Source organism: Pectinophora gossypiella, chromosome 7 (genome assembly GCF_024362695.1).
Source record: "Pectinophora gossypiella chromosome 7, ilPecGoss1.1, whole genome shotgun sequence".
Classification (NCBI taxonomy): Eukaryota; Metazoa; Arthropoda; class Insecta; order Lepidoptera; family Gelechiidae; genus Pectinophora; species Pectinophora gossypiella.
Genome location: NC_065410.1, coordinates 11,730,351 through 11,874,529, shown reverse-complemented (window position 1 = coordinate 11,874,529; position 144,179 = coordinate 11,730,351). Strand labels below are relative to the sequence as shown.

Here is a 144,179-nt window from a genome sequence, read left to right as displayed (position 1 = left end):
GAATAATATTATTTTACCAAAATATCAGCGGAGGTGAAATAATAAAAATCTACATTTCATTGCTCGAATGTGACCTTAGCGTAGAATTGAAATTAAATGGTGTTACGTCGAAATACTAATACCTACTTGTCTGTATTCAAGGTTGATTTTAGCATGTAAGGTCGATTGTTTGCAAATCTAATATCTATTAGTTGTACTATATCGTATTTCAATACCGATTGCTACATTAATTAGTGCTTCTTGTGAATAGTAAATGTTATTGACAAAGTTATTGTATTATATACTTACAAAGGCATATATTCGATACACATATATATGCCGATTATATATATAATTATACATATCTGTTCTGTTATTTTTTACCTTATCTTTACCTTATATATAAGCTCAATGACGTATGGCTACTTAATTCATATAGTGTTGGATGTAGCTCTGACTACTCTAATTATAATATATTACACCATTGTGATTATTACTGCTTTGGATTACGATTTATTATAATGATTGGTGGTTGCTTATTATCCAATTAGATATAAATATAACAATAGAGATGTTTTTCTGACATATATGTTTTGAGATTGATAACATAAATGTATTCTTACAATCTTATTTTTTTCTTAGCGAATTTGCTATATTTTATTTTTATTTTTTATACAATGAACATGAGAAAATAAACACAGAGGCAAAGCTTATAGTTACATAAATATTACATAAATATAACATAGTCATAATATAATATCTTACTGCTGGGAGTATACAGGGTGTTAGTGATATCGTAACGAAAACTTTAAGGGATGATTCAGGCCATGATTCTGAGTTGATATCAGATGGAATTTTCCGTCGCAAAAGTATGAAAATGAAAATAATTAAAAAAAACACAAATAAATCATAAATTTTATATATATATATATATATATATATATATATGTAAGTAACTATAAGCTTTGCCTCTTCGCCGTATACCCGCTAAAGGCAGTACCTTTTATTTGCCCACACTCCGAAGCATACACAGTAATAAAAGTACACATTCGGCAGTAACAAAGCCAGAAGACGACTCTAGCTGCGCATGCGACCATACCCATCTATGAGCGAGAAGAGCAATAAGACGACCGTTAAACAGCGCCGCATAACCGTTGCCATAACAACAATTCCTGCCGTCTAATTACTGTGAATCCCAATGTTAAACGCGGCTAGAAAGTTAGAGTTTAGCGATTTCAAGAATAGTCCTGAGGGGGGGGGGGGGGGGTTTAAAAAAGCCACATCGAAACAATTCATCTAAAAATAAATATTGCAATTTGACATTTGCGCGTATATATAAACTTAGTACGCAATGCAAACAAATGTCAAATATTGCTTTTTAGATGAATTGTTTTGATGTGGCCTGCTTCTCTAGACATCATTTGTTAGCACATAACATCTTAAGTCGTATGGCAATTTCAGTTACGTTTTCCATTAGGTAATTCATTTTCTCAAGTAGATAGTGCTTGTTATGAGTGCATACATCGAATATCGCAAGCAAAACCAATCCGCGCTGAATTTTATAGCTGAATTTATTAAAAACTTGACAATGCCAGAAAAAACCCTTAAGAATATTATAAAACATTATCAAAAATCAATACATAATAATACCAAGGAGCCGGTCGTTAGCAGTGCTTTTACAGTTTTATGAGACACGTCGCTATTTACAATGGACGGAAGTTATTGATGCCACATGATTATTGTATTAATATAACACAGACATTTATCCTGTCCCTAGCATTATCCCGTTTTTCACAGGGTCCGCTTACCTAACCTGAAGATTTGACAGACCCGGTTTTTTACAGAAGCGCTTGCCTGTCTGACCTTCCAACCCGCGAAGGGAAAACCAGCTCAATACAGGTTAGGTCACATAACATCGTGAGGAAAGGTTACACCCACATATACATAATATGAGACACACATTATTTTTTGCAAAGCGTGTCATAATTATTGACATTGGAGTATGTAAAGTTCCAAAAGTCATTAGAAGACGTGCATTTGAAAAGCCGAGAGCTAAATGAAAAACATCTTATCACAAAGATATGAGTAATTATAGGTGAAATGGCGTAAAAGTTCAGTACGTCCGCTAAATTTAAGGCCCCACACCTAAGGCTAAGAAACGCCTATTACTTTAATTCCTTAGTCTAATATCAGATGTTAAGATAGGCAAATTCAAGTATAATTAAAAGAAATAGTGCACTTATTTCAGACTAAAAAGTGAAAGAGAATTTTCAATATCCAAGGTACTTTTTTCTAACGATTTTCGTATAGTTGAAATGGAATGGAATTAATTGGCCTCCGTGGTCCAATGGTTGAGCTTTGGGTTCACGATCCGGAGGTCCCGGGTTCGAATCCCAGCGTATATCAGTCGGGTTTTACGATATGCCCGGGAAGATAAGCTGCAATGGAAGGCCACTAAAGCATATGCAATGTTGCTAAAGTTGGTACTCCACCTTATCCACCTCACAACCCACTTGATAGAATATGAAGGTCATTAAGACATTCAAATAGTAATTGGACCGTATTTTTACAATTATTTTTCCCACAACGAGTCACACTGCCCTTGAACCTATCGGAGCAATACCAATCAACAGTAACCTACTATTATCTTTACTACACGCCTGTAATTAACTGGCATATTTCAAAGCGATTTTTAGGGATCGTTTACAAAGATGATAAAATCTGTCCGAGGTATTTTTAAAATAACTAAGTAACGTAATTAAAGGGAGTTTTAAAGACGTATTTTCTTTAAAATCATGTAGATTTTTTTTTGACGTGACTTATTGTAGATTTGCCGCAGATGGCATTAACTACTTGGCCGGACAAATGGGGAGCGCTGAAGGCTCTCACCCGGTACAACGTTTAAGACAACAGGCCTGAGGGTGCCCAGTTGGGCGCGAACCGCGGCTCAGGGCGTCGTCTGAGAGGAAAAATATTTGAAAGAATTAATCGACCCTAGTGGGTCGATAGCGATAAGCGCTGAATGAGGGAAATCGTCGACCACGCCGGCGGGGTCGGTATCGGGGACCTGAAGTGTTTGGTGTCGCGAGCTGATTGGCTGCCTCTATGGCTAGAGTAATCGGGTCGTCGGGATCGTATATTACGTCCTTCGGACGCCGATACTTTTCAGTACCGTCCCTAAGCGAAAAAATCATGTAGAGGTACTTTACTATACCTAGGTATTTTTCATTTCTTGAGTCGACTTTTCAACCTCAATAGTTGCGGAGACGGAGATGGGAGCCATCGGTACAGCAATGCAGGACGGAAGAGGCGAGTCACAGGGACTGTAATCTGGAACCTGACAGAGGGGCAGCTGTAACTGTCAGTACTATTCAGAGCCGGAGAACAGGAGTCCTAGTACGGCTTTGAAATATACTACTCTGGGCGCCATCTCACTCGCGTCAGACAGAGCACTGCGGGCGGAAGGTAAGAGGGAAACCGCTATACCGACAAGAGCGTGTCTCTTAAATTAGTGATAATATTGAGATGACTTTTATCCCAGGAGTTTTTGCGGATTATCTTATTAGGTTATTTTACCGTTCCGCCCTCCCAATAAGACGGGATTAAAAATTATAATTTTTAAGTTAATACCATGTCCGTCAGACAGTTAGAATTATATTGTAGCTTTGTACAACGTGTGCGTTTTAAATCTCAAACTTAACAAGGTGTTTGAAAACGATTCTCATGTTATAATTGCCTGAAGGCGTCTTCGAAGTTTTTATCGACACACGTACATACAAAACGTTATGATTAAACTTATATTGTTCCGGCATTATCCTATTAAAATGAATTCTCACCCTTTTATCGCCATTGATAACGGTTTATTATAGTAATTATACAATTACTTCAGGCGATTGACGACTATTATCACTTTTTAACGCTAAGTTTCAAAATATGCTTTAAATTATTCGTGATCGTATTATAGAGACTGGTAAAGATAACATTTTGTGTAGTAAATGTGTACTATTTTTGTGTTGGACTAAAATTATACATAGTGACCCGTCTTCTTCTATCGTGTGAGTTGTGTGGTGGATTATCAACCTCATCAACCCTGGTGTCAGGGTTATTATTGAGCCGCCAAAGGCACCTGACATGGCTCATGTAACGACTGCATACTTACATCATTATGTAGCTTAACCTTATGTCAATCCCATACTTTTTATCACTGTTACTGCCTGTTTGCAACTTGGCCCACCCATTTATTCCCAGTACAGCAGAGAGCGGTTTCACGAAACATCTTTCAATTGACCAAGAGTCCCGAAAGAGATATGACTGTCAAATAATAAAAGTAAATACTTCAGTGAATAACCTCAAAAAGTAACGCATCCAAATATTTTGCGAAACTAATTAGATCCAAACATCGGACCCTAAAAAGGTCGTAACATAAACTTTTTCAATTTTCACCTGCAGTCAAAGTCGCACAAACGTAGAATTCTCACTACCTAAATATTGTGCTTAGGGTTGCCAGCTGACGTACAAATAAAAGGTTGAAATGTGCAATAGAAAACGTTTTATGTGCTTTTTAACTATTGTGTAATCTTTCAAAATTAAATTAGATAATTACGTATGTACCTGTATCTTTTTAAATTATAAAAGTTTTTTTTTTTGCTTAGGAATACTTATAAATAATTTGCCATTTTCCAAGAGGAAATATTAAACCTAAGTACATGATCTCCTTTATTTTTGCATATTGTGTGGCTTGACAAAAACAGTGTAAAATAAATAAACTTCTACTAGCAAATCGACACGATTTTTGAGGGAAGTTAGATATAATATTTTCGCATAGGCAACCCCAAGAAAGTTGACGACGTCTGCAAATGTAGTGACTTGATAAGGCCCGGTATAAAATGCATGTAAACACCTATTTTGCTCACCTCTGAGGCAAATGTTGTCGACTTGCGAATACAGACATACTGCAGTAAGTACTATACCACAGACGCGATAGCAAAATGAAAAATGTAATAAGCTTGGGAACGTTGTTAGTTCTATATTTAGCTCTATTTTCAAATTCAGACCGAGAATGGGTAGAAATGTATAGAAAGATGGTTGAATTTTAGTAACTATCGCAGATTATACAGTCACAAACGAAATTGTTTTTCAAAAACGGCTTTAATAGTCGCTGCATTGCAGTAGACGGATGAGTAACTTTTTAGTATCTAAATTAATGTGATTGTGAAGACGCTTTTACCCAGCAGTGGGACGTGAGACGTAAGTATAGTATAGGATGTTTATGTTATATAATATGATTACTTTAACATAAGCCCATGACTATATTCCAATTGGAGTAGTCAGAGGTACCCATCGCAAGATGAACTGACTACTCACGCCTCACCGAGCTTTCTGTTAGACGAGATTTGTGTTTCTGTTATGATTAATTTCTGTGCCTACAGAAGAAAATATTATAATATAAGTAGGTACCTACATGTAAAAATGTCTGATAGAGTTTGAATTCATGTTTGGATAATCGATATCACGTTTTTTTTTTCAGGATTTATGCCCGGTTAATGGCAATTGCACATGGGGCTTACACATAGCTCCCGAGGAGTGGGTTTATATAATATGCACCTCTGCTTACCCCTTCAGGGACACAGACGTGATGCTGTATTATATTACTTATCATATCTACGAACTTCTTATCATACGGTAAAAACTGATTAAAAAAATCTTCTATCCATCATAATGGAGTACCTATAACACACAACGAGCAGTAAACTATCACTATAAGGCTGCCTATCCATCGGAGCGGAGGTAGACAGCGGATCGGAGAAATGGAGAAATATTAACCAACCAATAAGATTGCACAAACTAGTTCGCAACTCTCTGTAATTATTTATTATTAATACAAACATTTGTAACATGACAGTTGCCCATATGGTTACAAGCGGTATTGGTTAACATTTCTCCGTTCCTCGCATCCGCTCCGTTTCTCCCATCCGCTCCGTTACCTCACTCCGCTCCGGTGGACAGACAGCACAATATTTCAACATAATTCATCTTAGGACTTCCTTGCCAAGACAGTCTGCAGGTGTTATTAGTGATCTTAAAACTCTACTCTCCCCAATAAGAATAACGTTCCTGAATAATCTATCTATCTAATCTATCTATTAACTAATAATATAACAAAATCGCATTCAAGTCAGAGTAAAACTAGCCTACAAATTCAAGATGGCTGAATTTACCGTCCAATAACCTTTCCAGCGATGCCGTTACAGATCATAGCTCAGGTCAGGTCAGTTACGGGTCTGGATTGGTAATGGATCTGACAGGTCAATCATTGTAATGGTTGGGGACCTCGGTGCTAAGGTGAATTAGTACTAACAAACGACTTTAGAGGATTGGACACTGTACATTTCATTCACGTTACATGTCTTGACACAAGTAAGTATTAACTTTGCAAAAAACATATTGAATTGATAGCTGGCGAGAAGTGTAAGTCGTATACTTCTTATATCTACACCTCGGCCTGTTCGCTTTGGGGATATAGGCCAATTACTTGCAAATATTATTTAATGTTTCGTGGTTTCCAAAATATCTGCCCAGTTAATACGAGGCAATAAGCTCGCCCCCGTATAATTAAAAAAAAAACATAAATATCTTTATTCAGTAGGTAACATATTTACACATTGAATCGTCATTTTTACATAACGAACGTCTCATCCGCCTAAAACTACTGCAACTACTGCAGCTTCTCACAACCTGTATAATAAACATAGTTGGCGAGGACTGGATGTACGGTAAGCTGCAAAAGTCCAATCAATTTCTTGTAAAGTAATAAATTAACTGGTTGCACCTAAGAACTCCTTGTTACACGTCGTATCTATAATAGACCAAAAACACCTACAAAAAGATAAATTTTAAATGTTTAATAATTTCACGACTGTTTACAAATAATTCGCTGGGCTCAGTGACTGAACTTTGCTCTTTGATTCATAATCATTTATTTGTGAAGCATGTATAACATAACAATGATCTTACAATTTATATTTTGAGTTTTAACATGTCTAGCCTGATCGGCATACAAATATTTAACACAAAAATGTCTATTTAGATGCTTATAAAAAATATCAATAATAATAAAATACATTAAAATAAATCGGAAACACATTTATAAAATATTAATATTAAACAAAGCAACTTCAACAAAGTAGTAATAAGTCAATAATAATAATGTCAAAGATTAGAATAACAATAGTAAAAATATATTCAATCTCCAATTCAGTATCTGTCATTTAAATATGAATTAATGCTATAATATAGTGTTCATAAGCATTTTTTTACTAACAATCTATGGATTTGTAATTATCTGAAAATAAACAATTTTATTTTTTATTATTTATAATAACATTTATTTACCAAACGTATGTTGATTGTACACCTGTAGATACCCCTTCGGGAATATAGGCATGATGCTATGTTGTTGTTACTTGCAATTACATTTTATGCATATCTGTAGCTGTGAGCTTTTGACCCTTTAAAAAAACGTTTATCCCAAGCCAAGGACACAAACACTTTAAAAACTCTTCACCTTGCTCGTGTCAAAGTGAGCGACGGAAACAAGAGAATGAGTCGAGGAGCAGTTGACGGTGAGAGTGCTTCAGGAAACGTACGCTACAGGCTCATGTACCCTTGACTCAGAAGGCAGGACTGAAAATTAAAACATATTGAGGATATGTGAGGAGCTCGGTAGCGCAGCGGTAAACGCGCTCGGTCTGCGATTGTTCAAGTTAAGCAACTTTCACAAAGACCGGTCATAGGATGGATGACCACAAAAAAAAAGTTTTCATCTCGAGCTCCTCCGTGCTTCGGAAGGCACGTTAATCCGTTGGTCCCGGCTGCGTTAGCAGTCGTTAATAACCATCAATCCGCACTGGGCCCGCGTGATGGTTTAAGGCCCGATCTCTCCCTATCCATCCATAGGGAAGGCCCGTGCCCCAGCAATAGGGACGTTAATGGGCTGATGATGAGGATATGTATGTATTTAAGATAAATGAACTCAAATAGAACAACAGCTTATATACGTCCCACTGCTGGGCACAGGCTTTCCCTCAATCGACAGAGGTATGACTGCTCTGCTGCGTATTGGTAGTGTTTCACCAAAGGCTTAATGTGCCTTTTGAAGCACGGAACTTACAAGAAACATTCATATTCGATTAGGCTTAACGGGTAATATATTCAAATTCAAATTCAAAAATATCTTTATTCAGTTGGTAACATACTTACACTTTGAATCGTCAATTTTTACATAACGAACGTCTCATCCGCCTAAAACCACTGCAGCTTCTCACAACCTGTACCTGTGTATTTTAGCACTTACCCGTGAAACGTGCATTTCACTAATATCATCAGAGGTCAGAAATTAGGGCCTCGACTCGAATGTAATTTGTGCTAAATGCTAAGATGGACAATAATATTATATCCATTGACCATATTCATCTTGCGATGGATGTATCTCTGACTAACACCAATAGTCGTGAGTTTATATTATGGTATATGCTAAGATGGATCCATAATGATGCACTTCGATAAGATACCGATATCATGTCGATTGTTGAAATGAAATATCTTGAGTTACCTACTAAATTACTTAATAGAAAAACGCCCGTGGCGTTCGTAATACATCACGGGAGTCTTTCGTAGCTAAAAAAAACGTAGCTACTTGAAAGAAAAGCATTTCCGTAGTTACTACGCAGCGTAGTAAATTGAGAAAGAATGCTCTGACGTTGTTTTCAGTCTCGCCGAGCACTGACATACTACGTACACAAATACACCAGTCGCCAAGGATTTCTTCTAAAAAAGTGTCCTCCTAACCATGTTGTAAATTACAATGTGAAGTATGAAAAAGCACACTGTGACGTCATAGAAAATATGGTAACAATATGTCGAACTTGTTTTTCTTGATTAAAAGAAAGTCAAATAGGAAAAGAAACTGTTTTTCGTTAGTTTTAAACATTTATCTTAAACGTGGGACACAACTCATTTACTTTGGTACTTATAATTAGAAATGAAAATGACCAAAGGTGTAAGTAAAAGCCTGAGTAGGTACAAACCTCAAAGTGTAATTCGATTAAATGCATCAATTTTCAGTTGATTTACAACAGTTAAACGACGATTTTTGAAATTCAGTGGAGGCGGTAATAATATATCAGTTTTATGGCCAACGTCTGGGTCTGCTTGAAGGTCGTAAGGTCCACATTATCTCTCGACATCTCCCCGGTAATGCCACATGCTCGCTTTATTCTGCCAACGAATCTATTCCTCGAGATTTGCATACATATTGTTCTAATGCCAATTTATTACTTAGTTATCGATTCAATTCAAACGTGATATTTTCGAATAGTGAACAATTAGGTATGGAAGGCCGCCTGTTGTACTACCAATTTAATTATAATACTAATGTATTTTTAATATGATTCAAGTGCAATAAAGAGTTTTTGTATTGTATTGTATTGTATTGTATGGAGATACTTTGAGCAGCATGGCTAACATACGCAACGTGATAAAATTATCGATCGATTCAATAAATTTTGTCGAATCGATAAGTTTGTTGTGTTTGTGCTGGCAGAAAGAATTTTCGCGAGTGACTTTGTATACCTCTATTACGGTCTTTGATAAGAGTAATTTTATGTTTAGATGTATTTATTGATACTGTTGGAAAAAAGATTACGGCGGTTCCCGGGTAAGATAGGGATCACAGTAAGCTACAAATTAATAGCCCAGTTTACAACTGAGCAATGTTAAAAAAATCGTTCCAACGATTCAAGAACACGAAGTATCCCATATCGTCCCCACTATCATCCCATTAAACTTTCACAGCTCCCTATAAATTCTGGCAACATTATCAGCAAACCGCACCTTGTTTATGAGGCGGAACACGCAATAAAATTGGGGACCCATAACACCCATCGTGGTCCAATCACCCAAACACGGCCCACTGTCTTTGATGAACCCTTGAAAACTTTATTTTCGACTATAAAAAATATATGGAGCGCCACACATCTGCGCTGAAGTATGTACCACAATGTTTATTACGTGGAATCGACGTGTGAATCATTATCAGTAGGGCTAACATGCGCGACGTGATCAAATTTTGTCACGGTCATTTTATCGATTCCGACGATATAATTATGTCGTTTTGTCTATTGGTGCTAATATGTGAACCCAAATAAGTCATGTCATTCTGTCAAAATACAAACAAAATCACGTATGTTAAGGAAGAAAACAATGTTTTCGACAAAATTTATTGAATCGGTTTATAATTTGTTGGAAAACGTAAAGGCGACTTTATTCTGTATTACCTACTCTATTTTGTTAGTTAATTTTGGTATTAAGAAGTTAATTGATTAGCTGTCCAGAAGGAAAAGTGCATCAGCAGCTTCTAGAGTACCCCTGGTCACAACAAACGCTGTGAGTTACCTTTCCCTTATCGGTATTTTATTTAGGCGATTACATTATCTTTGAATTTTATTCAACCTATCAGGTTGCTCTAACAGAAGGCTTGGTGAAGTATGGGTACCTACTTATTCATCTTGCGATGGATGTACTTCTGACTAGCCCAATGGAGATATAGTCGTGAGATTATGTTCTTAAAGAACGTTTTATTTGTTTATTCCATTTTAAAATTTCACTAAATCTTAGTTATCATCCAAGTTCACATTTTCTATTTTTTTTCAGCTTGCGCTAAAGTATTTTTGGTTACAAATTAAGACAATCTTGTGTTATTTATTTTATTTATTTTCATGAGATAATAAACAATCATACATGATATGTTAACAATACGTGTAGGGTATTGTCACATAAGTACACGTACAATCAACCACATTAGCCACGTATTATGTGTTGTGTGATGTCGTCTAATGTGTTGAAAAAAGTTATGTTATAAATTAAACAAAAAATAAATCAGCTCAGGGCTTGAATAATAGATTTTTCAATTTAGAATTAGATAAATTGAAAATGTCTTTAAAATGAAAATGAGTCATTGTATTGAGAGAGTATGTATAAATTATTATACAAAGGTACCTTATCTTATTTAACCTTTCATTAACCAAGTTTTATTCCAGAAGCGAACAAAAATATTATTAAGAGCTGCGGAGTTAGGTACCCACCATCCCTATGGGGTCCAACGATGCATCACGTCGCGTGGTCAGCGAAAGTAATGAGTCGTAAAACTAGTGAGCGGCGATAGACAGGTGAAGGACCGCGGCTATAAATATGGGGATCACAGTATAACATTATATGCTATAATGTATGGGGAAAACATGAGCGTAGGATGTAAAAACACATGTGTGAGCCGATCGTAATAGATATAAAGAGGTTGAATGACGTGCGAAGCTTTCAAAGGAGTAAAAGCATAATAAACAGTAGTACGATACAGAAGAGATACTCTTCGCACCGAAACAATACAAGTTTGGAGCGAGCTTAGTTTGCCTACTAAGAGGCTTTCGCAATATCAATTATAATAAAAACAAATACTAATGAGTTTGTTACCAGGCGCTAAAAAGACCACAATGAACCATTACATCACTAATTTAAGAGCCGTACTCCACCACAACTTCACACCACACACACCACCCACCCACCACATTGAACCAAATCATCTAAAACAGCATAATTTTTATAAGTGCCAATGTCAAATAGTAATACTTTTTAGATGAATTGTTTGGAAGTTTCAACCCCCTTTGTAACCATGAGCTTTCCTTAATCCTTTATTATATTTGCGCAGCATTTTTTCATTATTTCACAGCAGATTCCAAATCTCAAAACGACGTTTTGATTGTATCCTTGTTTTTCTTTTAAACAATTAGCACTTGGCTCTCTCTATTCATCCCCTTGTCAGATACTTTTTTCTAACAAAGGGGCAATACAGGGCTTGTCAATCTCCCGTCGAGTTGCCGGAATTACGAGAAACGGACCAAATTAAAAAAGAAAAAACAAATCAGGCGCAAGTTAATTTCAGAAGTTTTAATTACGTTTATTTAGTCATCAGGCAACGGTTTAATTAATTTACGAAGAAGAATAAGCTACCTTTCAGTGAGAATGGAATTTTGTCGTTTTTTGTTAATTCCAGGGGTGTTCCGTAGACAGTACAATTTTTTACACATACAACCTAATTTCTACCTAAGTACCTACTTTTCTAAATTAAAGTCTAACTTTTTTATGTAAACATAACTAGTTAATTCTATCTGCAGAAAACCTACAATAAGTCACGTGATAAAAACAAACACTGACTACGAAACTTACTAGACAGCACGCTACTCTACTGCGGTTTGGAGGGAAAAAACCCTGACACTAGGACACTTTCTTTTTCCTTTCCTAGATCTTACGGGATCGCTAGGCATTACAGAGATCATAGTTAGCTGTAGGCATAGAATAAGGAATAATACTACGTATTAGAACGGCAACTCTCCGCTCCCCACCAGCTGCTGAGCTAGGTTTACCTCACCCCCTCCATCTTACTTCAGTCTTCAATCATATGGGCGTCAGATGCTACACACAGATGCGCGTGTACGATAAACGTCAATGTGTAGTGTCTGAGTAAACGGGATTTTTTGAATGAAGTGTCCGGGGTGTGCTGTAGGTTCAAAATGCCATATTAAATGGGCGAGTAACCTTTACAACCCAGGTAGGTTTGACAATAACTCGCGTCTAAACCCAGCTTTTACACTGTCTAAACGAAAATAGCTCCAAAGAAAAACGCGACGAAATCTGTCGGATAAAATAGAATTCACAAGAGATAAAATTTGTCTCGCTACAAAGGATACAAAGTTGTGCTAGGTACTTATTTTATTGTACATAAATAATGGAAATTGAAAAAGATTTCTAAGTTATTTTCGAGTGACTTTCAGATTTTGTTTTTTTATGCATCAGACGGTAGGTACTACGGCTGATTTTCTCATAGTGCTTTATGAATTATTCCTGTATGGTTGCGTACTTTTAAGAAAATAACATATATAACGTAACGTAACGTATCTTTTTATTTTGGAGCATTATAGTGTATTTGTATTAAGTAATTTGACTTTGAATATTATGGAATGTGATAGAAAGTACGATACAATACAAAACTCTTTATATATTGCTCGAAACAAATACAAATAGGTCGAATACATAAGGAAGAAGTAGGCAGAGAAATAGAGTACGGGACACTTATCTACTTAATTAGTATGCTTATCTATTCGCCAAGAAAGTCGTCTTTTCGATTAATTACAGTCATGAGCAATATAATGTACCCACTTTAGGACTCTGTCGCACTAACATATTTGACATTTAGTGAGACTTACAGTTTAATTTGTCAAAAAAGTTAATGTGACAAGGTACCAAAGTGTATACATTATTAATGCTCGTGACCGTACATAGACAACAGAAATAATATGTTTTGTGGAACGTTGTATGGAAAATGGCGGAAAAGCAGAGAATAGCTAAATGTTGCAGTGTAGTTTTTAGTTTTAGAAATTCATTTTTTTACGTCCATCCACTGGAACCGCCACTTAGTGCTCACGCTCTAACACTAAAAACAAATTCCTTTTGCAAATAAAAAAGGCACGAATCCAATCAAGTTAGTAAATAGAGGGGAGGAGCGGGGAGATCGGACAAGTGCATAAAAACGTATTACCAACACGCAGTGAACGCAATAAAACAGTTTTATGACTTTTTGCGAACACGGATAAAGCACCCCAGTGTCCCCTGACCATTGCCCAGTTTATCACCGGTTTTTATGATTCTCAAATTTCTATAAACTGTCCTATTTGTTTATTTATACAATGTATTGGGCCTTTTACTACCCCTTTACGCGCTTACCCGTGAAGATATAAGTACCTACCTATGTGCATGGCCCATTTGGATATTACTGCTATGTTTGAGTCAGGGCAGTATGTTATAGTATACCTAAGGCTTATTGGGACACTGTTAGCCAAAGTAGTTGCTTGTCAGGTCATTGACCGTACCTATCAAAGTAACACCCTTTTCCATTCAGAAGTTAAGGGTCTTGTATAATAGTGCCGATTCGGACCACCAACCCAATTTTAACTTAATTTGACAGGACAACAAACAGCCTCCGTGGTCTAGTGGTTAGAGCGTTATGCTCACGATCCGTAGGTCCGGGTTCGATTCCCGATGGGGACATTGTCGAAATCATGTGAGACTGTCCTTTGTTTGATAAGGATTTTACAGGATTGAATCACCTGACTGTCTGGAAAATTAAGATGATTCCGTGCTTCGAAGGGCACGTTAAGCCCCTGCTCCCGGCTGTTAGCCGTTAAAACGCCTCCAGCAACCCGCAGTGGAGCAGCGTGGTGGTATTTATTGATATTTATTCAAACTGTTCAATGGAAAATAATATCTACTTACTTAGGTATTTTAAAATAATAATGTTAAGTAAAGCAAATACCTATTAACCTCCGGGTAATCTAAGCTAATTGCGTTATATTTTAAACTATGAAGCATCATGTTTACTTAAAGATAAGGTTACATAATTGTATCTAGGCAAAGTAGACAACATATATAATTATATATATGAACACGCTGTATTTAATACATCCCACTATATATGTAGGTACATATCACAAAACTCACTTTGTGATCTCTAGTTTATTAGGACATTGCAGGCTGATCACCCGATTGTCCGAAAGTAAAATCATCCGTGAATGGAAGGGCACGTTAAGCCGTTGGTCTCGGCTACTCGTACTATTTACTTAGGTGAGTATGTAGTCGTTACATGAGCTATATCAGAGGCCTTTGGCTAAAAATCCTGACACTAAGGTTGATAAGGTAGGTTATTGATCTCACTACCCACACGAGAAAGAAAAAAAGATTTAGGCCCGATCATAGACAAGGGACGAGGCCTATTGAAATCGGAACCTTACAGCTTCTTTAACAGCTCAAACCAATCTTCTTCTTCTATAGCGTGGGCTGTGAGGTGGAGTACCAACCTCATCCACCCTGGTTGAGCCGCCAAAGGCCCCTGACATGGCTCATGTACGACTACTAACTTACATTAGTAAGTAATAACCGGGACCAACGACTTAACCTTCTGAAGCACGGATCATCTTACTTTCGGACAATCAGGTGATCAGCCTGTAATGCCCTAACCAAACTAGGGACCACAAAGTAATTTTTGTGATGTGTCCCCAACGGGAATCGAACCCAAAACATCCGATCGTGAGCCCAACGCTCAAACGAATAGCGACTAGATTACATAATTATGAAACTTTATACGTGTAAACAAATATAGTACTTTATTAGTAATTTATATGAAAACGGGTCTTATCTCTGTCTACTTTAACGGCTAGTTTACCTTGTAATTAAGTACTGAAGTTGGTCAGTGCGGCTTAGTATTATTAAGTAGATTAAGAACCCTCATATATCAAGTTTGACCGATAGGGTCCGCCGTTAAATGTCGGTAGTTAGAGCTCAGATTACTTGTTATGTTGTTTACATTGTACATTATTGTATACAGGTAGGTAGTTATCCATGTAGATTTAATTAAAACCAATATCCATTGATACCCGAGAATGTCAATCCGTGGTAGCTTAGTTGGCAGAACGCTTGCCTCTCACTTTGAGGTCGCAGATTCGAAACCAGCACAGGCCTAACAATTGTCGAATTTGTTTTCGAATTCATGTTTGGATCATAAATGTTTCTCACGTGTTCAGCGGTGAAGGAAAACATCGTGAGGAAACCCACATTCCCGAGAAATACAATTTCGGAGGTATGTGACCTAACCTGTATTGGGCTGGTTTTTCCTTCGCGGTTTGGAAGGTCAGACAGGCAGTCGCTTCTGTATAAAACCGGACCTGTCAAAAGCATAATGCTATGGAGATGATGTCCATTGATATCCGAGAGATAATAATATCACAATAATTGATATCACGTGGTTTTCAGGATTTGTTCCTGATTAAAGAGAATGGACTCGTCGCCTGTTACCTAAATGGGATTTAAATATAGCTGGGCAGGAGTGGATGTATCTACCTCCTCCTCCACCTCTGCCTACTCCTTTGAGGATACAGGCGTGGTGCTGTGTTATGTTATGTTACCAGCGATACCTAGGTTTAAGAAAGGAGCATCTTCGAATGAATTAACTTCCGTCATGATGCAGATGTCGATGCAATTATGCCAACCGCACATGAACTGTTAAGTAAATGTTATTATTCAGTTCATGATTTTATTGGTGATAGAGATTGTGGTAGACTAAAACGTGATTAACGACTCCCTTGCAATGTTATACGGTATTTTTTTTATTTTACTTTTGTTTTCTTTTCACATTTGATGGTAATATTGTGACCTAAAATTGTAAAATTACTTATGACTACTTATTCTGTGGCATTTTTATCTTATATTCTTTTAAATTTTTATTATGTTAAGTTCATTTATTTTTTGATTGCTTGTTAAACTTATTTTTTATCATTCTATTTCAGTATTTCGAACACAATTCTTGTAATTGTTATGCGAATAAATACTCATACTCGTATTTACTGAACATCCAAGCTTGTATTTGGCTGGTTTGCAGTGCAAATGCAGTTCGTCTAGTAACCCTTCTAATAAATGCGAAAGTAGCTAGATGGAGATCTGTCTGTCCGTCAATATTTCACGCCTAAACCGCTACGCCGATCTTGATAAAAATTAGCATAGTGCTTAGGGCACACCCCGGACACTTCATACTAAAACACTTCGTGTTACAAAGACACTATACATTGACGTTATCGTACACACGCATATGTGTGACGTCTGACAGGATACGATAGAAGACTAAAGTAAGACCAAGGGGGGGGGAGCCGGGTGTCTTGGGTGTAAACCTAGCTCAAGCGCTGGTGGGGAGTGGAGAGTTGCCGCTATACGTAGCGGTCTTTTTTTTTTTTCAAAAAAAAAATCGTAAGACTACCCAAAGTCTACGCGGAAAGAGTCGCGGGCGGAAAGCCAGTTTAACCTGTATATATGCGATACACCTTTGTGTTTTCCTATGTACAGCTACCTGACCGCGTCTCGAACTTACTAAGGCGTCAGATAATCTTAATTAGTTACTCCATTATGAGAACCAATAAAATTAATGGCTTAGCTACGTCACCCACTCACAGATAGAAGATAATTTAACACTTAGCCAGACATTATCAGTGTCAGACTGTTATAACTTTGCCCCTACTTCACTTGAGAGGCTGTATTGTATCTAATAGAATATGTAGGTAGCTAATACACAATTCAGAACATAAGACAACTTGCAGTTACACTTGGTCATGAGAATACCTAATACTACGTATAGAACGGACACTCTCCACCCCGATTTGTACCGTACGGTGGCGAGCTCGATTTACCCTTTTTTCCTTAGTTAAAGAGAAAGAAAGCGCGCGAAATGTCTGTCTCGCTCACACTTAGGGGTTAGGTGGCACACGGTAAGGAGATTTATGATTTATGTATTTTTTTCGGGCTGTGACTTAGTATTGGAGGCCTAAGATGATGATGAACTATTAGCATTGACATAACACTATCACTCGTCGAAGAAGACGATTATGTACCTATGTAATTCCTTAATATGACTTGAATTTTAGAATTTACATAGAGCGAATGAAGGATAATAGGATTACGAAAGCGTCATAATAAATAAAGCGAAGGTTGGTGGTAGAGCTGGCACAGGAAGACGGACGTGCATTAACCAAATTGGATACGTCCTTAGAAAAGGTTCAGTACGATCTACTCTGAACCGGAATGCGTGTATGAAACGATTGATGAATGTGGAGCAAGCAAGAGAAGTGGGCCAGGATCGAAGCAAGTGGAATTCCATGGTTTCAGCTTACCCCGATGGAAAATAGGCGTGAGTTTCTGTATGTATGTTTTTAGAACTTCGCACTAGGCGTTCGGAACCTTATCCACAGCTCTTCTCTTGCCTTAATAATAGTACATTATGTTAGAAAGGAGATGATAACACTGGTAACACTTCTAGTAGAATCGGTAAATCATTTACGATACAATACAATACAAAAACTCTTTATTGCACTTAAATCACATTAAAAATACATTAGGTACTATAATTAGATTGGTAGTAGAAAAGGCGGCCTTATTGCTAAGGTAGCAATCCAGGCAACCTTTAGGTATAGAAAATGAATTTAATGAAAAGCGTAGCGGGATAGACAGTGCAAAATAAAGAATATAAGTATTTAAATCTAGATAAACTATATTAAAAACAATACATAGAAGACAATAAATAATGATTATAATAATATATAAATACGTAAATATATACATACATTACTATGGAAGAGAGGAAACCATGACAGTACTACAATACCAACTTTATAAAGAAGATTTAAGAATGGAGTAGAAGAAGAAAAACGTTATAAAGAAGAGGAGAGAGTTTACTTATCCTTTTCTTCCATAAATCGGCCGCCATGCCTCCGCTTCAGTAAGCACTATCCAAAATCCAAATGTAAATTCGGAATCCCTCTTATCTCTTAATTAGCAACTAAAGGATTAGAGTGCGTTCGAGTAGCAATTCCGTACTAAGTAATCCTTTACACCCTTGTAAGATACTACCCTGTTCCTCTTAGAGGTAGATATTTATTAACCATCACAACATAAGCCTTAATGCTAGTATTAAGAAGACATACTGCCTTCGATAATGTAAGGGAATCCGCCCTAAGATAGTTTAGCTAAAGGTTCGGAGGTAATTTATGTATTGTTTGCTTTTATTGAAGTTGATGGGTATCTTTGAGTGTTCCTTTCGCTGTAGGTATGGAGTTTGGTAGGTAAAAGATATAATGTCGGTTCTTCCTTATTTCGTACAGTAAATAAAATGAGAAAAATTGATCCATTTTGTGCTTGGGGTTGTGTCTTGAATTTTATAAGATAAAATGACGTTGAGAAGGTAGGAGACTATGGTCGACATTTTAAGAAACGAGTATAGACCGCATTTTTGTTACAATAATGTACATTTTAATGTGCTTTTCTTATAAATAGTGGCAAAGTAATAACACGAATATTTTTCAAGTGTTTTATTTGTATTTTTATAAAGGTTTCATTGTATTATCGTAGGTATAGTGTCATTTGAAATATATTTTATTGCTAAATCAGCTTTCGATTGCAATAATGTGTAGTAGGCGATTATGTATAACTAAAACAATGGTAAGTAAAAAATATATTGAAAATGATCACTGAACTTTCAGTACAACGTTTAAAAAACTAAAATTATTGTAAACAGTGAATTAGTAAAGAAAAAAATGATAGTAATTAAAAAGTATTTGGGTTACAAATTGTGCAATTAACTAAAGTAGGTAAAAAGTTAAAAATTAATCTAACTTATAAATTAAAAGCTGCTAAACATAATTGTAATGCCGGTTTGGCACGGAAATTGTTTTATATGAAAACATAAAGGATTGATTTGAACTATTTTATGTAAAATACAACACTGCTGTTACCAGCTCTCGAGGTTCATACGCCAGGTATCAGTGAGGATCTGTCATCAAACTAACTCGTGAGCCTCATACAGCGGACTAGCTTCCAAGGAATTTTCCAAAAGAAATAAAATGCAACCAAATATAGAGGTTACACAGCTTTAGACAAAGACAAGAATAGTAATTACAGTAAAAACTTGATATCCCTATCCTTGTTTAAAACAAGAATCATTTTACTCCGTCGTATTAATAAAATGAGCATTCCATTCGGAAAATACTAAAGAAGCAAAGTCACAGGGAGGCAAACTCTCTAAAATAATTTCCACTCAATAACAGTCAAACAAAATTGGACTAAACAACAAGGAATTTGTACTTTGGGAGATGTGATATATAGAGAATCGACTAGGTCCTCATCAAATGAATATTAAATACTAAACATTGTATCCATAATATATAATATAAGCAATATAAAACATAACATAATCGGAAATACTAGACAATAATATAATTCTGCTAAATAACTGAAATAATTCAGGTTCATCGCCAGATTTGTAAGGGAACATTTGCATCTACCAGTTATCAGTTACTCTTAAGCCGATGATTCGACTAGAAACGGCTTCCGAGTTAATTAAATTGAAGATTTATACGAAATTGAGTCCCTCAACACCTCCGCACTATCTCTTCTTGAACTTCGGTCCTGGTAGAGATCTATAAGAGCACATCATTATGAACTGTGTTTCGACTGCCAGGCAACAGCGATGCTGCAAGATTTAAGCAGTTTTGAAGTAAGAATTGAAAAGAAATTGCACGAAGGCTACTAGTAACTTCGATACGGTTTTCGAGCTATCCAAATGCAGTTCATCTGTTTACACTTAAGGGCCAGGAGAAATTCAAGAAGCGACAAGAACTTCAAATTCTGTGTAAAGTTACAGTCGTCTTAGAATGGAGATCAGACTGCTGAAGTAGAATATGTAGAAAACATTAATGTTTAGTACCATAACACCGTTCAATGCAAACGTGCCGCTACGAAACTAACAACAGAATTGTCTAACAATATATTAAATCGAATAGAATTAAGACTTCGCTAAGATTTTGTACCGAAATGTATCTAGCGTCGTATTAAAATGATATGCTTGCGAACTGCAACACTTTGGTAATGATCACAACTGCAGATGCGGTCCGGTCCGGAACTAAGCACCCACTACACATTCCGCTATTGATCAGTGTTGGCTTCTTCGGTTCTGTATCGATATCATATTAATAATAAATGTCACAACATCAAGCCGGTATAAAAAACACTAAGCCTACTAAAACTACTACCTGCGAAAACTCTTTTAAAGAGTAAACTTACATACTAGATTCGTAAATTAACACGATACCCGCGCGTGAAGCTGCGGGCCAAATATCAGGATCAGTATAAAATATAACATGTATTTTTTTTTTGTCTCCCCGTTTTATTACAATTTTCTGAAACAACCTTACATTCTAATCATGCTTCACCAACGTTACAAAATAGACAATACAACGCTCACTATCGTTACTAGTTAATATCTTTACAATAATTTTAAATTGTTACAAAATGGAACTTTATCTTTTTATCGTAACCCAATATTCTTAGTGTTACCCTAACTCTTTATTTGTGCCAATTCCTTGCGCATCGACGCCGAATATACAAAAATATTACGTTCAGACGTATTCGAAACTTTTAAAAAATAATATCAATTTTCCTTGGTATAGTACTTTATAGCGAATACTTTTAAAGACTTAGTATAATCGAAGCACTTAACTTTTACTTAAAATTAATTATTCAATTGGCGTTTCCTTCTGAGCTGCTTAGCATCATTCCTTATCGATAATAACTCCAACCTTATTCCAGTAAATTGCAAGCAAACAAAGAGATCATTAAAAAGAACTTACTTAGGACACGACCACACTCAATATTTAGTAGTTTCTCAATAGAATTACGCGAGAAAAAAAGGGATATTTAAAGTAGGTACGACAAAAGGAAATTCGTCCATTCCAACATGCAATGCTTATGACAAGATACACGTGTTATTGGAAAGATGCTTATAAAAGTTTGCCAAATGTTTAGTTTTAAAGAGAATATGTTTTACTTTATTGCTCTTTTACCGTTCAAGCTCGTTAGACAAGCGAACGATTATTTTTTATTGCGTAGACATTTTTAAAACTTGTCAATTTATGGGATGCATTACTGCGATCATACATTCGCGAAAGATTTAAGAAGCAATGATAGGTTTTAAGAACTTTTACAAAGCATCCAATTGGTAAGAAAATTCAAAGACAGTTATAAACGAGTTCCTATCCTAGATACATAACGACGTCGCTTTAGCCATCTAATATCGAGAAGGAATCTCATGTAGCGTGTTCAATATAAAAGTTGCGTACGAGATTACTTCTCGAAACTCGACGCAGCGGTCTTATACAATATCTATTATCGCTGTGATACACTTACGAGATCGAGTCTCGATTCCTCTTACAAAAATACTACATCTACAATTTCCAGTAAAAAAACGTACATTACTTGATGTTTAATATACGCATTATACATATTTAATAGAAAAAATGTTATCACTAAATTACTTGTTACCGTTACGAAAGTACAAAAGTTTTTAAAGTTTATTACGAATTATGACACTCATACCCTGGTGCACCCCGCGCGTTACATTGTAAAAAACGTTATTCTAATTGCCACGCAATAACTTATTTATTATCTTTAACCAATTCGTAAGATTATCACTTTTAATGCTTACAAGTGTTTTAGTAATTTACGACCAATTCATCAGTATTGACTCTTCCCTCAGTAGGCGTCACTCTGGTTTCTCTCGTGTGGGTGGAGAGACCATTGATCGACCTCATCAACCCTGGTGTCACTGGTGACCGCGACATTTCTTATGACTTAACACTCCACGTCCCGTCGCTTTTGGTAGCTTAAGGTAATTTATTATGTGCTCAATGTACACACTCAGTCTATTAAATTTTGGAACTGGACACAAAATATTGCTGCAAAAATACGGAAGAATTTCTGAAGTCCTCCTAAACTACGAAATGCAACCGGGCGCGACGGCGACCCTACCTACACAGTTAATACAAAAGATTAATACGAAATTACTACATTAGTGTAGAAAACATCGAGTATCAAAATATAATTAACACGATTTTGATTTGCATCTTTCACTAACCAATAACAGCCGTATACAACATCAGCCAATGCGATTGGAAAATTTTGAGCTTCAACGGACGCCGGGTATCATTTGGATACTGAATGTCAAGTATCTTAAAAAACCCAAAGGTTTTGAACCAGCTGGTTACTAAACCAATATTTATATTAACGCGTTTGATGCAATAAAGACGACTTTATAACATCGCGCATAATAATATTCGTCAGCCCGCTAACTGGCTTAATTGAAAATTTACGTGCAAGAATTAGAAGTATGAAGTTTGCCTACTGCTACGGGCCAAGCCGACAGTGAAGGCAGGCCTGTCACCGAGTGCGATGCGTTACACTATAATTATATCACGGGAAGATTTAAGTTAATTTCCGTACCTATAAGCAGAGGCAGCGCGCTGCGCCTATGACCAGAATGTACACGATTCAATAACAACACTCGCTTGGCACGAGATATCAATAGCGTTAAGTAGTATGAAACGAACGCGATGACTAAACTTAATGTTAAGTGTGACCGCAAACACGCAATCCCATTCACACACAGCTATGATAAAGAAACTCTAAGACCTAAACTACGATGGAAATTAGATGTGATTGACCTATCATATCGAAGCGAGACACGATACCTATAAATCAATGAATATATTATGCCGATGATGATGTCCTACTAGAGTGCTTCTACATTGTACGTAATCTAATAGTATTTGATAAAGTACTTGTTAAAATAATCAAAAATCAATACAAGATATAGCTTTTATAATAAGTAACAATTTTCGCTCCTAAATTTTAACCAACGAAAACAAAATTTCTATTAAACTCAATATAGGCGGTTATTCATTTCTGTGTAGAAACTCGCGGTTATATTAGGATTTACAGCAACTATTTCGTAAAGATTATCTAGATCACTGTTACCTTTAATATGTATTTGATTTATTTTATAAAATTTGCAAAAGTAACAAATTGTTTCTTTGTACTTTTAAGCAATTCACTAAATTACACCACACTAAAATTCAACATGAAGTGAATGTAGGTGTCTAAATAAATTGTTATTAGTTACATAATTTAACAAATATGTGCAAATAAACTAAGAAAATTGGCAACGTTCGTGTAATTACATACATTATATTTAAACTGAACAAGTAACCAAGTGACTAAAATATGAATAATGAAACACATACTTCGATTATGTATCAATGCTTATGAAAGTGTGAAATATAAACCACATGACAGCCTCCTCTTTACACGTACAACCGTTTAAGCGTTCAGTACTGCGGTGAATCTACTCGACTACTCTCCCATGGAACACAGAACAAGATATACCGGAACCAAATTGAATAAAGTTTATAGATATAATATAATTTAGGAGCCACACAGGTTATATTATAATTCACTATTTTTAGTATCTAAAGAGGTAATGTCGAAGATTTTCAATATATTATAATATTTAATATAATAATCCGTGTTGTCGTTTTTTGGATCTCGTTTTCATAGTAGCATAATATTTGAATTTGTACCGGAGAGAGGGTGTAAATGATTTAATTCTATCACATGGCATGTAATGCTCTATGATAGATAAACATCTACTTAGATGGCTCTGTATTGACTATTAAACAATATGATTATAATTTGTGTCGCTTTCGCTAGTGCGCAGGCGCGATGACTTCCACTTCATCATTTGTACATGGCCACCATCAGATGATCTGGTTCTTTTAATATTTTTCTAAATATACCAACAACAGCTCGTTTAATTATTTTTTTCAAATACTTTATTGGATACATACATTTATAGTTAAATGTACATTAAACTTTTAAATATAATTCTATATTAGAACGAGCAAACTTCGATAAAATTAAAATTGTTTAACATATGAAATGTCATCGCGCTGCGCCGGTATGATTAAAATAATTAGGGATCTTTGATATTGTTGAAATTATGTACTATCGATTTATGGCTAAACTAGAAATATGGAATAATATATCTCATTATACACTTTTGATAAGCATTCGCGTGTTGATAAATGGCATATTTACAATATTATCCCATGCAATGATAATGGTACTGTTCTCGTATATAATATTCTCATTCTTAAGAGTAACTTTGAAGCGGAGGACATGAGTTAAAATTTAAGAGGTATGACAACCACGCAAGGTGACTGGCGAACTATGGCGAGATCATGTATGCAACTCAAACAAACATTTTCCTCTGAGTTTCTCAGGCCAGTCTGTCAAATTGTTTTTTATAAACAGAAATTCTGAGAAACGTATTCTTTTTCCAAAAATAAAGCGACAAATCTATTCTCGAAAATTTGAATTTGAATATTTATAGCATTTTCTTTATTTCGAAATTTAAAAAATAATATTTCAATTGTTTAAATATACCACAGATAATAAAACACCGCAAATCTAATACCACCATTACGTACAAAATACAGGAAGAGCGTAACTGTCATTTACTGCTTCTGTCCGCTTGGAGGTATTTCATATGAAACTGTGGCGCTACTGTCTCGTACAGTATTTTATTATCTGTATGTTATAATATAATGTTATATTAATTAAAAAAAACTCATAGTTGGCCAGTACACCATCCTCTCACACCGTGCCTGATGTAATGACGATGAAAGTGCAGTGATGCGGATGATCGAGTGATAGATGATGAATCTAGGCGTGATGAAACCATGGCCCTGGGAAATACTTACATTTATTTGAATATAGCAGTAGGTACTGCGGTATTACTACAAAGTAGCATAGATACTAATACTATAATGTAGAGTAGTAGATAATCCAATAATAGGTTAGGACTAGTAATTTTACTCACTGGTAATTAGTAACCTGTAATTACGTCAAATAGTTTGTCAATAGGTTTGAAATTTAAGATATCTGGTTTAACACTTGTGACTTTGTGATTTTGGTTTGTTAATAGTCCAAGATACTTTCTTAGCTGACTTATTGAATTTTGACATTTTTTTTTACCTTCGATGGGTTTGATCTTGGCCCCAGACTTCCCGAAGGCATTGACGAGGCCTAAGATGGACACTGGTGGTTTTTTAGCTTATAAACGTGATAAACTGACAGAATGAAAGACAGCTATTAGTAATGACAAATTACCATCTATTACAGCTCTCGCAGCACGACAATCGTGCCGCGCGCGACGCGAATTGTATTGAAGGCTTCGACCAATAGCCGTACGACGTGTATCCTCATAGATAGCATACGCTGCGTCTATTGGTCGAAATCCTCGATATAATTCAACCCGCGCGCGGCGCGGTTGCCGTGCAGAGCCTGCGGAAGACTATTGTATATTATTTGCTTATACATTGTGTCTACCGGTAAATGTAAACTATAGCTACTCGCAAGTAAATACTTAAAAGGGCCATGGTGATTACTAACTACAAAACAGACAAGAGCAATCTAATCAGTCCAAAATATGAAAAAAGAGCGCCCGGCAATCCATTCTTACATTTGAAAAATTACTTTACTCCCTTACCATCCATTATCTTTTCAAATGTACGAAAATTGCAACGCTTGGTCGTTCTGAAACTCTTAATTAGTTTAAAATGTAAATGGCAGTTAAGATTTTAGAAGGTTAATGCAAAAAATTTCATCTATAAAAACGACAAGTCTTTATTTAGAATTATTGCCTAGCTCCGGCGTTGATTCGCCTATCACTTTACTTTCCAAATCGCCTAGATATCCGCACCACTTATATATCACTATGCACGCACTAGTTACTAAGTTTATCACTTGTAATCACTTGTGAGTAAGTATCAAATGTATAAAAAACTTACCTAGAACATTAACGTTAAACAGTTACTGAGTAAATGTGCACTCCACTTAACCTCACACTAAACGACGAAGCGCTAACCACTTATAAATAAATAGACATTCACGATAATTATAGAAAACCCTTAACCTAAACTGTGGAGAACCCAATTTTGGTAAATTCAACAAAAAATAACGTCCACGATAAAAAGTAAAAAAAAAACATCCTTCAGTGATTAGTGGACACCCCAACAAAATAATAACTTCACAAATGCACTAAGATTTCACCTTTTGATATGGCACAATCCGAAATACAAAACTGAAATGTTTACTTCACGCTCCTCTAATCACTGAGACAGAATAATGTAAAAACGAAACGAATCAAAGTAACATGTTCACGCCACAATACGTAACCTACAATAATTGTAATAGATATAGACAAGCTAATCATATATTATTGGTGACACAGCAATGACTTATAATTAAAATCCTCTACCAATTATTATTGTTTAAATTATGTGAGAAAATAAGTAAATGAAATTATGATAAATAACCTAACATGGCAACTTTAAGAAGTCCCTTACACGATCAAAGTGCCATTTGGTGGGAGGAAATAAAAGATCGTAATAAACCTACGAAAATATCGTATAACACTTAAGTTAGGTTTAAAATTTTGCTAAAATAAAACATAACTAATAAACTAAATTGAACTAAACAACACACCACTCGAACGTCCCTATCAGATAGGGCTCAGTATCACTGAAATAGAAAGGTAATCAATAATTTAAAATTCACCTGAGCTCCTTACAGGAGAACTCCACGATTTCAGAATCAACCGAAAAACAAAATGCATATTCTGGCGTCACTCTATCGCTTATCATTTCCGATAAAAATCAACATCGAATCAACAAAGTGCAGAATAAAATTAAAATAAAATCAATAGTACGATCTAAACCGACACATAAAATTATTTTCAATAATACCAACTTAATTTAACAGAAATTATTCCTAGTCTGCGTCGAGACAACACTTTTAAAGTTCACGAAACATAGAAGAGTCCAATAACGCCGCCAGCGCTTTACGCGATTTGGTTCAAGTAGTCGATGAAGTCGTTGGAGAAGAGTTGCAGGCCGGGGTCGGCGTAAAGGGCGCGGCGGGGGGCGCCGCAGCCACCGAGAAGGGGCCGCTCGGGCTGCTTCGGCTTGAGAGTGGCCAAGTAGCGCTCGGCCAATGACTCGCCGAGACTCATGGCGAGCGTTTCCGGACTGAGGCCGAGCAGAGAGAGCGACTCGGTGATGCTGGCGAGTGTAGGCTGCAGATACTTGGTTGTCTCCTCGGGCGGGTCGTTGGCGCGCGCCATGCTGGTGTTGACGACGGGGCGCAGCGCGGGCGGCGAGGCGCGGCGGGGAGGGCTGGCGGCCCAATCGCTAGGGGGGGTGCCGGGGCAGGCGCCCGGCACCGCCGACTGTTATGGCCACTGCTGGAACAGCGGGAACGCCCGCTTGGTGAAGCAGTAGGACAGCGGCTTGACGAAGTGTGTGTCGAGCACGCGGCAGTGAGGGCACGTCACCGGGTGCGAGTAGTCCGAGTAGTTGAGCCGCTGTTGCGGGTGCAGGAGCGGCTTGTAGCAGTTGTTGCACTGTAGAACAAGAAACAAGCTATGTTAGTACCGCTTCATCAATACCATACAAGATCAGGAATGGCAGGTCTATAACAACACTAGAGCTAAGCTTAGCTAAGCGCACTAGAGCTTAACCAACTAGTCTGTCTTGAACAATAATAGAAAGAAAAATATAAGTATAGAATGAGTGTCTTTCACGCAAAGACAATCTTTAAGATTTAGACTTGTCGCTTGAAATACATTGATCTTTTCCAAATGCCATTACAAAACTTCAAAGCTGGCCACGATATCCTGTCTCTTGTAATACCCAAAAAGCATCCAACAATTTAACTGACCTTCAGTCTCTCAGCACAGCACGGGGTGGCCATGAAAATGTCATAAGAGTACATGGTTCCCAACACTAGCGAGGAGCCGTCCCACTTCTGTCCACAGAACCGGCAACGAATGGTCCTCTCCGGGTCACAGCGCTCCAAGCAGCCCATACACACGCACGTCAGGTATTGCGTGCGACCTTCCACTTTGACCTGAGGACAAGGGTATATTTTCTTTATGAAAAATGGCTTGTTTTCTCACAATTGTAAAAGAAAGTAGGCATTCAGTACGAGTAGGGACAATTTTCTATCGTATTGTAGCCATTGCGACTGGAGCATATACGCAATTTTCATTATTATCGAACGAATTAAGATTAATTTTACAAATCCGTATAATACGAAGACTGGTTTCGGACTTGGGTCGGATATGAATTGAATTTCGGGATGTTTTCAAGTGTTCTGCAGTGGTATTACAAAAAAAGAAGGCGCCATACGGGTTGCTACACTTGTTTTTACAGAATAATTTGAAAAGTTTTAAACAACCCACTGAATGATGGAAATAAACAATTGCATACCTATTTTATCATTACATATTTTGCCTTTGCTACAATGGACTAAACCAGATACGATTACTTTTACCGACGGAATAACGACTCCTATTAGCGTAATAAAACAATAAAGATTGATTGATTCAATGACTGAAACTACAGTCATTTAGTAATTGTCTTTAGTATCTTTACGTAAGAGGTTTACAGGATGATGTTCATTTTAGTGTATTGTAAACAGTTTCGACGAGGTTTGTGATGTCCTTGAGCACAAAACCAAGGTCTCCAATTCGATTCCCGGTCAGATAACTAAGTTTTCAAACGCGTGAAGTAGGGTGGTGGATTATTTTATGTATTCACTCCAAACGAGGATTGGAGGCCTGAGTCCACCACAGGACTTATAACAGGAACTACAAAAGTAAGGACTCTAGATTCTTGACTAGCTTGTCCAAACACGAAATCAGAAATCAATATCATTATTCAACGTAATTATCATGGATATACTTGTTGAAGGTCAACGTAACATTTTTGAATTTTGAATTTACGTCATTTCGCAAGGTGTTATGGGTGAGGAGTTAAAGTAACAAGAAACTGCAACAGCAACTCATCTTTTAAATCAATGGGCACATTCAATACCAGACAATTTTATCATTTAGGTAATCACTAATCTTATAATAAGCTTTTTTTACATAAAGTAAGGTTCACATGAGCTTTAATTTTCACGTTTAATGACCATCTTTCATAAACTAAAAAGGATGTAAGTTGAAAAAGACGTGAACAACTAAGGAGACTGCGCATGCTAATTCAACGTCAAACAAACACGGGAGTATCTCTGTAATTCGCTGGATAAACAGAGCAGCCGAGAAGTTAGGGACGTTCGTTCCATAGACTTAAATAAACTCACAGGGTCTTATTTAAGTTTCAGACAACGTTTATTTTGCCGTAATTCTATGTATTTTTGTGTGACGTAATTAGGGAAGTTCGTCTCATCGCAAATGTGAGTTTAGTAAGTGTTGTAAATTGTCCCAGGGATGTTTTAATTGAGTTTGGATTATTCGAACGTGTAATAGATTCGAGTCTATATCAATATTCTGTCTCCCTCTGTTACTTTAGCTTTGTTAAACAAGGGTAACTTGGTAAGTACATTTGGAATAAACTTTTAATTATATTTATTCGTAGGTACATTCTGTTCGGATATTCGAATTTAGCGAGGATAGAAGTTACTAATTAAAAACATTCGTCTGTCATCTGTTAAAACCAGATGTCAGTAGGTACCATATCTTAGTATTAATATCTTAAAGTGTCCCACTGTAGGCACACTCTAAGTAATTTCTAGAGAAAACAAAATAGTATAAGATCATCAATCATAGATCGTTTCAACTTCAACATACATAAATAGCCTATATAATATACGTCCCACTGCTGGGCACAGGCCTCCCCTCTATCAACCGGAGAGAGTATGGAGCATTCTCCACCACACTGCTCCACTGCCGGTTGGTGGAGGTGTTTTTAACGGCTAATAACCGGGACCAACGGCTTAACGTGCCCTTCGAAGCACGGAATCAATTTATTTTTTCAGACAATCAGGTGATTCAAGCCAGTAAAGTCCTTACCAAACAAAGGACAGTCTCACAAAGTGATTTCGACAATGTCCCCATCGGGAATCGAACCTGGACCTCTAGATCGTGAGCCTAACGCTCTAACCACTAGACCACGGAGGCTGTTCAAGCGTCATAAACATTCATAAAATTCCTTTCAGAAAAGGGGATTTTTACTTATTGCCGGACTAAGAGCTTAGTAGTAAAGAAACTGTCACAAGATATGTAAAAGTCACTTCATATTCCGTAGTCTCTGCCTACTCTAATGGGAAACAGGGATGTTCTTATGTATGTCTGTAACTGTGGCTGCAAGTTATCTTTCAGTACCTTCTGAGCCTAACCAACTCACTTAAGAAGATTAGGAGTTGTAGAAGCGTAAATGGTGTGTCAGATTCTTCGTAAGTGTAATTCCGTGGTCTATGCTTACCCTAATGAGAAATAGTCCTGCAGAGCTAACACGCGCAATGTGATAAAATTATCGATCGATTCAATAAATTTTGTTGAAATCAATAAGTTTGTTTTTTCCCTAACATGCGTGCCACGTGATTTTGTTCGATTTAACAGAACGACATGACTTATTTGGGTCCACATATTAGCATGAGGCGCTCAGTCTGCGATTGTTGAAGTTAAGCAACTTTCGCAAAAGCCGGTCATAGGATGGGTGACCACAAAAAAAAAGTTTTCATCTCGAGCTCCTCCGTGCTTCGGAAGGCACGTTAAGCCGTTAGTCCCGGCTGCATTAGCAGTCGTTATAACCATCAACGACTAATGTTAATGGGCTGATGATGATTAGCACCAATCGACAAAACGACATAATTATGCATGTATAAATGCATGATGGTGAGTATGCAAGTATTCTTACCTCAACAGCGCTGCTGGTATGCTGTCGTGGACTGAGGAAGAAGGTGCCATCGACGAGTGGGTACCGGTCGAAGACATGTAGGGTTTCCTTGCAGAGAGCGCAGGACACCTTCGGCCGATGCTGCCCGGCAAGGGTCGACAGGATGAACAGCCTCGTGTCGTCGTTACCATGGTTACCCTCATCCTCGATCTGAAACAATGATAGGGCTGGTTTAAAAAGCGAATAGAACATGTGAAGTACCGGATTATGAAGGTTTGTGAAAAATTGGCGAATAAAGTAGTTCTTAAGTCTTTGAACTGTCAGCTTCGTAAAATGGAGATATGACTACCCTATTTCTCGTGTATATTTACACAACTTTTGATACACTCTGATGCACATTATTTATAATTATTTCTTCATTCATTTCAAAATGTACCTAATTTGCAAACATTTGAGTTGTCTAAGAGAAGACATGGCGATTCTACACTACACAAAACTTTGTTATTCAGTTATAAACATAACAAAAGTACCTCAAAAGAACAAGTCACGTTCGCAGTACAAAGTGTCAATCTCAAACAATAATTTTCACTAAGAGAAAACAAAGGTCGCCCCCATCCATCCTGAGTAGACGTTATTGTAAAACCACGCTCGCAATTTCAATATTTCATATTCCAACATTTACATATTACGATTAATGCATCCACCCACGACACTAACCGCGGCAAGTCTCCCTACGTAATAACACAAGTAAATGACTGCATAAAGTTGAATAATGAAAGGCTGAAAGGCAATTACGCTGAATTCGGAGTTAAAGTCAAACAAAGGCCCACGAACAGATCGATTGTACGCGCGATCTGTTCACGTACGAGCAATTTGTAAGAGCGAATTATAATGAAAGTTTAACGAGTCACTGTTCCCAATCCAGCTACCTCACGGCTTAATTAAACATATTATTAACTGCCAAAGCGCATGGATATACAATCTACGCCCTGTTTGTTTAAGCTCTTTGATTGGAAATGTCTACCTATTGTTACATCGCATAATTGAATTCATTGTCCAGATACAAACGTTAATAATATAAAGATTATTCGCTATGTCTGTGGAATGCAGGACGCGTAAACCATAAGGAACCAACGCATTCCAAATGTGCATAATGTTGATGTTACGTTGCTATTATTCTATTATTAGAGTGACGTGACACCAGGAACATATAAAACGTTCGCGGCGGGGCGTTGACCTACGCAAACAAACTCGCTATGATTTGCAGTATAGTTCGGTGCAGTTTGCCAAGAGACGAAGCGGGGGAGGGCCATCCGGCAGGCAAACACTGCGATATCTTGCTTCCAACTCCGGCATGGATGGAGCGACTATTCCGGTTGAATTTGTTAGTTTATTCCGAACCACAATGTTTGGGTGCGAGTTTGCATCCATTTGTGAACAGTCAAACTCATCGCAGTCATCAGAATCGTGTCGACGATTCCGAGAATGATAAATAACGCGAACCGTCTGGCTGGTACGCGGGTGATTGATTCATTCCGACCAGCAGCTGCTCACTCCACATCGTCGAGGTATTTTATGATTGATAACTCCAAATCGCGCGAGTGTTCTGCTAAATGCCGTGAAAAACACGCCCTCGCCCGGACCTAATGAAATGTCTATGAATTGCCGAGTTAATTAAAACAGCGCTAGTCGCCGCCTTAGGACTAATGAGCGACAATTAAATTGTTAAGTGTCGCGCTCACGACAGTTTAGTGAGGTTGCAGCGGGCAACGAACCCCGAGCAGTGCAAACTTGCACAATTTACTTTTGTACTGCAAGATTGATGAGCGCTGTAACGCGGACTATTTATTTACTCAATCCGATCACGCTTTGTCTCGCAATCGTCGCCTTTTACAGTTGTCTACGAGGACTCAGCGAGGCAGTAAACCGACACATAAAACTTGTGACGACTTTAGGTAAGCACCGCCACATTACGCGCGGGTGTGCAACCGCAGATGTAGGAGCGCCGCGGCGCGGGCGGAGGGCCATCGACTCGCACTGGAGTGAGTTAACGCGAGTAGACTGGGCTATTTAGCCGGAATAGACGATCTTAGCTTCCTCTAATTACGTTCAGCTGAATTTACATAGTGCAGAAACTTGGCAGCCGGTAAACTCGGCGTTGAATGGTGTCGAATCGTTCCAACCGCCAGGTCTCAATGGGACTTGCAAAGTTTAATCAAAGGAGTTAAAACGCGAAAACAAACAGTGCTGGAATGATGCGTAAAGTTGGTATTCATTCGGGAACAAATTTAATCGCGGTTCTGTTCGTTTGTTTCGGTGTTCAAACAAAAGCAAGAGGAGCTCGTTTCGACAGGGACACGAGAGGAATAAAGTGCGCTCGAGTCGTCCTAGCGAGCGGCGCCCGCCGCGCCACACGCAGAGTACACACATTAAAACTTTTCATATCGAGGTGACGTAATAATTAAAGAGCTGTATGGGGAGCCACCCTAAATACCGCGGTGCGCTTTTACTGCACTTAAAAGACGTCTGTATAATAGAACAAAGAATACAACCTGAAGTCGCATTCGCAGGTAGTCACTAGTGTCTGAATAAAATAATACCTACTTAGCAGCCTTTCTTCAACGTTATCAAGATAGAAACCCAAATAGCAGACATAAAGACTTCAGTTTTAGCGTTTTCTCTTAATAAATAAGCGGAGTGGGTACTCACATTGTCAACATTTCCCATTGTTCATAGTAACTATGGGCAGTAAATATTTGTAAACGAGCTTTTAGTATAAAATAGCAGACAGAGTAGGTTGGTTAACGTCTATAAATCTGGATCGTACTCTGGGGTGGCTTATTTTTAATTAGCCAAATGAAACTTTTCCTATTATATTCCGCCGTCGTCGTACAGATAAAAATTAAATACGAAGCAAGGAGAGAGCTCGTGGACGGAGTAAAAATGAGAAAGCACACCGCAAATGCAATTAGTTGCAACAAGATATCCAATACTGCGGATCTGATACCGGTTAAATACATAATTGAATTTTTAAACTTAGCTTTTACTTTGAAGAGTAATATTGGCTTACAGTCGGGGGAAGCGAGCGACCGTAGACGTGCGGAGTAGCGAGTATTAAACGTTTGTGCGGGTATTGAAGAAGGCAATCTTCATTTAATATTTTGACCGTGGTCTTTGGCGACAATTAGACTCCGTTAGGTTAAGAGTACAGAAAAACAGAATGCGCACTACTGTACGATAGGCTACTGCCTATCATGCCTATTTTTTCGTAAGAGTAGACTAATGGAATAGTCCATCCTTCCATCATGATCCGGCCAAGTAGTTAATGCCATCTGAAGCAAAACTACTATAATAACTCACGTCAAATAAAAACCAATCTGATGTGGTTGAGCGTTAGGCTCACGATCCGGAGGTACCGGGTACGAATAATGATGGGGAAATAACATAAAAATTACTTTGTGATCCGGTTGATCGTCGGAAAGTAAGATGATGATCTTCGGACGACATTAGGCAGTTGGTCCCGGTTACTACTTACTAACTAGCTTTTGCCCGCGACTTCGTCCGCGTGGCGTGTTATATAAGAGAGAGATCTTTGTGTGTGTGGGAGTGCATACTTATGCAGTTTAGATTTTTTCATAATTTTTTTTTCCCAATAACTCCCATTTTTCAAAATACAGCCAAAAATAAACTTTATATTTACTAAGGTATGCATGCATGCTAGATTGAATCAATTGATTGAATTGATTTTTTTTTTAATTGATTGTTCATTGAGTTTTAATTTTAATACACACTTCCTCTCTTCCCTTCAACGTTGCTGTGCCCTACAGGGTCCATGTTTTAGTTCCTATGCCTATGTAACACCCCATTGTACTACATGGAATGCAATAAATAATTTAATTGAATTGAATTGAAAACATCTATCTTACGCGGTTTCGATTTTTTCATACAAATGTTTTTTTCCCGCTTACTCCCGTTTCCGTGGGAATTTTGCAATATCCTGTTGCAACTAAGCTTTAAGTTAACTAAGGTACCTGCATGCCAAATTTCAAGCGTCTAACTTAAGCGGTTTAGATTTTTCATACAAAAGGATTTTCCCGCAAATTTCCGTTTCCGTGGGAATTCCGGGAATTCCTTTCTTAGTGCACCTCTACGGTACCTAAGCTATGTCCCTTCCAAATTTCAAATGCCTACGTTTAGCCGTTCAGGCTATGCGTTGATATGTCAGTCACTGAGTCAGTCAGTTTCTCCTTTTATTTAGATTTGATTTTTTCATACAAATGTTTTTCCCGCTAACTACCGTTCCCGTGGGAATTTTGTAATATCCTGTTGCAACTAAGCTTTAAGTTTACTAAAGTACCTGCATGCCAAATTTCAAACGTCTAACTTGAGTGGTTTAGATTTTTCATACAAAAGGATTTTCCCGCTAATTCCCGTTCCCGTGGGAATTTCGGGAATTCCTTTCTTAGTGCACCTCTACGGTACCTATGGTACCTGCATGCCAAATTTCAAACGTCTAACTTGAGTGGTTTAGATTTTTCATACAAAAGGATTTTCCCGCTAATTCCCGTTTCCGTGGGAATTTCGGGAATTCCTTTCTTAGTACACCTCTACGGCATCTAAGGTACCTGCATGACAAATTTCAAACGTCTAACTTGAGTGGTTTAGATTTTTCATACAAAAGGATTTTCCCGCTAATTCCCGTTCTCGTGGGAATTTCGGGAATTCCTTTCTTAGTGCACCTCTACGGTACCTATGGTACCTGCATGCCAAATTTTAAACGTCTAACTTGAGTGGTTTAGATTTTTCATACAAAAGGATTTTCCCGCTAATTCCCGTTCCCGTGGGAATTTCGGGAATTCCTTTCTTAGTGTACCTCTACGGTATTTAAGGTACCTGCATGACAAATTTCAAACGTCTAACTTGAATGGTTTAGATTTTTCATACAAAAGGATTTTCCCGCTAATTCCCGTTCCCGTGGGAATTTCGGGAATTCCTTTCTTAGTGCACCTCTACGGTATCTAAGGTACTTGCGAGCCAAATTTCAAACATCTAACTTGAATGGTTTAGATTTTTCATACAAAAGGATTTTCCCGTTAATTCCCGTTCCCGTGAGAATTTTGGGAATTCCTTTCTTAGTGCACCTCTACGGTACCTATGGTACCTGCATGCCAAATTTCAAACGTCTAACTTGAGTGGTTTAGATTTTTCATACAAAAGGATTTTCCCGCTAATTGCCGTTCCCGTGGGAATTTCGGAAATTCCTTTCTTAGTACACCTCTACGGTATCTAAGGTACCTGCATGACAAATTTCAAACGTCTAACTTGAGTGGTTTAGATTTTTCATACAAAAGGATTTTCCCGCTAATTCCCGTTCTCGTGGGAATTTCGGGAATTCCTTTCTTAGTGCACCTCTACGGTATCTAAGGTATCTCCATGCCAAATTTCAAACGTCTAACTTGAGTGGTTTAGATTTTTCATACAAAAGGATTTTCCCGCTAATTCCCGTTCCCGTGGGAATTTCGGGAATTCCTTTCTTAGTGCACCTCTACGGTATCTAAGGTATCTCCATGCCAAATTTCAAACGTCTAACTTGAGTGGTTTAGATTTTTCATACAAAAGGATTTTCCCGCTAATTCCCGTTCCCGTGGGAATTTCGGGAATTCCTTTCTTAGTGCACCTCTACGGCATCTAAGGTACCTGCATGCCAAATTTCAAATGTCTAACTTGAGTGGTTTAGATTTTTCATACAAAAGGATTTTCCCGCTAATTCCCGTTCCCGTAGGAATTTCGGGAATTCCTTTCTTAGTGCACCTCTACGGTATCTAAGGTACCTGCATGCCAAATTTCAAACGTCTAACTTGAGCGGTTTAGATTTTTCATACAAAAGGATTTCCCTTCACTACTCTGCTCCTATTGATTGTAGCGTGATGAAAAGTATACTATAACCTGTCCAGGAGTGTGAAGAATAATTGTACCAAGTTTTATTAAAATCCGTCCAGTAGTTTTTGTTTCTATAAGGAACATACAGACAGACAGACAGACAGACAGACAGACAGACAGACAGACAGACAGACAGACAGACAGACAGACAGACAGACAGACAGACAAAAATTTTACTGATTGCATTTTTGGCATCAGTATCGACCACTTATCACCCCCTGATAGTTATTTTGAAAAAATATTTAATGTACAGAATTGACCTCTCTACAGATGTATTATAAGTATAGATGAAGTACTCTTAAGGTGATTCGTTTTCCATACAAAAGTTGATGCAGTGCTACAGGAAAACGGTTAGAGGAATATTGTTATAAAACCGATAAATAGTAATATTTTGGTGTATTATTTTCGCTAACTAACAAAAATTTAGGGTCCGAATACGAGAAGTACCATATTCCAGACCCTCAATTTTGATCAATTCTACATTTGTAGTGGTGCAGATTACAGTGTATTTGCTGAGCGTGTAGAGGTGTCAATGTTAGTTTGTGTGCGTGATAGTTTTTTTTTTTCTCTAAAGGCTTTGACTACTTGACAAGTGTAATAGAATGTCAGTGACAATTTATAAAGAGATTTTGTATGAAGAGAATAAATATAAATAAAAAACTAAAAATACTACAATCTGAGAAAAGGAATAAGTATTGGAAAAATATTTTTGTAATAACGCATATTATTTAAACATTTTTAAATAATGGGTAAGTACCGTGTTTTAAAAGAGGACATATATTATAATAAAAAATCAATACATAAAATGAAATGGCTGTATGGGCATAGTTCCCTTTGCCTTACCCTTCGGGGAAAACCAAATCAAAAAAGAAGTTGTTGCATTTGCCGGCCTAAATAGTAGTCGTTTATAATTAATTGTTTTTCCATCCAACATACAGATTTATTTATATTCTCTTTGCCGCGGACTTTTTGGTGGGACCGGGAACGGGAAGGTTGCTTTCTTCATTGAATAATCTAAATAATCAATACGAAGTGGTGTTTTGTGGTTAATGATCACATTAAGTTAGTCGGAAAACATTCCCGATAGTATTATTAAATCGGAATATTCAATAAACAAAGTGTACCTATCTATTTTCGCTTTGCGCCAACAAGCCGCTTACTTCGTTTGGGGTTCGGAGTAGGAGTCTGTGTGGGGGCTTAGGTTTCATCATTTCATTAATCATCATCAAGAAAAAAAAACACAAGACATGGCTGTATGGGCATAGTTCCCTTTGCCTTGCCCTTTGGGAAAAAAAATAAGATAAATTTTGAAATTCTTATGTATAATAAACAAACATCACAGACATCATGACAGATCTAAAACTAACGAAATTTTTTTTTCTTTTTTCTATTTGACTTATTTATGAATTTTAATCAAGAAAACGTGATAATAAGTTCGACAGCAACCAGTTCAGGTCCCCGAAACAGCCCATTTCAGGCCGCGTATATATGGAAATACTACTTCAATACGTCCCAGCCTCGTGTTTTTTTAACGTCTTAACCTGAACTAACTAACCTAACAATAAACACCACGCGTAAATATATGTCCAGAAATGCGCTGCAAGTCGTCTGGACTGGGCGCGAAAACAACATAGAATTCGATTAGCTGCTAAGTGTCCCGCATGCTATCACCAGCTGTCACTGACATACGTATGAAGTCCCGCGGATTTTATTGGAACTAAATGACAAGTCATAATAATTATATGCGGATATTGCGACATCAGCGCCGTGCTTGCGGGACGTCCTGAAGCGCTATTACATCTTTCAAACGCGATGCGACAAAGTTTGAACCGACGCAATTTAGGAAAAATCTACCTTATTATTACTGTACTGTGATCGTGATCGTTATTTGTAAAATCATACAATACATACACACAATTCTTTATACACAATATAATTATTATGACATATTGTGGACTTTTCGGTAGACCTACAAAAAAGGAACAATTCTGTACCGTCGGTGAAAAGTAATACAACTCGAGTTGTATCACTTTTGAGTTATTAGCACACACTTCATGTTCAAAAAATTCTCTTTCTTTCTGTCTAATTCTCGTAACTGTAGCTATTATAAATACGGAGATAATTTTTGTGTTCAGTGATATAAGTACTGTTTGTGAAGGATTCATGCTGTTATAACACGTGTAACATAATTCATCTTAACTTGCATCAAAGTGAAATGAAGATTTTCATTAAATATTTTGGTGTAAGTAAATGCAACTCAAGATATATTAAAATACACGCCATCCTTGAATTCTCACGGTCCGTGTTTAATGATATAATTTTAGTTGTAACATCAAACACCAAATTTATTTTTTCGTGAAAAGTAATATAAATTAATATATATCAAAATATTTCAGAAAATACGATCTTGGATATCAATAACATGTCGTGTATAATGATACATACAAGTTCGATTCTATGCGCCACCAGTGTGTATCTTAGGGTAACCTCCGCATAAACCTGTCTATGGGAAGCCATTTTGTCTAGAGCCACAGCAAACCATATCTGATCCGCATTGCGAATGGGTATAGGTTACGTTAGTACTTCAGACCAAACCGTGTTTTTTCTCTTTCTGTTATAACCACCTTGTAGTACTTAATAATAGTACCTCAATAAGTTGTGGGTCCTGATCATGGCGTCGATATCACCATGGCAGGGTTAGTCAAGAGGTATTTGAGATTTGTCATAACTGTCATTAGTCTCCTTCCCTTAGCTCGAAGCATAGCTGTTTTACATAGTTTTCTTGATTACATGCAGCTTAAGCGGTGGCAGATTGAACGCTGCTTTCATTGCTAAGGAGGTTGTAGACGTGAAATAATAGCTCCAAATATTATCAAGCTCCAATTAATATGCAAGCCATTCAATACACGCTGCTTAGATCTTTGATGCAAGCGCCGGTAGTGGTATTTTTGAACCTACACAGCTGTAGATGATCTTACATACTTTTGGGTTTAAGGTCCCACTGGGATCCAGCTTGGCATCGGCAGCATCGGGATCTGCCACATCTTCTCTAGAGAAGATTACCAGTTTCTCAAACACGTTGAATGGTGTAAATTGGTCGAGCTTTCTCGTCTTTATAAAGGGAATAACTACTCTGTGCACCACCGTTAAATTGTTTTTTCTGTATTTTGATTACATAAGAGAGAATTACGCAAAGGACCGTGAAAAATGGAAAGAGGAAGGGGAGGCCTTTGCCCAGCAGTGGGGTGTTGTAGGATAAATTAGATTAGAATAAATAATTGGCAACACCACGGGCACAACCCCTTAATTAAACCAGATCACAAAGTTTGTAGAAATCCCAGGAGGTATTTGAGCTTCTTAAAGGAGCTGGTTGGCTTACATAGTCAACAAAAGCACGCATAATGGACCACTTGCGTTTATGCGGAAAACTGAGCCCATTAAAGTAACATTAGTTATGGGACATTTGTCCATACATGTTGTGCCGACCCCACCTAGAGTGGGATAAAGGCAGGAGGATGATGATGATATAGTGGGAAGTTTGCCCACTTCACAATAGTGGTCCATACGCGAGGATACGCGGAACGTGTGCTTACGTGTAAAGTTTTGCGGAAACGAACTCATTTAGCTTAACCATAACAGACCATGGTAAAGGTGATAAGACCTACCCTGAGGATAGCCCTGTGTAACCTATAGGTTTGAAGGTGAACCAATGATCTTCATTTTCACTACTTATTCTTATCGTCAACATTGATTCGACTCCGTTTATAGTTCTGTCAATGTTGCGGGCTACCATTAGACCGGGAATTTAGATAATTCGAAGTATTGAATTATCAAAACCTCTGTGGAAATGCGCCCTTCGATCGCCGGGCAAGTTTTGCCCATTTTCTTCGTGATACATGTATACTTTAGGGGATTTTGATTGTGGAATGAGTTGTAATCTTTTAAATAGTGTCAGCAGTAAAGAAGTAACACTAACCAGTTTGTGTGATTTTGGTTTAAAAGTACGTAGGTATATCACTTTTATCTCCAGGCCGTGCTGCCAGGCTAGCCCGAAACATTCCTAATGACCAGTCTTAATATGATTCCTCTTACCTTTATTTGTTAGGGGTGGAAATATTATCATAATTGAATTTGTAAGATGAACCAACAATGGTTTTGATTAGGGGCGTAGTGTGGTGGACAAAATGTGTTTGTAGCGGGCAGCAGTGGTGGTTTTGACCGGTTATTTATGAGTTTTGAGAGTAAAATCATAACAAAAATATTTTATTATCGCCACCTTACACTATATATACGTGTACCATCTTTATATGTATTTATTACTAGAAATTCGTAAAAACATGTATCATTTTACACAATAAAACCGAAAAAATAAATCAAGTTATACCACTTGACACAAATTCGTTATAGTTTATCGTTTGTGTCAATTGATATAAGTTACGTTTCTTTACTTTTTAAAGAAAATAAATAGAATTTTGCCTTTCTACAACTTCATAAAATAAACTTTCTTCCAAGACATTTTGTTTTTTGTACAATAAGACTGTAAAATTATTAATTGAAATATGATATATCAACGATGACTTTTGTATAGTTATGTGTGTAAAAAGGTATATGTAGACTTGTATCAATTTACACAGTATAAAAGTTGGTGTCAACTGATACATGTAATTTATTTTGATCCTCTACTATTTCTGTTTAGGTTCTAAACATAACTAAATATTAGAAAAGAAACCTTCCATCATCACCTATCGACACATCTAACTTCTGTTCCATTATTCCTTATAAGTCACGAGCTAGAATAGTTTTAACTTTAAACTCGATTTTCTCAAAACTTCAATTTTGGACTTGTATTACTTTTCACCGACGGTACAGAATTCAACTATACGTTGTTTTGTTATATCTCAATTGGCTCAGGCAGCGTTTTCGCCGAAAGCTCCAAGTCGGCTATATTTTGTAACGATAATTCTGTACCGTCGGTGAAAAGTAATACAAGTCCAAAATTCAAGTTTTGAGAAAATCGAGTTTAAAGTTAAAAACATTCTAGCTCGCGACTTATAAGGAGTAATGGAACAGAAGTTAGATGTGTCGATAGGTGATGATGGAAGGTTTCTTTTCTAATATTTAGTTATATTTAGAACCTAAACAGAAATGGTAGAGGATCAAAATAAATTACATGTATCAGTTAACACCAACTTTTATACTGTGTAAATTGATACATGTCTACTTATACCCTTTTACACACATAACTATACAAAAGTCATCGTTGATATATCATATTTCAATTATCAATTTTACAGTCTTATTCTACAAAAAACAAAATGTCTTGGAAGAAAGTTTATTTCATAAAGTTGTAGAAAGGCAAAATTCTATTTATTTTCTTTAAAAAGTAAAGAAACGTAACTTATATCAATTGACACAAACGATAAACTATAACGAATTTGTGTCAAGTGGTTTAACATGACTTATTTTTTCGGTTTTATTGTGTAAAATGATACATGTTTTTACGAATTTCTAGTAATAAATACATATAAAGATGGTACACGTATTTATAGTGTAAGGTGGCGATAATAAGATATTTTTGTTATGATTTTACTCTCAAAACTCATAAATAACCGGTCAAAACCACCACTGCTGCCCGCTACAAAACCACTTTTGGTTCATTTTTGCAGTCAAAATCTTACAAATTCAATTATGATAATATTTCCACCCCTAACAAATGAAGGTAAGAGGAATCATATTAAGACTGGTCATTAGGAATGTTTCGGGCTAGCCTGGCAGTATGGCCTGGAGATAAAGGTGATGTACCTACGTACTTTTAGACCAAAATCACATAAACCGGTAAGTGTTACTTCTTTCCTGCTGAAACTATTTAAAAGATCACAACTCATTCCCCTAAAGTAAAGTAAAATTCGATATTTCGAATTATCAAAATTACCGGTCTAATGGTAGCCCGCAACATTGACAGAACTATAAACGGAGTCGAATCAATGTTGACGATAATAATAGGTAGTGAAAATGAAGATCATTGGTTCACTTCCAAACCTATAGGTTACACAGGGCTATCCTCAGGGTAGGTCTTGTCACCTTTACCATGGTCTGTTATGATTAAGCTAAATGAGCTCGTTTCCGCAAAACTCTACACGTAAGCACACGTGGGAGACTTTCCACGTATACTCGCGTATGGACCACTATTGTGAAGTGAGCAAACTTCCCACTATATCATTATCATCCTCCTGCCCTTATCTCACTCTAGGTGGGGTCGGCACAACATGTATCGGCAAATGTCCCATCTTTTTCTTCTATCGTGTGGATTGTGAAGTAAATTACCAACCCCATCAACCCTGATGTCAGGGTTATAACTGAGCCGCCATAGGCCCCTGACTTGACTCAATGAATACTCGAATGTCCCATATGTAATGTTATTTTAATGGGCTCAGTTTTCCGCATAAACGCAAGTGGTCCATTATGCGTGCTTTTATTGACTATGTAAGCCAACTAACTCCTTTCAGAAGCTCAAATACCTCCTGGGATTTTTACAAAATTTGTGACCTGGTTTAATTAAGGGGTTGTGCCCGTGGTGTTGCCAATTATTTATTCTAATCTAATCTATCCTACAAGATCCCACTGCTGGGCAAAGGCTTCCCCTTCCACTTTCTATTTTTCACTGTCCTGTGCGTAATTATCTCTTATGTAATCAAAATACAGAACAAAAATATTACCGGTGGTGCTCAAGAGTTCAGAGTAGTTATTCCCTTTATAAAAATGAGGAAACTCGACAAATTTACACCATTCAACGTATTTGAGAAACTGGTAATCTTCTCTTGAGAAGATGTGGCAGATCCCGATGCTGCCGATGCCGAGCTGGATCCCAGTAGGACCTTAAGCCCAAAAGTACGTACGATCATCTACGTCTGTGTAGGTTTAAAAATACCACTACCGGCGCTTGCATTAAAGATCTTACCAGCGTGTATTGAATGGTTTGCATATTAATTGGAGCTCGATGATATTTGGAGCCATTATTTCACGTCTACAACCTTCTTAGCAATGAAGGCAGCGTTCAATCTGCCACCGCTTAACCTGCATGTAATCAAGAAAACTATGTAAACAGCTATGCTTCCAGATAAGGGAAGGAGACTAACGACAGGTTATGACAAATCTCAAATACCTCTTGACTAACCCTGCCATGGTGATAACGACGCCATGATCAGGACCCACAACTTATTGAGGTACTGTAATTAAGTACTACAAGGTGGCTATAGCAGAAAGAGAAAAAACACGGTTTGGTCTGAAGTACTAACTTAACCTATACCCATTCGCAATGCGGATCAGATATGGTTTGCTGTGGCTCTAGACAAAATGTCTTCCCATAGACAGGTTTATGCGGAGGTCACCTTAGGATACACACTGGAGGCGCATGGAATCGAACTTGTATGTATCGTTATACACGACACGTTATTGATATCCAAGATCGTATTTTCTGAAATATTTTGATATATATTAATTTATATTACTTTTCACAAAAAAATAAATTTGGTGTTTGATGTTACAACTAAAATTATATCATTAAACACGGACCGTGAGAATTCAAGGATTGCGTGTATTTTAATATATGTTGAGTTGCATTTACTTACACCAAAATATTTAATGAAAATCTTCATTTCACTTTGATGCAAGTTAAGATGAATTATGTTACACGTGTTATATCAGCATGAATCCTTCACAAACAGTACTTATATCACTGAACACAAAAATTATCTCCGTATTTATAATAGCTACAGTTACGAGAATTAGACAGAAAGAAAGAGAATTTTTTGAACATGAAGTGTGTGCTAATAACTCAAAAGTGATACAACTCGAGTTGTATTACTTTTCACCGACGGTACAGAATTATGTTTGACATTCATCATCATTTTTGAACCATTTTATAAAAAAAAAATACTTGTATAAATTATATACCCTAAAGCACGCCCATGAATCATTCTACTCATTGGTGAAAACCGTATGAAAATCCGTTCAGTAGTTTTTTAGTTAGCCGCATGTTCACTGATGCGATTAATGGCTGTTAGAATTTTACAAAATAAAAAATACGGAAATTACGGAAGGTACTTTAGTGCAAAGTAAATTATTGTATAATTATATTATTATTGGTAAAAGTGATACTTTTTGAAAATTCCGTAACAAATAGACGGGTTCGCCAAATTCAATTGTAAAAAAAATACAAAAAGTTTTAAAAACAATTAAAACATGCACTTGGGTTTGAACCGTGAACCTTAAGAATGGCGGCGACTGCTTTACCAAATGCGCCATTTAGAAGTTAGAAGTAGACTTCAAATTATGCATCTCTTTTAATAGCTAACCTAGTTCGCATGTGTGTGTGACAGCTTCGTGTTTGTACACAAATTGAAATGACACCAACTTTTGATGCAATGTTTCAATATGATATCTTCAGTAAATACTTCAAAATTGTAGCTTAACTTAAAGATAATGTATGTAAGATTTCGCCACCTAACATTTCGCTGGGTCTGAACTCAACACTAAACGAATAAATGGAAAAAAATACGAAAACTGCAGAAGTAACGCCATCTACTGACGCAGCGTTACCTAGCTGACTGAAACGTATCACCTTAACCAACAACATATTTATATTTATATTTGAATAAAGATTAATATTATTATGTTGATACAACTTAAACAAATTATTTCGACCAAATTTGGTACCATAAAAACGGTCATTGTGACTAAACCTTAAAAGATAGACATATGCCGTCGCGGACTTTTTTTTAGATCATGTATAGAGGAATAATTCTTTCATACATATTTTTTGTGTATCTTGAACCGTTTTCGCAGCGCACGCAAAGAAAGCCTTCAAAAATGAATAATTTTCCCCGTTTTTTACACATTTACCGCTCTGTCTTTGCTCCTATTGGTCATAGCGTAATGTTATTTAGCCTATAGCCTTCCTCGATAAATGGACTATCCAACAAAAAAAGAATTATTCAAATCGCACCAGTAGTTTCGGAGATTAGCGCGTTCAAACAAACAAACAAACAAACAAACTCTTCAGCTTTATAATATTAGTATAGATGTAAGTAAGTAATCGTTATATGAGCCATGTCAGGGGCCTTTGGTGGCTCAATAATAACCCTGACACCAGGATGGATGAGATTTGTAATCTACCTCACAACCCACACAATAGAAGAAGAATACAATTTAGGGTTTTGTTACTATTTTAGGTAAGTTATAGATAAAACAAATATTTTATAAAACAATCTTAAAGTTTATTCGATCTAAGCTTACAATGATCGGGTTTAAAAGCAGCCAGACTGCAATATTTAGCGATGGCGACCGAGGGGCATGAGTAGCAATTTTTCAGCAGAGCCATCTCAAACAATAAGTCTGCGAGTGGATGGTATTTGCCTTGGAACTGGGAAAATTTCCAAGCGAAAGGACTGAGGATAACGGCGTAGTGAGAAAATTGCACGAGGGTAGTTTAGTCTTCCTGTTGAAAGGTAACAAGGTAAGGTAAGGTAATATTCGAGGAAATTATCCGCACGTCAGTAAAATGTTTATTTTGTATAAGGACACAAAAATATTGATACAATAATAACCCCACAAAACCAATTCCTCGGTTTGTCTGTGGAAGTAGAGTTCGCGATCTCTTAAATAAGGTGTTTAAATAAATATTTGCAGAATTTACTTCTATTGCTCCTGTCGTATGGCCGGCAGCATGTTGTACAGATCGTGAATTTTGAATATTTATTACCTATAAGTATTAACGAATGTCTAACCATTGTCAAGGTGCAAGAATTGATATTAATTTCAGGAGTCCACTACAAAGAGAGGCAGGCTGTCTTCAGGCTAGTGGTTTTGCTCATCGCGATCGGAATTGCGAGGATAAGTTGTCCGTCTATAAGAGTTCCGAATTTCCCAATATAGCTAAAATTTTCTCCAATAAGGGCATATCCTTGGTGTAGGGAATTTGTGGCACTCAATACATTTATCCTGACGGTTGCGTTACGTTCCGTTCCATGTTTGCCATTGTCTGAGAGCTGCACGTTAATACTCTGCTCTTTGTATCACAAAATGCATTGTACGATAATGCAATTGAATTGTTTCGGCCTGAGATATTGGAACGTCTGACGTCAAAATAAATTGCTGTCAAAAATGTAAAGGGATTTAGAAGTGGCCAGAAATATTGGCTAGTATGAAGTATATGATTGATGTAGACATGGTCCTGAATTAAACGAAATACATAAATATACTATCACAAAACAACATAACATAGCACACGCGTGTATCTGCGAAGGGGTAGCGGCTACCTCGCAAGCTGTGTTATATTCCATGCAAAAGCAGGCGAGGCTATTATCATTAACCAAGACAAATCCCGGAAACCACGTGATATCAATTATCTTTCAACATATCAGATACTATCTAAAATACAATGACTCTCATTTAGTCGCGTATTACGCAAGACCACTAACGCACCACACGGTTCACTTTACTTATATTTCCAATGTACAATCACGAGTACTAATGTGTATACACTTTGAAACCATGTCACATTAACTTTTTTGACAAATTAAACCGTAAGTCTCATTAAATGTCTGATATGGTAGTGCGACAGGGTACACTAGACGCTGCAACAACGTCATCTACAATTAAGGATGTACAGAAGATTGACTATTTAGGTAAGATTGTAGCAAATGATTGTAACAAAAACTGTTCGAGTTGTCCTTTGAGTATGTGGCATTACAGGTAAGTATGTATAAAAAAACCTATGACATCAGTACAAAACTACTTTCACAAAGTACTCACGCAGTTATTACTTGAAGCATTTAAGTTTACAATGCCGCATAATATTCCCTCGTTGCACTTTGAAGAGATATAATGAACCCACCGAGATGCCTAATCTCGACTGGCGCACAGATTACGACTTTCTAAAGAAAATTATATGAGTTTATCATCATCAGACTGTCGATTCATCAGTATTCGACTGTCAAAGGACCCGGCGGTTTATGTAAATCTCTAGCATTTATTACTTGGGATACTTTGTAAATGTCTATAAGGGCTTCGGGAGTTGAGCGAGGTCCTTTTATTCCGGACTCCACCGCAGATGATCGGGCCGTCAGTGCGTTGCATTTAGATACTTTGTTTTATTATTATTATTTTATGAATTTGGTTTGTTTTTCTTTTTGTTTTGGTATTTTTTTATTTTATATATTTTTTTTGTCTGTGTACTTATTGATTTCCGTGTGGTTTCTGTCCTGTGTTAAATGTAATGTACCTGTCTGTCTGTGTCTGTGGTGTCCGGAAGTAATAAATGTTTCTTTCTTTCTTTCTTTCTTTCTAAAAGGGATTATGTACGAGTATGAAAGATACTGAACTTAAAACAAATAAAACACATGACAAGTATATTTTTTGTATTAGCTTGGACACTTCATACAAAACACCTCGTTTTACACAAACACTACACATTGACGTTAACGTACACGAGCATTAGTGTATGGACGAAGCTACACTAAAGTATGACCGAGGGGAGGTGAGGTAAACCTAGCTCAGTCTCTGGTGGGGAACAGAAAGTTCCCGTTCTATACACAGTATTAGTAACTTTGTCCGCGTGAACATCTATTATCTTTTCATCCCTTTAGCAGGTGATTTCTTGGGTAAAACTATCCTATGTTTTTCCCTAGTTTTCAAACTATCTCATCTAAATCGGTTCAGCGGTTTACGAGTAAAGAGGCAGAGTTACTTTCGCACTTATTAATATTAAGAGTAGAATAAAATGTGTTTCTACCCTTTATTTATCCAAGTAAGAAACATACCCGCTTTGCTGTACAAAATTACAATTTGATATATCAAAACACGAAATATGAAAATTGAATTCAAAAACTCAAGAGGTATGGACATGCCGAGTTGAGAACCCCGGAATACAATAAAGGGTGAATTTTGCTATTAGTCTAATACGTCTTTGAAGCTTTGTTAATTACAACTAAAAGAGCACAAAGAGAAAACCAGGGTGAAAGAGAATATTCCGCATACTTCGAGGATAACACGATTTGGGAAATTCGTCAGATTCTATGTTACATACTTTATCTGAACAGGGCTGTATTACGTTTAAACAAAAGACATTAAATATTTACTGTATGCTCTTCGTGGAAATTTCTAATCAAAGTTTTTGATACTTATCTTGATTTTTATTTTTCTCTTTTCTTCCAGTTTTTTTTGTTAGTTTCCCTAAGCATGAGTGCTATAAAAACAATAATTGTTTTTGACACTTACCTACACTTAATCTGTAGCAATCGCTATTGGGTTAGACAGGCCAACAAAAACGATTTGCAGTGATTTTTAGTTACTGTGACTAAGATTAACACTTTCACGGACATAACTTATAGGCGATTCCCGGATCCCAAGTGTCATACTATTATGAATGAAAGGTGAATGGCCGATGGTCACTATCCGTGATGGTGTTAATGTGACAAAAGCAGATAAGTTATCCTCATATCACTATATCGACAGGACACGAGTTTGAATCCCGATATTATAAACTGTTGTTGATGTCTTTGATTACTTGTTTCTCTGCCCCACCCTATTAGGGATTACGGGCGTGAGTTTATTAATGTTGTTGTTTTATTTAGGCCGAGATCAGGCAGAGAACAAGTAAATTTTTCAACAAGAGCGAAATTATCCGCTCCAGAGAATTGTTTGAATTCTTCTCAAAGCAACTCAGAGATGCTCAGTTCATATTTTATGGTTTGAATATTTCTCGAAATTTTAAAGTGTCACACGTAAAATATTTCCTAGCTCGATGCTGGCTCGCATAACTTTCCTGCAGTTTTCGTGTTGCGCTGAAATTCACTTGTTCACGTGTAAATTCCGCGTTTTTGACGAGATAGCTGGGGTAATGTAATTCTTCAGCATATTACTGAAAATTCTTCACTTTATTAACGAGTAAATGCTTTTAATTGCTACGTAATTGGAAAAGTATGAAGCTTCATAATAGGTACCAAAAATTTCTGCGGGTTTCTTCTGCCTATTTGCTGGATTATTTATTTGCTCTGCTTACTTAACTGGGAGATTAGAAACAAAAGTGAATATATTCATGTTATTTTATGTCACATTGTTTCTGAAAAACAGTGAACAATATTTCTTCGCTGACAAAGCTAAAAATTATACAAAATATCCGACGAAATCCTTGTTCGAGTAAAACTATGCAGCAAAGTAGAGTCGTTATCATTTTATTGCGCGCCCGCTGAATATGGAGTGACGTCGGATGTCACCTCGTCACAACGAGAATAAAATGAAATTCGGATTCAAATGGGTGTTAAAAATGCTGTTGGAAACTTCTAGTGAGACGGTGTGAGGGAGGCTTTGATGCGAATTTGATGAGCTTTCCCAGACGTTCTTTCTACCTCCAGTTTTATTAAAATTATAGTCTGTCAATGAGACAGACTCCAAGGTGTAATAAACTTGGAGAATTGATTGGACAAGTGTTCTGTTTTATTGAACGCTTGTCGAAGATCGGGGAAAGGAAATTGAATTGCACATCTACGACGATTTGACAATTTATCTTCTTTAAATTTTCAGTCACTTCGTTTTATTTTTAAGACAATCAGGTGAATAGAATTGGTCATTTGTAGAAGAGTCCTTAGTCTATTAATGATATCAGCCTGCAATGTCTTGACCAAACCAGGGATAGGCTCACAAATATTTTTTTGTTACACGTGTCGCCGGGAATCGAACCCGGGACTTTAGGTTCGCGAGCACCATTGTGCTGTCTTTTGACCCAACCACACAACCACAGGGCCACAGACTTCGACAACATAAGCTACAAATATAAACTTCCTCTTCGCGTGACTTAAGAAAATAATAATAATAACGTTTATTTCCACAAAAAACTTAGTACAGTGCAATACAAAGTTTCTTAGGCTAATGTTTTTTTTTTTAATTTCGTAAGCCTCTGCTGCATTGATATATTACTACCGTAGATACCGCGCTTCAAACAAAAATGCGGCGAAACCTTGGCGGTTGTTTACCTTATACATTCGTACACAGCGATATACATGTAGTACCTGGTAGTATATCAATGCTCTGCAGCCAAACTAGGTGAAACCAGTATCTCAGCATGAATTAGTGGCTGTGTGATGAATTAAGAAATTTCGGCTACAGCGTCTACTTCAACTCCATGTGGTCGCACATAATCAATCTTGTTGGGAAAGATCCTCGCACATTGCGGGCATGTGAACACCCCATTTAAATAAGTGTAATTGAGAAGACAGAAAAACTCAACGCTCTCAGTAGCGTCACTAAACGCGCGGAGACCAAATAAGTATGGCTGCGGATTCGTAACACGCCATTTCTAAAAGAATTTGCCCGCAATAGGGATGTTTAAAGTTGTGTATACGCTTCAGACGAGACGGTTAATACTCCGTACATGGAAAACTACTTATCCTGACTTCGTTTTATCGTTAGCTGTATTGTGTCAGTAGCTACCTAATAGCTTCCACTCGTCATTAGCCATAGATAATGTAGCCGTTGAGGCCCAGGTTAGGAAGCCGCGCCGGCTTCGTATTCTGATGATGCAGGTTTGAATCTGGACAGATATTTTTGATGTTGTGTTCGGATTTATATATATAATGGTTGTTGAAGATGACGATCCATAATTAAATTATACGTGATGATGATAATCCGAAAGTAGAAACAAGGGTAGATAATATGAATAAGATATTTGAAATAGCGCAACGTAAACATCAACAGAGAAGTAAGTGAAATCTTTACGAACATAAGTAATAATTGTAATTACGTTTTACACTAACATATAGATTTACGATGTCGTGTCGCTATAAGTTATGTATGTGTTTGTGTATGTATGTTTGTTTACGCCATTTTCACCTTTACAGCCATATTTTTTTTATTATAAAATAACATTCTAAATACGCCAGCTTGTCAATGAAATAAAGCTACTTTGACAAATATAGCTAGGTAAGCAAAGCATCAAATCCTACGAAATAGACATTCTTTCATAAAAGGATCATAATTTCGTAGGCATATAGTGAAATCGACATTACTATGCAAAGTAATACATAGCAATTAGCGATGGTAGGACGAAATTAATACGCATATGCTAAAACTACTAAGCAACGCAGTTTCGAGAACGTCATAATTGTTAGTAATATTTTGTTGCTATTCGGCTTATCAAGAAAGCATAAAATGGAGCAAAAGTTATGTGTGGCTTTATTAACTGATCTTTAGGAAGATAGGATTAGAGTATAAGAGCAATATGAAAATAAGCAGACGATATCCTTGCTATTAAAGCGTTTTACAACAGAAACGGCACATCACTGATAATGGCTTATATCTAATACTTCATCATCATCATCAATTTAAGAGTCACGCTCTTGTTGGTGCAGCATTTTCCATGCTACTTTTTTAGGGAAAAATAGGGAAGTGGTTTCCCTCTTGCCTTCCGCCCCGCAGTACTCTGTCTGACTCAAGTGGGATGGCGCCCAGAGTAGTCTATTACAAAGCCATACTAGGACTCCTGTCCTCCGCCTCTGAATAGTACTGACAGTTACCTAATACTTATGCCTGTTATAATTATAGCACTATGGATCGAATAATACAGTACCAAATATAGACATATACCTACAAAGACAAGGCATTAATACACCTCGTTTACACGCCGATGATTATAAAATTCTACTTACTACAGGTACATACGATAAAAAAAACAAAATGAAATCATATTTCGAATAATAAATGTAGAACTAACAATAGCAGACAGATAAACCCATTATCGCTTTACCAACAAGTCTACATTATACCTACAAGCTCACGTTGTTGCACCGTTCATCCACATCAGCAAATAGCACTCTGAACAGTTTGCTTTTCTCGTTTGCTTCCAACATTGAAACTTATTTGTTTAGCTGTGACGGCCGTGACTTGTCTGTTAATGTACATAGTCTATGTACAAACTATGCATGGAGCGGTCAAGGGTATAATGTTCCTATTGTAGTTACAGTCGTGAATGTAAGGACTAATGGCTGCATACATCAGAGCAGCTATCATCTCAAGATCCAACAACTGATAAATGATTTAAATGTAATAAGTATTTTGGGAATTTGGGACCAAGTGAATATAACATGACTAAGTAGGTATATTACACTAATATAACATAAGAGATAAGATAATTGTCATTTTACTTTCAAAATATATAAAAGGTTTAAAATATAATATAAAAAATAGTTGCTTAAGAGTAGCTTGTGATGCCTAAACGAGATAAATGGAAAATATGTAATAATCATAGATAAATATATGGGCAATTATGAAGGGATATGCTTAATATGCTTATGTTCAGGATATTTATTATTTCCGTTACATGCAAAAACATTTGACTTAAAACGGCTTTATAAAAATGTTTCGCTATTGCTTTGCGTTTGAATCAGAACTATATACATGTTAGGGACATTGTAATGAATACTCAGGGGGATGATTCAGACCATAATTCTGAGTTGATATCAAGTGGAATTTTCCATCTCAAAAGTATGAAACTGAAAATAATTTTAAAATGTCCTAAAATTCTCATGAATTTTCCGACAGGAAATTCCACTTGATATCAACTACAAGTCAAATCAAATCAAATCCCTCTCAGTATTCGTTACGGTGTTACTAACACCCATACTTACTTGTATGGCTACCAGTACGTACTTGTACGGGGTGTAAGTGACATCGTAACGAATACTGAAAGGGATGATTCAGGTAAATTATTCTGAGTTAATATCAAGTGGAATTTTCTGTCGCAAAATTCATGATTTTCAATTCTGTAAATAATTTAAAAAACAAAAAAAAACATGTTTAAACCATGTGTAAGAACTAATAAATAAATAATACTATGAAATTTATATTTGTAACACCAACAGCTATCTCATACATAACAAATAATATTATACTATACAGAAGGATGAAAAACATGTAGCTATTTATAGGTCTACATCGATAACAAATATTATGTCACTAGCAGACTTTATGTTCGCTAAATTCATGAAGTATTTAGTGTTCGTAAACATGTTCTTTATCGCGGTGTTTTTTATACTGGAAGTAATTGATTGATTACTGCAGTAAAGTGATAAAAAATTATCGCGTCTATCTGTCGAGACGATTAACTTGTTCGTGTGCATTTTTGTTTATCTTTAAGTGTATATGTGTGTACCCAGTGCTGTGTGGGTTTTGGTAACATGTCTACTACAACTACTTATTAAAATAAAGTCAGTTTATGTTATAAGTCAAATGACATGCTTTTGACGTAGCGTCAAAACGAAAATATATACAAATACCGTCTGTGTGACATCAATAAAAGCGGTCAAATGTACTCATTCTGCTACTACTTATTGTTACTTGTTTCGTTATTAAAATTCAATACAAAAAGATAATAATGAGATACATTTTCTATAATTTTAGACTGGTTTTTATTTCTAGTTAAATATTTTATAATATATCTTATACTATGATAATTGAGAATTTGGCCTATTCTGTTCATTAATAGCAGTGAAAACACTCAGAATTCAGCCTTAAAAACTATATTTCCTATATAAAAAGTACTGTTTCTATAACAGTTTTTTTTATAATTATCTATAATTTTCCTATCGACCCCACTCGAAACAGCTATAAATAGCGTCTCTTTCGTAAGTTTACCTAATCAAACGTACATAATCGAAAGTGTCGATAAGGATACGGCATACAAAACCTTTGTTGCGCTTGCGACGGTGCGGCAACGTGTCCGCACACGTGCCTCAGCTGAGTAAACACTGTTCTAGACGCGGAATATATACCTAACGATATATGACATACTTGATTATATCGTATTATACTATAGATTATAAAATATATGCTTTTATATCATTCTACCTACTTATAATGATATTTACCTGTATGTATGTAGAGGAATATATATTAAACGTATGGATGGTGATTGTAGAATAAAAGTAATTGGCGTTCTTTTACGTATCTTCGTAATCTATATCTGTTATAATAGTCATGTAAAGGTGAACTGAATTGTTATTGTGAGCGATTTGGACGCGATAGGAAACTCATCATCTCTCTAGCGTTATCCCGTTTCTACACGTATAGGTACATTTATAAGCTCACGACTACATTTTAAATTGGGTTAGACAGTGGTATATTCATCCCAAGTAGAACTTAGTACCCGCACTACAACAACGTGATAGGTGGTGAGCTGTCACACACACACACATCACCAGCCCATTAACGTCCCCACTGCTGGGGCACGGGCCTTCCCTACAATGGATAGGGAGATCGGGCCTTAAACCACCACGCGGGCCCAGTTCGGATTGATGGTTATTAACGACTGGTAATGCAGCCGGGACCAACGGCTTAACGTGCCTTCCGAATCACTGAGGATCTCGAGATGAAAACTTTTTTTTGTGGTCACCCATTCTATGACCGGCCTTTGCGAAAGTTGCTTAACTTCAACAATCGCAGACCGAACGCGTTTACCGCTGCTCCACCGAGCTCCACACGAGGGGTAAGCTGTATTGCCGTCTAATATCCAACAATCTTATAAGCAACTCTTTAATAGCCAACTGTGTTAGTGAAAATTGTACTGAAGATAAATTAATAACTCATCGGCACAAGTCCGGTACCGGTACACAGGACCATAATAACTGTCAACAACATGTCAAGGTTTTCTTTTCATCCTTGACCTTAAATAGAATGTTATCTTTTATATAAGTAATATAATATAATATAAAAATATACACATAAAATCATTTATATTTTATCACCTTTGCGTGTCTAGATCTAGAACTTAAGGAATTATAATGCCCATTAAATATTATTATTACATCAATCAAAGCTTCTATTAGACCTGTTATATCCTATTTAAAATTGTTTTGTAGTGATATGATAATGGTAGAGCAAACTCCGTTAGTGAAAATTGCACTTAAGATAAATTAATAAACAGCGCTCCTCGTAATATATAACATTAAGTATATGTTATATTGTATATAACATGATACATGTTGTTTGTTAATGTTATTGTAACGAAAACTCTGAGGCATGATTCTGAGTTCATATCAAGTGGAATTTTCCGTCACAATAGTTTAGAACTGAAAATAAATTAAAAACAAAAACATTAATATTTTCATGATATTTCCATTGCAAAGTATAGAATTAAAAATTGCAAAAATTGAAATTGCTGCTTAGCAATAAGGCCGCCAGATTGTACTGTATCTATCATCATCTGTGTTAATTTGTTTCGTATGTTGTGTGCAATAAAGTATATTTGATTTGATTAAAATTAAAAAAAATCACTAAAAATTTCATGAATTATCCCGCAGGCGATTCATTGAACTGAATCATCCCTCTCAGTATTCGTCACGATGTCACTAACACCCGGTATAACATTATATAAAAGGTTCCTCAAGTCAACCATGTGTAGGTAGAGTCTTACCTCCCATTATAAGGCTCCTTTATCACTTGTACCATTCGAAGAGTCACAGTAGGTTTAACAATAATATACTATACCTATTTATTCAATGATAATTTCAATCATTCTCTATTATTAGAACGACTATCACAATAACAAAGTGATTCATAAAATTCATGTTTGCACAGGATATCGATAGCTGAATAGTAAATAGACACAAATGGAATGCATACATAAACTCACGCCCGTACGCTTAATAAGGGTGGGCAGAGCCACAATTAGTAATTAGAAGACGACTTGGAAAAATTAAAAACAAAATGTGGAGCAAGCAAGTGAAGTCTGTCAGGATCGAAGCAAATGGAATAGTCCATAGTCTCTGCCATGCTTACCCCTGTGGGAAATAGGCGTTAGTTTATACGACTTGCAACTACTCTTGATAAGTCATCACTAATTTAAGAACTCTTGTCGGTTTAGTATTCTCTATTCTACTTTTTAAGGAAAAATATGGCAGTGGTTTCCCTCTTGCCTTCCACCCCACAGTACTCTGTCTGACGCGAGTGGGATGGCGCCCAGATTACATATAGATAAGTATCACCTCAATTATTATAAAAACAGTATTAAAACACAATAATATTATGCAAATGACGAAAACAAATAAATCTTGTTTGTAAACTAACTATATATCGGACACTTTTATAGCGCAAGATACTATGGAATACCTATGGCGCAATTAATAATAATTAGATTATCTGTGAGATAATAAAGATATCAAAAGGCTCTCCTTTTAACATTGTTCCATTACCATTTAGGTTTGCAAAATTATTTGAATTGTCTACACGCAATAGCATACTGGAGTGTAATGTTATCTCTCAATCACCAACATTTAGATCGAAGTGACTTTCCATTTCAAACTGCAACTAAGTCAACACAGCAATTTCTCAGGAAAACAAAACTATGTTGTATAAGTCAGTATAAGATTACACTATCAACTCAAGATAATAACATACGGACCGAACATTTGCTGTTGCAAGATAAACCTTGCACTTGGTGTCAAAAGGGGGGGGGGGGTAACACTATCTGTTTTGCAAAGTTGCCAACAACAGACCGCTACCTTATCAAGAATAAGTGACAATAATGTAGATAAAGTGAAAATTAATAACTCAACGAAATTACACATTTCAAGAGGTAACAAGTTATAAGTAACGGCGGTGATAAGCAAAGTTATCGGTGTAGGTTCCTTCGAGGCAGACTCAGCAATACTAAGTAGAAAATTGCGTGAACGCCAATGTAAAATGGGACTGCAAACTGGAAAATGGAGTAAAACGATTTGTTAGAAGAGATAAATAACTATTTAAGCTACTGGTGGCTAATGTTATTAGAGGGTTACGAGAAGCCCCAGCCCTTTTATTAAACCACATACATACACGGTGTAATTGACATCATAACGAAAACTTTAAGGGAAGGGATATCAAGTGGAATTTCTTGTCACTGACACCCTGTATATATAATTATGTACAGTCACGAGCATTAATATGTATACACTTTGGTACCATGTCACATTAACTTTTTTGACAAATTGAACTGTAAGTCTCACTAAATGTCAAATATGTTAGTGCGACAGAGTCCTAAAGTGGTTACATTATATTGCTCATGACTGTATGGTATGTGGTGTAAAAAAGCGTCTTTTAGTCATGGCAACTTCACTATTTGGCCAGATAAAATAACTATAGGATAGATACTTGTTTTATAGGTAATTTATCAAAGTGCAAATAATAATGCATAAAAAAACTAGTGCACTTTGTTAAAGGTAAATAAAGTTGTAAGATTTTATAGTCTATATTCTTAAATATAAAATAAAATATTATCGTCTTCAGTCAATAGCACTGAATCATACTATGATTATACATACAGTAGTTATATAGAAGTCATAAAATTTATATGTGATCTAAATCGTTGGTTGCAACGACCGAACATAAAATATTGTTTATGTAATGATAACTTCAAGAATTTATGTTATTTCAGTATTAAAATGTTAGGGCAGGGCAAACATAAAACAGCTATTCAGAAGAAAATTGTCTTTAGACGTGAATTATTGAAATTTATTCTTTAGGAAACCTAGATATTCAACGAGTTCTAGTCGCGAAAAGACACGAAGCAAGGTTAGGTCAAGTTAGAAAAAAGATCTTTTAATGAGATAACCTACCTTTTGTTACATTTTTATTGTTCTTTATTTATATGCTTCCGTGTTTATACAGAATGTTGTGAAACTATTGGAACTGAACCTATAAATACTGTGCGTTGACTTCTGATGTGATGTCATTATAATGTATATATATGTAATCCGTGTCTGTGGTGTCCTAAATAATAAATGTTTCTTTCTTTCTTTCTTTCTTTCAAATATACTTGAATGCTATACACATAGGTACGCCCGTAGATTGCTATACTCATATTAGTATGCAGATTCACCACTGGTTCGTACTTGCGGAAACATATTTGGTTTCTAGAACTAAATATTTAAATATATAATACCTCTATACGTCCCACTGCTGGGTGCATGTCTCTCCTCATCCAATGGAGTAGAATTGAAGGAAGAATAATGACAAATATTTCAAAGGTTCATAAAGGCGAGGAAGACATAAGGAAGCCTAGTAACTGTCGGCACACAATAAACATGTTAATTCATAGTTTTCTCAAGTGAAAGGTGGTGCAAGATGTTCCGTGCAATTATTATAAGACTCGCAGCTGTTGCGAGTCATCTTTATATTTATATCCGTGTTGGTGACAACACTACATTAATGTAATATGTAAGGCAAAGCCCAGTATTCCAACACGTCGACCTCACCTGCATAGAATACTTTTAACATTTTAAAATTTTACGTATACCTACTTTTATTTTGTGATTAGATATTAAAATAAAAGCAACTTTAAACTTGTTCATTTATCCGAAGTGCAAAAACGCGGTGGAATATGCATATTCCTTCAGTTTGATTGAGATGAGAGTCTGTATTAGTTTTAATGCCCTTACGATTTATTTTTCTAATATTGCATGGTTTTTTGCAAGTTATACAATAAAATGGTCACTAAGTAGTTAATTTATTTCAACAATTACTAAAGCGAATTACTACAGTTTTGATTAACTTTTCCATAATAAATAGATTTAATAAATCATATTTGATTGTCATAGACACTTAAGGTTTATATATAGAAACCTTAATGGTTACTTAAAATTGATTATCGAGGTATTTGAAGGATAATTTAGCAAATCATAGCTGCATTCAAGACCCACGCATATTACAATCTATGCAATTTATCATACTTTAATAACATTATTAGAGAAATACTTGTATTCCAATATTACGTCACATATACAGACGACTATTATAAACGGCGATACGGCTCACCATCTATCACTTCGGTCTAACAGAAAGCTAGGTGATGCGTGGGTACTTAGTTCATCTTGCTTATTTATGTTATGTTATGTATAGACTCTACTGGGCGCCATCCCACTCGCGTCAGATAGAGTACTGCGGGGCAGAAGGCAAGAGAGAAACCACTGCTCTAGTTTTCACTAAAAATTAGCATGGAGGATGCTATACCGACAAGAGCGTGGCTCTTAAATTAGTGGTGATGATGTATAGATGAAGTTAAGTTGCGAGCTTCAACTTGCAAATTTGATTTTCTTTACCATCATTAAAACACAAAATGCTATAAGTTTCTAGATATTTCTCGAAAGTTCGACTGTCGTGACATAATCATAAATAATAGTAGGTAAATTACTAGAAATGTTGTGATAAAATAAAAGTAAGATAAATTCAAAGGCATTGCTTATCAGGTACGCACACAAACACATAAAAATTGTAAATAGGCTTACTCGTAATGGTAGGTGACATAGCGTAGCGATTACGGTAGCAACACAGTGAAAAATACGTAGAAGTTACTAGAATACATGTATGTGTGGATTTGATAAAGTACCAATGCTTTATTATCAAACGGATTTAAAAATATAGAAACTGTGGAACAGTATTTTTAAACATTACTTAATTTACTGTGATGTGCGTGTGTGTGAAATTTACTGTGTGGCATGAGCCATGTCAGGGGCCTTTGGCGGCTCAACAATAACCGTGACAACAGGGTTGATGAGGTTGGTAATTCACCTCACAACCTACACGATAAAAGAAGACTGTGATAAGAATCGACCAAAAACATGTATGAGAAGTATCGAAAACGCACGTAGTCATTTCAGTCAGTCTTATTATGAATGGTAATAACAAAAAAAAAACATTCAAACAATTTTTTATGAATTTGTCGAAAATTTACCTGACTACGTGCGTTTTCGATACCTCTAAAAGTCATATTTCTACGAGTAAGTACCTACAACTGAACATTTTGTACTTGACCTGCTATGAACCACAATGCACTTATAGACATATTATACTAGTTCATTGTATAGCTACGAGGATGTTTTGTAAGTGCAATATTTATTTACCTACTTCAAAAAGCCAATGACCGATCGAGTCCTTCCTTAACTATCTATTATCCTGTTAAACTGTTAATACTTTAACAGTGATACGTGTAATCAATAAACACGCACTGTAAAGCATTAAACTATGTACCTATTATTTTTAAAAAACAAACACCCTTTCGGTAATATCCAAATATTTAGGAAATGAAAGGCCAAGGTCCTTTGCTGCTAAGTGTACTTAGTTACTCCTTTATCCGCTAGATGGCGGTACATGTTTGAATAAAACGTTTTAATTTGATATTTTGAACCGTGTTGCTTTTCCTAGCGTAAAACATCAATTGTAAAAATAATAACTAGTAAAAACGAAGCATATACTTACTAATAAATGATTGCTAATAAAATTTGCGATTTAAAAATGTACCTAAGCTCACAAGGTTGACAATTTAAACTACAAAAAGGTCAATTTTATATTTTTGTACTCTTATAAAGCGGCCAGAGGATAACGGCCCATGACGGCCTACTCAAGGAAAGCTGTAGGTATAAACGTAGCATTGACAGGTTATATAACACACGAATGCCTCGGGTGAACGAACGATAGTACACGGAGCCTTGAGCTCGATCTATGAATGAGTTACTCCACGCTTACAAGCAAACATTATTATAGTTATGTGTTTATTTTTGTGTTGCGAAGGGCCGATGAATCATGACTATTTTAGAGTAGAAGTTAATATTTATCTCTACGTCTAGTTTAATATTTGAAGGGTCGATGTCTCAATATTCAAATAGCGTTTATCCGTAAATTCGTAGTCTTTTGTTTTTTTATTTAAATTCAAAATTTTGCTATTCCATTTTCAAATAATTTCAAATAGTTTATTGAAAAATCTGCCCTTAATTTAATTTAATTTAAGAATATGGTATTTTTATAATTTTCTTAAGGTATTATCATGAAAAGGAACTTAATGACTCTAATTTAATTTTTATAATAGATATTTATCTATTAAAAATCGGTTACATCACTAAGCACTATAATATCCGATATGTAGTTTTAAGTGCTTTCTGGTACTTAGCAATAAGGCCGCCTATTGTACTCATTCTATTACTCTTTTGTTTTGTACTTTGTTTTTTCCTGTTTGTGCAATAAAGTATTTGTTATGTTATGTTGGATTAAACAAAATAAACACCTTTTTTTGACGTGACTTATATTGTAGATTTGCCGCAAATTGCATTCACTACCTGGCCGGACAAATGGAGAGCGCTGAGGGCTCTTACCCGGTAAACAACCATCAAACTCAATAATATCTAGTCAATAACGATAAATTATCTTACGGTTACAGAGTAATCGCTGGGATATATCAAATGTGGTATTAACACTTAAATACAAGCATTTGAATGTGTTCCACTTAACATTATACATCCGGTGACCTTATTATGCTATGGATTACTTATATTAATCATTCATACAGTCCGCTACGTAATTATTGGTCTATAAAAAGTAAATTATGTATATGCATCATTATTTTAATCCGCTCACATAGGAACTAAGTTGCACATATACAAATTGAAAAAATGATTAATTAGTAGCTAACATAGTTACGGTTGAATCGTCAATTTTTTATCCCTCCAAATTAAATTATCCAGCATGTTAGAAATCGCATAATCCCGTTTTTTATTCGCTCCCAGTCCGGCATAGAAAAAATAGACACCTACATAAACCGATTCTCATTATTTTTCTTATTCGACTGTACAACCATACATGTGCCATAGAAACAAGCCGTGTCAAAACTAGTAACAGTCAATGATTATATAACATTATGAATCTGGTAGCGAGTTCATTCGACTTACAAAAGAGGTATTTGAGTTTGATTCCTTCCTCGTACTAAGGTAATCTCAAGAGAATTATGCTGGCGAGAAGTGGGTGTATTACTAAGTATACTATGTATGCTTTAAGTATTATGCTGGGTCATATCATCATCATTAATTAAAGAGCCACGCTCTATTCGGCGTAGCATTCTCCATTCATGTCTATCAAAAGCTAAGAGAATTATATGATCAATATAAAAACAATGTTTATTTATTAAACAACACTCATTGAAAGTCAAAATTATATTTGCGTTTTATCCTACAATAACTACCATCACTTCAAGTCGTGTTATGGCTTAGAAGAAGTGGCGCGGGCGCAAGAAACTACCTTTTTAATATCCTATGTTTTTACACTAATATTCTATATTTTCGGACATCACAGACACGGAGATTTTAAATAAAGTACATTACACTTAACACAGGACATAAATCACGCGGAGATTTAAAATTATTACAAAAAGAAAAACAAACCAAAATCATAATAAAAAAATAAATAATAACAGTATTTATAAATGCAACGCACTGCCGTCTCGATGATCTGCGGTGGTGACGAAATAAAAGGACCTGGCTCAGCATAAGCCGCGGCGTGAGACGCTGAAATTCTGTGGGCCCTGCCGAAACCACGGACATCGCATCTATAAGTAGGTATATAGAGATAAATGTTACTTAAACTTACTCGTGCATCTGCCACTACATAGTAGATAAGTATCTATTCATAAATTCAATCTGAACGAGCAAAACCCCCACTACGTACTAAACAGACATGTCCAATCGAGCATGAAAATATATTACATAACAGGTACAATTATCGCAAACACTATCAATTTTACTAGCACTTAGAACGAAGATAAAACTTCAATAGCCATTATTTAAAATTACCTTTGTAGATAAGCTTTTTTACCGTTTAGAAGATTAGGTACGGAACAATATTATCAGGCGTTGCCCTATTATTGTGCTTTCTTTATACTTAACGTAAGGTTACCTATACGTTCATAAATCATACGATTGTATTTGATAGTGCTGTAGGAATTCCTTTTAAGCGATATCTCGTTGTTGACGATGTGTTATGTTTTGGTGATTTATTTTTGTCATGCAAGGGACATTCGAGTAAATGTTATTGATTGGACCTCATTGTAATCGATGACTACAAATCCCAGAGACGATGGAAAGTCCAACTCCGATGCCTTTCAGAAGAAACGGCAAAACGACATTAAAGTCAGAGATACTTTGCCCAGCAATGAATATGCAAAGTTAGAAAACAGTTCCATTAGTGGCCGGCACTATACCACAAAGTCGACTTATCACTGTATCTTTCTTGTTTTTCTAGTTACTTATGGATGTGGCTACCCCGATAACCATTATCAGCATTTACCAAAAACAGTCGCATGCTAACTATCCTAACAACTCCGAAAGATTAAAAAAAAACGAAACAGAAATGAAAATCTAACAAACAAAAATTAAGAAATAATATACGAATAGTATGCAATTCTAACAATATTACAAGCATTCGAGTTAAATTGATAACCTTGTTCTTTTTTGAAGTCGGTTCTTTTTTGAAAAAAAAAAAAGTGTTGGTTGAAAACGAAATCCCTTTTGTTTATTTATCGTACAGTATTACCGTACTTGTCATAAGGACATATGAGGGTTAAATTCTAAAAACTCATTCTTTTGATCCTCAAACACTTCGGTATTCAGCGCACATGTTTTCATTTTGTAACACGATGTGTTTATTCAATAGCGATTCAAAACTTTCACACAAAATGATGCATTAAGCTTTTGTACAGGATATTTTTGGTTGGCAACAAAATAAATGCATAAATATTCATTCTCCACGGATATTCTTTATATTCTCTTCAGTTCTTTTTTTTACTAACGATGCAAATTTGTTAAGCATAAAGTTGAATTCATTTTATTACGTACACTTTTCTTTGAGGCAGTGTTACTTGACTAAGCGGCCCCGTGAAAAAAGCAGATGATGTGTAGATATTTAACATTTGACTGCATTTTGAGGTGACTCTGTTTGAGTTGGTGTGGTTTAGAATAATTCACCCGTTTTGTAACTACACGACTATCTAGTACTCGTAGCTACAAAAAATGACAATACAAATAAAATTTTTAACAAAAAAAAAACCGACTTCAAACGCAAAACTAAAAAGCAATAAATAAATTTACTTCGCACAAAGTAATTAGTACGTATTTTCAATTAGTTAATTAATTTATAATTCTGAAGCCGGTGCCAAGGAAATGCTACAACGAAGTACCGATTCATATATTTTTCAATACTGATTGTTTTGTAATTTTTTGTTTGACATTGTTTTGTAATTGCTTTGATATAGGTATTAAACAATATTGTGTGTACATAGTAATTTGATATTGTAGTAGGGTTGTTGTAGCATTTACTTGGCACCGACTTCAGAATTATAAATTAATTAACTAATTGAAAATACGTACTAATTACTTTGTGCGAAGTAAATTTATTTATTGCTTTTTAGTTTTGCGTTTGAAGTCGGTTTTTTTTTTGTTAAAAATTTTATTTTATTTTACGATTTTAAGTGATGGTTAGACCGAGCAAGGATGCAGACAGACAGATTTTCTGATTTATATTCATATATAATAATATAATATATTATTAGTAGTGATCACAATTATTATTGATGAACATGTTTACACACACACACTCACACACGCGCTAACGCACACTCACACACGCGCACGTACACACGCACACACACAGATACACGCACACACACAGACACACGCACACACACACACACACGCGCGTGCGCGCACACACACGCACACACACACACACACATGTGTATGTGTACATTCACACATGTGGTTGTCAGTGGAAGCTGCTATCATACACACTCACGCATACATATAGATACAGTAGATTTCGCGTGGTTCGCTCGCTGCTAAAGCAGCTCGCGTGTCCTGTTTATTCGAAACTGTCCCTCTTCGTATGGCGGCCATCTTGTTTTTCCGCCATTTTGTTTTTTTTCACCGGCGACAGAATTTGACCAAGATTTAAATGGGTGTCGTGGAAACAAACAAAATCCAGGTGCAATAGGTTTGCCAGACCGTAGGATGTCTCCCTGATTGGGAGCAGTTTTCAAAGATGACGTTCCGATCACACCCCTATACATCATTTTTACCCCCAAGACATTTTCTGGAAAAACAAAATTTTGTATGGCGGCCATCTTGTTTTTTCGCCATTTTGTATTTTTTTCACCGGCCATTAAATTCGACCAAGATTTAAATAGGTTTCGTGAAAGAAAAATTGGTTCAGGTGTGATAGTTTCGCCAGGCCGTAGGGTGTCACCCTGATGCGGAGCAGTTTTCGAAAATCGGGAAGTATTTCCATACTTAACATGACGATCCGATCACAACCCCGATATATATTTTATATCCCGAGACATTTTCTGAAAAAACAAAATTGTGTATGGCGGCCATCTTGTTTTTCCGCCATTTTGTTTTTTTTTTACGCGCTATGGAATTTGACCAAGATTTAAATAAGTGCTCTGAAAGAAATATTGGTTCACGTGCGATAGTTTTGCCAGGCCGTAGAGTATCTCTCTGATGCGGAGCAGTTTTTGGTGACCAGAAAGTATTTCCGTACTCTACATGACGTTTTGAGTAAGCGCCCCATACATTATTTTTACCCAAACGGGCTTCTTCCAAAATCGACAAAATTTTGTATGGCGGCCATCTTTTTTTTCCGCCATTTTGTTTTTTGCACCGGCGATTGAATTTGATCAAGATTTAAATACGTTTCGTGAAAGAAAAATTGCTCCAGGTTGTATAGTTTTGCCAGGCCATAGGGTATCTCCCTGATGCTGACCAGTTTTCGAAGGTCGGGAAGTTTTCCCGAAGCCTAAAGATCGATCCGATCAATATGACTTTACAAACGCACTAGTCGCTCCTACGATTTTTGAAAATTCCCCTCGATTTCTCTGGTCTTCCATCATCAGATCCTGACTTCCTTGACATGGGACCCCCTTGGGTATATCTCCTTTCAAACAAAAAAAGAATTATCAAAATCGGTTCATATACGACGAAGATATGCCCGAACAAACATAAAAAAAAAAAAAAAAATATACGGTCGAATTGAGAACCTCCTCCTTTTTTGAAGTCGGTAAAAAGAAATAAATATTCATCTAAGTACAGTCATGAGAAATACCATGTACTCACTTTAGAACCCTGTCGCACTATCATATTTGACATTTAATGAGACTTACGGTTTAATTTGTCAAAAAAGTTAATGTGACATGGTATCAAAGTGTATACATATTAGTACTCGTGACCGTACTCTTAAATTCAAAGTTTAACATTGGAAATCTACACTAGAACGAGTAGCTTTCTCAAAAACTTTCAAAATTAATTCAACAAACTAGAATCAGAATCGAACTCTGCTCCGCTGATGTACAACTCCGTTTAAGGTGGGCTGAACTTAATCCCGAGTATTACCGGAGTCGACTGCGATTTATCGTCGGGCAGCACGGTTAGGTTAGCCAATAAGGAGTCCTGTTCTACACTCGGATAATAAAATATCGGCACAATTAAAAAAAAGAAAAAAATATTAAGTATCCTAGACTTATAGCAATAAATGTAGAAATAATAATTGAAAAAGACAAAGTAACATAAAAAAGTACAACGAAACATAATTAAAACACAATTAAAAATACCTAGTTCAAATCAATTTCTACAATCGCAAAAAATAACGCGTAATTAATAAATAATGGAATTCTATAGTCTCTGCTTACCCCGGTGGGAAATAGGCGTAAATTTGTGTATGTATGTATGTAATTAATGAATAACAAAGTGAGCAGGCAGTTGCTCCAAATACAATACCAAAGAAAGCTTTTTTATGCTCAAGTTTCTCATTCAAACATATTTAAACAGCGATACTTAAAATGGCAACGCTAACCTAGTGAATGCACACACATTCCAAGTTTTACAATCTGCAATTATTCACACTTAACTTCACCCAAGTTAGCAACTAAAATTACAAGAAATACTTTCAGTTTTTCCGGTAGACTGTACGATATATTTCACAAGTAAAACGAAATGGGTGTAGCCATTTTTCTAAAAGTAATTTCGGTGTCCAAACTTTGTTGGAGCATTAGATTGAATGTGCTGATATATGGATATTAACATCGATAATGTGAAGAAACATGAAATAAAGTAGTTTGACTTAAACGTATTTACTACAAATTGGCTTCAATTTTTGCCTGATAGTGTGTTGTAGACAAAGGTTGGATTAATTATAGCACATAAAAATTAGGTAAGGAGCCGCAAATAGTTCTCTAAAACTAGAGATATAAAATAAGAACTGTACTTTCTCAGTAAGTCGGTTAAAGAGTAAATGCTACCCAGTGGATTACTGCTCAGAACAAATGTAGTAGAAGAGCTTGTAAGACAAATAAATAGTGTAGTAGAAGTCGCTATCTGGAAAGAATCGGCGGAGGAAATCTTTTCTTTTCCCGCGTTCGGTCGGGGTTGAGCGCAAAACGGAGTCGGCAACTTTTCCCTTTTTTCCTTTCTAAATCCTTTAACATCCGTGCGGAGAGGATAAAACGCGAACTGCCTTAAACACAGACGAGCGTCGACACCATCCGGATGAAAATTTAACCTCGCCTAATCTCGTTATAATCTCTAACGCGCTCGAAGAGTGCTCTTAAAAATTTCAAAAACTTCGCCGCCAATGCTCTGTGAAACCTGTCCATATCTCAGCTATTACTAACTAGATCCGCCTTCTCCAATTATGAAGTCTTGTTTTTATCCAAAAACCTTTTTACTCCCAGTCGGCGTTGAGAATGCAATCAACGGTGCAATATCAAGCGCAGAGCTGAATTAAATAATGGATAGGGTCTATGACCTATAAGTAATTCATAGAATGAGTGAGCGTGAGGTGCGGCCGGCCCGATATGGCAGGTTGGTTATGTAACCACTCGGGCGCACGTCGCGAAACCAAATGCCACTGCGCTATTCCTATGCAGACCGAAGCTTGTGCCAAGGCCCCGATTGAAAGTAGATGTCCAATCAAACCTTTAGAAACAAAGCCAAGCAAATAAACTTATCTGTGAAGCACGCTATAGGTCAGGCAAATGCTGGAAGTTAGGAAACTTCGTCCATGTTTACGCCGTCTGCAGGTGGTAATAAGCGAGTAGACGCCAGACAAATTTATAATAACCCATTTAGTACGATGTTTTAGCGTAGATATAGTCGTTACCGTCATGTGCCCGGAGAGGAGTTTAAAAGCGCAGTTTAAAACATAAATTAGATAGTGCAGTCTAAATACGGGAGGACACTGGGAGGTAGACTACCGGGTGGTTAGGGACGATGAATAACGAAGAAGGATGGTGTATCGGTCGGCGAGCGAGCGGGACGAATGAGGGGGTGCACCGAGCACCGAGCAACCAGTGCACACAGACAGCGATCGATTAGCGTCCCCCGCCTGCGCCACGGCCAATCTATCGACCTTTGCCTTCCTATTTTAAAATAACTGCCCAATTGTTTCACTCATAATTAGTAAACAAACGGCCATTAATTATTCTGTCCGTTTCGGCGACAGAATGATTTATAGCGAATGCTAATGCTGCATTATAAGAGCTGTATGCATACGTGTTCCGGTATTCGTGATTTTGCCTACGGGTGCAACCGTTAGCTTGTTAGCTAGACCCTTGGCCCTTCACATTCCTAGTCTTCCGATGTCATGTCCAAACATAAAGTTCAAAGTTAACCAAAGTTGCTTACTCATACAACTATATTGCAGAGTAGAACAAGAAACACCAGGCGAATGCTGCGTATTCCCGAAGCCGCAGGTGGCGAATCATTTGTTGGTCCGCTCACGTCGACGTCGCCGGTGATCACTTATTTAACTTGGAGGTGCCGTGATTCCATAGAAATGCAGCGACGCAGACGGAGCGCGCATTTTTTATTTATGATTTTTTCTATCCAAGTAATGGAATAATTTCCAAGCTGATCAGTATTCAGCAAAAACATTCTCGGTGTCTTCCGACCCGATCGGCTTGCCCATCCAGCCGCAGATTAGAGCTTGATTGAATTCGAAATTATTTTCATTGCGGGCATTACTGATTCCAATTATGGAATTCCATTAATGGAAAGCTGAGACATTTGATAAGATAATCGAGATTTCTGCTCTGTATCTGCAATATGAATTGCACTATGATATCAGTTGGGATAAGCACATGTTAACATAATGCATCGCTTTGTCGAGTGCAGGTCCTTTCTTCGCAGGCTTTCAAAGAAATTGGCTGTGACTTACAGATTTCTGGAATTTGTAACGGTCCATTGACTTCTCGAGGAACAATGGTGTCTGAGGCTTTGCACAAAGGACACTCATTTCCGATTCATTTAATACGTTGAATTAGTAAAGAAATCTTTGATATTAAACAAAACTTTAAAAAAGTTTTATCGTGAGTACGACGAGCGTAGTCTGTAAGAATTATGTCATTAATTTTATTTATCAGAAAAGAAAGTTAACCGACGTGTAACTAATTACAATAGTTGTTGTTAAAGGCACCAGAAACTATGCAGGAAATGCAGGTAAGTGGTAGAACTTGTCAAAGGTGCAGGAAGTCAGAACAACGGATGATAAAAAAGTAATTTGGAGAAAGCGTTCCCATAAAAGAAAACATTTTAATTTTCATCCGACCCGCTATGTTTTAATTTAATTTGCAACAATATTTATTTCATACGAGTTCGTAGCGGAAAACGGCACCTTTCGAGATAAAATGTGGCCCCAGAGATAAGGCTATATTTAACGGGACGGTTTTAATCTTACCCGGCCCATGTAAACACGAACAATGTTGAAGTGAACATTTTAATCTCGCATCAAAGTAAAATATAAAAACATTTTTAGATAACAAGAACGCGCTTTATCTTCCGAAGGAATACAAGTGCCATTTGTTGCAATATAATTTATTTTTGCTCTACGACGGTGCAAAACTTGAGTCTCGAGTTTTGATTTAGGGATTCATTTAGCGTGCTGAATATGGGATTGAAACAAAGCGGTGGCTTCCAACAATGTGTTTAGTTTCGAGATTAGAGCAATCCCGCCGACACCTAAACACGGATTTTAGATAACATTCAAACTCCGACCGCACTGAATATAAATGAGATTTTAGAACGCCACAGGCGCCCGTCTTAGGGCTCTTGTGCATAATTACTAGACGTTAGAAACGTTCAACTACATCTCGGCGTCGATGAATAACTTTAATGGATGCTTAGAATCGAGTATCGGTATATAACGAGAACCGGGTCCGTCGCTCTAATCAGGTAATTTATGGATAATGGCATCTATATACCTCGGATTAACCGCAACGATACAATGAGTTGATTGGTGTTTTGCCAGAGCATTGTTTGTTAATCAACCACGATGCGGTTGGCTCGGTTCCCAGTTAACTCCTTCTACTTTCTTTTCCATTTTAAGACAAAACAACGAGTATAACCCATTTACATTAGTTATCTGCCTTGTTACGTGCCAAATGTCAGTTCTAGGTAAAAGCATTTGGTCTTTACACTTAAAAGTCAGCAGCGCCAGTCTTGCAAATTTTACCCTTTGTCCAAATGAGTTATCGCGAACGGAATTCCGCAAAGTTAAAGGTTCAAGTCGAGGCGGCGGCGGCGAGGGGTTGCGTGAGGCGGGGCACGCACCCTCCCAGCTGTTCTATTACGATTTCAATGTCAAGACCGATCAATAACGGCTGGGATGTAAAATTCGGGCTCGTCCACCCCCGGCGCGTGCCCGGGAGCAGGGAGTTCCGGGTCCCAGCATACTAACCTACCGTAATACGGGGTGCGTGAGCGAACGCGATCAATAACTCAAGGAGCCGCTTATAAATAGTCTTGAACTTCACCTCGGCCCGGATCGTGGGCGAAAGTGTGGAAATATCTCGTTGTGTCACGATAGCGTGCCCATTTTTTATTTACGAATATCTTTTGTCTGACGAATAATCTCGATGCAACGCAACGCATCTCGTTATTCAAATTAGATGCACGGACCCCGACTGAGAGAAAGTTTGAATATCTCAATAAAACGTGACAATCGGCTGCCGATGTGAATATTTTCACTAACTTTTCATGTAAATCGCTTTTCCGAAGGTGCTTCGGCGAGTGAACTTGGTGGAAAAACGTCAGAGATTGGAAAAACAACTGCAGAGAATATCTTCTAGACCTTCGAAGAGCCAATATCGGAGCTTTATACCTCATCAGCATGCATACTGTCGCACTTGAAATTCTGGACTAGAATCTAAATTTAAATTGCGAAGTTAATAAACATTTTTTAAATTGGAATACGAAATAGGGGAATTAATTAAGGTTGTACAAACTAAAAACCGGCGAGATAAAGTGAAATCAAGCTGGAGGGCTATTAGAGTGAGTAAAGGGAGGCAAAGCGGTGATATTAGAGGACGAAAACGAGCGCTTCATTACCGAGAATACCGGCAATAACAATAGGGCTAATGGTCCTCCGGCGATCGCTGCCAGCGCACAAATATTCCCTTGTAACTTACAAATCTCTTGCTAGCAACTTTTACTTATTTTAGTCTCTGCAGCTTTTAATTTTTCATCTCTACCCGCAATGCGGGCGATTAAATTCTTTGACTAGGAACGATGATTGGAAAAATATCACGACGTTTAAATTTAAATACATATTTCAGTAGCATTCTAAGAAATACTACTTTTTCTATCATGATCTACTTGCACAATCTCTACCTACAACAAAGTGTGTTTACATCAATTTTATAGAACAACTACGTGTGCATCTATCAATAATAATAGTCTAGGTACAATGTTAATCGGCTTGTAAACACTGGATGTTCTGGAAAAATCTATCGCGAGAATGAAGTGAGATAAGTGCGACAATGTAATGTTGAGTCTAGAATATACCTAGACTAGACTTATCTACAATAGCACAAGTCGTATTATGTGTGGGTAGGTCACGTAACCATTGATAATTTGAACACTATATTTCTATTGTTTTTGCTTTTATGCCCACGACACGCTTTTATGACTTGAAAAATGAAACTGCTTTATCGTTTCTTGAATTCTATTTTTAAACGCTTCGCTTATTCATTAGACGCGTACTCACTTGCAATTTGTAACTGATCACGTTTTTGCAAGGTCTAGGGTTTTATAGATTTAAGGGAGGTAAATAACAAAAGGTGGAAATACGAAATATACTAGCGACATATTTGCCTGGATAGAAAACAGTGGAAGAAGGCCTTTGCTTTAGATGTTGGATTACAGAAGCCTAGCGATAAAAGTTACATTAACTTCTAAGAGTAAAAAGGATCTGTGCATGTGCAATGTCTCAGAGAACGACACGTCTATAATATAATAATAATAATCTTTATTGAACATAGTATTACAATTTTACATTAATAAAAATACAGACAACTATAATAATATGACCAATTACTCTAGTTATGCGGCGGTCCCTGCACTAAGCTCAGCTTGTATCGCAGGGGCCAGAGTACGATTTCCTATGTTAGGATTTACAAAATGGACACACGGAATACAGAGCACTATGAAAAATTATAACTGGTTATGCTGATAGAGCGAAGTGAAAGAGAAGTACGAAGAAGGCAGATCAGATGGGAATAATAAATGCCAAGGAGAGAGAGAGAGAGAGCTTCTAGGAGTAAAGAACTACTCGTATGCATTGCGACATTTCAACGACAATCAAGAAAATGGGTTCAAACGTTAAAGTTTATGGTAGAGACCGTTCGGGGGTTAATAGCAATAAACCTATTTGTGTACCTTACCTAGGTACGTAGGTACCTATTACGAAAAGTCGATATGTGATCGCTTACAGTCGCGACTGTCGGTCAGACTGTAATAAACAGTTGGTAAACCTATCATTATTAAGATCGATTCCTTTATCGGCCTTAGTTACTTCTTCTATGGTATCAGGGTTATTATGGACCCCCAAAGTGAAGTAATGTGATGTAAATATAACGATTACTTACTTACAACAGTAAGTCGGCTTTACGTACCTTCCAAAGCACGGATCATCTTTCGGACAATCAGGTGATCAGCCTGTAATGTACTAAACAAACTAGGGATCAGAAAGTAATTTTTGTGGTATGTCGCCACCGGGATTCGAACCCGGGACCTCCGGATCGTGAGTGCAACGCTCAACCACTGGACCACGGATGTCGTTCCATTCTTACCATTAGTTACTTAGAAACACAGATAATCTTTTGCACCTCTTCGCCAGCTAAGTCCATTTTTTTGACTCTAGATCCACGACACAGATAATAATCGCGTGTTCAAATAAGTGTCAAGATTCATTGATTCACATATCGTTTATTTTCATCATCTTGCGTGCTCCTCACGTCAATACAAAATGACAGGCCTAAATTCTGAAGTAGGCTTAGAATTATCGAGTTTTTGCAATTCACCGAAGCGCGGCGCCAAGTAAACCGTGCTATTAAACAGTAAATTAATTAACTGCGATCATAATTATAGAAGCACTAAACATGAGATTATTCGTGCGCGTGACTCGTTGAAGATGATCACGCAAGTCGCTGCACTGGCTATTAATAGAAATATCGACGTAAAATGGTACAATTCGAAGATGGACGATTTTTGTTTTGTTAATTACAAAAAATCTGATGCCATCCAGGTATTTGCCGTTTTTCATTGGGTATGTGACGTCGTCATCAGAATTTATCAAATCGACCTTGTCTGTTTTGTAATAATAATTTTATAACTATTATTATTCCATATAAATATAAAATTGAAATTTCTAACAACTCGTACTACGCTGAGACGTTTTGGTCTGTTTTCAGATTTAGAACACATTCTAAAAGGAGTTTCGATAAGTCAGCATCGAAAAACTAGCTATAAAATTAACCTTTCCTCGACCACCACGACTGCTCAAATCAAAAAACATAATTTCTCTGGTAAGTATTCGATAATCAATAATAGACCTCATGTTTCATGAAAGATACTCATGAAACTAAGTTGTCTACGTAATAGACTCAAGCCATTTTGCCACAGATTATAATTTGCTAAAGCTATAATGTGTTCAAGCCACGCCTCGCAATTAGCCCTTGATTATGTGAATCATTTACTATGTTGTGTTATTAAAGCAGAACATAAATTGCTCTGTATAAGGAAACTTACGGATAAATAGATGTTATTAGATAGATTTGTTTTTACGTAACACAAGTGCAGGTTTTTTTTATCAAATAAAATTATTCGATGATCACGTTTCTTACTTTATAATGCGATACTATTAATCGCAGCTGCATGTATTTTGTATTAAGTATTTTATTTTTAATTGCTAATTACGATAGTTAGTTAATTTTGGGTTTATAGAGCGCCTTGGGAACAGCTTAAATCCAAATTATTGAACGGAAATTCTGGCAATTATTTCGCTGTTTAAGTATTTATTGAAAGGTTATTCAGTATTTATTTTATTACTTTATATTTTAATGGTAAGAATAAATTACGAATTAATTAACAACCTCAAAATAATTAACATTACCAGTTGCATTCTTACATTCTCTTTCACGTTTTCCAAATGAAAATTCCATTATTTTTCGCAATGCAATGTCTTAACAAACATTTTAGGATTCTCTGTGTATCTCCTTAAGTGGCTAGACGGCTACAATTGGTATGTAACAAATAGCAAACACGAAGCATTAGTCGTAGTTACGATTCTACGCGATAGAGATTTGCAAGCGTTGCAGCGTGCATTGTAAGTGGGGCAAGCGGTCGATGACTCCACGGCCGCCTTCAGGGTTAACACCAAGTGCTCACGATCTTGCGACTTCTCGCCTGTCTATGCGCGCCTGGTACCTCGATGACAGATACTTATGTAACTATTGATGCTGTTTATGTAAAGAAACCTGTCTTTTTATGATTACTTCGCTGATTTATATGCTAAGTGGAGTTATTTAATATTATTGTTGTTGTTTTTGTATCGTTGTGTTCTGATACAGCTCTGTTTTATGTGCACCTGGTAGGACAATTATTGCTAATCATTCTTGGATTAATAATTAAGTTGTTAACGCTTATCAGTTGCACTTTGCATTTATTTCTCAATCAACCCGCGGGGTTCGTTCACATTCATAATACAAACACGGCGGTAAAACTTTATGGGAATTTCGTCAGCTTCTCAGCATATCAGTGTGTACCAGGAACACGATATTGCATATTAATGCATTAATAAACCAGGCAATTTTGGCTTAAAATCAAGTCATGTTTTCCAAACATTATTGCTGCAGTTATCGAGATAATAATAGTAGCTAGGTAGTTCCTCTGAGTTCAATGACCGTTCTAGTTCTATTCTAGTGACTACAACAAGTAATACAACTCGTATGTTACTATGGAATCTAATCATGTTTGTTACAATGGAGCATATTAAATCGATGCAGTAACTGATGAAGATATTATGCTCGTGACACAGAACATTTTTTCATTAGTACGCGCAGAGTATAATAAATTTAATAGTAAATTGAACTATATATTTTCTGCTGTAGAGTTATCATACAAGCAAAAGTAACAAAATTCTTGAAAGTAGCTCCATTGAAGTACATCCATAGAAGTAAAAGTCCTACCAAAAGTAGTTCAATAGTGTAGCTACAACGACAAGTTTGACAACAATTAAGTTTCTTCCTGCAAAATGTAAATTAGCCTGCAGTATGTCACAGCAATTAGTTACAGAGAAGGTTTAGCATTAGAAGCGTGAAATGAATGGAGAGGAAGTGGCATTGATAATAGGCGTACGACGCGTACATCTATCATGGACCGGCGTGGGCGCAACGGTGTGGGTTGCCCGCATAATGCACCGGCAGTTCCTACCTTCTAGTACTTATTTGTTTACTGCAGTGACGGGCTCTGTAGTGACGTGGTTTCATTCCAATGGAGCGATTCCTGGTTTGAAATGCAACGACGTTAGGATAATGTAACATTGGGGTGTTTCGGCATCGTAGAATGCGCTCTATACATGACTGTACCTTGATGGGGACGCTTGAGCCGATATGGCACGTATGTAGACAGTTTATGTTGTTTACCCCGCTGCTAGGATATCACACCGTGACGTCACTTATCAAGTTTAACTGCACCATATCGCAGGTAACGAGCGCGGAAGTTTTACGATAGTTCCAAACCCATAAAACAGTTTCCACATCGCTGTTTAAATTATGGGAGCCACTGCGAAATACACGTAAACAAGGCGCGTTTATCAAGATTGAATTCAATACGATGCTTACAAAAACCGGCTCCGAAGCTGAGCCCTTTTATGGCGACACGGTCCTGCAAGTGGATACTTGCGATCGCAAAAAACTTGATCGGTAATACCGAAATGTTGCAAGGCTTGCTGGATAAAGTTCGCACGTCGGGTCCCCTTATATAGCCCTAGGACCAGTGTCGAAAGCTGGACATAGCTTGAAAATACAGAAGCCGTTGCTTCACTCTGGATGATTAAAGGGCCTGCGTCTAAGCAATTATTTATCGCCGCATCTGTGCGGAGTAATTGCATATATCTTATGAAACGATCCGATCGATATCTCAAAAGAAATGGTAGTTTGCGGGCGACTTTTTGCCGCGGAGGAAAGTTGCGGCGTTACAGCTACCAGGCATCCAGCCCTATTGTATCTATTAACCGGGCACTTTCTCATTTCTTGCCATTTACGGTCCGCTGAGAAAATCTAGATGCATTGCGATGGCGTTATGAAGGAATGACAGCGTGTACTGTGGGCAATGTGTGTCTGGCCGGTCTGGCCGCGCCGGACTGTCAGCCTTCCGAGAAGTTTCTACGATAACTCTATTGGACGCCGGGAACAGTTAGTTATATTAATTCCTTGAATCACTTTGCTGTTCATCGTTATTCAATCGGTCATTCTATTCTTACTCAACTAACGTTATCTTTTTGTATAACACAACAAAACATGAGATATTTAAAACGTAAATCTAACAGATTCGTTTGCTAATAAATATTGTGATATCAATGGAACTTGTTTTTTTTTTACTTCTCGGAATATCTTTTTGATTTTTATATACTTAATTCATAGACCTAACAAAAGCATTCCAAGAACCTTCAAACAAAAATGGGAAGTTTCTCTTAAAAATCTGCGGACAAAATCAGCAGTTTTACTATACTTAGTTGCCACGTTTGAAAAATAAAAACCCCAGTGCTAATACACATGGGAAGCCTTGAGCTCCGGCTCAGGTTACCAAGCCCGGCTCCACTTACATTGCCAACCGCTCATCTTATACGTGTGCTATTTGTTTCCTTCATTATCGGTTTAGAATAAAAAAGTATGCACATTGTTTTACAAGAGGGTAGACAAATATGTCTGCCCGTAGAGATTATGGATCTACCTACTCCACTTCAATGTCATCAGTCATCCCGTGATCATGGCACTTGCAACAGTGTCGAAATATCGGGAGTCTCATATCCCTGCTTTAAACGCGGTAAGAACCCGTTATTAAAAAAATAAAAAGTTTTAATTTAAAAAGTATGTTCTTTATGTTTCAGGGCTATAAGATGGGCAATTCACTCAGTGTTTTGGGTAAATTTCCATTTATTTTACACTCCCTGTCCATCTAGACGGGCAACCTATCCGATTTCTTTTAATTGAGAATTTTCATTGCTTTGAGATTGAATAAACAAATATTATTCATGGACGCCACAAAACAAAAAGTCTAAAAGAAAAAAAGTTGCATTGTTTTGTTTTCGGCAATGATGACCGTTCGTAATATGAGGACATCATTCATTATTCTACTAAAGCTTTCCACTTGGGACCTCGTAAGCATCTTCATAAGTGGATCTCGAGAAACGATGGATCTTTAGCTCGAGAAAGATAATATTCCAAATGTAATACCAAATGTAATATTCTAAATTACTCTGAAATGTGTAAAAATCTTTTAATAGAGTCAGTAGTTCCCTTATAAACAAACACACATCGTAATAAAAATAAATAAAGAAGTGTAAAATGTCTTAGGGAACGAGAAGATGCGCGTTCGCAACGCGTGTTACAGTAGTTCTGACGCATATCAGAAGTTGCTACAGTTGGACGTCTCAAGTGACTCGAGGACTAAACTGATTAGAAACCTCCAGCAGTTCTAATGGAATGGCGTGATGGATTATGTGTTCTAGTACCTTTGCTATTACGCAAATATTCTGTTGTTGGAGCACGATTTTTCGGGATTTGGTTTTAAAACTTTTTTAATCTGATCCTTGCTTCACGTCTCTAAACCGTGGCTGATTTTTATGAGTATTCTATTACTCCCGAATCAACGACTTTTGGTCCAGTTTATAAATATAGAACTGAAACTGACCGACCAACATCAATTAGTCAAGAAAAGAAAAAAAGGAGTAGAATCTGTGCACCAATATGGCTGCAGATTTTTAAGGACTTCAATAAATACTTGTCCTTTAAGGGTGTGACCAAAAATGGGAGCTATGTGTGAAATATGGGCGCACGACGAAATAAGCGAGCGCTATTCATTATTCCATCGGACAGTAATAATTTTGCAGAGAATATTTCAAAAGGCGCGAATTTACTATTTGCAAATGACCATGTTGTGTTCGATAGAAATTGCAAATTATTGTCGGTAGCTGTTCTGCATAAATTGCTAGTTGTAAGGCTCAGCCTGGTAAACTTGTGTGCTAATTGTATTCAGCTCTAGTTTCGAATTGCCGATCCCACAATCCCTGTTAATGTGAGCTTGGAAATGTTCCTGATTTACTCGAGTCTTATCCGCTGGTATCGTGACACGATTTTGGAGCACCTGTTTAAATTATAGACATTGGGCATAAAGTTGTCGACTGCATTATGCGATGTATCTTCTGAGGGTCTCCTTCTAACATAACGTAATGATTTCTTTTTTGACAATAATTTCATTTTAACATTATTTTGTAATACTACATACATAAACTCACACCTATTCCCCACTGGGATAGCAAAGACCATGCAATACCATTTGCTTCGATCCTGACACACTTATCTTGCTTCCTCCACATTTATCAAGCGTTTCATACTCGCACGCCGTTTTAGAAGATCATATTGAACCTTTTCTTAGGACATCTCCAATTTGGTCAATGTACGTCCTTTTAGGTCTTCCTTTGCATGCCCTACCAGCAATCTTCGCTTTATATACCGTTTTCACAATCCTATTATCCTTCATCCGCTCTACGTCCATACCAACATAACTCTTCTCAATCTTAGTCACTCTTCTTTTACACCACATCTCTCTTATCACACTTTTTCTCACTCTATCACTCTATACTGTAAACATGTTTTTTTATAACTCCTAATTTGTAACTATAACCGTCTTATCCATATGAGCCATGTCAGCGGCCTTTGGGGGCTCTATAATAACCCTGTCACCAGAAGAAGAAGAAAGAGGAGGCCGTCTTATTACCCCGCAATTTAATCTCTTCTTATATCTATGCCTCTCATCAGGATCCAGTATAAGTGTTTTGCTCTTGGAAACAGGGCTTTAGGTAGTCTGCACCTCAATAACTTCGTCCTTGAGTGCATCAAACAAATTAAATCTTTCAAAACGTTTATCAAGCAGTTGAGCTCGTTAGTCTGACGTTTGATCGTGGAGATATTCAAGTAGGTATACGAGTAGGTATTAACCGTTGTGGCGCGAAATCGTTTTAGCTACAAATTCATAAGCGTGTCTGACGATGAGACTTGGTTAGGTATTTTGAAGTAAGAGTATAACTTCATACTAATAATATAGGTACGTAAATACTACCTATTTATAGTAAGTTATTAAAAACAAGAGACTTTGAGTTTGCTTTAAAAATGTTTAGGTCGTGGGGGATACTTGCTATGGCTCTGCCATGCACGTGGTCTACATATACTAAAAAGCTTCCGGAATGTTTTTTTTTAGATGTATAAAATCATCTGTATAATTATACGCTTTTAAGTCTGATCTTTTTGTACCTATTACTAATACGTATGGCGTCCTTTTTGTACTAAATAATTATTTTTTCTCATAATAGCGTTATCCCGTTTATACAGGGTTCACTTAAGTTGCCTGAAGATTTGACAGGTCTGGTTTTTTTTCAGAAGCGACTGTGTTTTGTGTTTAAGTATCTGGCCTTTCAACCCTGCTACCTCACAGCGAGAATCGAACGTTCTTCCAAAGGCGCTACCACGGCATTACAGAAAACAATAAACCGTTATGTTTACAAAATTAAGTCTTTTATTAAACTGGCTGAATAAAATCACCTAGTATGATAATAAATCCTTTTAAAATCAAACCTCATTTTGCGTAGTCTATTCAATTCCAGTATTTCAAAAGGTGCTCAGAGATACGCCTGGCTCCCAGTTATGATGATACAAAGTACTATGATTAATAACGTCTATAGAGCCCTTTCAAGCTACGTCATTAAAAATACTTCTCCGTATGGTGGCTGTCTACTGCACCGAGTATATCATTGTATTTATTGATAGTGAACCGGTCCTCTTACTTTGTAAAGGGACTCCATTTAGAAGAAAAAAGTCGCCAATTGGAGCGTTCAGTTGACCTTCACATGTTTTAGGGATCTGTATACTTTCTTTCCGTATAAAAAAATGAGTCTTCGCATATCTCGTGATTACGGTATGGGCAGTAGTTATGTACAATGTCGACCGATTAGAACCCTGTCACATTAATACATTTGATGTTTAGTGAGACTGTGTTTTATTTTCTCAAATAAGTTAATGCGACTTGGTTTTAATTGTAATGAATAGTGCTCATGAACGTGTATAAAAACGGAACCTCTAGGAGACACATTGTAAGTATATTCCGGTCCACGAAACTATCCCATGCCGATTGACGAATACATTCAACAATAAAAAGTGATAATGCGTCGTGAATATTTACTTTTAGACACACAATTGCAAAGTCTACAATTTCTACTTTTTAATCAGCATAATAGAAAACCTACTAAAATCACAAGCAGAAATATCGCAAAACCACCTGTTTACCTAAACAATGCCGTAGAAAACTATATCTCAACTGATTCACTTCTCCGTCCGTTTGTTTGAATATCAGACGCAATCGAATTTGAATAGAATGAAAATTTCTAATGCGAAACGATTTCCTTCTGTCCGTCTGTCTTTCTGCAGGTCTCTGATATATGTAAACTACATATTTGATATAGACTTCAAATGTTTTATTCAGGCATGTTATCTTAACCGCATTTCTGCTGGCAGTTGGAACAGTATCCGTTTAATTATAACGCTTCGCATCGAAGTTATATTAAAAATATTTTTAATAATGTACAGAACCGTAAACGCAAGAACCTCACTCGCACTTGTTTTTTTCTTTTCTGTGGCAATGTTTACAACAGTTGATACGATCTGAAGGTATTTCAGCGCTTTGTAGACTTGGCTATAGAGAATTCTTTGTAGTCTTAGCACAACAATACAGACAATTGCCTTATTGAAGTTCCATACCAACAAGTGAAGATATTTTTTAAATTACTTAAGCACGTGTATATTTATCCAAAGAGTTTTTATCTCTCCTAAAAAAATACTTTAAAATTGTAACAGAAAGAACTTCTTATACCATACTAGTCCGTTAGAACTTTTAATTCCTATTTGTTGAAAGACTACTTTCTAACCAAGTACTTCTAATATGTCGAACGATATTTCCAAGCGTCCATTTTTATTGGTACTTGTCTGGGGCACAATTTATTTTCTAGAAATCTAAGATCTTGTTTGCCATGAGAAAGTCTGGTGTAGTTGTCGTTGATTTGTTGAACATATTGGGGGTAAGGGAACTAAATTATGAAGTTTCCCCTTCGGCACAAACTGAGCTTGGTCACGCGATGTGGAGCGGGACTGAACGACTAAACCAATGAGATATCTTCATACAACGCTGCCGAAAGCGACTTGAATAAGACCATACACCTAAAAAATCGCAGTACAAAATCATATAATTCCTACATAACAAACGCGCGTAATTCCAAACGGTGCTTGCCGAGCCACAAGTAATCTGGGGAGTTAAAAAGGCCACAACCAAGCCATTCATCTAAAAAAGCAATATTGCAATTTGACATTAAATGTAAGTGCGCAAACAAATGTCAAATAGCAATAGGTATTACTTTTTTAGGTGAATGGCTTCTATGTGACCTTTTTAACCCCCCAGAAGTCTACTTGCAGCCACTTCTGGTGACAGCTGAACGCGTTCTACTATTTATTCCCTCCCAGTCCATCATAGAAGTGAAATACTTAATATCAAATCACACCGTATCAAGTCACCCCTAGTTGACTGAGAAACTGCACAAACTTCTTTACCTTTCTATAAAGACAACTTACCTTTTCGGTGCACTGTGCCGCGACAGACAAAGGTTTTATTTACGCGATAGATAAGGATTGTTTTTATCTTGCGTGTAGATTGTATCCGTGGGCAATCGCACGTACCCCGTTGAATGTTGTGATATTATCAATCACTAGAGTTGTTTTTCGCGGTTATTTTTATCGCGTTCAGAATAGAATATAAATAGAGATGTAGACGTGACAGTACGCTCATGCAGAGGGACTCATACTGAACTCATACGTTCGGTCATTTGAAAATATATTAATTTAAACATACATAGATATAAGTGCGGACCGGAGTAAGTAGAGATCACGAAATACATCAGGATGAATCCTGATATAAGTACTTCTCTTGCTTTCTCCACATTCACCAATCGTTTCATACTCGCTCGCCGATCCAGACTTTAATTTGGTAAACTTGGCTAAAGTGTTGCCGAATAACAATCATATTTAATAATAAATTTAATCGATAGCATTGCAATTATTTAACAATCGATATCATATTGATATTTAGATAATTTAGGGGCTTAATATCGATTATTAATCGATATTCACTACTTGGCTATGATTCCAGTAACGTAATATGTTAATGTAATTAATTATGAGAACAAAAGACGGTACGTGACTTTACCTAGGGCAATTTTTTATGTCTTGACATGAGCAATCTAAAGCAATAACATATTTTATAGACACAATAAAGGTATATATGATTAGTCATTCATAGTTATACAATAAAATGATGCGTACGAAGATGAATTTAAATGCGAAAAATATTGACGCAGAACTGAATGGTTCATGCCTACGTGACATTTGGCAGTGAGCCGGCGATTATTCATTTCAAATCATTCAATGTTTTTCTTGGAACTTTTTATAAGTATACCTACTAATTATTGACTAGACGACGTAATGGAACTGGGTTTCCTAACCAAGGGTCTACTTCCAAGCTCAATTCACTTACTTATGTCCGAAGTCAAATTCGAACACTAGTTCAAAAGTCTACTTCCTTATAAGACCTAGACTAGACTAAAGACAGTGTAGCTACAGATAAATTGATAGCTTCTAAACCAGCACAACACCATCAATCGTTGTATTAGAAATAGGTAAGGCCTTAAACAATGGGTGTCAAGTTAAGCCGCTGAACCAACCACATTATCAATTTGAATAATTTGTAGTTTTGAACGGGATAAAGCGGGTCGCTAATGAACTCCGCGTAATTGGATGTATTGTGTTAGATGCAATTATGTTTACCGATAAATTGCACTCAATAGAGTATCGGTCAAGCGCTGTTTTCAATGCCAAGTTAATTAAGAACACTGTATAAGTCGAAACATTCGACCGGATTGCTCACTCCTAAAAAGGAAACGTAATTTTGAAAACAACAAGCACAAAAAAATAAACCATACAATTCAGAATAAAGTCAGTTTTTGTTTCCGTATTAAAAATGCCAAATAAGTAGAAATTGTAGTTAAAAATATCAATATTTTTTTATGTCTGTGTCCAAAACTCCAAACACAATACGGCGTGTTAACCGTGTTTAACTCGCCCGTACGTCAAGTGATCCTGAAACCAATTTTTCAATCAACACGACAGTAAAATAAGTGCAGACTGTAACAGACTGTGCGCTTGTAAATAACAAATAAACGACTGTTATCGTTGACCAAAGAATGCCCGAGTCATAAATTCAAGGAAAGAATCGGTGATAATTTTGTCGCTGCATATAATGACAGGAATATTTTTATTAAAACTGATTATTCTGCACAGCTGTACGGCATTAACATTAATAAAGATACAAAACGGGAGCAAATATTTGGCTTTAGCAACATAAACGCTGAACTTTCAGCTTATGATAATGATAATAAACTTTGTAAGCGTTAAGAACTTAAGACTTTAAAATCAATGACACATAAAGACTAAAATTTACTCAGATGCAACGCAACAAAGAAGGCATTAAGGCTTACAGAATCAGTTTTGCATGGAAACAAAGAGCTCCCATATGCAGCTCTAAGCTCTGTACGACCAACAAACATACTCGGTGTAAAAATAGAAGCGGGCAGGGCGAACGACCGTCGCTTGACATACAACTGGCTCAAGGCCCACTGTAGATTAGATACGACGCATAATAAACACACATAACGTTGAGAATTGCAAAATAATACAAGAATAAAACTGAATTGGTAAGCTTCGCTGTGCATAAGTAGGTTTGGATCGACCTTAAGTTGACCACTGTACTTAAGACGGTGTGAAAAAAAAATGCTTGAGTGTTTCCAGTTTTATTTAAAGTGGAATAGGCAGAGGTCATAAGAAGGCGTGGACCCTTGCAAATGTTACCTAATCTATTTTTCACGGCATCACAACTTCATAATATACTTGATATTTATTTTAGGAACATTTAACAATAGAATTTTATATTGAAGAGTACAATAGACGGAGAAAACAATAATTATCAAGAATAATAGCCTTATAGTCCGGTGCCAAACGCTAACATATGGCCCTCGTAAAACCGCTAAGACATAAGATACTTTTGCCAAATTTCTCAACTCTAAACAAACATTAGCAATGGAATGACCTCGTGAACTGAAGAGAATAGAAACTAAAATGTCTATTACTGTATTCTATACGCGGGAATAATAAGCAATTTGTATTCAGTATATCGTAGAAATCAACTGGGATCACGTAATGTTAATAGCGATAGATTTATTTATAGGTGATAGGTTGGACTAGTCCTCTGTCACTGTTTATCTTTTTCTTTGGACACCAATACCAAAAGTATTTGCAAATAACTTTAACTACTTGTTCCGCCTACTAGCCTTTACATGTTCTGAACCTACTACTCACACTGTTTATTAGACACAGACAAAAATACATAAACAAATTCATTTCATTCAACTACAATAGTAAAACGCACAGAATAATTAATAACAAAAAAAATATATATTACAAGTAAGATATGTCTTCTAGCTTACCCACCTACCCAACTTAGTATCTTTAGCTGTTTTAAGGGTGTTTCCCGTTAGTCGGATCGGTCGACCGGCCAATCGGCAAAATGGGATGTTAGATTCTTCTATCGTGTGAGGTATAAGGTCAATTGCCAACCTCATCAACCCTGGTATCAGGGTTATTATTGAGCCGCCGAAGGCCCCTGACATGGTTCATGTAACGTCTATGAACTTACAACAATAAGTAGTAACCGGAACCAACGGCTTAACGTGCCTTCCGAAGCACGGATCATATTACTTACTTACAGGATCCTAACCCGCAGCCTCATCCATAACAATCACATTTCATTCATCTTCTTTTTTTCTACCGTGTGGGTTGTAAGGTGGATTACCAACCCCATCACCCCTGGTGTCAGGGTTACTATTGAGCCGCCAAAGGCCCCTGACAGGACTCATGTAACTCACTCTTTTCCACTTGTTAGATTATGTCGAACGAGAAGACAATAGCATCCCAGACTGGATAAATGGATCGGTCGAATGATAGAACATGAAGAGACTGCGCCCTACAAAGGAATGGTTAAGATGTTCAAGAAAAATAAGAAAAACTTAACATAAACAGCCTATACGTCCCACTGCTGGGCACAGGCCTCCTCTCAATCAACCGGAGGGGCTATGGAGCATACTCCACCACGCTGCTCCATTGCGGTTTAGAAGAAAAACTTACAAAGCATTTTTCTTTTTTCAAACCACCTAAGTAGTGAATGCCATCCAAAGCAAGTCTACAATAAGTCACGTCAAAAAAAAAACATTTTTGCAACCAACCGTGTCCTTATCTACACTGCGAAATTTATAGGTATCTCCGAAAAAATATCTCTTCTTTCCTCGCAACATGAAATACAACGCGATTAAAACTAAAAACACGAAAAGCTATTCTAAAATTACATTATAAATTTAGGTGTTACAAAGAAGCATTTTCGTTAGAAGGCTGTCGCCCCCGGGTTTTTATCGCGTAAAGTGTCGCCTCGTTTTTGGGGGCGCAAAGTGTCGCGATGTATTTATGGGGGCGACAACAAACACCTCTACCTTTTTAGCAGTTAAAATGTTTTATTGCCGTATCCAGTGTCCAGACAGTCTAAAGTTTTCTAAAAATAACTACTGAAAGTTCTCGTTAAAAGTTTTTGTCCGGGTGAATTAATCGTTAGACCGTTACACATGGTTTTAGTACAAAAAAGTATATAAATGCTAAATGAAATGTGCTAAATGAACGGCCTCCGTGGTCCAGGGGTTTGAGCGTTGGGCGCACAATCCGGAGGTTCCAAGTTCAAATTCCAGTGGGGGCATATCACAAAAATCACTTTGTGATCCTACTTTGGTTAGGACATTGCAGGTTGATCACCTGAGTGTACGAAAGTATGATGATCTGTGCTTCGGAAGGCACGTTAAGCCGCTGGTCCCAGTTACTACTTACTGATGTAAGTTAGTAGTCGTTACATGAGTCCTGTCAGGGGCCTTCGGCGGCTTAGTAACCCTGACATAAGGGTTGATGGGGTTGGTAATCCACCTTACAACCCATACGATAGCAGAAAAAGAAAAAGAATGAAATGTGATTGTTATGGATGAGGCTGCGGGTTCGAATCCCGTTCGAGTCTGAATTTTTCTTTTAAATACTTTAAATGACGAAAAAATCTGCGTAAAAAGAAAATACGACAGTTTTCTTTTTGTATAAATAGACCAGATTTAGTTCAGCACAACGTTGCTATGTTATTTAAAACATATTTTTTAAAACCTGTAGAAAAAAAAAACAAATATATCCGCAAAAAGACGAACGCTTCATAATCAGATGATCTGATCCATAAATAATAATAAACAATGATTTATTATTGGACAATCTTTTCAAGGTCCGGCTAAAGGTACGCTTCCACTGCATCGGTATCGGAACGTAGCGCACGCGAACGCAACTTATGACGCGCCGCGTCACATTTTTTTACCCGACTGCGGCGAAGCATAGAAGAGGGTTATGTGTTTGACCGCTATGTATGTATTTGAATTTTTATAAGTAGTCATAACTTCATATGTCATGATTAGCCCCTGGCGCGGCATTCCTGTTCTAGTGATTGCAATTCTAAAGGAATCAATCATCATCATTAATTTAAGAGCCATGCTCTTGTCGGCGTTGCATTCTCCGTTAGTGTCTATCAAAAGCGAATTCTTAAACTTCTCTATAAGCCACGACGTAAGCCTTCCCTCTAATTTAATTTATTCCATATAAGCTCTTATTGGAATCCCTCTTCCTCTATTTCTTTTCTATACGATATTTTTAATAAATTCAATCAATACAAAGCAAGAAATCTTGGCGCTTCGTTCTCGGCGCTTATCGCTATCGGTTCACTGACATAATCCTCTACGATACGACGCCCTGAGCCGAAGTTCGCGCTCACAGCGGCACCCTCAGACCCATCAGCGCTACAAATTTCTCCGGTCAAGTAGTTCAAGCCATCTGAGGCAAATCTACAATGACTCTCGTGAAAAAAATACTTCGTCCGTTCCGATTCGGATGCAGTGGACGCGAAGTTTTAAGCCTTCGTCTCTGTGGCACTACACTAAGCCTCTTAGAGCTTTTTTTTAAAAAAAAAACTTACCTTGATCTGATATGAGTTGACTTTATGCTTCGGCAGCAAGTTGAATGTGGAGAAGTCGAGCCTTCTCGAGAATATGCCGTTTGCACCTGCGCCAGCTCTGAAAATAAGCAAAAATATTTTAATATTAGTTCCATGAATAGGCCGAAAAGAAACATGAAATTTTAGTATGTTTTCTTCTGCTAGTGTGTCGTAGAAATCCACTCTCATCTCATCATATCCTGTTCATCATGATCATGTTCTGTTTAACGATACGGAGTAACTATACGCAATGGGTTGGATAATATTTGGTAAATATTCCAAGACTTTAATACAAAAAGTAGCCTCGTCTTCTGACAACTTTGTAAAGCGAAAACAATTTTCGAAACACAAATCAGTCTGAAGAGTTCGTAGAACTAAATTACAAGACGAGAGAGTGGTATCCAACTAGCTGCTAGAGTAAATTTAGAGCGCGGTAAAGTTCATCGTACGGTAATGAATCAGAATCCAATTTGCTACTAGTTCCTGTCCGAGACATCTTGTCACTGTCACTACAGAAGCGGTTTATAATCAAATTACATGGAATTACTACGAACACCGCCGCTTTAATGCGAAAATACTGTTCGTTTAAAAGGTCTAAAACAAGAAAAACAAAGCTATTTAAACATACTCTCAGTCATTAATGTCAATGTTTATCATAGGAGAATCGGGAAAAACCGAAAATATTTTCGAACTACGAATTTTTAAAACTTAAATATTCGGAAATAAACTCAAATGTCCGATAAACAATATTTTATCCGCTATTTTGAATCACCAGACGAGGAGACATCCAATTAATCGAAGTGCTGCGATATTGACTCAATTTAAAACCGAGATTCATCGAATTTGACATTTAAAAATCGAGTTCATTACCGGTTCTTCCGATAAAGGGTGAGTGTCGTTAAAAAAATTAAGAAGTAAAAAAATGTTTTGCGGCCCTGATTCGCAATGCACGCGCTGTACAAAAAGCAAAATAAAGTCTCAACTTCTCAAGGTTGCTTGAAAAACATGTTTTTTCATTGCCAAGGCCAACCGAATTAGATACCGGCTCTCGTATCTGCGGGCGTGTCAACATCGTATTGTGTTTACATTCACGTGTGATAAAAAAAAACCGGCGATTATGTTGTCGGTGTTATGTGAGCGACGAATTTTGGCGTTGTTATAAAACTTTACGAACGATCCATACTTTTATATAACGCCTACTGCCAGTCAAAGTTGTCAGCGCTATGAATCTCGTTGTGCGTTCTGAAAGCTCGTTTTGCCGCAATACAAAAGTACAATGAAGCATTAATTATAGGTATGGAATATAACCGTATAATTATTGTTTTCGAAGACTGGCAATCCCATGCATATTCATAGGAATGTCATGTTTAAACAGAACACTTATCAACATTCACCTACATTGTATTGTTATTAATACGCTTGAACGATATTTAATGTCCACTCATCGGGTATTGAGGCGTTTACAAACAAGCTCTTCCTTCCGTCTCCGTCTATCAGACCTACCGAACAAAACCTACCTATACAAACAAAGCTTCCTGTCTCAATTTACGCGTAGAGGTTCGAATATTCCTGAAGCAAAGAATAGAGGGAATTTATAAAAACAATTACAACCAACAGCTTAACGTACCTTCCGAAGCACGGAGGAGCTCCAGATGAAAACTTTTTTTTTTGTGGTCACCCATCCTATGACCGGCCTTTGCGAAAGTTGCTTAACTTCAACAATCGCAGACCGAGCGCGTTTACCGCTGCCACCGAGCTCCTCAAATAAACATAATGAGAGAGAGACATAAATGAGAAATAAACAATGTAAAGTAGTCATAGCTCATATCTTAATAAATTCAAGACATTAACTCCACATGACCTTTCTATCTACAATGTGACAACAGAATGAATATTTTCTAGGTAATCGTGTTGCGTTCTTGAAGTAGCTTGGGGATTTAAAAACAAAATTATTCGTTATGTAAGCGACGTAAAAGGAACCACAAAATTCTAAAATTAATCACTCTGGTCCTGTGTTGCACCGGCTTGCTTCTTAATGTATTTTAAGTGCAGTTTTTACTAACACAGTTGGCTCGACCATTATAGATGGCGATACGGCTTACTACCTATCACGTTGCTCTAACATCAAGCTCGATGACGTGTGGGTACTTTGTTCATCTTGAGATGGATGTACCTCTGACTACTCCAATTGGGATAGTCGTGAGCTTATATCGTGTTAAAATCCTCAAAACATAATGACTTGCGGTGCCCCAGAATATTACAGGTAGAGAATTGTGGTGTGACTCTCTGTATGTACTTATGTAACATACATAACATAAACAGCCTATATACGTCCCACTGCTGGGCACAGGCCTTCTATCAATCAACCGGAGGGGGTATGGAGCATAGTCCACCACGCTGCTCCAATGCGGGTTGGTGGTGGTGTTTTTACGGCTAATAGCCGGGACCAACGGCTTAACGTGTCCTCCGAAGCACGGAATCATCTTACTTTTTCGGACAATCAGGTGATTCAAGCCTGAAAAGTCCTTACCAAACAAAGGACAGTCTCACAAAGTGATTTCGATAATGTCCTCATCGGGAATCGACCGGGACCTCCAGATCGTGAGCCTAACGCTCTAACCACTAGACCACGGAGGCTGTTATGTACTTATGTATTTCGAAACAAGATCGTCTCGGTAAAACATTGCAGTACTCAAAGTATCTAGACTCAAAGCCACGGTGTTGACGCATTGTGTATCGTGGTGTTACTGATTATATTATACTATACTTGAGCATAAAGACTTGCCTGAGCGGAAGTGCGCTCGACTTAATATGGGTAACCTTGGGAGCACAATGGGTTTATTTTAATTTCATCAACAAAAAAGCCGCCGAGCGCCCCAGTTTACGTAACACGATAGCTGTTTATACTTACGTGCATTTAAATTGGCTCAGCGATAAGAAGAAACTTTAAAAACAAACAGTGCAATTTCGCGAATTAATATTCATGAAATTAAATCTTAATAAGCATGTTGTGTTTCTAACGAAAGGTTTTTTCTTGTTTTCGTTGATATTATATTCATAATAGCTGCATCGAAACCATTAGCAATCTGATCCGGTGCACGACAAAAAATATCTAGATCTACATTTTTCAAACGGCCAGACCTTGTTTACTGTCAGAATGCAATATGGCGGCTTGGCCTTGGTCGTTGAATAAAAATAACGATGTTTTTGTTTGTCGATTTTATATCGGTGTGCCTGTGTGTGCACTCGAGCGAGTAGTATCGTGCGGACATGCGCCAGCGCACCTTATCTGTTTGCTTAGGACCTAATAAGCTAGAAGGTGCGGCGAACGAATACTATCAAGTTCTAGCTAAGTATCATATAAAATCTTAATATATTTTTTTAATTATTTCACTTAAAATTCACTGGCATTCAAATACCATAAAAAAGAGTTAAAAGCGAACAGTAATTCCAATTTCTAAGTTCGAATTTCAAATTCATAACACGTAAAGTGACGGTAAAAAAGTCGAAAACATCTTTCCGGTTAGCGCTCAGGGCAAGGGCATTTCGTATCATCTAAACGGAGCATAATAACATTCATTTTCTTATACAAGCAACGCCTACTAAGTTATTAGTACCTTTAAACATTACTTAAGCGCTAAAAGCTATTGCATTTAACTTTCGTCGAGACGATTCTTCGTATTTATAGAGCCACATTTGTATTTAACAAACAACGCGAGGCCGTCTGGTCCATAAAGACATTCGGTATATTTATTATACCTAACCTGGACTTGTTATTGTATTTTGGTCGATACAAGAGTATTTGACATTTAAAACTTGTGGACTTTATAATCTCTTCCCTATTCAGTTAGGTACTTATTTTAATGGTTTTAAATAACTGCAACACTAACTTATTTATCTTATTATAAAATCCAATACTGTAGAACAAATTCAAAAATATCTTTATTCAGTAGGTAACATAGTTACACTTTGTTAACCTGTAAGGTAATTGTTATTTCCTTTTAAATAAATAAAATCAAGGACTTCAAAATTGTCTGTTGAACACGATAATGTACGTATGCTCATAATATTTGTGTTGTCATCGATAGATATTTTTTGTTAGTTTTGCGTCGCGAAATTCTTTGCATAAAGTTACGTGATATTATGTCTGGTGAATCAAACAAGAAATTATTGCTTAGGTTATACTACCATGACTACTATGTTTGGATACGTATGTAAATGAAAATCTGTCCTATGTATTTTCGGGCAAATCTCAAGCACCACTGAATGCAATTGCATGTGGTTTTTACGATTACGATGTGCAATTTTCTAAGAATAAAATTAAGCAAAATTTTACCCAAGCAAAACTGGATAAAGTCGGTAAATTCGGATATATATCTGTATATTTAAATTATATATAAGAAAAAAATATATATAAGAAATATCGTTCCCTTCGGCGAACGCTCGGCACATCCCTACGGTAATCTATTGTGATTTGAAAGTAGACACCTCAGGAGCTGGGATACAACCGGTTTCAGACTTTCTCATTCATGAGCTACCCACGTTAGGCCAGTCGCCAAACCGGTACAAACTGGATCTAACACCAAACTTTTCTCCCTAACAAACCTTGGTGACTGGAGTCGATGGTCGACGTCAAATCGCTACTTGTATGTACAGGGTTCTTAGACAAGATAAAACGTGTTAGAGTGGACGGAAATTGGTATTACTTTACGGGTTTTAGTTGCAAAGGTTTGTTACTTCACTCATATGTAAATAAGTTTTCAATGGATGGGTGTAAATATTACAAGTGAAGACTTTTTAAAGAAGGTGTAAATATAGGTCACGGACAAATAAATTCCTTTGTATTTATAGTGCAATGTTTCGCTTTTTTACAGATTAGGCAAAAAACAATTTTGATAGATAGGTAGGATAGAATACCGCGATGTCTAACGATTGATCTTTTCTGCTTACATCGCGAGAGTACAAGAAATGATAAGTTAAGTAGGTTATATTATGTTTTGCAATTTGAAAACAGAGATTATTTTCATAACATAATAGTCGCCAATAAATATGTGAAGTTGTGTCTAACAATGGGCGTGTTTATTATAGGCGACAGGTTCGTCATTCAGGGCATCAGGCTGATGCTAAAATATTTTCTTACAGTTTGTTTTGGTTTATGGCAAGAGTTTAATTTCTAAACACGCTATGTCGAATAGGTCAAAACGAAAACTCACGCATAAAAATGAAATAGAGACCCGACACTAGCGTCTTTCGAGCGTCGTAGTCGTACACGACCGAAGCATCGGCTACGCGAACGCGACGCCAGCGCCGCGCACGCTCGGCGTTCGCTGGCCACTGGCGTCGCGTCGCCGCGGCGTCGACTGGCACGACTACGACGCTCGAAAAACGCTAGTGTAGGGGGTCTCACTAATACCTACTCGCTGTTTTACTATAATGACAGCTAGACAACAACTAGTACATAATTAAATACTAACTCACGGCATAACAATTAAGGCAAAGGAAATAAAGTTATATATACTTACAACATAACGAGACAAGGTGCCTCTGTGGCGCCATTATGTATATAAACTATAATACGCATAGTTCATTGTTTACATAATCAGCAAGCGCCCACTATAGAATGACAGACGAATGATTATTGACTGTATTTCGGGTTTAAAACACATTGAATTGTTTATTATCTTTTTTATACGTGTACCTACATAAACTCACGCTAATTTTCCACCTAGGTAAGACTATATGGAATTCTTACTTATGGAATATTACTCCTTTTCTGTTTAGGGTTCCGAACCAAAATCGTAAAAAAGAACCCTTATGGTGAGAGTTAAGTCCATCCGGTTAAAAACCGTGGTGAAGTATGCTCCATACACCATCCGGTTGATTGAGAGGGGGCCTGTGCCCAGCAGTGGACGTGTATATAAGCTGTTTATGTTATGTATGTGTCTATGATGACCACATCCTCCAACTTGGATGTTGACGATCAGAGACAATATAATGCGTCAATAAAAAGTTGAATTATTAATAACTAACCGCAGACATACATCCTTGCATTCACACGATAATATGGTATTGTTATTGTTTTTTTTCTTATTGTGCTAGACACGGATATTTTTAGAAGCAAATCAATTTCAAAACATTTGGTAAAATTTTAACATACATACATACGCCTATTTCCCGTTGGAGTAGGGACCACAGAATTCCAATTATTACGAACCGAACACACCACTTTCGCTAGCGCCGAAATTTATTTCTTTAGCAATTAGCAAAAAGTTTCTTTACCAATTTGTACTTAGATAGGTAAATCTTTACTTAACAATTAGAAAAAAAAACGCTATAGGTATAAATTCTTCTATCGTGTGGGTTGTGAGGTGGATTACCAACCCCATCAACCCTGGTGTCAGGGTTACTATTGAGACGCCATAGACCCCTGTCATGGCTAGGTATAAATTAAATACTTGAAAAAAAAATAAGCGCATATTTTGGTGTTAAACGATTCTGTAGCAAGGTGACTAAATCTTTTGACGGCCATCTTAGAAATTATATCCATTTACATAATTATTATAAATGCCTGAATAGTGTGGTTTTAGCGTAGGAGCATATTAGCTTAAAGGTGTAATTTGAACGCATCAACTAATAGGTATTCCAAACCATTATTTTACTAACCCGTGGGTGTATGACTATTGCATCACAAACAAACAAACTCAAATCGACCGTGGCCTTCTGGGGTCAACAGAGACACAAATCATAAGAAAACTACCTGTAATCACTTTTGACTATCTGTTCATAACATCTGGGTACAGTGATGCACATTATACCTAGAGGGAGCAGGTTCACCGCCTATCTATAGCAACCTCTACAGACTATGTCTGTACCAATACTACAGCACCTGCTTATCACGCTGTACGCGGTAAATGAACGAACAACGAACGCTATTGGCGACAAATAAAGCAATTATATTCGTTCTCTTATCGCGTCTCGACTTAACTTATAATCACTTAGGAACCTAACAAACGACAACATGTCACAATACTACCTACAGCTGTGTCGACAGGATGAGATTCTGACTGTATTATTGACACCCATACAAAGAGTACATACAGCTAACAGGTCTTTTCTCTCTATCCGCGGCCAAGCATGAAGATGACAAATTATCAACCTAAACATTGATTCAGAATACAATAAAAGAGTAATAAAGTGTAATAAAGCCTACCGAACAATGCCATTGGGCTAAAATGTAAATCGTCGTAAATGCGAGATCGTAATCTTGTTTAACGGACATAATGAGTTTTACGGGTGTTGGAACAATTGGCGTTATTCACTCGACGCTGTTCCAAGGGCAATGTCAGTGGTTAATAACTACAAAACGGCTTAATATAATAAAATAAACGTTAGATTTTTTATAATAAATACTTATTTTGTTTTAATTGAGTGATACAAATTGCTAGTGGAAGTTGCACTGTCGAATATTCCTGACCTTTTCGTGTACCTCAAAATGGATAGTATTGCAATTAACTGTTTGCAATTAAATTAACTAAAAGTGTACTTGTAAAGTATTATTCTAATACATTCTAAGTAAACTATTGAATATAGGAAGTTCAGTACTTCAGCAATATATCCCGGAAAACGAATGCCGAACATAAACCATAGTAGCAGTTTCGCTATAAATAATACTTAATCATCACGAAACCCAAAGATAAGTCTATTTTTTTACCGCTTTAATACTATTGCAAATTCAACATCAACTAATCGTCCACTTTTTACTCCACGCAGATAGAAGCATATAATTTAGTTAACACTAATCATTGGGCTAGTTAACCTTTTTTGCCAATTTGCTTATAAAAAAGTAGACTATGGCGCATCAAAATTGCGTAAGCGGCGGAGCGTTGTAAACAAAGAAGACCTTGGCCTCGGTGGAACAATGGGCCCCACTAAATTCGATAACCACAGGCACATAGAACGCTTCGGAAACGGCCCGAAAAGGTGGTTCGTACACAATATATTAGGCAATGCCCAGACGGCGTCGGCGGCCGACTTTTTGTCCGCGAGAAAAACCGGCAACGCATTTGTGACCCGGGTATTTATCGGCGACGGTAATTGCTTACCATCAGGCGTTTGCTGGTTCATAGAGGCGTCTGAGAGATCATGCTACAAAAATTGTATTCAGGCGAAGCCGGGTCAAGTTACTTAATGGGTATAAACGTTATCACACAGAATGTACACACTTGGGACATATCAAGACACGGCTGCAGTAATTATGGTAATTAATGGCCACGACTAGTCTACTTTTTTCGCGTCCAGTTACTTTCTGCGCCTAGCGAAAGTGTTCACGTTTTACTTCAAGAAGTGTCTTACCTCCTGACGTTGTTAATTAGGGACTCCTATTTAGATTATTTCTCCTCTAATGTATTGTTGGAAATATGTAACTCAATAAAGAGTTAAAAAGGAGATTCTACACTCAAGCAAGATACGAGTACTCTATGCTGCCGCGTACGAAAATTAAAAGAACTAGGAACTCTTCAACTAACTGAATTACGTGGCGTGTAAATACACATACCTAATAAATTATTCCGGTCACGAATTGACCGTAAACACAACACGTCATGTGTACTGTCCTTCTTTACACAATTATTCCCACGTCCATATAAAGTTTTCGTTTTTCTTTACAAAAATGCAGTTACATAAGTAGGTATTATTAAGTTACAAAAATTACACCTTCATTTTTCATTCCCAAGATCAAATATAAATTGTTCATTCTGGCGAAACACGTGCTATTGTTTATCTCATGAACATTTGTACGCATTTTGTTTCTTTTTTTATTATAAATTTTAATTGAATAACATAATGCGCTGTTTCATTAGGAAACCATTTGTCATCATGCACGAAATGAGAAAAACAAAATTTAAACTTCGGTGTGCAAGGTCAAACATTTGAATAGATATTATCTGATCAAAAACAGGTATAGTAGGTATGTTTACAATGGTTTTGCGTGTTTATTTGTACGCTTACCTATGTGTTAAGTGGACTACCTCTAATGCATCGAAGAATCTAATGATGACCATATATTTTATCAGCGTAGGTAATATAATCGTGAAGTGTTTGACTGAAAACTTGGTAAGTAAATAAATAAGATCTGAGTCTTCCAGGCTAGAGTGAATAAGCATTTGCTAGGTAAGCGTAATCCACTCTAGACCGCATCGTCATTTACCATCAAGTGAGATTGTGGTCAAATACGAGCCTATACTATTATTACAAAAATAAATAAATAAAAATCTACCATTTGTTTATAATTTACGTTTTTAGATCTTCTGTCAGGGTTCTTCTTTTATAAACTTTGTAATTACTTAGCGACATAAGAATTTCGACGAATCAATTCGAAAATAGAATCCGAATATCTACACAAAATCAACAGCTTTTCCATAAGGGTTCAAGGCTCACGAGACGGAAACCCAGAAACAAAGGGACCGCCAACGCTACTACGGATTACTCTCGAATTCCAATGGCTGAAATATTTCTAGGAAATATTCTACGGAACGTTGTTTTTGTAGACAATGGCGCTTCGTATAGGTATTAGAATAGCGAGGTATTTGTTATCGTTTTTTGCTAATAAATATTTAAATATATGCTTTGCACGGCATGGTTTAAACGTTTCCATTTTGCGGTTAGTCGCGCAGTAAAATAAAGATAGGTTAATGTGATGAACAACGAATATTTAAGGCAGTGAAAATTCTAATGGAATTAGAACGATGAGTCATACCATCAATGCTTCTAGGAAAGCGAGAAAGGTAGACGCCGCGACGATCGAAAGTCTTGAAACTGGATATTTTAGCCGTCTCAGCCAGGATTCTAGCTGTATTATGGTACGGTCGTAACATTATTCAGGTTATCTTCAATTTCATAGCGTATTTTCTCTGTCCTCAGTCTATAACTTACCCTGTCATCATCAGCCCATTAACGTCCCCACTACTGTGGCAAGGGCCTTCCCTATGGATGGATAGGGAGATCGGGCCTCGGGGCTTAAACCATCACGCGGGCCCAGTGCGGATTCATGGTTATTAACGACTGCTAATGCAGCCGGGAAAACGGCTTAACGTGCCTTCCGAAGCACGGAGGAGCTCGAGATGAAAACTTTTTTTTGTGGTCATCCATCCTATGACCGGCCTTTGCGAAAGTTGCTTAACTTCAACAATCGCAGACCGAACGCTTAACTTATTACTTACCCTAAACCTGTTTATTCGTGTATTATATATTCATAGAATTAAAATGCATGTAAAGTAAGCATTAGTCACGCTTATTAATCACAGAATAAACACACAAAATTAAAACTGAACTAATTTTGGAGCTACAAATTCGTTGTGAAATAAATTGGAAAATGGGTTGAGAGATGGATGAGCCCCAAACAAACGGGCAATAAAAATAATTAGGCAATTACTTCAATTGTGCGCGGAGGCGTGCCTATCAATACTCGGCTATCTTCATTGTATGTAAAAAGAACCCAATCGACCGTTACGATGCAACCGAACGAACTTCACGATATATTTACGAGTAAATAAAAACGCTTCTGTGCCTGTCTTGAACTGGGAGCGAATAAAAACCAGGGCGCGGTCAGCTGCCTATCTGCTGCAGTGGTTGAACGTCGGGCTCGCAATCTGAAGAGCCCGCGTTCTAATCCCGGTGGGGACGTATCACAAAAATCACTAGTTCGCTTAGGACATCACCCGATTGTCCGAAAGTAAGATGATCCGTGTGCTTAAGCGGCTGTTTCGGCTAGTAATTAAGTAAGTTATGTAATAAAAAGTACGACATTTTGTCATGTTTTTCTATGATGTCACAGGTTGCTTTTTATACAAATTCCATAGTTTTGACGTTTAGTAAAAAATAACCGATTAACCCTATTCCTTAGGGCTCTGACCACCCCATTAGAAATTACGGGCGTGAGTTTATGTACGTTGAATTAAAATTCAAATCGTGTATGATTACATAAATACGTGCGCTACATATAAACAAGTGCGGTCAAGGAAAACGGTGTATAAACGGTGATACGTCAATATTATTGATGTACCTCGGATTACGAGTTTAATTTAGCTTCACGACGCGACGCCCCGTCTCATTCCTACATCTAGATTTTATAACCGTTCCACGGCTACTTATTACAATATTAATATTTACGCTTATTTGACAGCTCTACTGGGTACCTGTGGGGTTAAAATGGGCACATCGAAGCAATTCATCTAAGAAAGGAATATTTGCTATTTGACATTTGTTTGCATAGCGCACTTACTTTTATATGCGCAAATGTCAAATTGCAATATTGTTTCGACGAATCGCTTCTATGTGACCATCTTAACACCACAGTTTAAAGTGGCCAACACATTAAGGAGTATAATAACCATTGGATGTTAGATTGTGTAGAGCTGTGTATTAACACATTTGCGCATAATTTTCGCACTGTATGGAACCCAGTGGGCCTCTCGTTTAATCAGCCGGCTTTGTTTACAGCAATAAAAATGTTTGAAATATAAATTGCTTTAATATTCATATCTGCCCTGACCTTTAAGCGTCGCAAAAACTAATATAAAACTGCACTTATTTTACTATAAACAGTTAAAACTTTTGCGGAATAAACTAGGTACTTTAAGACATCGAGTTTATAACGTGTGTGATTAAACAGAGTCAGTGTTGCAATTTAAAGTGGGATTGTTTGTTAAATAGCAACACTTATGCTCAGTAAATGTCAGATGCAAGTTGTTTACTCTGTGTCGTGTCACAGAATAAAATCAGTGCGACTTTATTGAATACTTTGCTTATATTGGAAATAAACAAAACCGTTTTCAGACGTACTTAACAAACCGTGTAAAGCCGGATGACTTAAAATTGTGTAAACTTTCACACGCCGAAGAAGCTGATGAACGTATTATAAACCTGACACCGGTGCTGATTCCAAAACACACCATTTAATTTTATTTCAAGTTATACATGTCATTTTTATATCCGCCGAAAAAGAAAGGGACGGGTAACAAAATAAGGGCCATTGTAGAGTATAGGGTAAAATTATATAACACAACATAAAACAGCCTATTACGTTCTACGAGCAAACTTCAGCACGCTGCTGCATTGCGGGTTGGCTGAGAGTAAATTTGAAAGAGAACGAATAAATAAAATAAATGTTAATGTTATGTTTTGTGTAATAAACTACCTATATTTGAAAATAGAAAAGTAATAAAATATGTTTCTGCAATATTTCTAGCGTTGCCCGTTTAAGTGAGTTTGTGTATAAAAGTAATCTCACACATACTAATGAACTTTAACGTTCCAAATTCAAAATGTCTTCGATTATTTTTTATATTTTTTTATCAAGTAACGTTTTCTCATGAACTATATCAAATCCCCTATTTCTTTTTATGTTTTGTTTTGACATGACAAATTTTAGATTTGCCGTATAATGCCATAACTACTTGGCTGGAAAGCTCCTATTTTCAAAATACCCCAATAATTATATAAGCAGTCCCGCCGCTCCCGCCAAACCTGCCCAGTCCTGGTAGCCTGGTGGTGATGTGCCGTCTGCATGGTAACAGTGAAAACACTTAAAATCTAAAATCAATTCGAATGGCGGTCGATCCCACCGCAGGCGATGAGGAAATGAGATTGTCATCAATAACCAGAACATTGCCTCAAACACCTGTTGTTTTGCATCGTAACGAAAATTTATATATTTTATCAGCAGATGTTATGACTGCAGCGCGTTTTAAAGTCATAAGCACATAATAATAATGATGATATTTACATACAAGCATAGAATAAAGACCATACGTAATACGTATAGAACGGTTCCGCCTTTTGATTTTTATTGTTATGTTTTTTCATGTTCTATGAGCAAATTAATAAATTGAATTTTCTTTACTCTTAGTTTATTACAGAAGCAATTATATATGAATATTGTCTTATACAGTTATACTGAACATAAACCCCAATAATCATCTGGCCACCGGCCATTTATGTCGAATTACCAATTAGCAATACCCAGTTCCTACAAGAAGTACGTAATGACACGTTTGCGAAGCAGTTTTGCTAAATGGCAACGTAAACATCATAATTTTCACATCAACCTGCGCCTGGGCAGCTGAGTCAAAGATTATAAAATAAAATATTCAAACATTCGTTAACGACTTGATTACGAGTGCACGCAAACGTTTGTGGCAATTAAGATAAGCATTTTTTTTTTACTGATCATAATATACTAAAAAATAACTTGTCAAGTATCTCGGTTTGACTCGCAGAGCTATTATAGATGTTCTGCATTTAAACTGCTAGCTATCAAAATAATAGTTTAAATATATTATTTGTGCGGTTGGCATAACTGCATCGAGACTGCAAGATGACGTGGGGCCATATTTTTGAATCGATCGCTTCAACTCACATACCTACGAAAATATATAACTGTCTCATCTTGCACATGGCAAGTTCTGATGTGTTACGTCAAATGGGTGTGAGTTCTAATGATAGTCGCGTTGTTGTTCAAATTCAGACCGTCTGCAATAGCCCTTAAACTACTTATAACGAAGTTGACTGTAGAAAAAACCTACAAGAAACTCAACATCAAACGATTTACATTACAAAATGGTACAGGGCGATAATTAGCAACTTACTCGCAACCTCGAACGAGTTTTCATACTAATTAACAATCATAACGCGTTAAAGGGAGCTCGGTGGCGCAGCGGTTAACGCGCTCGGTCTGCGATTGTTGAAGTAAAGCAACTTTCGCAAAGGCCGGTCATAGGATGGGTGACCACAAAAAAAAGTTTTCCTTTCGAGCTCCTCCGTGCTTCGGAAGGCACGTTAAGCCGTTGGTCCCGGCTGCATTAGCAGTCGTTAATAACCATCAATCCGCACTGGGCCCGCGTGATGGTTTAAGGCCCGATCTCTCTATCCATCCATAGGGAAGGCCCGTGCCCCAGCAGTGGGGACGTTAATGGGCTGATGATGATGAACGCGTTAAAACAGTGAAAACAATGTAGCAATCTTATCAACGTAAGAAAATGCGGTAAATCTATTGAGAAAAAAACATTACGTAACCCCGCGTGTATTTAATGACAATCTGTGTAATCATTATCATCATTAGATTACCTGTTTGGCTTCTAGCGCGATGACTAATGGGTCAATTCGCTTTGATGATTGTAGATTGTGCAACCTGCCTTATTTGCGTGCATAAATTGTTTTATCTCCGCTGTATAATTGTTGTTTTTTAATTCGAACGCGGTCTTGATTCATTTTTTAAATTCATGATAAATAAAAACTTAAATCATAGAGATTCTTTTTCTATGCAAGTTGAATCGGTAGCAATCTAGCATATAAAAATGAATTTATAAAACAAGAATATGACATTAGGGGGCTAAAAAACATTATTCTCCTCTAGCAGTAGTTAACGTAATGTAACTTGTACCGTCCGTTCTTTCATTGTGTATGCTTGAAAAAGTAGAATTTGGTGATACTATTTTTATGCACTGTAATCTGCAATGTACCTAACCTGAATTCATGCAATAAACGTTTATTATTATTATTATTAAAAAAGCTACATTGAAGCAATTCACCTAAAAAATCAATATTGCTATTTGGCATTTGTTGACAACGCGCACTTAATTTTATACGCCCAAACGCTGGAGAAGAGTGGCTATAATATGTGCTATACATATACCTCTGCCTTCCTTTGGTACAAGTGTGACGCTACGATGTTGTTGGCAACACCAACAATTTTTTTTTTTATTATTGTGGCAACTTTAAAATCGCTCTCTCTCTCTTCCTCCTTCAACGCCATCAAGATGTAACGTGTATGTCGTGTGCAAGAAACTAAATATTTTGCTATAACTTTCAACAACGTCTTTGAATAAGACCAACCGCAGACCCCAACAGATGTTAGACGTCATAGAATCAAAACGCATAAAATATCCGTTTAAAACCGATAAAGCCATGTAATTATTCATATTATCTCAAGTATCAACTTGTTATTAACCTGCGCATACCACCAAAGATAAATAGCTTGTCTTCGTATTTGCATAACCAAAACAAGCAATAACTAAGATTAGGATATAAATTTACTCCGGTAGGTAAGTATACTAATGGAAAATTTGCATTTCAACGAGATTCAAACAACATGTGAAACCTGTCTATTTTATAGAGCGTTTAATTGTTTAGAATTACCTACATTAATTATAAATTCGATAACAATAACCAAGTATGAAAGTGCATACTGTACCTATATACATAAACTCACGCCCATTTCCCGCCGGAGTAAGCAGAGACTATGGAATATCATACTTTTCTTCCTTCCACGCACAATCGTTTCATATACGCACGCCGGGGCCAGTTTGGTCAATCTTCTTCTATAGTTTGGATTGTGAGGTGGTTTACCAACCCCATCAACCCTGGTGTCAGGGTTATTACTGAGGCGCCATAGGCCCCTGACATGTCTCAATCAAAACAAGTTTGGTCTATGTTTTCCTCTGCCAGCCATACCTACAACCTCGGGCTATTTTTTAATCCTGGTATTATTTTTAGCCTGAAGAATGGGAAATTTAAATGATTAAATAAATTAAGAAATTATCTAAGTATTTAAATGTGATTGTACAGTAGATGCGCCATCATTTTACTGTCCTACGATGCGCTAGGTAAACAACTAAACTTAAGAAAAGTTTTCAAACGTCACCTGAAACTCGTAATACGATCGTAAATCAATAAAATATATAGGCTCGACACTGGAACCGTCTAGAATTGAGATAAGCGCACGCGCATAACCTACGCCAAGCCGCCATGTTGAGGCAGGCACACTTTACGATAGGAAGCAATAACACAAACACAAGATTGTGTTATAGCTAAGTGTTGGCAACCTGAGGTATTGCGTCTTTCAGTTTTCAGGGCTATGGTAGTTGACATTTATATGACTGATTTGTAGCTACTATGAAACAAGACTAACAAGATGTTGCGTCGTATTTAATTGATTTATTAGGATATAAAATATAAGTACAGTGCTTCTACTTTCTTGACGTCCTTCAGCAATTATCCCAAATCCGAATACAAACTATATAGATCCATCAATTGATGTATTTATACATTTACATTTATTTTTACACAATATCTATTTTTTTATTATCCATTTTACTTTATTTCCCACCGGGGTAAGCAGACTATGGAATTCCATTTGTTTCGATCCTGACATACTTCTCTTGCTACCACATTCATCAATCGTTTCATACACGCACGCCGGTTCAGAGTAGACCTTACTGCACCTTTTCTAAGGACCAACCTTCGCTTTATCCTTCGCGTAATCCTAGTATTCTAATTACGTATATATGTGTGTGTAGAGTTTTAATGTTAATTGTTATATTCAAAAACAGAACGCTAGAAAAATTCAAACGCTACTTCCATCTCACATGACATGACATAGCGTGAAGAAAGACATCGGGCAACTAGCATTAACCTAGCGCTAGCGTGTTCAAGTGTATATATAATAATGTATTATATATCTATATTATTATCCACCGCATCACATGTCACCGCAAACATTGTTGAGTATGGTTAGTGTCGCGGACAGTAATAGCCGTAATGCCCTATAGTATTTTATGAACCATTTATGTAACACCTTTAAATAGCTACGTAGCGTTGTAAACATACTACGCAGTAGCCAATTGTTATGTGCTGAAACGTGCTATAGTAGGTATACAGTCAGAAATATGCATGCTTGAAAACGTGATTAGCTACTTAGTACTCAATGCTCGACCAGTAAACAAAGCTATGATTAGATTTTGTTACTTACGGCTTTATTGATCCGCAGTTTAGTTTTATATTGGTTTGTGCTAAGCCTAACTAAAAAAAACGGTTTTAATAACTGCGTAGTATTGTGTGGTAATCTTTATGTGCCGTGAAGATTGTATGCATGTTTATGGAAGGAAATATTACACTTACATTATGAAGGACATTTGTGTATACGTCGATAAGTGGGTATATTATTATATATTATATAACTTTTAAAAGTATTTATTCTGACCGTCGATTTCTTTCATACTAATCAATACTATTCTCAACTAAGGAATAACACTACTAACTTTCTTACTAAAATGCTTAATATCCTATTGGATTCTACCTTAAGCAATAACTAATAATTACAATACGGAAAAAGAGAAATCAATAATGAATAAACCTCATTGAAATTCCACGTTCATAAATCTCCACTACAAATAAACACAGCTCGTTACTTCTCAAAATTATCAACAGCATTATACAGTAGGGCCAGACACATTACTAAGTCGACAACAACACTTGATATCAAGCCCTCGAGTCGTCAAGCCGACCATAGATTACATAATAATTGCGCTATAAATCTGCGCAGACGTCATTCCCAGTGAACGCCGTGGATTGCGTTACCAGTATATTAGGCCCTTTACATATTGGGACTTTTTGTAGCGATACAGTAACTATCCAATCTTGATGCTGCCTCGATACATTCGCAAAACGTCAACATTTACACACACGCACAGCAGCGATACAATCGCGACACAGTAGCTGGCCGTCTAGTTGCAGTGATACAGTTGCGATGAAAATGCGATACAGCGTCGATACACACGAGTGCATCGCTACAAACGCGCGTATGAATCGATACAAATGGTTATTAATTGCCGGTGTCACAATGCAGTCGTGCAGCTTTATAAAGCGCGTTTGTATCGCTGATAAAAAAGTCGCAGTGTATAAAAACCCTTATACAGAGCCATACATATACTTTGACAGCGCTAAATGAGTTTGAATGTATGAATTAATATTAACAGTATACTGTTTCAATGGATACAATTACCTACCAGCGGAAAAGAGATATACATCAAAACGGATAATGAAAGAACGAAACAGATGTAAAGCCACAATATATTGCAGAAAACTGATTCTTTCTTGTAAAATAAGAATTGGATACGTATAGTATTCATTTTTTAAATCTATTACCGGCCCTGAAGACCGTAAAAGATGAGTATGAATTTAATAGAAAGTATGTACTTACTAATGTACTTTTAGAAAAATGTCGGGATGGAATCGTATAATTTTCCACGGTGAAAGAAACCCACATTTCCGAGAAATGCGTTTTCGGAGGTATGTGACCTAACCTGTATTGGGCTGGTTTTCCCTTCGCGGGTTGGAAGGTCAAACAGGCAGTCGCTTCTGTGAAAAACCTGACCTGTTAAATCTTCAGGTAAGGGAAACGGTCCCTGTGAAAAACGGGATAAGTAATGCTAGGGAGATGAATGATGTACCTGTCTAGATTTCTGAGTTCTATTCAAAGGCTTGTAATGTATAATTTTAAAACAAATTCAAAGCAAAACTATGTTGTATGTGACCTTGTAAGTAGCGTTATTACGGGCGGAAATAAGAGGTGATCTTGACTAGTTCTGTAATTGTAGACGTAAAATGTAGATACTGATAAAAATCAAAGAGAATATAAATAGGCACGTTAAGCCGTTGGTCCCGGTTACTACTTACTGATGTAAGAATGTAGTCGTTAAATGAGCCATGTCAGGGGAATTTGGCGGCTCAATAATAACCCTGACACCAGGGTTGATGAGGTTAATAATCCACCTCATAACCCACACGACGAGAAGATAAATAAAAAAATGGTCTCGAGGTTTGAAAGTGATTCTAGAACGGTTGTCAGGGGGATAACCTGCCAGAACGTAAAGGTGGACAGGAGCGATGCCAACCTCTCGTCAATAGAGAGGAGATAAAAAAAAGGAATCCCGCTTTATAAAGTATATAAAATATAAAAAATCTAAGTTTATAAAAATACAATACAAAAACACACAACACTAAAAACAATTACAAAAGTGACAAGAGAAGCACAAAAAATATAGATGAGTATTGTTTGTATACCTAGTTTTTTTTAATGACTTTTTTTATTTGTCTTATTATAGATTTGCCGCAGATGCCGGAGCACTGAAGGCTCTCACCCGGTAATACCTAGATAGCACTCTTACAGGGTGTCACATGTTTGTGCATATTTTTTTATAAGAACTGTAATACTTACCATGTAACATGCAAAAAATGAATAAATGATACTATACAGTCTGTTCAATTTAATCTGCCATTCAAATTATTGATGGTCAAGAACTCTAGATTTGAAACCTCCAATAGCAAGTCGAGTGCGCTCGTAAAACCAGCTTCTATGAATGAAGTACGGTGCGACATACTAAACCACGGATGGAATTACAAGAAAACAACGACGGTTTTGCAAAATGTAGAGAAAGCATTTTTTTTTATGAAAATTATTGTTTTCGTCTAACGTTAGGCGACCGATGGTTTTAAGTTCACAATATCTCGATGTAACATCTTTTTATAAAATGACATAACATTAAAACAATACTTAAAAAGTCCAAAAAATAAGGCGAAAAATGCCCGTATCTTTTGATTGCGTTGATTTAGAAGCTTGATTTTTTTACAGCTTCAAGGGACCGCAGACGTAAGTATTCGATGTTAATTTCAACTTGGTACCTCCACGCGTTCCCAAGAAAAAGACGCTTGACAGACAAACAGACAGACAGACAGACGAACAACAAAGTGGTAATTTTTCCTCACCTTATGGTTGTCTGGAAGAAATCGCTTTAAGCGATAAGGCCGCCATTTGCCACGTACTGAGTTAAGAGACTTTTTGTAATTATTTCTTTTTTTTTTGTGCAATAAAGTGTATTTGTATTGTATTGTGATCCTATAAGGGTATTAATTTGCTTTTCGGGCCCTGAACCCTAAAAATAAAATTAAGGGAAGCATTCTATATATTTGTTTCTTTTTTCGGAGATCGATTACAATGTAACATTTGAATAGCATATAAAGCGAGGCATCAAAATAAACATTTTGATGTACAGTCCAAACAATACCCACTCAACTCAATCTACGTTGCACTATTCGTATCTATATTACATCATTTATATCCCCAACATAATCTATTAGCTTTTATTTTAAACTATCAACTTCGACGATGTCTGACATGTATAAAAATTGCCCTATTTGTAAGCCCGAGGCAAAAAGATATGTGAAACTTAATACTGATACCACAGAATAAACAATAATAGGTACTACGTATAGAATGGACACTCCATCCCGCACCAATACAAGCTTGGAGCGAGCTTGGTTTTCCTCACCCCCCTTTAGGGGCCACTTTAGGGCACTTAAGCCGTTAACGAGTAAGAGAGCGCGTGTAGATTGTCTGTCTCGTTCGCATGCACAGAATAAGGCAGCGCAAGGTGAAAACGAAATTTATGTTTGGAGAGTCCGGGCTGTGCTGACACAGCAATTGTTCTATGGTTGGACCGAAACTGAAAACGTCAAGACACAGTATGTTTCTGAATTTAAATCGATGAACATAATAGTTAAACAACATTCACTCCGGTCATTCATCGGATGGGTGGGGCGACCTTTTAGTCAAAGTCCGTTTCCAGTTTCTGCGTTTTGAAAAGGTCTATGTGCTATCGATGCCGGCTATTGACACATCATTAGTCGTTAAAACAGAATTGCGAATAAGCAACCCGGTGGCTAGAGGGCTAAGGGTCAGCGCAAACCAAGAGGCGAGCACTTACTGAACATTGAAGACTTAACTTTTACTATAGAGTAATATTGTTTGACGTCGACTAACTGCTCACGTCGCGTCGGCTCAAGTCGCTGCTAGCCATTTTTGGGACATGATTGTACTCTGTGAATGTTGTTAGAAAGTGATAGCCTCTTCCCTGCTCCTGGTTCGCTACCTTTAACAGTACTATTACGACATGTGTCTTTCTCAGACGTTTTCGTCTGTTGTCAACTCTGGAGTTCAGGAGTGGGTTGGAGTATGCATTATTCCCTCTCCGGTTGATGATATATAAGTATTATCCGGAAATATAAGTATATTTCAGTCCTAAAGGGTTTTTTTTTTAAGTTTTATGGCAATCGTCCAGAAATTATATTCCCCGGTGGGAAATAGGCGTGAGTTTATGTATGTCAAGAAATGATATTTTTGCCAGCGTCACGTCGATTATTACATGTCAAAATAACGGATTAATTATTATAATTTACGAAATTGTCAAGGATCACTATGGAGTTAGTAAACCATCATACAGGGTTCATACATATATATAACACAGCCTGGCAGCTTATCAGCTCAGCTATCGCATGCGCAATATTAGTTACGATTTATTTCCAATAGTAAATTTTCTATTTGTGTAACAGTGAGTTTGACCTTTAGTAACAATGAACGTAAGGATCAATGAACCAATGAACTTTGCTTACGGCAGCGATTGCACCAATCACATTCCGCTAAATAAATGACACCCATTCAACTACCAGTTGCGATATTTATACACTGCTATTCGTAATTAGATTTGCCGTTCGTGTTTTGCATAGATGCTAATTGACATTAGAGGCGTATATCATTTGGGGTTTTAGCGCGGATGATTTGATTTTGACTGCGGCCTGATATTGATGCTGTTTTTAAATATATCAACAAGTATCAAAATAACCCTAGGATAAAACGCACACATAATGCAAAACGTGTGCAAGTGACGTTTTGCATAACAAAACTGGACGAAACTGTCAGTTTTTTTTTTTTTTCAAATAATTATTGTATTTTTTTATATAACAGGGCATGTCTTTATGTCTTTAGTCTATAGCAAATAAGCTCATTGGCTACTAGTTTCCAATTTAATTATAAATAGCATTTTGGCTCACAATTCGATTTACATTTAAGCCGGTTTTGTCAGTAATATTGGGTATTAAGTGATTTGTAGCAGTTTCGTAATTACTTAGGGCTGTTTATTAGCCATATTAGAGTAAAGTTTCAGTTTATATAATTCTAAAATGTTTTGCGATAAATATAACACTATGAAATAACCATTCGTCCGACAAAAGATAATACCTAACACACAATGCAGTTGTGAACCCTAGCGTCTTTAATGATAGACGTAATGCGGTGAACAACCTATCAGATAACTCATAAACAGTCTCAAATTTTTGACGTTTGACTAAATCACGCAACACAGCGAGATATCGTCGTCTTACAGTGAAAACCAAATAAGCACCTTTTTGACAAAATCACATTCTAATGTGAATTAGTCAAACGTCAAAAATTGGAGACTGTTTATTCGTTATTCAAAAATAACAGATGAATGGATGTATTGTCACATCGAATCTGGTTGCAAAATAACAATTTGTCCCAACTCGTAAGTCTCGTCAGACTTAGGTATCTAATAGGTTGTTCACCGCATTATGGATGCGGCCACGATATGGACAATGTATGTCGAAGCATAAGAGAAGAAGACGCATGCAATGAACGAAAGTGGAGCTCTCGGCACGGCAACGTCCTATTATATTTAGCTCGGGGCCATAAAGCTTCGGTACAAATTTAATTGCACCGCCGATCGCCTGCCGGGCGCCGCAAATAGCCAAGCCCGTCCCTGAACCTACCCGAACTTTCTCCCCACTAGATTATTTAGCTCGTTTTTGAATGCATGTGAGTAATGGGTGACGTGATAAGCCCTCCTTTGATCAGCCAATTGGAACATCTCGACGCGCCGGTCTGTTCGAAATAGGAATGTTTAGTAAAGTAGTCGGCCCAACAATCTACCTCGTAGTATGTAAAAGGACTTCAAAATCTCACATCACATACTTTGCAATATGATAAATGGATGATGGTATAATAGCAATCCCCGTTTCGATCAGCCAATTTCAACGTCTCCCGCTGCGTGAAGAATAGCAAAGGAATCGCTGCAACAGCCATTCTAGCATACAAACCTGCATTGCAATCTAAAAAGAAGTATCTACACTAGATTGTTTAACTCGTTTCGAACGTCGAATGCACTGCGAGTGAATAATGGTTGATGGCGTGATAGCCACGGCGATCGTCCGACCGGCCAATTGGAACATCTCCCGCTTTGTGGAGAACTCAAACTCGTTAAGTAGTCGCTGCAACAGCCATTCTAGTATCCAAACTCGCATTGGAAACTGACGCATACATTTTAGAACGATGGCCAGCCCGTCTGGCGGACGCAGAACTTCCAAGAGTCATTTTGAGAATTAATGGTTAAATTATGCATAGTCCGCTCTGAATTGTCGTCGCTTCGCCGCTCGACTGCGTAATGAACTTAACTGCAGTACTGACCATGTACGTGGGGTGACGATAAAACATGTTCAATTATATCTTTAAAGGAGGTTGGAAACAGAATATCAGGACGATAACTCACGCTAAAGAATTCACACGAATACATAATTTAGTGGAACCTAAAAGCCAAGACGAGAACGCAGAGCGTGCAAACGCCTTTAATGTTTTCGAGTAAAGTGCATCTGAGGGTTGCATCGATCATTTCGCTTCGACATTATCGCGTGAAACTGAAGGCGAGGGGAGTACGTAGCCGTGTATTAACTCGGGCCCTGGTGCGTGCCCACTCGCATACATCACAATGCATACAATGCACACGTAAATACATCTTCGCCCGACTCCACTATGCATAATCACGGGAATTTGCAAGTAAAATGACGCGACACTGCACTTTTTAAGCTTCGCAAATGTTAAAACGTGGCATTGTCTCGACTAAGCGGTGTTTTGGAAGACATGTTACGTTGATTGTAGTCCAAAATTGATACAAGGTCAAAGCACAATGGATGCGTGACAGTGAGGACCCCTTTAATGACGCTGGGGGGAAAGAATAACAGGTCATACATTCGTAAACATTTTTATTCCAGAATGCCATTGAGACTAAAAGCGAAACAAGTTTTCCAAATAAACAGCAACTTATTAAAAGAATCATCAACGTGAACAAAACAGAACAAGTTTAAACAGAACGATTTAACGCTGGCATGACTCTAAACTCTAAACGGACAACCTAGTGCTTATGATATGACGTGTTTTCCCTTTTCACATATTCAGGCAGTTGCAGGCATGCGCCGTTGCGTCGATCACGCCCTAAAAACGGCACCAACGACCCATGCAGCATGGGAACGGAAACCATCGCCGACGGGAAACTCAGCTTTCAGACAATTGTAACAACTTACGCCATTACGACATATTATAAAGAAGAATGCAATAAACCTCATTCCACTGGGTATACTACTGTGCTACTACTGCACGTAGGACTGTTTTATTGTGACTAGTTGGCGAACGACGATTATTAATTTATTAACGCTATGTCAATAAAATTTGGCGTAAATACTACTACTGTATTGTTCTACAGTGGATTGCGCTGGCGCTGTATCGAATGCAAAATAAACTTGGCAATCATATTTTACTAATTTCGTGCTATATACTAGGCAATTATGTTGATTCTCTAACGTTCATACGAATACGACTGCAACATTTACAGCACTTTTCGACTCCTTACGCATAAAGAATCATCCTAAGATCTCCTTTAAACCAAACGGGTGAATATCAAAATTTCAAGTTTGGTGGCGAAATTTCATATAATTTTTTCGTGAAAAATTCCAGGATCCTTTTGGATCTTTTTCATGTCGGAACCCAATTTTTCACGAAAAAATTATATGAAAGTTCGCCACCAAACTTGGCACATTTTGATATTCACCCAAACAAATAATTCACTCATTCAACGACCAACAGACGATGTTCATGCTGCACTGAGTTATCATGAAGAGTCGACAAGCCTACAAGCCTAATAACATATAACAGTACGGTCCAGTCTAGCATACCCAGAGAAACCCTTTCTGGCCTCCCCTCGACGTTCACGCGCCACTGGCGTCTGACTCACTGTGGTCGCGCCTCAGACGAACGTTAAGGCGCCGACTTTTGACTTCGAGAAAATAATTTATTTTTCTTAATATTTTCGAATATCGAACATAGATCTGTGAATTTTGCCGAATCTGGTTAGTTGATTTTATTTGATATGATGAAAGAACTCTGATCCAAAAAGATTGTATTCATTTTTAATAATATAGTTATATCATAGAAACCTGCCAGTACGAATAACGAGACACAAAAAATATATTTATGAGATTAAACGAACTTACCTGTAAGTGAAGTTCTATCTCAATTATACGAAGCTCCTTGTTCGAGAGGTTTTTAACAGTGTAGTCTACGTCTTATGCTCCAGCATCGTCACAATTTTCAAAGCTCATATCCAAAGCTAAAAAAAAGTTAGTTTCCCGCTTCCTGAACGCAGCTGTCAACTAATGTCATTATGTTTAAAGCATGTTTCATGGACAACTCCATCACCTGTGGAAGCTTTAGGGCGGGATATTAAAATTGAAGGGAGGGAGTCCTCTCGAACAAGGAGCTTCGTATAATTGAGATAGAACTTCACTTACAGGTAAGTTCGTTTAATCTCATAATTATACTCGCTCCTTGTTCGAGAGGTTTTTAACAGTGTAGATGTTCAAAGTTTAGTTGGGAATGAAACATTTAAATTGAAACGAGTACCAATAATATGATTATTCATTAATGAATAAAGTACATTGTTATCACAAAAGCTAATTAAGCTGCCCATGACTTTAATCCTAATAAAGGCAATCAGAGGCACAGCCGTCGCCTGATAAACTCAGCGCGGCGTTCCACCAAACGTTTTGATATTATCATGTAAAAAACAATAAGAATAATAACTGTTCACTAAACAAAGTTTCACCAGTTCTCAAGAATGGAATCGATATTAGTATGTTATATATGGTTATACTATACTGTACTAGAATAGATACATAGTTCTAAATAATAAAGTTGAAGTTGAGCAAGTACATTAAATACCTATTTCACATTACTATCAATTTCACAACAAAAGAACTACACAAGAACAAATTTTTGATGGAGCTCAACATCAAGATTGGCTATAAGAGCCTCACAGGGACCTCACCATAGAGCACATTTCCGAAGCTCTTGAACAACAACGATAGTTATAGTCGAAAGGACTGTGAGACTTCATCATATAGTATAACACTCATTTTTCATTGGCACACCAAGGGCTACAATAATTATCAAAGTTACACATTATTTGTTTACACACATAAAATAAGAAGAAATACATAAAGAAGAAAGGGTAATGACGAGGGCACCCAGACACAAGATTGATTGTAACATCCTGTGCTAAGTTGGCAATTGTTGTCGACATTGAGTAGTTAAATGAATCCTAAGACAACATGTCAAATTGATTAGAGAAAATACAAATATAAGTGCAAGTAAGAATTTCGATACATTTATTCAAATGACCTTTTTCATTAAAATATTCAGAACCACTGAACTAAACTTTCCTCTTTATTATAAGATATTGTTAAATGAGGCTGAAAGTATAAAGAGGGGAAGTGCATTTACATTATGTACTTGTGTGATAATTATCTTCGTAATAATTAGGATTTTGTTTTTATTAAAATAGATTACCTGAGCCCACGTTATTGTGTATTACCTAATATCGACCATATGGGCTTGGTAATAATATTTAGTATATTTTTTTATGTGGTAATAATAAATATAACTTGTTGTGGATTTTTTTTCTATTCCTCTATGCAACCTTTCACCCACCAATCAGATGACACATTAACACACGTAACATTGTTTACGTAGCTATCTCTTTAGTGTAATAATTATTGAATTTGTTTTTAGGACAGTAATAGTAACGTCCTATTATTTACTGGAAAAAATAAATAAATGAATAAAACATATTTTACCCTTAGGTATGCAGTTACATATAAGGATAACATTAATTTATTAATTATCGGTCGTGTAGGTATATTATCATCGTTCGTAAAAATCATCCTTTCCTTTAACCTAACTTAACATGATCCTGTTGTTTGCACAGGGATTCACTTCTCGTACCCATCCTGAAGATTTAATATGTCAGGTTATTTAGTGAAGGGACCTGCCTGATTTACGTTACAACACTAACCGAAAAATAGGATAAACATATATTTATCATGAAAATATTATTGTTACTTCTCCACTGCAGTTTGGTTCCGATTGATTAAGTGGAGGGACATTATTGTTGTAATTTTTATATTAATTGTAAACTGTGTTTTGGGCTGATCAGCAACAACATAATAAATCTACAACAACATAATTTAGAGAAAACGCTAATGGTGATGTAAGTTATATGTTACTATACTAATGAACTATTTTTCCTTCCTTTTCACCTATGAGTTAATAATAAAAAGGGCAACTATTCTATCTAACCGAACTAGGTATCAAAATTTTACAATTTCGAATGTAATACTTGAAGGAAATTTTCATTGAAGTTATAATATTATCAGGTAGGTACCTCAATTTATACTGAGATTAGTATTGTTATTCCTGATTAACAAAGACAGGATTTGAATCCCATGTCTTAATGATAATGCTAAAACTTTTAGTGATAGACATTCGGAATTAATTTTACCAGAATTTTGAAAAAGTAAATATCATAAAGGTAGGTATATTTGCTTGTGCAAATTTTCCCATTATAACTTTATAGGGAATTCTTCCTCCTCATGAGGTACTATTCTTAAACGGCCTTGCTGCCTGGGCCACTGTTGATACTAATGGCTGTGAGACTGCTAATACATCTGGTTGTAGCTCTGCTACTACTGCTGGCTGTAGGGCTGCTGGTACTGCTGGTTATGGCACTGCTGATCATGACTGGTTGCATCACTGCTTTTATTGCTGGCTGTGGGGCGGCCTGCTGATACTGTTCCTTGTGGGCTTTCTGTTCATGCTGTTGGCTGTGGGGCTGCCTGCTGATACTGTTGTCTCTGTTCCACAGATCCTGTTGCTATCTTTACTCACTCTTCGGGCAATGTTATTCATTATTATTTATGTGCTATTTGAATTTTATGATGTTGGTTGAAAGAATTTAATAGCAGTATTCTCTAACCATGTCTTGTGTACAGTTATCTCTTTTGAAAGTAATCTCTGACATTACATACTATTAATACTTTGATTTCTAGCACAGTTGAGGTTGATTAATAGAACAGAGGCTTTTAGGTTTTGAATTGTCGGTTATTTCTTCAGAATTTGTACTCTCATTATTTTATAATAATCAATTTGACATAATAGTCTATTGTTTCTCAGCATTAGTCTAATCTTGAGTTTCAACATGGGTAGGTAAGCCCCGACAATTCAATGGTTTATCTTCGATTCCTCAAGTGACAAACCAAACATGGAAATAAAAGTATAAAAAATAGTTGGTCTATGTTCTAGCTATCTACTAGCGTTTAGCAAAAGGCGATACTTGTAGTGGTAGCTTTATGTTATTTGAGTTGATACCATCAAGTCCATTGTCTATCCTCTAAGTGATAGCTCTAGGTATGGAAATGAGAAATAGGTATATAGCGCTTGCCAATGCCGACCATAATCGTGGTAGCTCTTATATTAATAGGGTTCATACCATATAGTCCATTGTCTATCCTCTAAGTGATAGCTCTAAGTATGGAAATGAGAAATAGGTATATAGCGCTTGCCAATGCCGACCATAATCGTGGTAGCTCTTATGTTAATAGGGTTCATACCATCAAGTCCATTGTCTATCCTCTACGTGATAGCTCTAAGTATGGAAATGACAAATAGGTATGTTAGCGCTTGTCAATGGCGACTTTCTTAGTGGTAGCTCTTACATTCATTGTGTTGATACCTTCAAGTCCATTGTCTATCCTCTAAGTGATAGCTCTAGGCATGGAAATGATAAATAGGTATATTAGCGCTTGGCAATGGCGACCTTCCTGGTGGTAGATCTTTTGTTAATTAGGTTGATACCATCAAGTCCATTGTCTATCCTCTAAGTGATAGCTCTAAGTATGGAAATGAGAAATAGGTATGTTAGCGCTTGTCAGTGGCGACCTTCCTAGTGGTAGCTCTTATGTTCATTGCATTGATACCTTCAAGTATATTGTCTATCCTCTAAGTGATAGCTCTAGGTATGGAAATGACAAATAGGTATATTAGCGCTTATCAATGGCGACCTTCCTAATGGTAGCTCTTATGTGCATTGTGCCTTTAAGTCCATTGTCTATCCTCTAAGTGATAGCTCTAGGTATGGAAATATAAAATAGGTATATTAGCGCTTAGCAATGGCAAACTTCCTAGTGATAGCTCTTATGTACATTAAGTTGGTACCATCAAATCCACTGTCCATCCGCTAAATGATAGCTGTAGGTATTAAAATAAGGCATAGGTATATTTGCGCTTTGCAACAGTCTTAGTGGTTGATTTTTATGTTAATAGGGTTGATACATCAAGTCCATTGTCTATCCTCTATTGTGATAGCTCTAAAAGGAAACAAATAGTCTGTCTATTCTCTAGTCAGACAGTTCACTACTAGTGCTTAACTAGGTGACTCTCCAAGTGGTGTTCTCTTGTTGGTTAGGTTGGTACCAATAATCATCACCCATACGTTGGAAGCTTGAATTATAATAAGATTAGAGTAATTTGGAAGAAATTGCTTACTATAATAAGGCTATCTTTTGCCTGTACTCTCTTAACACTCTTTCTGTTTTTATTGTTAGGGTATATTATCATCATCTTATATTGTAAGTATCATTCGGAGAAGATAACATTATTAACACCACTTAACAGAGACTGTGAGAAGGGATTATGTACTGTTATAATATATATAATATCATTTTTAAGTATGGTTAACTTGTAGTAAACCAATTATAATCCTCTAAATGTTTTAAGTGTTATCTTGAATAAGTTATGTATCTTGTCTACCAATGGTGTAGATGACCTCTGTGATATCGAGTACTACTGTGTCATAGGTACTTCTTGATGAACAGGGTAAACATGAAGTGCTTCTGTCATCTAATTATCTGAACTTGTCAAATTATTTCCGAGTTAATTATTTACTTTTCTATGCCATTCTGCGGTTATATTTCACTGGTTCTCTTTGTTTTATAATAAAACTGCTCATTTCATTCGCTGATAGTAAGTTATCAACCGCAACATAAGCCAAGAACACGAATTACAAAAAGAAACAAAATTGTTTTTTTTTTTTTGACAGATGAAAATAAAAACGCGGCAATCAGGGACTGAAGTGATTTTCGAATATTAAATTACTAAAGTCAAGACTGTATAGTCCTCAGATCTTTGCCTGCCTTATATAAGGCGAATTTAAACAACATCAACATCGGAATAAAGTATAACTTTTAAATCACTGTTATAACACGAACACGATACAATTTTAATATTATTATTATTTCTGTTAATAAAACTAGTTACTTTTATTAGTAATAAGTACCAACTTAAGTTACTTCTTTGAATGTTAGGATTATAAAATTATAACCTCAAAAAAGTAATTTGTTTTCGACAATAAAAGGAATTAAATTGAATCGATCATAATTATATCTTCTCTTGTTTTAGTAGATGGATAATGTTAAGACTTACCAGTTTAATCCACATTTTGTTTTATCAAAAAGAACTTACGCTCGTCGTCATCCACATTTTTTCTTTGGTACTGTTTCTAGCTTTTTTAGAGAAAAAAGCACTTGATTATGTAAGTAACAGATTTTTCGCACTATATCAATCATGTTTTTGTATTAAATATTAGTTTTCAATAAGTTTATTTACGAAGGCGAAGTGACGCGCCGGTGCACAAAAACCGTAATGACATTAGTTGACAGCTGCGTTCAGGAAGCGGGAAACTAACTTTTTTTTAGCTTTGGATATGAGCTTTGAAAATTGTGACGATGCTGGAGCATAAGACGTAGACTACACTGTTAAAAACCTCTCGAACAAGGAGCGAGTATAATTTATATTTGGTATTTGAGTAAGTGATTAATTTAAAACAATAGAACATACTATTAATCTGACCTCAAATACCTAAATACTACCTGATACCTTCAAGCCTATAAATCTTAGAATGAAATATCATTAAGCCCTTGTAATTACCATCGGCAACACAATCGTAGGCACAAACAAGTTTCTGCTCACGATTCCCAAACGATTTGATATTCTGTTAACGATCCGTTTATACCGAAGACCTTGAGATGGGGCGTTCGATCTGGCAACGGGTAGCATTCCTGTCACTTTCATTGTATGCTCTTTTGGATTCCCTTCGATAAGCAACAACGGGTATAAACATAAAGCTTAGTACCATAGTCCTAAGAGCGTTCAGCCTATTCGCATAATGGGCTGTCTAAGTCTTTAAATGCGGAGAATAGAACCCATTACTGTCTATCTATCCGTATGTTCTGAGGTGTTCACTAACCCACCGCATATTTAGCGGGTAAGAAGACTTGGTCAGCCAGTTCATATAAAGAAAAGGCTAGGAAAGTCTATAGCTCCGTTGTCCAAAACTTTATACATAAAGTTCGTAAACTTTAAATGCCATTGTGCTAAGTACCAAACTAATAGAACACTTCGTGTGACGTCAATGATGCCCTTTATACTTGGTGAATACACGATGAACATTGCTTAGGCGTCCCCTTAACAAACTGATGTTTGTGGGCTCGTCTCAAGGCCACTACGAACGTGATACGACCACTTTTATGGAGCAAAAAATCTTCAAACTATATATTATACAGTTTCCTGAAGAAATTAATCATCAAATACTTAGTAAAAAGTAGAATAGTGTATTGAGGTTCTGTAGGGGTTTTGTAATGAACCTGCTGTTGCAATCATCATCATCTCTCTAGCACTATCCCTGTTTTCACAGGGTCCGCTTACCTAAGATGAAGATTTGACAGGTACTGTTTTTACAGAAGCGACTGCATGTCTGTACTTCCAACCCGCGAAGGGAAAATCAGCCCAATAAGGGTCAGGTTAGGTTGCATTGATTTTAAATAATAAAAAAAAAAACACGCAGTCTCCTAAGTTCCATGCAAATTAGGACGAAAAAAGTAAATGGGCCCATGAAGTTTTTATCATACTAAGTAGGTACTTAAATATTATATAATGAGGTACCTAATAGCCACCTTATAGGCGAATATTTGACTACCTACCCTAATGGTGTTTACAGGCCTTTTTATTTAAATGAGTATACTTAATCATTATACCTGTAACACGTAAATTTTGCGAATCGTGACCATAGAATATAACTTGTTTTCCATTCGAGCTAGTTTAAAAGACACGCCTACTAATTAGTTTTTATATGAAATAAACCTGTTTTTAAGCGGTTCGGGTCGTTAAGGGAATAATATTACGTAAATGTTTTATGTTATGTATTTTATTTAATGCGGTTCAAGTTGTTTTGGGTATGTAAAATACCACAGCGTCTGGTATATATTTTAACACGTTTTATAAAACAATCATTGCGTTTATTTTCTTTACACTTTTTTATGTGATTAGAATAACCTTAACCTTCGTAAGAAAACAATTGGTATCACTTTTTTGCATTCTTAATGTTTTTAAAAACAAAAATAAAATACTAAGTTTAACAGTTTTAATATTTTTTACATCAGCATTAGCACTACATACTTGATAACAATTGAAAAAATACATAATGTATTTATTACGGAACCCAAAAAATAATTACGCACTGACTAGTCTGGTCAATTACTGATCTTTACTACAGATGTTTTTTACATCATAATGGAGTATTTTTTTATTTATGACTCACGATCGCCCTGAAGATACAATTTGGGAGAACTTTTTTACATTCCACACTTCTTTGGTTCCTTGTACAGGCGTAATTTTAAGAAAAAAATATTTAAGTACCAACTTTTAAATTTGGAAATAAAACACAATTAATTAATTATAAGACTAAGCGAACGTGAAATTGAAGTTTTGAGTAGATATTGTTTGCAGATTTTATTGTTTGGTGACGGTGGATGGGTGGTCCCACATTCCCGAGAAATGCATTTTCGGAGGTATATGACATAACCTGTATTGGGCTGGTTTTCCCTTTGCGGGTTGGAAGGTCAGACAGGCCATCGCTTTCGTAAAAAAAACCCGGTCCTGTCAAATCTTCAAGTTAGGTACGGACCTTGTGAAAAACGGGACAGTGCTAAGGAGATGATGATTGTTTGAAGATGGTAATGATTTGGTTAGGTAGGTATTAAAGAAAAAAATAATGTAAACGGTTGCAAGGATATTTTGAAACTTCATAGGAGAGCAATTCAAAGTAGGTAAATCAAACAAAAAAAAAAGAACTAGTCAAATAGTAATCAGATTTTTCATAATTTATCTTTGACCTTGGAAACTACCCAATATTCGTGTAGGTTTTTATAATGCAACTGTAGTGTTATAACTCTTATATCATAATAAACAAAATATTGCCGAAATCACGTAGCCTTTGAACTGTGATGTGGCAAATACCCAAGCCTGTAAGTAAACTATAGAACTCCTAAACGACTACCCTTTAACGACTATAGTTTTTAAATTCACACCATAGTCTAATGTGTCTGGAAGGCGCGAGCCGACCAAGGAGCGGCATGCAAACAGCCTTATTACCAATAGCAATTTCCTTCGCTAACATGTGTGAAACAGTGTTGATGGGCTAAAAATTACACTGTAATTTCATAGTAAATACTTATATTTGTATCCTCAAGGGAAGATTAAAAATGATGATATACCTAAATAACCTAAAGTAATGATCCTGTATTAGTGTCTAGTGTTTACCTAAACTATGTGCGTGTGCATTTTACTTAGTATTAACATAATAACTATTTATGATAATATGCACTACTAATATTCAAGAACAGTGATTTGAAAATGCCATTCAGAAATGGACGATCCCGATCTTTTATGGCATTAATTTCGTTCTCATAATCTCACCTATGACCGAATCAAAATAACAGTTATAATTCTTAAAGAATCATGATAAATTAACAAGTAAATGAGCCTATAAGTCCATACATTCGATCTAATAGGCCCTATTTCATACAATAGTGTAGGTATGGCAGGCCAAACACACGCGCCTGAGCATACCAAGTGCCTCATTACGAGTGGCATAACAATTTCAAATGTCAATCTGATACGTGTTCGACATTCTATCTTTCAAAGTTTATATTTAAAAATGTTAACTGACCAGTTTAAATTATAGAATTCGAATTTGTTTTGTTTTTCTTTTTTAAAAGGCCTATATAAAAAGAATTAAATAAAATAATATGTTTTGTTTTAACCGGACCGCTTCTGAAAAGGCAGCATGGTCTTTATAATTTTACACTGACCTAAATGGTTATAAGGAAAAAATATAATCGGCTCGCCACGCGTCGGGGGCCCGTGTTGCTCTATCGTTTTAATAGTTGAATAATTTTGTTATCGATGAAAAACTACTTGGTTACTTACTCATTTTTAATTAAACAAAACACAAAATTTTGTTGATGAAGCTTGTTGCTGATAAGTTTTGTTCTTTGACGAAACTTGTGTGAATTTCATTGACTGTTTATATTATATTTTAGACGGAGCCTGTGGTGGATGCCTAGTCTTATTGTTTTCTTGGTACCTAAATATAATATTCCTTTATTAACCTAAAATGAAATGTAAATTTTACTAAATGAATTTGTGAATAAAATAAACAAGTAATTATTTTTCTTTCTTTACCACTATTTTTAAATATTTAATAAAGATTTTAAGAAAGATGACATAATGTTTGTCTAACCTGTGTAAATAAAAGGAAATGTAAAAAATAATCAAATGTATTTTCTTGAAATACGTGACATATTTACTCGTACACTTTGTACACATTCTTTCTCTTATTTTTTACAAACAGACATTTACACAGTTGTCCCTGGCAATATTAATTAACATCTGTTTAAGCAGTTTTGGTAAATTACGTATGTATGATACATCGCGTTTTAATCCCACACCCGAAAACTGTTTTTATCTCTGGTATATTACTCAATACCATTGTGCATAATAAAATTCAAGCATTGACGAAATTAACCCTAATTTGCATGTCAAAAATGTTCGCGAAAAATTCTCGTGCCTACTTTAAAAGGTCCTTGGAGTTATTCCGAATCATCTTTTTAGGTCAAATGTAATCGTTGTCAGCAGTCAGTGGTCAGGACGTCATCTGGTGGCGCCCACAGCCCACCTCGGTTCAGTAGCGTGATAACACCTACTCATACCACTGATTACCCGATTACCACTCAGAAATCAGAAATACGAATCATTTATTCAACGTAATTATCATGGAAAAACAGAATCAGAACCATTTATTCAATGTAATTATCATAGATAAACTTGTTGAAGGTCAATTTAACATGTTTGAATCTACGTCATTTCGCTAGGTAATATGGCCGAGGAGAAGAAATGACAAGAAACTGCAATAGCAACACATCTTTTAAATCAATGAGGGTATACATTACAAGTTATTTAATATCTAGAGGAACACATTGAATACCAGACATTTTAATCATTTAGGTAATCTTTAATGTTATAATAAGCTTTTTTACATGAAGTAAGCTTCACATGAGCTCACGTTGCTAATTATCATGGAAAAACAGAATCAGAACCATCAAACCACACTGGTTATTTCTCGGCATATACTTTTATTTCTATAAAATCTCTCTAGCGTTATCCCGTTTTCACAGAGTCCTTACCTAACCTGAAGATTTGACAGGTCCTGTTTTTTACAGATATTAGATGATGTGTACAGGAATTATCACCAATATGTACTTATGTTTACGCTTCAATATTGATTATTTACATTTTGTAATTATATATATAGTTGTTTATTAGGTATTTTTCATCTTTAATTGATTTCATGAATGGATTTTCCTACTAAATGTATTTATAACATAAATTCATTTGGTTATAACGAGTTCTTTGTTTCGTTATCGGGAACGTTTATAAATAGAAATAAAACCAACGACTTAACTACCAGGTAGTCTGTATATTTAAGGATGGAGGTTATTAAATAAACTTTTATTTTATTTAAAAGTATCTTTTGAGAAGGTTCAGTACGATCTACTCTGAACGTGCGTGTATGAAACGATTGATGAATGTGGAGGACGCAAGAGAAGTGTGTCAGGATCGAAGCAAATGGTTCTGCTTACCCCGGTGGGAAATAGGCGTGAGTTTATGTATGTATGGACAAAGCAATATTGAGCTGATTTCTCTAAGGACACGGTACGGTAATAATTTACGCAGCCAAAACCCAGTCTCTAGTATTTGTATAAATACTATAACTTTGTCATTTTATCTTAATTCTTGTACTTCAGGTATCTAAAATCTAAATCCTTCCGATTAGATTACCTCCCAGTTTTCTACATTTTTGTCATGTACAAATATTTATTTGATAAACTTATTTTGAGTTTTCGCAGATAAATTGCACTGCAGTTGAAAACAGTAGATAAAGTGTTATCACGGCATGATAAAAAGTGAATAACAAAATGCATATTTTTACGTTGTCGATAAGAGAGGCCTTGGGAGAGCCCAATATTATACAATGTTTACAAAGATTTGGTGGAAAATACCTACAATATTGCTGCTACAGCACACATACATACCTGGCGTGTTTAATACAGAGCTTCGTCTCTGTTGATTGGCTGTCTGTATCTTATCTTTTTCTTTTTGTATGCAGTGTGTCTGTAGACCAAATAAATGTTTTTATCTATCTATCTATCTATCAATACAATATTGGTTATGCAATACTCTTTATTGTTTTGCTTTTCATTTATATTTACTGTTGATAAATCTGACAGGTACTTTAGAGACTTATACCTAAGTATAATAAAATAGAACAAAATACGATCATATATATGTATTATATGAAAAATCAACCTGTGACGTCATAGAAAAACGTGACAGAATGTCACTCTTATTACCTACCTATTACATTTTTCGTTATTAAAATTTATAAATAAATTAAATAGAAAAAAAGAACGATTTTTGACGCTTTTAGATCAGTCTTTATTTAGTAAAATCAGAATTTCATAATTTATCTTTGACCTAGGACACTGCCCAATTTAAGTAGGTAGTGGTACTTAGTGCGCTAGCTATTAGCTACACCTATTCTCAGTTAAGTAGGTATTAAATAAATACCTATTCTGTGTGACAAAATAAGAGTCGTATTCACGCCAAAACTCACGATAATAATGGTATAAATCAGACGACTGTCGTAAATCGCAATTAAGACTCCGAATTTACTTTCCCTTCATAAACCCGTAGAAGCAATCAGCCCTGTGAGGCGAGTTACGATGACTCAAAGTTTGCTTTACGATGAATACCTACCTATTCACAGGTACACCTGTGTACTGTATTTTATGTGCATTTTAATGAATAAATAGGAGTTCGTAATGACACATTTTCCTTGTACCTAGATTATATTGTAACATAAATAAATAAAAACATGCATTTGTAATAATGGCTAATAATAGTGCGATAATTTGCATTTTATATCTACCTATAGGTAATATGAAGTAAATTCCTATTTATTTACAAATATTTATTTCAATGTGACTTCACTACAGGACCTCTAAGAAAAGTAGGAAGGAACCTATTGTATTGGAGATATTTACTTAATAAACCTTGAACAAACAGTTAAATAAAGAAATCCTTGAAGCATAGGTAAAGGACTTTAGACAACTCCCTGTTACAACACATCACCCCTTTTAAATGTACTCGAGTAAAAATACTTTCTGAATTTATTTACAAATGGTTCTAAAGTAGAACCCTTTTGCGTAGCATGAATGGAAAGGACACGATTGACAACTTCCGTTACTCTTTAGTTTCAATTCATTAAATAATACTTAGCTTTTAATATTTGAAAAATTAATATGGTAGGTAGGTAGATGTCACCTCGTATATGTAGAGAGTAGATTATCAACAATACAAGACGATAAACGGAGGCGGCTAAATGCCGGCCGGCCGGTTTCCAACCCGCTTGATACCAAACCAGTTCCACGCCAAAGTAGACCTATTCGAACGATCATAAACATACGAGACATGCATTAAAATCCCAGGGTGGGTGTGTTACTTTTATTAATATCCTTACTTCAATAAAATCAAGTGAAATTATAGCTGTTTTAAGTGCGTTGCCTCAGTAGGCAGCCACATACATTATAGGTACCTACACGGTCGTGATATATACCTACAACAATATTATGTCTCGCATGTCTAGGCACGTAGGCAGACCAGTGGGTAGATGATGATGTGACCACCGAGATGACATGTCGCTAAATGTGCATGATAAAATGTTGCATAACATAAAATTGTTATCAGCACATAAAATGTTTACAGCATTGCGGTAGGTAAAGTTCAAATAAGATTCCAATAAGTTTCGTAAACTCACCTGATTCGGTCGGATACGATTTCCGGTTTGGAGTTCCTCTTTGTAAGGGAGACAGTGTGTGGAGGAGCGTGTGTCGGGCTCGCTGATGGCTCGGAGGGCGCTGACGGCGGTGAGCAGGAGCCGGAGCTGGAGAGGCTGAAGGCTCGCGAGCGGCCGTCCACAGCCGGAGTCCTCCCCGACCGAGCTCGACGACGACGCTTCTTCTCCTCTTCAGCCCTCACAGCGGCACCCGGTGGGGACCAATCCAAATCTTTCTTCAAGTGCCCTCGCCCACATCGGCAACCGCACGCCTTAAATGCCAGATCATATCCCTTTTTAGTCCATAAATTCTGATGCCTTTGCCTCTCTGACCAAGACCTCGCTCTTCCGCATGATTTCAAATACGCCAAAACGCCGACTTCCCATTGCTCGAAACATTCCCGGTGCATGTACCGGCCCGCGGCGCACGCTTCGTTGTTGCATATCACGCGGACTGCATCCTCTATGCGCACGGACTCTCTGGGGCGGAGGCACTCGCCAGGAACGCAGCACCCTCGGGTGTCGTCGGCTTCCCGCTCGCCGGTCGCGCCTTGGCGTCGCGGGGCCATGGCGATCGACTAACGAAATCGAACGTGCGCGAGTGGCGAGCGCGTCACGCGAGAGACATGCTTGCCGGAGCGCGCGCGGCCGACTAATAACCGCGGGTGAACGAAAGCGAAATTTCAAGAGCGCAGCGCGTCGCCTCACTCCGCGCCGCGCCGCTACCCGCTTGCACCCGCGGCGGCGGCGGGCGCGGGCGCGGGCTATGGGGCTGACCTTGCGACGCGGGGCGCGAGAGGGACGCGGGGGTGCAGCAGGGCGGGGCCGGGGCTGCAAGCGCCGCGGGTGGGGAGAAAGTGCCTGCAGAATTTTCACTTTCGCGCGGAAGCGGGAGCGGTAGCGGTAGCGATCGCCGAAAGCTTCCCAAGCTTCGGCCGTGATTTACCAAGTCAGTTGAAATTACTTTTGCTTACATAACGACGTTCTTGGGCAACAAATAACCAAACATTGCTGTGAAAGCGAAATGCAATGTTTACCCTTCAGTTCATAACAATGCAAAAAATATGTACATTGTGAAGCGCACCTGCTGTTAATTAATCGCAAAAGTATTAATTTTTTGTAGCATTATGTAAACAATTTTGTGAGACACACAAAGAATTATGCCACTTTCACCAACAAAAAATAGGTATAACCTACCTATTATGAAAAGAAAAGTGTGTAAAATATCTAAGTACACACGTACTTACCTTATCTTGTCCAGCCTGAAGAGTCCCGCCCACTACTGGGTAATGGTCTTCCATGACCCCCTCTCTCCTTGGAAAGAGGGAAACTCTCTCCAGGAAAGCGTCTAATTCGGCGCGCCATGTCCGATTTTTTAAAATTTATTAATATCGTACTTACCTAAAATAACATTAAAAAGCAGTTGCAATATCCTATCCTTGAGATCAGCCCACCACGGAAATCAGGCGCGTCTTCCTCGAGTCAGTTCAATGCGATATTTATCATTACCATTGAGACACATTTCCTTCCGGGTTCCGTATTTAACGTTTAAAAATAAGTATTATTGTATTTTCTGTATCGCTGTAGGTAACTATATTTTATTTAAATTATGTATGTATTGGTCTAGTCGCCGAGCTTTTCTGCGGAAAATATTTTGTATAGCGTAACGAGCTTTGAATGCCACGGCAATACTCGTACCAGAGTAAAGTTCTAAAGAAAGAAGCACAATACATCCCATATCAACGAAGAAAAAACAATATCCCTGTATGTGTGTAGGTAAGGTATGTATAAAAAAGTACCCTTATGGGCGTAATCATCATAGCGCCGTGGGCAGAGCCACGAGGAGTCAAAAGACATCTTGTAGCCACTGTAGAAAGTAATCACTTTCGAATATAATTAAGTTACTCATATTAAACTCCTTGTGTTTACTCCTAATCTTAATCTAGTACAGCTACTCCCAAAGTGGGTTTCAAAGGACCTAACACAATACCAAAGTATTAATAAAATAGTAAAACAATTTCATTAATCACTTTAAAATGTTAAGTTAAAATAATAAAGTCTTACATTTTTATTAAATTAACATTTATTTATTTAAAAAATAGTGTCAGGTGTGTAACAAATTGGTTAAAATACCACATGAAAGCAATTCAGCTCAATAACAATATTGCTATTTGACATATCTTGACATTGCGCACTTACTTTTATTTGCGAAAATGACAAATTGCAATATTGTTTTTAGATGAATTGCTTCTAAGTGGCCATTCTAGCCTCCCAGGTACCTAATCATGTTGATATGGGACCCGATAAAGTAAAAGGTATTTGGCGAGTGTACCGCTATCTCTAAAGCTTGAGAACCCGTTGTTTAGTACCTATAGCTAAATCGATTTAGGACCTTCTCCTCTCCTTCCTGGGCTCACGATCCGGAGTCCCCAGGTTTGAATCCCAGTGCGGACATAACGCAAAAATCACTTTGTGATCCCTAGTTTGATTACGACATTACAGGCTGATTGTCCGAAAGTAAGATGATTCGTGCTCCGGAAGGCACGTTAAGCTGTTGGTCCCGGTTACTACTTACTGATCTAAATATGTAGTCGTTACATGGGCCATGTCAGGGGCTTTTGGCGGCTCAATAATAACCCTGACACCAGGGCTGATGAGGTTGGTATTCTACCTCACAACCCACACGATAAGAAGAAGAAGAAGATGTTCTGACATGACACATGCTGTAACAACAATACATTAAGACTATTGGAATGGAATGAGAATGTCTTTAAATAATGCGCCTCAAAATCTCTTCAATCAATCAGAAATCAGAAATCAGAAATCATTTATTCGCTTAGGATAGGTAGGTACAGAGTCACAATATGGTATAAAGCAGTGTTACAGCATCTCTATCCTGCTAATTATAATTAGCATGCAAATGTAGTTGTGTTTGCTATTGTTATATTTTAAGTAGTTGATACATTAAGCGATAATATTTGAAGGTCCTCTAAATAAATAACTTAGTCGTTGAGAATAGTAACATTGTAATTGAAGGTTTTAGTTTATTTGTTTACAAATTAGGTAAATTGAACTGAACACTCAAAATGTTAGCGGTTCCTAGAAATGGACACAATGAATAAAGGTACGTTTAAATAGAATAGAATAAGTATAGATAGACAGTGGAGAAATTCTCCTTGTTAATCAATATTAAACACTTTATACCGAACTTGAATACTTTTAATGTAATAAATCAAATGATTCACATAATTATAAATAATAAATATGCAGTTTATACCTTACCGGAACACTTGTCTAAATAACCATTTCATGTTCCAAAGGTACATACATTTCATTGCACACAAATACGAACAATTTGAATTATCCACGGCTAAATGCGAGTACTTCACTCGTACGAACTCATAATCCATTATACGAACTCGCTCACCCATTCATGTGAATTCCTTGACGATTGAAAGCGCACGTGTTATAGGGTATAGCTATAGAAAGAGCCACAACACTCTTTAAGAACCGGTCCAGAGGGCTTGTACTCTGCAAGAATAAAGAAATAAAAAAAATAAGAAACTACTGCCGCAATGTGTGACCCAAATATATTTCCACTCGCATACGCACTACAACGCAGGATCTTGCCTCCGAACCCACTCTACAACTCAAAATTAAACCATGTGTCTACAAACACAAGGATTGAAGTAAGACTAAAGAAGGTGATTTAAGTTGAGCATCTCTGTTGAAAATTGTACCTTAGTGCCAGGTGATAGGTGCATTTCATTATATCAAAGGGGAGCTCAAAGGAACACGTGTATCGAACACCATCCGAATTATATTGCAGCAAAGATAAAGCTGTAGTTCTTCAAATTCAAGCTTCAACCCCTGAACTTCTAATGCTAAGACATAAAGCATATTTCGCGAGGAAAATGAATTTGAAATCGGTCTTCAGTGGCACCAGTAAAGTTGTAAAGGAACTGCGTCTCAAAAACGAGTCCAAGTAATATTATTATGGTCTTTTGTCTGTGGTCCGCACATCTGCGTGACCTCCGAACGACCATTGAATATTTTAATAATGGTGCATTTAATACGCAATTCGGCGTTATTAGGGCATTTCTGTGGGAAAATCTGAGAGGAGAGGAAATTTTCAGAGGGATTGTACCCTCTTAATTGTACATAAGTATCCTGAATCTCACGCTACTGTATAAACAGACACACAGGTTACCAGAAGGCCAACTTGTAGACACTTGTGGCAGTTATGTGTCTGAAGTTTAGTGACTGGTTAACTTACACTTACCAATATTTCTATTCCACTTCTCACGTCTGGGTTGTGAGGTGGATGACCAACCTCATCAACCCTGGGTTATTACTAAACCGCCAAAGGTCTGCCGTCGTCTGTTTTTCCCACTCGTTATAATCTGGGAGTCTTCAAGGCTAGAGTGAAAAGGCATTTAGGCACACCCTAGACCACATCGTTACTTACTACCAGGTGAGATTGTGGTCAAACGCGAGCCTATATTTAAAAAAATAGTTCAGCTGCTTATTCTGAGTGTGCATGACGTTATTAAACTAATAAAAAAAAGATGTCCTCTTCGATATGATGGATTGTAATGAGCAATGGGCGATCGTTACCATTAACCATCTTAGAACATATACATACCAAAAAAGAAAATTAGGTAAATGGAAAAGGTCTGACTCGGACGGGACTTGAACCCGCACCTTTTACTAACCCGGGACGAGACGAGCGTGTTAACCATTACACCACCGGGTCCTCATCCTGTTCATGTGAACTTTTCGATCTAATACCAAATGTGTATTAGGTCTCTACGTCACTCGAGAAGGCTCTTTTGTTATCCTCTTAAAGTAAACTTAATCTTGGATTCTTTTGGTGCGTGCGTGCGATTTCTATAGAATAAGGTATAGAAATTCACTAAATATAAATGTTATTCGAGATGAAAAATGAATGTTAATGTTCTACAAATTCCGTGGTCCAATAAATTCGAATTAATTTAATTGAACAACGACCTTTATTGGGGCATACATCACATAAATATTGGCGATAAATATACCGTATACCTATTAGCCGTTCGCCTGTATGTCTGCGGTTTTAAATTAATAAAATTCTACATAATACTGGTTGTATATAAAAACATAGTTATAATACATGAGTCCCCCATTTCCCTTACACCGGACAGGATGTCGAACAAAAACATTATGTTGGTCAAGTGCTTGCCTTTGTTCCAATAATAAGGTAAAGGGTTCTGTAGCCAATATTTCCATACAAAAAAGTTATTCAGTAAATTGTATTTCAATACGTTTTTATGTTTTAGTTTCCTGGATAGTAGGCGACTATATTTTGAAGGATATCTTAGTGGAATAGACAACGCTATTTTATAAGTAGATTCTAACACAAAGCGTAAGTGAATATGCATGCATATTTAGGTACATAAATGTTTCGTAAGTAAACAGAGACAGAGAATCTTAAGGTAAATTGATTTTTTGTACATTGTAAACATTCGTATACGCCAGGGCATTCACTTTACGAGGGGCCAAAATGAAACCCTTTTATTTGGCGTGCGTTTTTTGTACGTATATTTGTACGTTCAATTAATGAGTCCCTTTAAAAAAAATATTCGCGGTATCTCGTTTCGTAAACTGCGGTCGCACGTTTGACCTTACATAACAATGATTCATTGAATCAAGATAATACGTAATAATGTTGGTACACATGTTTTTTTAAGTAGTTTTTGTTTGTAGGTAGGTATTTAAAAGATGTAAATCAGGTGGTAGCTGCTTATTCGAATATAAAAAGGAGCAATGACCTACTTGTTTTTTTATATCGGATCATCGTATGACATTTTTTTTGTCACTGCCAATATTTATTTATGTATAATCGAATATAAACAGGTATTGTTATATGAAAAAGAAGTTAATTTTATTCGTCGTATGATCAGTATTGGGGACCTTTGTAGTTTATATTTTACTAGTTTTTGCCCGCGGCTTCGCACGCGTTATAATCGAAGTAACACGGTACCCCTTTCCTAATGAACCTAATTTTAGCATCCTACCGTGAAACTGCGAAAAGTCCCATAAAAAATTAAACCCCCTCCTTCGGGATGGATTTCCAAAAAAATATTATTTATAGTTTTTTTTTGTTAGTCACGACATAGTCCGCATTCCAATTTATAGCTCTCTCCTTTGAAAATTGCTGAAAGTTCAACCCCTAAAACTTCCACCCCCATTTTACAGAAGTGGGAGGTCAGAAAGAGACAAAGTAGCCTTTGTCACTCTCCACCCCTTCAACTAACTCCACTTAAAAATAACGTTAACACGTTGCTCCGTTTTGACGTCAAAAGACGGAAAAACAAACAGACAGACACACACATACCTACACTTTCCCATGTATTAGTATGGATTATATTAATCAGTAATAATAGTAAGTAAATCACAGACCATACCTCCTTAAGAGTGAAATAACAAGTAAGGTTACATAGTTTTTGGTATTTGTGACTGGTGAGGTGAGTCTACCTGCCTGTGTGATGCTCTGTCGCGGAGCCACCACCTCCAATTCAAATGAAAACGATATAGATTACTGTACGTACCATGTACATAGTGTACGTGAAAAGATTTTATGTGTACGTGCTATAATTAGAAAGAAAACAACAAATTAAAGTGGCTTCGCTGGAGAGCATACTCCCCAGCGGAGCCACTCAGTTTGCATACTTCGAGATGTTTTCTTCCTGTAAATTGAAGTATAGTTTGATGTACGTACTACGTACATAGTGTACGTGGAAAGATTTTATGTGTAAGTGCTATAATTAGAAAGAAAACAACAAATTAAAGTGGCTTCGCTGGAGAGCATACTCCCCAGCGGAGCCACTCAGTTTGCATACTTCGAGATGTTTTCTTCCTGTAAATTGTAGTATAGTATGATGTACGTACTACGTACATAGTGTACGTGAAAAGATTTTATGTGTACGTGCTATAATTAGAAAGAAAACAACAAATTAAAGTGTATATGACGGCATGAACAAAACGTGAAGCGCTGAAGATTTTAAGAAACAATCTCCTTGCGAGAACTTTTTATCTATGCACAAACTACTAAGAGAACCTATTTCAGACGAACGTCTCTCATACAAAACAAAGAGCCTCAGAATTTAGAGTATGACACTTGATTTGACATATAAAATTATATTGCCACACGCAAAAATAATTGTGGGGTTGCCATAGCAATGATATGGCACGGCGTGGCAGTAGTGATAGCTTTAAATTATTTAGATTACTTTAAATTTTGATGACAAGGTTTATAAAAAAAAGACTGCAGTTTACTTGTATAACATTTTATTTTTTAATTTTGTTTTATATTTTATGGATTTTTTTTCTGAAATAGAGCTTTATTATTATTATTTTAAATATGCCTTTTTGCATTAATGGCAAACTTTCCTCTAAACTCTCTAATCTAGAGACATCTGTACCCTTTAATATTTTGTTTATAATAACACTGCTAATCTTGAGAGACCCGGAAAGTTTTTAATAAAAATGTCTTTGTGCAATCCGCATGGCAAACACAATTGTTCCCAGTAGTCCTAAGCCTTCGCAAATTGTCATCACACAAACACTGTAACTTCTGCACTTCTAGAGTTCTTCCTAGCTCACTTTTAGGAAACTGGTGAAATATAGCGTCTTTTCGTCTTTTCGCTTACTTATCTTACACTCATACTGTATGGATATCACAGTTTTCTAGTTGAGAGGCTAACTAGGAATTTATTCAACGCAAATTTCACTCGATCACTTACATTTATAAAACTACAATGAAACAATGTTTGATTTTGGATTTTGTTTGGTTAGGACGCCGGGCGGGCAGCGCTTGCCCTTGTGTCTATGTTTATATCCTAACCTAAGATTGTCCCAAGATGGCGGAAGATCGCAGAGCGGTGAAATGAAGTAGGAGAGGGGTGAAGTAGCTGTCATTTTCTAAACTCGGTACATTTGCGCTATGGTACAATTTTTTTGTATGAACATTTCCGGCCGTGTATCTATGACAGATTTGACATAAATTGTCAGTGCCGTACCGATCCGTCACCAAACCTTGTCATCAAAATTTAAAGTAATCTAAATAATTTAAAGCTATCACTACTGCCACGCCGTGCCATATCATTACTATGGCAACCCCACAACTATTTTTGCGTGTGGCAATATAATTTTATATGTCAAATCAAGTGTCATATTCTAAATTCTGAGGCTCTTTGTTTTGTATGAGAGACGTTCGTCTGAAATAGGTTCTCTTAGTAGTTTGTGCATAGATAAAAAGTTCTCGCAAGGAGATTGTTTCTTAAAATCTTCAGCGCTTCACGTTTTGTTCATGCCGTCATATACACTTTAATTTGTTGTTTTCTTTCTAATTATAGCACGTACACATAAAATCTTTTCACGTACACTATGTACGTAGTACGTACATCATACTATACTACAATTTACAGGAAGAAAACATCTCGAAGTATGCAAACTGAGTGGCTCCGCTGGGGAGTATGCTCTCCAGCGAAGCCACTTTAATTTGTTGTTTTCTTTCTAATTATAGCACGTACACATAAAATCTTTTCACGTACACTATGTACGTAGTACGTACATCAAACTATACTTCAATTTACAGGAAGAAAACATCTCGAAGTATGCAAACTGAGTGGCTCCGCTGGGGAGTATGCTCTCCAGCGAAGCCACTTTAATTTGTTGTTTTCTTTCTAATTATAGCACGTACACATAAAATATTTTCACGTACACTATGTACACGGTACGTACAGTAATCTATATCGTTTTCAACTGAATTGTAGGTGGTGGCTCCGCGACAGAGCATCACACACCTGCCTCGATACGGGTTACGAGCGTGATGTCTGTAACCTTTTGAAATAGAGTAAGTAGGTACTAATTTAAATATTATTCTACCCAAATGTTATTTTAAAAATTGAGTTTGAGTGAATTTTCATCTTTACTGAAGACTGTTAAACATTTCCCTCATATTTCAATATTTCCAACTTCGCAACCCAGAACGGGACCCTAAAATGCCCCTTTTTATTTGACCCACATCTAGGGGATAATTGTTGTGGAATAAATTACTTAATTATTACTTTTATAGGTCACTGCATAATACGGGCAGGTGCATCCTACCGTCACCTGCAGGGCGTTTCAAGGACTGCGAAACTTTGTTTTTTTTTTCACCTTTGCCACGCTCCTGCGCAGTATTTTAGGCTGCTTCAAACAGCGCAAGTTACTTGTTCATTCTGAACACTTGCTTGGAGTAAATCCACATTAGTTGTAATTAGGATGATATGTACGGCCATGTAGTGAATGCCATCATTAGGTTATTTGGACGGAGTATACAGATACAGAACGACTGAGTGAGCTGTGCGCTTCATTCTTCAAATCAGCTTAGATTCTCTAACCGTTGTTATTGTCTTTACCCGCGCAAATCTTGCGAGTAGTATGTGAGAGTAACTCGCATAATCACACAATGATAGTAGCTGCACTTAACAGCAACTATTACTATCCAACTTGCGCGTTTACTCGCACTATGTACACCAGCCAGCAAAGGGCTATTTAAAAATAGAAACACTTAGGTAGGTACTTACCTATTAATTTATGCAACTATTTGTAGGTAATGGGTTGTAATAGCAGATAATGGTCTACACTTTTAAAAGATAAACGAAGAAAGTATATTTATTATTTAATTAAAATGTTTTTTTTTAATTTCTATCGGTCATTCGATCTTTAAAAATGTTTTAAGATTTCGAAAACTTATTTCGTTTGTTATCTATGAAGTGTATTTCTGCGCACAAAATCTAAAAAAAATAATAAAAGGAAAAGAAAAGCAGTAACACTAAAAGGAAACATTAAAAAGCTGAACTTTTATAGACTTGCTTCATTATTCAAAATCAACTGGCATAAGTAAACTATGCATGTAAAAAGCCAATGAAACGAAAGACGGACAATTAAATCCGTGCATTAAATTATAGGCTCTGAAAATTTATTGCCCAGTTCCGAACGTGGCATCTCATCTCTCTTGAATCGATACTTGGCCATCATCAACATATTTTATAGGAACAAGTCGGAGTATCCTGCAAAACCGGTGGACCTTGGTCTCACAAAGGGACCCTCTGACGAACTAACCTTGAGTTATTTTTAAACCACGCTTGCATTCGAATCCCGTCAAGCCAGTTTGTTCCGAGTATTACATAATGCAAAATTATAGTGCGCCTTTTTTGCTCCCTACTCCGCGAAAAGTGTGGCCCTGTCATTTACGTTTTATGCCCTTTGTTTTGGCTCGTACATATTTTTATTTCTCTTCTTCGAATCGTAAAAGGAAGAGGCAATGAAGGGTTTGCGTTTTTGTACGGTAGATTATTTATGATGCGGAATAATGGTTGGCCTGTGAGCCTGCCGCGGTGCACAGCTGCGGAATTTCCAAAAATATTTGACGAGTTTTCGGTCATTTGCGTGTTTCTTTATTTTCCGAGCATGTGGCAGAGGTAGACAGACAATGGCGGCCGAACACTGCGAATTATTCGAATGTACGTCCGAGCGACTTACACATTCATAAAGCGAAGTGCTGGTACGAGCTTTCATTCTGCACTAAAGTTACTTTTATATATGATCGCAAGTGTACTTATTGCGAGTACATAGGTACCTACATAAATGCTTTGCCCGTTCCAGTTTAAAAGAGGAATTACAGGGACATAAAGACGAATGAATGTTTTTTTGTCATTCTTCTTCTCTCGTTGGTGTTATGAGATCAATGATCGACCTAATCAAGGTGTCAGAATTAAATTATTATCGAGCCGCCAAATTCATTATGTTATTCCCCTTTTTCTATTATCATATCTATATAGATGTCCCGATACATCACATCCAAGAGAATTCAGCTCTTTATCTTGGTTAAAGTATAAAAAAAAAACTCAAGATGGATGATACCAGTCAAAATTACGACTTTTGTTTCATTAATTGCTTCGAGGAATTTCGCAGCCTTGCCTTCCATGTTCCACAATATTATTATTCAACTAGTCGCACCCCCTATAGGTATTACGTTGTTTGTCCTAAGAAAAAAATAAACCTTGAAAGTTTTAAGACGTGGAAGTAGGTACCTGAGACAGCCAGACTTGCACAACAAGTTTAATTAAATGTACGTATATTATTTTTTCTTCTTGCTCGTTTTGTAAACTTGCTTTTCAAGTATAGGAAGATTGGTTTTTCAATTTACATCCATTTAAGAGACACATCCGCGGCTACACTGTGATTTTCTTGTCTGTGTAAATGAAAAAATACGTTACATTTGCATGGAGATTACATTAATTAATTTATTGCAGATACGGCTTCATGGGTTCTTAATTTTTTAAAAGAAATTACATTTCAGTCAGTATAAACAGGAATATGTGTTAGACTTCATCTTCAATTTCAAAAGTGGTTGTTTTTTTTTGTCCTATGATTGTGAAAACTAGGTAATGCGTTTCTGAAAAATCACATTCAGATGTGATTTTCTGTAACAAAACCTCAATTACTTTCAATTATTGTTTTTAATCCGGGTAAAAATTTAGACCATATTTTTTCCCGGATTGAAACTAACGTGTCTATTGCGAGGTTCTGTTAACAAAAATTACTTTCGAATGTGATTTTTAAAAAAGGCGCTTAAAAAAACTTATAAACCGCTTATAAAGGCAGTTTTCCCAATAAGGCGATGTTATATCTCTGCACGTTTATGTATGTATTATACGTATCATCATCTCCCTAGCGTCATCCCTTTTTCACAGGGTCCACTTACCTAACCTGAAGATTTAAAAGGTCCGGTTTTTTACAGAAGCGACTGCCTGTCTGACCTTCCAACCCGCGAAGGGTAAACCAGCCCAATATAGGTTAGGTTCTCAGGAATGTTGGTTTCCTCACGATGTTTTCCTTCACCGCTGAGCACGTGGTCATCATTTATGATCTAAACGTTAACTCGAAAACAAATTCGAATATCATTGGTTTAGGCGTTTGATGGGACTCGTACCTGCGATCTCAAATTGAGAGTGAAGCGTTCTACCGACTGGGCTACCACACCTCCCTCGCTTGTATTATACGTATAAGTATGGTATGTATTAATAATGTGTCACATTCCACCTTAAGTGATCAGAATAACCGTCCTTCTTGCTTCGCCGAAGTCGAGTAAAAACACGGAGCACACACTCGCTCTACATTAATAAATGTAATAAACGTAATTATCATAAAAGTCGACAATAATAATATCCCCTATAGACACACATTTCAACTACATTTGTAACCTTTATTTTAATAAGCTTTTTGACAAGTATTAACAATACTTGTTTCCATTTCAAGTCCAGTCATATGCACTGCAGCCCTTTACGTATAAAATTTCTTGTAACGTCGTGTTATATGAAAAATAGGTTCACTTTATAATTTAGAAATGGAGAAACGAAACATTCCCCGACGAGAGCCATCAATAACTTTCTATTGGAATGTAAAACACACAATACGGACCAATTAAAACTGCCTTTTACAAAACTATGGAAGCTATGCTCTGAATCCCGCCAATGTTCCCGTATCGTGTTCAATCGATAAAAACCTGAATGTTTTTCTACAAAGCACGTTTCTTGGAACTCTCCATTTGTTTTGGTTCTAAAGTTTCAACGCCCTCTTGCATAACCATAGGATCTAGAGTCTGGACGAAAGAATATTTCCGATGCTGGAGTCGGCTTTTCAGTTTCGCAATAACATAAATCAAACTTTCTAGACTACCTACGTACATGAGATTATTTTGTCTCTATGGTTTTCTTTAAAGTTTTTCAGCGTTTTCCTTCATTCATTCTTGATTTGTGCCTATTCCAGTAGAAATTACGAGCTATGTAAAGATTCGATAACTAAATTACTTACCTAAATAACATATTCATGTTCTTTTTTTATATTGTATATTACTGCGCATTATCACAATACATCATGTGTAAAAAAAAAATATATTATGTCAACATACATAAGTACATACCTACATACAGGGTGTTAGTGACGTCGCAACGAAAACTTTGATTGGTGAGTCAGACCATGATTCTGAGTTGATATCAAGCAGAATTTTCCGTCGCAAAAGAATGGAACTGAAAATAATTTAAAAAAATACAAAAATAGGTAATTAATTTTGCGGCGGAAAATTCCACTTGATGTTAACTCAGGGTCATGGTCTGAAGCATCTCCCTCAGTATTCAGTACAATGTCACTAACACCCTGTATAAACTCACACCTATTTCCCACTGGGATAAGCAGACTATGGGACCACCATGCGCATATGAGACCATTCGCATTTTATTAAGATGTCAAAATATATACCTATCTTAGAAAGCTCACTCCAAGTATCTCTTCCAGCCCAATTAGTTAAAACCTAACACAAAACTCACATTGTATCCGACTATTGACCCGGCCCTATTCCGTTTCGTAGAAATCAAGATGACAACTTTGTTCTGTTATCTGCTAATTATAATTAGACCTTATTTCTATGTCGTAATCCTAGCTAACAGCCTCCGTGGTCTAGTGGTTAGAGCGTTAGGCTCACGATCTGGAGGTCCGGGTTCGATTCCCGATGGGGACATTGTCGAAATCACTTTGTGAGACTGTCCTTTGTTTGGTAAGGACTTTTCAGGCTTGAATCACCTGATTGTCCGAAAAAGTAAGATGATTCCGTGTTTCGGAGGGCACGTTAAGCCGTTGGTCCCGGCTATTAGCCGTAAAAAACACCTCCACCAACCCGCAGTGGAGCAGCGTGGTGGAGTATGCTCCATACCCCCTCCGGTTGATTGAGGGGAGGCCTGTGCCCAGCAGTGGGACGTATATAGGCAGTTTATGATAATCCTAGCTAGAGATGTGCCGTTCCCAGGAATATTCCCACTTTGGGAACATTCCCAGCAGTAAAAAGGCACAAAAGTTGTGTAAAAAGAGCTTTGTTACTTAGCCTCAACGGCCTCCGTGGTCCAGTGGTTGAGCGCTGGGCTCACGATCCGAAGGTCCCGGGTTCGAATCCCGGTGGGGACATATCACAAAAATCATTTTGTGATCCCTAGTTGGGTTAGGACATTACATGCTGATTACCTGATTGCCCGAAAGTAAGATGATCCGTGCTTCGGAAGGCACGTTAAGCCGTTGGTCCCGGTTACTACTTACTGATGTAAGTGAGTATTCGTTACATGAGCCATTTCAGGTGAAGAACTAACCTCATCAACCCTGGTGTCAGGGTTATTATTGAGCCGCCAAAGGCCCCTGACATGGCTCATGTAACGACTACTTATTTACATCAGTAAATAGTAACCGGGACCATCGGCTTAACGTGCCTTCCGAATTATGGATCATCTTACTTTCGGAAAAACAGCTGATCAGCCAGTGATGTCCTAACCAAATTAGGGATCACAAAGTGATTTTTGTGATATGTCCCTACTGGGAATCGAACCCGGGACCTCCGGATCGTGAGCCCAGCGCTCAACCACTGGACCACGGAGGTCGTTCAAATGCTACGTTCTTATTGTCTTTGTTTTAGTCTTGGTAAATACCTACTTATAATATTATTAAACCTTCAAACGATGCGTGAACGACTTACACGGGTATTGTATTGATCGAAAATATTGTAATCTGTCGATAATGCGCATTCAAACGTCAAGTTTACTTGACAGTTAACTGATAGTATACTGACAGCTCATTTTGGCATTTCCATCATCAACCTTGATCAACCTTACTTCACTACCATTATCTACTAATCTTATTGCTTCAAGAAGATTTCATAACTATGAAGAAAAGGTAATCTACTTTCATGTCAATAGCTTTTGGGATATTATGATTGTTTTCTGGATATTTTGATTAAGTACATTATATTGTCACTTATTCTTGGGTGTTCTAAGGTCTCCGTGGCCTAATGGTCGATCGTTGGCTTCACGACCCAGAGGTCCTGATATATCGATTCCCAGTGGGGACATGTCTAAAAAAACGCTATGTGAGACTCTTCTTGGGTTGGTTAGGTTGTGCAGGATACAATTACCCGATTGTCCGAAAGTAAGATGATTATGTGCTTCGGAGGCCACGTTAATTCGTTGATTCCGGTTACCACTTGCTGATGTAAGTACATAGTCGTTACATGAGCCATGTTATGGGCCTTTAGCGACTCGATAATAATCCTGACACCAAGGTTGATTAGGTTGGTCATCCACCTCACAACCCATACGATAAAAATAAATACTTAAATGACTTATTGGGTGTTCTAACTTTAAAGTTACACCTACTCATTGATGTGGTACGCGTGTAAAGTTGTACCATTCCGCGTAGAATACAACAAAAAATATTAAAAATAATATTACTTGTTTACAACAACAGAACCGCTAAATACAAATGGAATTTCTAGACTGAAATATAATTTGTTTGTTACTCAATACTTATCTAACCTCTAAAGGTGAACACAACATTCGTAATGTAGGTATAAATGAAGCATATAATTTGAATTAACAAAACAAAACACCCGCAGAAATGAGTCACCGATTTGAATACATTAATTCTTTACACTTGTAGCCATTTCCGATCCAACTATGTTGCCATATATTGTTATTTGCATCACAATTTATATACATTGTAAGTTATAAAAGTTTCTCCTGATCATTCATATTCACCTTGAGACTTGCGAATCATTATTATTTCGATATTAATCTTATCGAATTACGAAGCAGCAATTTATTTGAAGTCAGTATTCTAGCTTTAGAATTCTAGTCGCTCAATGCGGAAATTCTCTGATGAACGCGCTTTATTATGTACTTATTTTGATTTTTTTTGTCGAAGTCATACAAAGAAAAACAAAGAAAACGAGCAAGCCGCTTCACGCGCTGAAGCGTATTTATAATCTCATCAATCAATATTATCATTGATCAAAGTCAAGTAATTAGGCATAAGGCGAACCTCCTGGACCATCTGCTTGAATACGCAATTGACTTTTTACTCTGTAACAGCTTAATTTTTTGTTCAATAAACTTATTACAAGTTTATGAATCGAGGATCGTTGTCTCTTTATCGGATTGGCTTTTATATTCTCACGCTACTGGGGCCATATGTGTATCATTGCGTGTTTTTTGTTCTTATTTGCGCTTCTGTCCTCTTTGTCTGACATTATAAGTCTATAAATTAGATCATTTTTTAAAGCAACTCGTGTTGGCAATAAAAATGATTTGTTTGTTTACTTTATTGAAACATTTGGTCGTATGCCTAGACTGGACAAGGGTTATGTAATCGGGTTTGGCGTATGTTTTATACGGTCTTTTTTATACTATGTCAGTGAATTACAAGACTAGGTAGTATGGACTACGTGTATGCGTATTCGTAACTAAAGATTTTATTTCAAAATCAAAGGCTTCATAATCATTTATTCATTTCATTTTTTTTTTTTCATTTTCTTTTCTGGAGTAAGTAGTAAAAAAATAATAATTAATGATGCACAAATGTGTTACAAAATGTATGCAGTTGTGTAACCTCTTTAGACCGAGAATTCCGGATACAAAAGTTTTGATTTAAAAAAAACCATTCGGCCTTACAACACGACATTTAAATAAAGAATGAAAGAAGTTGATCTGCAGAGATACTAAACTGCTCTTCTTTCATTATAAATTTTAAAAACAGTTACCTATAAAACCATCCCATTACATCACAAAAGAACGACATCCGAGTTCCATATTAAAGTACAAATAAAGCGTTTTTTATAGTGCCACCGTGCAAAATTGAATACATTCGGCCTAAAGTCACGGGCTGGCAATAAAAGGGAAGTGATTAAAAAGAAATAACTTTTTTTATTAAAAAATCTTTTGAAAGCCGCTCATAAGCAGGACGAGAAAAAATATGGATGTCAGTAAAATTATAATGGGTCTCGTAAAGTCGGCATTTGAATAGAAACGTAACTTATCAAAAATTTTCAGTGATCCGTACTTTACGATTTGGTCGTAAACGAGTACTTTGGATAGAGGGACCCTTAGTTCCTCTGTTTAAAATCTGTTTGAACTAACGAGAATAAATCATTTCGGGAACACATTATTATGGTTGGGCTTTCAATATTATGTTGTGGGGAATTATTGAGATAGGATAAATGACGAATAGGCTACTTGACAATCCAGCCAAATGAGATACTTTTTACAAAACGTCAAAACGAATGATTTCTTTAG

The 144,179-nt window shown here is 36.8% G+C and overlaps 2 protein-coding genes across 2 annotated transcripts; both read right to left on the bottom strand.

Moving 5' to 3' along the window:
* Positions 1 to 25,915: 25,915 nt before the first annotated feature.
* LOC126368519 (uncharacterized) lies at positions 25,916 to 27,694 on the bottom strand. The gene has a single exon (XM_050012546.1). It carries the CDS (start codon positions 27,692 to 27,694, stop codon positions 27,413 to 27,415), a length of 282 nt encoding a protein of 93 aa, XP_049868503.1. The 3' UTR covers positions 25,916 to 27,412.
* Positions 27,695 to 27,802: 108 nt separating this feature from the next.
* On the bottom strand, positions 27,803 to 127,626 carry LOC126368441 (headcase protein). The gene is made up of 5 exons (XM_050012443.1): positions 126,970 to 127,626; positions 88,832 to 88,928; positions 31,272 to 31,460; positions 28,291 to 28,479; positions 27,803 to 27,973 (listed from the first exon to the last, which is right to left on the bottom strand). Exons 1-5 carry the CDS (start codon positions 127,554 to 127,556, stop codon positions 27,803 to 27,805), a joined length of 1,233 nt encoding a protein of 410 aa, XP_049868400.1. The 5' UTR covers positions 127,557 to 127,626.
* Positions 127,627 to 144,179: the final 16,553 nt, after the last annotated feature.

Bases quoted from the DNA above. Each gene is read 5' to 3' on its own strand.
- LOC126368519 (XM_050012546.1), bottom strand. From the start codon at position 27,694: ATGGCGCGCGCCAACGACCCGCCCGAGGAGACAACCAAGTATCTGCAG.
- LOC126368441 (XM_050012443.1), bottom strand. From the start codon at position 127,556: ATGGCCCCGCGACGCCAAGGCGCGACCGGCGAGCGGGAAGCCGACGAC. The intron at 88,929-126,969 runs GTGAGTTTACGA...GCTTATTTTCAG, and splicing joins ATCGTATCCGACCGAATCAG to AGCTGGCGCAGGTGCAAACG. The intron at 31,461-88,831 runs GTAAGTTTTTTT...TCATTGTTTCAG, and splicing joins TCAACTCATATCAGATCAAG to ATCGAGGATGAGGGTAACCA.